The 137,868-nt window shown below is 41.0% G+C and overlaps 1 protein-coding gene across 1 annotated transcript; it reads left to right on the top strand.

Moving 5' to 3' along the window:
• The first annotated feature begins 22,547 nt into the window (after positions 1-22,547).
• SLC7A2 (solute carrier family 7 member 2) lies at positions 22,548-129,856 on the top strand. Its single transcript, XM_074951334.1, has 12 exons — positions 22,548-22,643; positions 101,773-102,161; positions 103,618-103,773; positions 109,273-109,438; positions 110,063-110,199; positions 111,181-111,403; positions 114,269-114,405; positions 119,950-120,052; positions 125,539-125,729; positions 126,103-126,269; positions 127,625-127,733; positions 129,142-129,856. The coding sequence occupies exons 2-12, from the start codon at positions 101,786-101,788 to the stop codon at positions 129,324-129,326; spliced, it is 1,950 nt and encodes a 649-aa protein (XP_074807435.1). The 5' UTR covers positions 22,548-22,643; positions 101,773-101,785; the 3' UTR covers positions 129,327-129,856.
• Positions 129,857-137,868: the final 8,012 nt, after the last annotated feature.

Here is a 137,868-nt window from a genome sequence, read left to right as displayed (position 1 = left end):
CTTGCAAGATATCTGTGTGCCAAATGCGCTAAAGATTCATATGTCCCTTCATGCTTCAGCCACCATTCCAGAGGACATGCTTCCATGCTGATGACTAGTTCTGCTGATAATGATCCAAAGCAGTGCAGACCGATGTATGTTCATTTCATCATCTGAGTCAGATGCCACCAACAGAAGGTTGATTTTCTTCTTTGGTGGTTCAGGTTCTGTAATTTCCACATCAGAGTGTTGCTCTCTTACGACTTCTGAAAGCATGCTCCAGACCTCATCCCTCTCAGATTTTGGAAGGCACTTCGGATTCTTCAACCTTGGGTCGAGTGCTGTAGCTATCTTTAGAAATCTCACATTGGAACCTTCTTTGAATTTTATCAAATCTGCAATGAAAGTGTTCTTAAAATGAACAACGTGTGCTGGGTCATCAGCCAAGACTACTACAACATGAAATATATGGCAGAATGCGGGTAAAACATAGAACAGGAGACATACAATTCTCCCCAAGCAGTTCAGTCACAAATTTAATTTATGTATTTTTTTTTAAAATGAGCATCATCATGGAAGCATGTCCTCCAGAATGGTGGACAAAGCATGAAGGGGCATACGAATGTTTAGCATATCTGGCATGTAAATACCTTGCAACACCAGCTACAAAATTGCCATGCAAACGCCTGTTCTTATTTTCAGGAGACATTGTAAATAAGAAGCAGGCAGCATTATCTCTAATAAATGTAAACAAACCTGTTTGTCTTAACAATTGGCTGAACAAGAAATAGGACTGAGTGGACTTGTAGGCACTAAAGTTTTACATTGTTTTGTTTTTGAGTGCAGTTATGTAACAAAATCTACATTTGTAAGTTGCACTTTCACGATAACAAGATTGCACTTCAGTACTTGTATGAAATTGAAAAATACTATTTTTTATTTTCAGTACAAATATTTGTAATAAAAATATCAAGTGAGCACTGTACACTTTGTATTCTGTGTTGTAATAGAAATCAATATATTTGAAAATGTAGAAAAACATCCAAAAATATTTAATACATTTCAATTGGTATTCTATTGTTTAACAGTGCGATTAAAACTGCAATTGATTAATTGCAGTTAACTCACACAGTTAACTAAAAAAAATTAAGAGCTCCAATAGAGACTATAGCCAGACAACACTTATGATCACAGAGAGCACCTCTTCCTTCCTTCAGTGTGAAGAAACTCCCCTAGCATGGTCCTGATTCAGCAAAAGTACTTAAGGGCACACCTAACTTTAAGCACGTGAGTAGTCAGTGAGACTACTCACATGATTAATTTTAACCATAGTTTTAAGTACTTTGTTAGATTGAAGCCTCAGTAGAGAAAATGTAGAGCTTGTGAGCTGTTCTAGCTGCCAAGAAAAGAGGCTGTACAGCAGTGGTTAATATGTTAACAGTCTGCTGATAATAAACTGTATATTTTCCACACAGATGTGCCAAGAAAATTGTACACGCATATTTGTGCTACTTTTTATAACGTTGACACCACTTCAGTTGCCCAACATCTGAGGCTTGTCATAAGTTGCTCCTGGTATTTGGCACTAACCTCAGTGTTCTGGGGAAGTTTGAAAGCGATTGCAGCTTGCCCTACCACTCCCCCTCGCACACCCCCTTGGTGCCTCTAATCAGAAGCCTGCCATATGTAGCTAAATCACATAGTGTCAGAAGTTTACCCTTGGGGAAAATGTATTAGTGGTTTATACTGTAAATCCATCCCATAACAAAATAACATACTGTCAACCTGAAAAACTCTCCGCAAGATTTCAAATCCTCACAAAAAGCACTTTTCCATTGCCCAAAGATTATGCAGCTCTTAATATGTGGAATTACTGATTTGTGAGGTTAAATGGTCTCCTTTGCTCTGTGTGACCTCAGAGAGCATTCTTTAGACTTAATGCTAATTTGTTAAATTTTTCACTGATTTTGGAACAAATCCCTTACACAAACTCTAAAAGCTCCCTCACCTTTTCTCTAGAAACCTAAAGAGAGTTTAAGGTCAAGTGAATTTATTCAAGAAGCTTTGTCACCTTTCTGTGCAAACCCCAATCTGGAACCAGTTAATTAAAGTCATTTTTTAAAAAAATTACTTAAAGAGTGGCTTTACTAAAAGCTATGGTAATAAACCATGACATCAGAGCAAAGAGTTTAAAAAAAAAAAAATCTAATCCTGGATTTTTCATAAGTATCATTTTACCAAAAAAGAAAAGAAAAGCTAAATGACAAACAATTATTAAAAGTTTCTTAATTTATTTCTAAAGTGATTTTTAATCTGTTTGAAATTATATGGAGATCAAGTTTACTTAAGTCACCACTCACTGGATGTGGTGAATTCCCTTTGATGTGAATGGGAGTTATGTGCAGAAATACTGCAGAATTAGGGCCCAAGTTTGTAAACCCTACAGGTATTTACTTTCTTTTTTATAAATGATGCACAGATCAAGCAAGCAGAAATTACAGAACTATAGAAATAGATATATATGGCTTTGGCTGTTTTTCCTCAAACTAATAAACCATAGACTGAATCCTGCTCTCCCTAACTGAATAGTCCCGTTGATTTCAATAGAACTATCTGTGTATGTGTTTTAGGTTTTTTTTAATTAAAGTTTCCCAGAAAGTGAGTCCTCTTTTTGTTCTACTTAGAAAAGGAGGGGGGAGAAATTAAATGAGATATTGAAGGATGTGCTGCTGCAATCTCATATTCTCATACTTTATGGTTACTACTATGCATAGTCTAATTGAGATAAATGGGACTAATCATATAGGGCTGCCAACTGTCTAATCGCACAAAGCCAAACACCATTGCCCTGCCCCACCCCTCCCTGAGGTCACATCCCTGACCTGCCTCTTCTCAGAGGCCCCATCCCCCACTCACTCCATCACTTGCTCTCCCCCACCCTCACTCACTTTCACTGGGCTGCGGCAGGGGGTTGGGGAGTGGGCTCTGGGCTGGGGCCCAGGGGTTTCTGGAGTGTGGGAGGGGGCTCTGGGCTGAGCCTGGGGCATGGGTGCTGGAGAGGGGTTGGGGTGTGGGCTCTGGGAGGGAGTTTAGATGCTGGAGGGGGCTCAGCGCTGGGGTGCAGGAGGGGGTGCAGGCTCCGGTCAGGCAGTGCTTACCTCAGGTGGCTCCCGGAAGCGGTGGCATATCCCTGTGGCTCCTGGCTCAGGGGTGGTCAGACAGCTCTGCACACCACCCCTGCAGCCCCCACTGGCAGTGGTTCCCGGCCCATGGGGGCTGCAGGGGCAGTGCTCGGGGTGGGGGCAGCATACAGAGACCCCCTGGGCACCCATGCACCTAGGACCTGGACATACTGGCTGCTTCCAGGAGCTGTGCAGAGCCAGGGCACATAGGGAGCCTGCATTAGCCCCACTGTGCTGCGGACCAGACTTTTGGCCTATTAAAATCTCCTGGATTGCTTTCAATACCAACCGGGAGATTAAGGCCTATAACAGGATCCATGACCTGCCCCTCTTCCCTCCCCAATAAGGCTTAGAGAGGCTGCAGGGTTGTGCAACATCCATGCCTTTATTAACTTAACTTCACCCCCCCCCCCAGTATCCATCTATGTACAAGTTTTACAGGATTAATCTCCTCCTTTCCAGGCAGAGCCAACCTTCAGCTAGGAGATCTCCAGTTCCTGACTGACTACTCCCTGGCTACCCCCTCCTTTTTGGCTCACTCCCAGCCTTTATACCCTTGGCTTGTCAGGCCACCAGGTGTTGCCAATCTTCAGGCCAGCATCAGGCCTTTTCCATCAGACTCAATCTGTTTCCCCTGATTGGAGCTGACCAGGCAGGGGCTAATTAGGTGCTTTTGCACCAGCACCCTGCTACAAAGCCAATTCTGGGAGACTCCCGGCCAATCTGGGAGGGCTGGCAACCCTAAAATGAGCATAGATATTGGACTGTTTGCAGGATTGGGTATTCTGTTTGAAACTTAACTACTGCATGTATTCAGTGGTCATGTAATATATTATATGCAAGAGAAGCACATCAAAGTTTGTTGTAGCAAAAAAATGTATAGTTCAATGTGATCCTGCATTTTGCTTAGAAAACGTTCTTACATTCAACATTACTTAAAAGTTTGGAATATTATACAATTCCACTGTAAAGGGTGGAGGAAGAAGGTTCTGGGACTTTTTAACACCTTTGAAAATACATTTTATTAGGTGTCTAAATTTAGATTAAGCAGCTTAACTTCAGGGATCCAGGTTTCAAAAATTTGGCCACAAAATATAAAAATATCTCTGCAGCTTTTTTTCCCCAAGTGTAAAAGGCTCACTTATCACATAAAGCAAGCCTTTAATAACTAAGTGATACTCTACATAGATACAATTTAATAAGCCCATAGAGAATTGTACTGGGATCGTCTCTAAAGGGAAATGGCAGGAGGGAAAAGCAATTCATTAAACTATTGACAGAAAGAAACATATCTTACAAATTGAGAGCCCAGTCCTATGTTCCTCATGCACCATTTCAGTAGGAGTTTTGTGGGTGGGAGGAAAGGGTGAATGGCTATAGATTTCTTTATTTGTGATTAAAAAAAAAATCTTTTACTGGCCCAATAAATGAAGGGGATGGAAAAGGACCTGTGTATTCCCACAATAATAAACATGAAGTTCAACAGTAATGATAATGTTCAGGGAAACTTGCAAAAAGAGTAGAAGTTTGTATTACAGTTGCTGTGATGCCTGTAATTCATCCTGTTGTGCCACAGAGTTACCATCCGCATCTGATATAATATATGTATTGTAATATCTGAGCACAGTGAGATTAGGTAAAGGGTCACTGTCAGATCTGATTGGTATAAAATTACTGCTTCAATAGTACTTCAAAGGGTTTTCCGGTGATGCACACCATTTATTCTGACGGATTATAATACTCAGTTAAAACCCTTATTGTCATTCTGGAGATCGTGTTTTGGCTGGATAGGCTTCCTCATAGTACTGTAATCCCTTCAAATAAGTGATGTGCAATATGGAAAAACTCTTTGATGTACTGTTGAAGTTAACAGTGTAGATCTTTTTTTCCCCTCAGCATGCCCATGACATTCCATGCTGGACCTGAAAAGTCTGAAAAAATCTATTGAGAATAAGAGTAATAGAGGTCAACCCATATGGAGAAAAAAACTTGACAGTCAGTGGCTCTAGGACTTTTGTTCACTCCTTCCAGCCCTGCAGTCACAGATGCAGTGTTGCGTCACTAAACATTTTGCTGCTCCTAGTGTTTTTCTGTCCTACTTGTTTGGTAGAGTTGACTTTGCGTACAATTACATAAATGGCCTGATTGTGCAATGTAAACACTGGCTCACTTGGGGTGGGGGTGGGGGTGTAGAGCTGTACTGCCCTATAGGGAGGTGTGGGAGGGATTGTGTCCCAAAGTTCCCTGGCATGCGGAGGAAGTGTGCATGTTGCAGAATCCCTAGTGATATAGCATACTCCCATCTCTGCGCCCAGCCACTTTTACCAGTGCAGTAGGGAGGAGAGAATCCATTATGCTGCCTCTTTCTTGCCCCCATGGGGTGTCTTGAGCCCCTAGAAACATCAGAAGGGAGCTATCCAATGAGTTCAGAGGCTGTGACAGATTGGGGCCTTGCATGGTATAAAGGAGGGAGGATCCCTCTGCACCCACCCAAGCAAGAGACAGGCACAATCTGGCCCTAAATTCATAATAAGGGCCATCAACTGCTTGCGGTGTATGGACATCTTTGGGTAGGCTGAAGTTTACTTCACTGCCCTTTTCCAGTGCCTTAGAAACCCAGCTCTCATTGAAAAGTACTGGAGACCCAGAATTCAGCCTCTGAGGATTTTCAGCAAGGATTGCACAGGGTCAACCTCCTCACATTCAAGTCCAAATGAACAACAGAAATGAACTTAATTCTTAAGTACCAACTTTATAAAATCTTTTGATAAAGAAACATAAATAATAATTTTTACAACATAACATAGCTACTTACATTATCTACAGTTATGGATAAACATAAAGAAAGAAAAACAAGTTGCATCTAAACAGGTCAGTCCCCACGCCCAACAGAAGCACAGCGAGAAGAAACTCAAGAGTTCCCAAAAGCTTAGGCTGAGTTCACCTGAATCTCAGTTAGTCTTTGATCATCAAATTTATACAGTCTGCTGTGTCAAAAGCAAGGTCTTCCCTCCACTTGCTTGTAGAAATCTCCAGCTGGAATCCATGCAGACTCTTCCTCCTCCTCTGCTGAAATCACTGTTAGCTCGTCAGCTAACCAATTAACCAACCACTCCAGTTAAGTATATAAATAAAAAAAACCAAACAACCTGTGACAAGAAAATACAAATCTGAGTAGCAAAATATAAATAACTCTTTCCCCATTATCACCAACTTTTCTGTTATTTAAATGTGAATCATACTGGTTGAGACAATTTCACTAAAAGAATTTGGCTAAAATCAAACAACATTCAAAGTATAGAATTAAAATAAAAAATTAGTTTTTTCTCCCAATTTCCCCTTTCTATAATTAACACTGCCAGGGCTTCCCTGTTGGAGGGTTAACAACATCACTAACCTGCTGCAAAATGCTTTAGAGTTAGGGACAACAGCCTGCTTTCTGTTCCTTGGGCACAGCTTCTCCCAACCCCCACAGTGCACATGACCTTGTGCAAAGCAGTTGCCCTGACTACTCGTCCTTGTGGAGTCTGAGTCCAGCAACAGGGAACCCGTTGAGCACACCGAAAACCACCACATCCAATTCCAGAAAGTTCTGAGTCTAGAAAACTACTTGTGCATCTGCCTAGCAACAGTGACCCAGACCAACTCATTCCTACCCACCCCTCAATAGATCTCTTAAAGAGATCTCCCTATTAGGCACATGGCTTACACATATACGTCAAAAGAAAAGGAGTACTTGTGGCACCTTAGAGACTAACCAATTTATTTGAGCAAGTACTCCTTTTCTTTTTGCGAATACAGACCAACACGGCTGCTACTCTGAAACATATACGTCAGTCACCTTATTCACAACCAAGACAGTTAATTAAAAAGAAACTCAGTTGGGTCCAGAGGCGGATTAAGGTTTTGTGGAGCCCTGGGCCAGAGCAAGTGGGGGGGCCCCACCCCACATCTTCTGCCCCTTCCATCTGCGGCTAGGGTTACCAACTTTCTACTTGCATAAAACCGAACACCCCCGCCCCACCCCTCCTCTGAGGCTCCGTCCCCCACTCCATCCCCCCTCCCTCTGTTGCTTGCTCTCCCCACCCTCACTCACTCGCTCATTTTCACCAGGCTGGGGCAGGGAGTAGATGTGTGGGAGAGGGTGAGGGCTCTGGCTGGGGGTGTAGGCTCTCAGGTGGGGACAGGGATATAGGAGGGTGCTCTGGGCTGGGACCAAGGGGGTTGGAGGGCAGGAGAGGGCTCAGGGCTGGGGCAGGGGAATGGGGCATGGTAAAGGGTCAGGGGTGCAGGCTCCAGGCAGTACTTACATTAAGCAGCTCCCGAAAGCAGCAGCATGTCCCCCTCCACCTATGCGGAGGTGTGGCCACATGGCTCTGCACGCTGCCCCGTCCGCAGGTGCTACCCCTGCAGCTCCCCCTGGCTGTGGTTCCCGGCCAATGGGAGCTGCAGAGCCGGTGCTTGAGGCAGGGACAGTGTGCGGAGCCCCCTGGCTGCCCCAATGCATAGGAGCCGGACAGGGGACATGCCGCTGCTTCAGGGTGCCGCATGGTGCACAGAGCCATGGCAGGCAGGGAGCCTGCCTTAGCCCTGCTGCACCGCTGACCGGACTTCTAACGGCCCGGTCAGCAGTGCTGACCAGAGCCACCAGGGTCCCTTTTTGACCGGGCGTTCCAGCTGAAAACCAGAGAGCTGGCAACCCTATACCATGGCCCCACCCCATTCTGCCTGCAGCCCTGCCCTTGTTCCACCCATGGTACCACTCATTCTACCCCCCCCCCCACTGCAGCCCTCCCATTTGCTCCTTTCTGCCCTCCCTCACTGTTGCCCCAAGGCCAGAGAAGCTCTCTCCCCCCGTCAGGGCTGCAGCGGGGAGTGAGAGTTCCCCCTGCCCTGAGGCTGCAGTAGGGAGCCAGAGCTCCTCCAGTCCCGGGGCTGCAGCCAGCATCCAGGTGTTGGGGCTTCCCCTGTCGCTTCTGCCACGGAGTGGAGTTGGGGTGCTGGGGCTTCCCTCATCCTGCCCCTCCCACCTGGCACTGATGCCAGGGAGTGGAGTGGGGTCACTGTGCAGGGGCTTGCCCTGCCCGCCCGGCGTTGCTGCTGGGGAGTGGAGCGAAGTCAGGGGGCTTCCCCTGTCCCGCCCAGCACTGCTGCCGGGGATTGGGGTTGAGGCATGGGGGTTTGCCCCACCCAGCCCTTCTGGCGCTGCTGCCGGGGAATGGGGTCAGGATTCAGGGGCTTGCCCTGCCCCACCCACCTAGTGCTTCTCCTGGGGAGCAGGGTTGGGGTGTGGAGACTTCCCCCGCCCCACCCCAGTGCTTGTCTGTTGGGGGTGGGGTGCACATTTTTCCAGGGCCCCACAATAGGCCGGGGCCCCTGGGCATGGGCCCCATGTGCCCATTGGTTTATCCGCCACTGATTGGGTCCTGATCAACAGTTATTTATTCCAAACATTATCTAATTCGATTCTGGAGGGAATTGCTCTTTTTATAGTTAGATCTGGATTTAAATTTAAAACATCTTTCTAGACCAATAGCTTCTGTAGGCTGTGTCTAGAATGTGGCAAAACAAGTTTAAAAAAAATTGAAAACTAATGAGAATTAGTGATAAACTAGAAGAGAAGATCTGAATTGTTAGAGCCTTTATCAACCTTGGTTGCAGTAACTTTTACCTGATGTTTAACTCTCTAATGAAATGTTAGTCTATTTAGCACCTTGTACACGAGTCTAAGGGAAATTTCTATGCCCTGAGTATTGTTTCCAGTAGTTAAAATAAATTGACAAGACAAAGTGGAATTGACTGAAGTCAGTTCCGTAGTATTCTGCACTATACCCGGACAAATCTTATCCTACTGCTAAACTCTCTCCTTTTAAAAGAAAATTTCTCAATTAAGTCATTTGTCCATGTTAGTGATGGATATTTTATAGGAAATGCATTGACCTAACCAACCAGGTAGTTTTTGCTGCTTTAAAGAGGCCATTAGGAAAGGAAATTGTAGTGATGGAAGAGGCTCTAGTCCAATGATTCTTAAACAGGGGTACACATACCTCCAGGGTACATAGAGGTCTTCCAGGGAGTACATCAACTCATCTAGATATTTCCCTAGTTTAACAGGCCACATAAAAAGCATTAATGAAGCCAGTACAAACTAAAATTTCATACAGACAATGACTTGTTTATAGTGCTCTATATATACTATACACTGAAATATAAGTAGAATATTTTTATTCCAATTGATTTATTTTATAATTATATGGTAAAAATGAGAAAGTAAGCAATTTTTTAGTAATAGTGTGCTATGTCACTTTTGTATGTTTGATTTTGTAAGCAAGTAGTTTTTAAGTGAGGTGAAACTTGGGGTACGCAAGACAAAACAGATTCCTGAAAGGGGTACAGTAGTCTGCAAAGGTTGAGAGCTACTGCTCTAGTATCCCCTACAACTTGCCTTTTTTTAATTGGCTTTCTCTCCATTTACTTGTCTAACTCCTTTTAACAACAGTAGCTATAATCTGAGTAAACAAAAATATTCTAGGCACTTCACAAAAGACCAAGACATGACCCCTACCCCAACCAGATTACAACCTAAACTTAGTATGATACAACAAGCAAGAGTCATAAGACAAAAAAGCAGAGAATGAGTTAAGAAGGGCAGAGTGGCACTTATAAGATGAGGTGGGTGCAGTAATATCTTTCATTGGACCAACTTCTGTTGGTGAGAGAGACAAGCTTTTGAACTTACACAGAACTCTAAACCTGAAGAAGATCAAAACGGCTACAACGACATTGCATACTAATAAGATGACAGTTGCTCATATACATCTCAGTGGTTCTGTTAACATAGGGCTTGTCTACACAAACATTTAGTTCATGACAAGCTTTGATATGAATCTCCCCTGCACTAGCCTACCATGCTCTGACTATCCCCATGAACCTGCTGATGGCCATAAACTAATTGTTTGTGCAGACAAGCTGTTAATTTTCTTTCCCTTCCCTTTCCTCTCTCCTCATAGGCAAGATGGCCATTGCTTCTATTGCTCCTTTAACTACTATAGTTTGTAAACTATTCCATGTAAAATGCGACATATACTGCTATGCAACCATTATGACTTCTTTCAACTACTCCGTCTTTAAATTCTGAGGAAATACAAACATAAATTCAGCTACCCTCTTTATGCTGACAACTCACAGGTCTACCTCCCTACTTCAGACCTGTCTCCTTCAATCCAAACTAAAATCTCAAGCCTGTCCCTCTGACATCTTGTTGATGTCTAGTCATCAGCTCAAGTTCAACATGGTTAAAAGAGTGGTAGCCGTGTTAATCTGTATCAGCAAAAAAAAAAAAACGAGGAGTACTTGTGGCACCTTAGGGTATGTCTACACTACCCGCCGGATCAGCAGGTAGTGACTGATCCCCAATTGCTCTGCCGTCAACTCCTGTACTCCACTGCGGTGAGAGGCGGAAGCGGAGTCGACAGGGGAGTGGCGGCAGTCGACCCCGTGCCGTGAGGACGCGAGGTAAGTCGACCTAAGATACATCAACTTCAGCTACACTATTCTTGTAGCTGAAGTTGCGTATCTTAGGTCGATTCCCCCCCCGCCCCTGCCCCACAGTGTAGACCAGGCCTAAGGCTGTAATGAGACCAATCAACTGTAATGAGACCAATCAATTAAGGTGGGGTATTATCAGCAGGAGGGGAAAAAAAAATTTTTGTAGAGATAATAAGGATGGCCCATTTCAAACAGTTGACAAGAAGGTGTGAGTAACAACAGTTGGTATGGCAATACCCATTTTTTCATGTTCTCTGTGTATATATATCTTCCTACTGTATTTTCCACTATATGCATCCGATGAAGTGGGTTTTAGCCCATGAAAGCTTATGCCCAAAAAAATTTGTTAGTCTCTAAGGTGCCACAAGTACTCCTGGTTTTTTATGGTTAAAAGAGAACTCTTAATCTCCCCCCTACCACTACCACAAGCCCACCCTTCTACTTCCTTTCTTGATCACTATGGACAATCCCACCATCCTGCCTTTCACACATACCAATGTCATCTCTGATTTGAATCTCTGTCTAGATCATCACATCCACTCTGTCGAAAACTTGCATATTCTTTCTGCATAACATCTCTAAGATACAGCCTTTCCTATCCATCCATGAAGCTAAAACGTTCATCCAGGGTCTCATAATCTTGCATTTTGATTATTGCAACATCTTTTTCTCTGTTTTGACAAATGTAATCTTGCTCTGCTGATATCCATTCAGAATGCTACTGCAAAGATCATTTCCCTAGTTGGTCACTGTGACCATTTCACCTCTCTTTTTGCATCCCTTCACTGAGCCCTCCTTTATGACATCAAACATAAGTTGCTTGTCTTCGCCTTCAAAGTCCTTTGCAGCCTATCCCTGCACTATCTATCATCTCTTATTCGCTGTTGATCTGTTGACTCCCACCTCCAGTTGGCCCATGATACCAGCCTCAATCACCCTCTTGTTAAATTTTCAAACAAGCAACTTCATGCTTTCTCTTATGCTGCCCTTCACACTTGGGAGGAGTTCCCTGTACACATCTACAAAACGAATACATTATCCTCCTTCAAACTCTTCTTTTCTGTGATGCCTACAAAAACCTCAACAATGCTTAGGTGTACTGAGACCACTGTCTATCATGCTGACCAATACTGTCTCATTGTTTCCTTGTACTCCCCTCCTCTAGCCCACCCGCGCCCATATTAATCTGTTGTCTCTGGTTTTATACTTAGATTGTAAGCTCCTGGAGGGAGGGATTGTCTTTGTGTTCTGTATTTGTATATCACCCAGCTCAATGGGTCCCTGTCCCTCACTAAGGCTCCTCGGTTCTATAGTAATACATATAATAGTAAGTTGTTAAAGAGCTGAACAGGTGGAGAAGCATACACAGTTTAACAGGCAAAACCTATTCATCTACGATGATAAATCTGACAAAATACTACTACATTTCCTAAAGGGCACTAATTTAGCCTTTCAGAGAATTAAAGGTGTCACCATACCTCGTGGGTCACAACTGCGAATACCAAATTCAGGACAAACTGCTGAGAAATAGGACAGACACACCCCAAAACTAGTGGTTATTTTCCCATAAGATATACCAAACCAGCAACGTCTGGTCTCACCACACTGGCTAACAAGAAGTCAGAAAAACAGTCTCCTTAGCCATTCCAGTCCTTGTATCACCACCAAAAACACTAGACTTAATGTTGAGTGGTTATTTAAAACCAATTTCATCAAACAAAAGGGTTCTTCTGATCCCAAAGGACCAGCCACATACCCAGGTCAATATATCTTATCCAATAATCACACCGTTGCCAATCCTTTAGTATCTAAAATCTAAAGGTTTATTTATAAAAAGAAAGAAAAAAAGGTGAGAGTTAAAATTGGCTAAAGGAATCAAATACATATAGTAATTGCAAAGTTCTTGGTTCAGGCTTATAGCAGTGATTGAATAAACTGCTGACTTAAGTCAAGTCTTTGTTTGCTTCCAAATCATTGGCAGTTCCTCAGTCCTTTGGTTAGAATGCTCCCATTAGTATAAGTCCATAGTCCAGAGGTTTGAGCAGGAAAGAAGCAAAATGGAAATGTTTCCAGAGCCTTTTATAGCTTTTGCCAAGTGAAGGGAAACCCATTGTTCTCACTGTGGAAAATTACAAGGAACAAGATGTGTTTGGAGTCACATGGGCAAGTCACATGTCCATGCATAATTTTGCTTAGTCACAGCAGAAGCCATTACCTATACTCCAGATAGAATATTCATAGGAAAGTCCATTAAGTGTAGATAGGCGTCTCCCATGGTCCATTGTGAGTTAAATGTTCCTTGATGAGCCATTTAACTTGAATAGTCCCTTCAAGATGTGCAGGCTAAATATCTTGTGGGTGTTATCACAGGAGCAGACATATTTGAAATAGAGGTATAGTTCCAATACTCATAATTTCAAATACAAAAATGATACATGCATACAAATAGCATAATCATATTCAGCAAATCATACCCTTTCCATAGACACCTTACTTGAAATATTTTGCACAATATTTGTTGCAATTATATAACAGTGGTAGCAATAATGGTCTACATATTTTAATCAGATAACGTCACAAGGGGCCAGAATCTTTTTTCCACAAAGACATATTAGGGCTTGTCTACACTACCAAGTTTTGTTGACAAAACTTATGTCGACACCCAAAAGTCGACAAAATAAAAATCGCAAAAGGGTGTTCACACTTGCTGCCTCCGTCGACAGATCATGTCCATATTGGGGATACCATCGTCGGCAGGGTGAGCAATGCACCGGAGGTATGTATCCCACAGTGCAGTGATGTGGGAAGGAAGAGCTGATCGCTGCGCATCTTGGGATTCTCTCTAAGTTATCCCACAGCCCCCTCAGTTGCCAAGAGCAGCATCATGAGTAGCTCTGGGAGCTCTCCATGTTGAGGAATGGCAAAGCAGCACAGCAGCCTCTGCTCAGAATTAGGAAGAAAAGAAGTGGATGAACTCATTCTTGGTTTTAAAAAAAATGTAAGAGCATACAGGGCAAAAGAGAATTCCTATTCATCACCAGCCCTTAAAACAGTAATGATGAGACAATAGTGTATTGAATAGTAGAACTACTCTTTGAGTAGTTGGAGAACAGGTCAAGACATAGTAGCTTCCTTCCTCTAATACAGAACTTTGTCCATACTAGTGCAGGATCTTTATCAAAGATGGCAAAGAATGTCACATTTAGTCATCCTATTTCCAAGTGCCTAACTCAAGTTACAATACATTCAAACTAATACCACTTTTACACACTGTAGCTCTAATCCTGCAAGCACTTATGCACTTGAGTAATTTACACAGATAAGCTCATGTGTTTGAAAGATCATGGCCTTAACATATACTGAACTGTTGCAATGCAAGTTTGCACTAGGGAGAAGACTACAGGACCTTATATGGTAAAATAAAAATGACATGTCTGAACATTGCCTTGAATGAACTCCCGTCCCTTTTTACTTTTTCAGATCTTAGACCATGTTTATGCTATGGAGACGAGAACGGCATAGCTACAGCACTGTAGCTAGACTGGTGTAACTCTGTAGTGTAGATGCAGCCTATAGCAACAGAAGGGTTTTTTTCCAATCTCTGCAGGAACACCTCTCCCTGAGTGGTGGTAGCTAGGTTGACAGAAGCATTTTTGCATTGACTTACTTGCATCTACCGTGTGGGGTTAGGTTGGCATAGCTATGGCACTCAGAGATGTAGATTTTCACACTAAAGGCTGGTCTACACTACCGCTTACATCAATCTAATTTACATCACTCAGGGGTGTGAAAAAGACACCCTCCTGAGCGAAGTAAGTTATATCAACCTAATCGCTGTCCACATCGGCACTATGTCAGCGGGAGACGTACTCCCACCGACAGCTCCTGCCACTCATGGAGGTGGACTAATTATGCTGGTAGGAGAGTGCTCTCCCATCGGCGTAGCATGTCTTCACCAGATGCGCTACAGCAGCCCAGCTGCATTGGTCCAGCTGCACTGATGTAGCGTTCTAGTGTAGACCTGCCCTGCGTGCTATAGCTATGTCAACATAACTTTTAAGTGTAGAACAGACCTAAATTCCTTTAAACCATTTAACATCCCTCACACTTCTCTTGTTTAAGTAAACCAATAAAAATATTGTTGAATTCACTAATAAATAAAAACTACTTGGAGCTCTGGCTTCTGCTTTCTTTCAACACTGCTGCTTTTAATCTTATCTAACTTACTAAGGTAAATAACAGCACAGTGTGCATAACCTTGATGGATGAATATGTCACTTCTGCCCTCACCATTTGGAATGTCTTAAATTATATTTTACCAACCATACCAAAATAATTAATATTACAATGGCTATAAATTCAAGATTTCAAGTGAGAATATAATTTGATAAATCATTGTTTTGTGTTTTTCTTTGAACATTTAAAAGTTGTGGTTAGTATTTCTGGCACCTAGAAACTGTGGTGATGGGGGCTTTACAAATGGAGTGGAAAGTAGATAGGTAGAAACTTGGAGAACAATTGTTTATGCGATTTTATTAATCATGGGCATATTTTATGTTAGAGTAGTAATGAGGGAAAAGTTATATGGTTGTATGTGATGCGTATGAGAGAAGTTTGTAAGAATTGCCCCTAGCTATTTTTGGTGTTTGTAGTCTACACAAAGATTTTAAACTCATGGATTGGGGGAAAGTGATATGCAGCTCTCAGATATGTTAGCTGAACATTACCATATGCGGGGAAGACACAAGTTCGACAAGCTATGGAGTGACAGAGCTTCAGCATGTCCTGTATCTTATGTGATACTTGTGCATCTGGCAGCCCTGTCATGGATCCTGGATGGAATCTCTTGCATCCCGCAGGCTGGCAGCAGGATTTTGCATGCAATGTCAACTCACAACAAGGTTGTTGTATCAAACAGGCAAGGTACTAACAAGCTTCAACCGGACTTTATTTTCAAAGTGGAAAAAACTCTTTACCAAGCTGCTGCTGCACCCTCTGTAGCTTTCTCCCAGCCTCTCAACTCCTCCCCGCTCCTTCCAGACTCCCAACAGCCAGTGCTCCCAATTCTAATGATTACAAGCAATATCTAAACACCACATTCCCTCCTCTCTTAAGAAACTCTCCCAATTAAAATAAACATTATTGTTCTAACCACAGGAACAAATATGAAACAAGAGACACTATACTGTTGGCAGAAATATTACACTGAAAACACTGTAGATACTACATAACATAGTCTCTAGTCCAGACAGGTTGTCGTCTGGGTCTGACAGTCCGTCTCTCAAGCCCTGGTTCCAGTGCAATTTCGTCTTGTTGTGTTGGTACTATGGTGAAGTCATCCAATGCAGACTGGGTGTTGGCATAATCTCCTCCTGGTGCATAGGCAGGTGCAAGATAAGAAGCATTCCATACCTGCCCATCAGAAAGTCGATAGGTGTAAGGTCCCTTTTTCTCTATGATTTTAAGAGGAGCTGTGAATTTATGATCCCCTTTGCGTAAAATTCCAGGTTTTCATATTCTAACGAAGGAACCACACACAGACTTTGGTTCCTTAGCACACCGCTGCTTGTCTGTGAAAGCCTTAGACTTTGCTTGGTTCTGTTCAACTGTTTTTCTCACATCATCCTCGTTTGGGGCATCAGGTCGTGCCTTTAACAATCCAGCAATGTTCAGTTTAGTATTCATCTGCTTCCCATGCAGTAACTCTGCGGGTGATCTTTGCATTGTGGCATGTCGTGTAGCCCGGTATGCTTGCAAGAAATCAGTAGTGAAGGTTATCCACAATCACCCTTCCAGCTTAGCCATTTGCAAACTCTCTTTCAAACTTCTGTTAAACCATTCGACTTCCCCATTGGCTTGAGGATAATATAGGGATGACCTTCTGTGTAAAATGTTCCTCTGTGCTAGAAAAGTTTCAAACTCCAGGGAAATAAATTGACTACCATTATCTGAAACCAGTTCTTTGGGGTTACCTTCCCTGCTAAAAACTGAAGAGAGGAACTTAATTACTGTAGCAGAAGAGATTTGCGATGTAAACACTACCTCAGGCCATTTACTGAAACAGTCTATTAAAGTGATGGCATAATGGCAGTCAATTGGAGCAGTGCCAAAGGGCCCTACAATGTCAATCGCCACTTTTTCCCATGCAGATCAGGAAGAGGAACAGGCTGTAATGGAGGGGTACATGTCACTGCTGTCTTATCATGCATTTGGCAAGTGACACAGGATTTTATGAGTGCTTCAGTTTGAGAGTCCATCCCTGGCCACCAATACAGATCCCATAGTCGTTGTTTGGTTCGGACAATTCCTTGATGAGTATCGTGTGCCAGGTGTATGAGTTTTGACTGTAATTCTTCTGGCACAAGGAGCTGGTGTGTACCTCGTAGCACATAGCCATCAAACAAAGAAAGTTGATCCCGAACTCTAAAAGAAGGCAGCAAAACTGGGTCATCTCTTTGTCAGAAATTCCTGTAGTTTTTGTTGAATTGGACACGCTGAACAAGCAGCTTGAAATTGTTCTCTTGTAACTGCAGTGAGAGGGCTTGTAATAAGCACAACCACTACATCCTCATCCTCCAGTGGACCATCAGGTGAAGGCAAAGGCAGGCGAGAAAGGCAATCAGCGATCACATTTTGGTTTCTAGGCTTATATTCCAGTTCATAATTGAAAGAGAGTAGTCTTGCAGACCATCGAGCAATACGGCTCTTCCCAGTCCTTTCATGGTGAGCAACGTCGTAAAAGGGCTGCGGTCTGTGCACAACTTGAATGTGCGGCCCCACAGGTAAGTTCTCCATTTTTCAGTAGCCCAGACACAAGCAAGTGCTTCTTTTTCGACTGTAGAATATTTTCTCTCAGCATTACTTAGTGTCCTTGAAGCAAATGCAACAGTCTCTCTGTGTTGTCCTCATGCAGTTGTGTGAGAACAGCCCCAAGTCCATAATCAGAAGCATCAGTAGTTACAATTGTGGGCAATGCAGGACTGAATAGTGCAAGTACTGGACTATGCACAATCAAGTCGTTCACCGTTTCGAAACTAGCTCGTGCATCTGTTGTCCACACTAAGGTTGAACTTCTCCATAGTAATTCCCGTAACGGTTCAATGACAGAAGCATAATTGGGAATGAATTTTGCATACCAGGAGGTAAGACCCAAGAAGGAATGTAAGGTTTGCAAATCTGTTGGAGGAGGAGCATTTGAAATTGCCAGGATATGATCTAGATCAGGTTTTAGTCCAGCCTGTGAAATTGTATGCCCCAGAAAGGAGAGTTCAGTTTGTCTAAATTTGCATTTGGACCTATTGAGCTGGAGGCCTGCTGTGCTGATGCACTTTAGTACAGACTGCAGGTTATTGTCATGCTCCTCAGAAGTATTTCCAAACAAGATAATATCATCCAGATAGCACTGAACTCCATGTTGAGTCTTCAAAATCAATAACATTTTTTGAAAGGCACTGGGGCAGATGCGAGACTGTATGGAACATGTTTAAAACAAAATGTCCCTCATGTGTAATAAATGCTGTGAGGTCTCTGCTATCTTCATGCAACATAACCTGGTGGTATGCGCTCTGCAAATCAAGAGTAGAAAATATCTTTGCTCCATGGAGTTCTGCAAATACTTCTTCTGTGTGAGGAAGAGGATGGCTGTCAATCACAATAGCTTTATTTGGCTGCCTTAAATCCACACAAAGGCGAATGCCTCCACCCTTCTTCTGCATCACTACTATAGGTGAAACCCATTCCGAGGAGTCGATCTCTTCAAAAATGTCCTTTTGAACAAGTTTTATAAGTTTCTTTGAAACAGCTTCCCTGACTGAAAGTGGTAAGCACCGTAACTTCTGTCGTACAGGCACCACATTATTCCGCATTTTAACTTTATGCAGAAACCCATAAGCACAGCCGAGTTTCTCCTCAACCTGGTGTTGGGTCCCAGCTGAAACTGGTGTGTGTACCGCAAGAGTGCTTTGCTGAGGAAGATCAATACGTCCATTAACTACCCCGAGATTTAAAGCAGCCAATAAATCTCTGCCAAGGATAGGAGTGCCTTTGTGGACAATGTAGAACTCTGCAGTTACACAGCAATCACCAAAAGTAACTATTACTGGCAGGCAGCCATGTACTGGAATATGGTTTTTCAAATAGCACACCAAGTGAAGTTTGGGTTCAGTAAGAGGCACATCTTTAAAGTAATGCAGATAGATGGAATCGGGTAGTATAGCTACTGCTGAGCCAGTGTCCAACATTAGCTGAATAGAGTGTGGTTTGCCTGAGGGTATGGCGGAAACTTTTACAGTGCACTTTATCTGTTCTGGAATATGTGAAGTAGTGATTTTGTCCATGCTCAGCACAGTAACATCTGGTATTGTAACTGCATGCACCTGCTGATTGAACTGGCTACTGCGACATACTTTAGCAAAATGTCCAGTCTTTTTGCAACGATTGCACTGAGCTACTTTTGCTGGACATCCTGTGTAGGTTGCAAAGTGTTGTGGGGATCCACAGCGAAAACATGCTTTTACTGTATTTTGAATTTGCTGATTCGGTGGTTTTTCATTAGTTTTCCTCTTGCAATTGTGTGTCTGGACTGTGCCTGTATGGACTGTATCCATGCTCATTATTTTGTCTTCAGCTGTAGCTGACTCAATCTGAGTAGCAATGGTTATTGCTTTTTCTAGTGTAATTTGTGGTTCTAGAAGCGTTCTCTTACATGAAGCATGGTTGTTTTTTCAATGAGCTGGTCTCTAATAATCTCATCTGCCATATTCCCAAAATCACAAATTACAATCAGACTCCTCAGGGAAGCAATATACTGCATTATAGGATCCCCTGGTTTCTGCTCACGCTGGCGAAATCTGTAGCGATTAGCTAGTACATTCACTTCTGGCACAAAAAAAATCTTTAATGCACTGAGTGCAGTCTCATATTTATCATCTGCAAGGGGAAAAGTGTAAAATATACGCTGCCCTTCTGCTCCAAGGCAGTGGATTAGCAGAGCATGCTTTCTTACTTCAGAAATCTCTGTAGCACTGATTGCAAGCAGATAAGTCTCAAACATATGGATCCAGGTAGTAAAAGTAATTGGAGGCTCACCTGGGCTCTGCAGAAAGGGTGCCGGTGGGTTCAGAGGCAGAAGATCCATCCTCGTCGCCAAAATGTTGTATCAACCAGGCAAGGTACTAACAAGCTTCAACTTTATAAATAATTTATTTATAAATTTATATTTATAAATATTTATAAATAAATAAAGCTTCAACTTTATTTTCAAAGTGGAAACCTCTTTACCAAGCTGCTGCTGCACCCTCTGTAACTTTCTCCCAGCCTCTCAACTCGTCCCCCCTCCTTCCTGTTTCCTGTCCTTTCAGACTCCCAACAGCCAGTTCTCCCAATTCTAATAATTAGAAGCAACATCTAAACACCACAAAGGTGCTGATATGTCATCCTAGGCACTCAGCTACCACAGAATTTGCTCTGAAGAGAAAGTCCAGGATATATACCTAACACCCTTAAAACTGCCTGCACTAAACAAGGGCACTCCACCAGTGACATAGATCGCAACATGGAAAGGGCCACCCAGGTACCGGGAAACCTGCTACAATACGGGGAGGCGGGGGGAGGGAGGGGAAGAGGAAAGAATGACCATATCCCCCCAGTTGTTGACACCCCATACAGTGTACATCAAACAATTCAACCCATAGTTGACAGGGACCACATCCTGAAAGAAATCTTTCCCAATCTCCTTCTTCTGGCCTTCTTACAACCCCCCAACCTCACCATGCTCATTACTAGAAAAAAGCTCCTCACAGACCAGGGCACACCAACTCAAAGCAGCCCCAGCCCCTGCAGAACAACAGGTGCAAAACCTGCAGACACATCTCCACTGTTATGATGATCACTACCCCTCCCACAATACACCTTTAGGGGATCCTAAACATGCCTATCACAATATGTGGTGTACCTCATCCAGTGTATCAAATGCCTCAACAATTATGTGTCTGAAACCAGCCAATCACTATGCTCTCAAATGAACTCACACGGAAAAATGATAAAAGACAAAAACACCATATCATCCATGGGTGAATGCCTTTCACAAAACGATCACTCCGTATTTGACCTCTCAGGCCTCACCTTCAAAGGACACCTTCACAACACTTTCAAAAGGCAAGCATGGGAACTTAAGTTCATCACTCTGCTAGATACTAAAAATGATGGACTCCCAGACTTGGGTTTCATGGCTCATTACAACAATTTTCAACACACCCTACTGCCTGTTAACTCTTAATTGGCCACTTCATTTAAGTGGTCTCCTATATTATGTGTAGTGTGAACCCCTTCTGCTTAACATTCTGTCCCAAACTGTATTTAGTTCAGACACTCTGGTTACATTACCCAGCCCTGAAGAAGAGCTCTGTGAAACTCAAAAGCTTGTACCTGCCACCAATAGAAATTGGGCCAATAAAATATATTACCTCACCTGCTTTGTGTTTCTCATATGCAGGGACTAAAATGGCTACAATACTGCAAACAAATCTCATTTTAAGGCAGACTGCTTCTTTTCCTCTAAATCTGGCTGTTACCACCACTTGTGGAAGCCCAACAAAAACATTACAGGTGGAGCTGCATAAACCTTAGTGTCTAAAAAAAAAAGTAATGTAAAATATATTGAGCAAATGATAAAAATATATAAAATAATGAATAGTAGCAAGAAGGTGCTTCTGTTCTTGTCTCTTAACACTAGGACAAGGAGAAATTCCATTAAATCAAAGGGCAGCAAACTCAAAAATGATGAAAGGAAATGCTTTTTCATACACTGCATAATTAGATTGTGGAACTCCTTGCTACAGGATATTGCTAAGGCAAGAATTTAACAAGATTCACAGACAGATGGGACACATATGGCTAATAAAGAATATCCACAGTTACAATGGTTAATGACCACAAAAAGATTGGGGGAAAAACCCCTTATAACAGAGTTTAAACCAATTTCTAACTATTAGAGAGGCCGATGAGACCTTGGGGGCTGGAGGGCGGGCAGCTTAGCCTGTATCTGCCTTTTGTGGGGTTTCTTGAACTTTTCTCTGAAATTCTGCTACAGGTCACTAGCAGAGGCAGGATCTTGGACTAGAAGAAGCAGGGATCCGCTCTCCTAATAGCTATCTTTATGTTCTGCTGATACAAACAGGGAGGCAACTTGGCGGCGGGGCGGGGGGGGGGAGAGTTCCTTGGGGCTGGGGAGCAAGGGGCATTAGTGCCAGCAGGATCCTTTCGCACGGGGGAGGGGGCTTCCCTCAGCCCCGGCCCCAGCATGAAGCAGAGGCAGCGGGAGAAGGACTTGGCCAGCAAGAGCAGTGAAATCGGGCAGCTGTCACCGCGCAGCCGAGGGGCCCCGCTTACTAGAGGGGAGGTCCCCGCGCCTGGGGCTCCCATTGGCCCGTGGGGTGCGGGCCGGGGGCTGGAGGCGGGGCGGGGCTGTGTCTGGGTTGGCGTGTGTGCACGTGTTGGAAGCCTGGGCACCCGGGAATCCTCCTCCTGCTGCTGCTAGGGTCCGAGAGCCACCTCCGCGCAGCCCAGCGCTCGCCCGCGGCAGCCAGGCCCGCCTCCGGCCCCAGTAAGTGGGACTCGGCCCCGCCACGGGGCAGGCGAGGAGCAGTGGCGGGACACCAGGCGTGCGCGCAGCCAGCTCCGCAGCGACCACATGGCTGGGGGCGGGGAGCTTGGTGGGCAGCCCCTGGCCCGTGCCCGGGGGTGGCTGGGTCTGTCTCCCGCGCCGCGGGCCTGGGGTGACGTGCGGGGGAGGGAGAGGCGGGGGGCCGTGCTGCTGCTGCTGGCGCGGGGGAGAGCCAGGACTCGGAGTTATTCTTGGGGCTTGACGCGGTTTGCTTGGGGAGCTGTGCTGAGTGGGAGGCCAAAGGCTCCTCTGTGTCCTTTTTAGTCTGCTCGGTATGAATGGGGTTGGTTGTGCTTCTCTACGTGGGTCGCAGCCTGCTGCTGAGTTTTCAGTTTATGTCGCTGCCAGGGGTGTCTGCTCTGATCTAAGAAGTGACGGTCGGAGCTGAGTCCTGCGCACACCACAGAAGAAATTGCACACCCGGCAGCTTCAGAACACGACCGAACACAAATAATAATGACTGTTTACTGGTTTCCATTGCATTCCTTGAAACTGATGTGTGTGAACAGCTAAGTTGCAGGCGGTATTTATGGGACTGTGGTTCACCTTTGTGCAAGCTGGTAACTTCACATTTAGAGTTAGATTCATGTGCACAGTATGTGCCATTCAAGCAATGTTGGAAACTCGCATTGATTTCCGCACACAATCAAAATAAAATCTTCACACCTTTTTCTTCATGTGCAGCTAACAAGCTGCGAAGCCCCACTCTCAGCAGAGAATGGGGACTGGAGTAAAGGACAAGGTGTCTTCTCTGAATATGTAAAGGAAGTTTAGGGGAGGGTAGGTTTCCTTTCCTTTGCCAGCGCTGCATGTTTAAATATAGAAATGTGTTTGTGACAGGGTGGATTGATTAAGGAGAAGTAGGAAACCTTGATTGAAATAGTTGATTTTAATCTTGTTTTAAGATTTGCATATTTTAATTCCTCTCTAAAGAAAAGTTGATGCCCATTGTGTTGGTAACCATTACAACACGGTGAAAAGAACGAGGATTACTTGTGGTACCTTAGATTTGCAACTAAATCTAGCCTTTACACTAAATTTGGTACTACTTTTTGGTAACCAGGAGGAAACATTATTTATACACATTTATTTAAACAATTACATAGCATAACATACATTTATTTAGAGTCTTAATTTTACACTTTTTTCTTATGTTAGATAATGGAGAATGATTCATTTCTGATTTACTAGATGATTATACTTTACTCAGGATTTATGTCATGCTCAGTGTGGATGGAAACTGGAATTCAATTAAAAATGCACACAATAGTATTTAAAGTGGTTTTTATTAGTTTAAACAATCTTAAATGTATTGGATACATAAGGGGATGAAAAGTAAGTTTATCAAAACATGTTTTGTATTTAAAACTAACTGATTGATTTATTAAACAAAGAAATACTATCTGTAGTTAGTGAATTGGACTGTTTCTAGTGACCATGTCCTTCAGGATTTTAGAACTACAGTAGTAGATCTCCTCGTCTCACACCTCATTTCTATTCATAGATTGGAAGAGAAGAGTAGGCTTTCCTGCTTTTTCAACTTCCAATCCGTGTTTTAACTTTGAATGAATTAGTCATTGAACTGAACTAGTTGGATAAACTGAAAGAATGAATATATTCTCTCTACACCTGCAGAAGAGGCTACTGCAGTCAAAGGCTGGTTTACCACTTCAACAAACTTTAGTTCCAGGTGTTTAACTAGTGACTTCGAATAGTTGAATAGTTTGACTTTCTTTGAAACTTTACAGCAAATATATACTGTTTTTTATTTAATTTTAATTAGTTTTAATAGATTAAAACAAATTTAGGCTATAATATGGTTTATCATAATAACAAATATATTGTAAAAAGAAAAATATATGTAATTTAAATAAAATATCAAATTTATTTTGTTTAAATTACTATTTTTTTTATTCACCTTGACTTGTGAAGAATTTGAGTTTTGTGTCACAATCCAATTTGTATCCCTGTTAGCAGCTGAAAAAAGCTGTTGAGTGAAATATTTTAACATATATATTTGCGTGACATTAAAAATACAAAACTAAATAACAGAAGACGATTAAATCGTCTATTTAAAAAAATACAGTATTCCAAATCTAAAGCTATTATGGTATCTGCTAAGGATCATATGGGTATGACTGATCTTGCTTTTAAATTAGGAGTGACATCTTGAAGTCAGTGGAATTAAACTGGTGTGAGAGGAGAACTTGGCTCTGTCTTTAAGATGTAATGGAGAATGATCATGAGAGTGAGCCCAGGCAGCTTACGTTGATTACCATGAAAACTGCCGGTGTTCGGTATCTTTCAGGATTGGGACTCATGATGCTTGTGTGTGGTGAAATAAACTGAGGACAGTTTTGCTTGCAGTCCTTCTTATCCAGTGTCCCCATACAGGCAAAACAAAATGAAATTTGACATTAAGGCTATGTCTACACTACAGTTTATGCTGCCATAATTTATGTTGCTCAGGGGTGTGAATAAATCACCCCCTTGAACAACATAAGTTATGCCGGTGTAAGTGCTCGTGTACGCAGTGGTATGTCGACAGGAGAGCTTCTCCCACTGACATAGTTTCTGCTGCTCGTGGAGGTCAGGTTTTTTATGGCAACAGGATTGCTCTCTCCCATTGGCATAGAGCGTCTTCACCACACACAATGCAGTGGCATAGCTGTATCAGTAGAGCTGCGCTGCTGTAGCACTGTATGTACAGATATGACCCAAGCTTCAGGAAGACCCTACACAGATCCAGTGCTGTGCTTGGTCCTTGGATTCAACAGTGAGGAAAAGGTCAAAGTGTCTTTGATCTATCACACCGTTCAACAGTAAGCAATGATGTCATAAAAATGTATACACAGAAATGAAATTAGTATTTATTACATGTTTTCATTGACACCCACAGTGCCCCAAGTATTTTCCAAACAAAAAGAGGCATGTCTTTCCCCAAAAAATTTTACAAGCAAAGGCCCAGTGCTGCAACTGGAGCCATCTGAGTGCACTCCTGTACACACCTGTACGCTTATGGCATTCCATTGAAGTCATCCTGGATCTGACACACAGACAAGGGTAATAAAACTTACAAATTGACCATGATATTATAATTTCTGATTCACAATTATTTTTTTGGTAGTGTTATGATATAAATTATCCCAAAATATTACAACCTGTATTTGTTTTGCTCTGAGGTTATGACCAGTATTGTACCAGATACAGCAATAATGTAGCCTAATTTAGGGTGTGTTCGTAATATTGATTTAATATTGAATCAGGCTCCACAGAATTTACAAAGGACCCTCAGGGGTACGACAGGAAGCTCACACTGAGACAGATATAGTTATAAAGACTTTTTATTAAAATCAGTGAAATAGTAAGTAAATGGTAAAATAGAGTTACAAAGTTACAGTTGTATTTCTGTTATTTAATAGATACATATGGTAATACAATATTATGTGCTGCAAAACTTTGGTTAATACTCACACCCTGTCTTGATAACCTGGTGTTGAAAGACGTAGGACCTCGCCTCTGGCGGTTTCGGTTTTTTACCTCTTGCAGAGGAAACTAATGCAAAGAGCTGTTAAAGCTGCCTTAGGGTTTACTTATCTAACTTAACTTAAAAATTAAAACCTAATAAACAGAACTGGGAATAAAAGTTTAGGGAAACCAAGTTTAGCCTAGTCCCCTTGGAACTTAAAGTTTGAAAAGAAAATAAGTACGGCCTATTAATAGGTAAGAGCCATTGGTCACCTCTTCTGCCCAAATTTCATTCCTCCCCCACAGAAATGTTAGGGTACATTACCCCATAGGCTAATACGTATGTGCGTATGGATGACAGGTATGTACGCACATAAGTTTCTTGTGGTGTACTTGTTAAGTCTGTGGGTACAACTTTGAAACCCCCCCTATGTCATTCTTCATTGTCTATTGGTCTAGGTAAAGGACTTAGACATAGGCGTGGGTACTTTTTCTATTTGGGTAACAAGATGTAGGTCAACTTTACTTTCTGGGTAAAAGGTCTTAAGATAGATATACTAACTTTGCCTTAGCTTAACATACAGGTTTTTGGCCTGTAGGTCTTTTGCATTACAGCCAAACTTATTTTTAATATAAATCTATAAACCTATTACAGTACATCAAATACTTTAACTTATAAGAAAAGATATATCTGTGCAAGCAAACAGATTAATCATTAGGGCTACAATAAGGATGGTCCCTGCTTGGAGGTGTCTCTATTAGACTGCAGACAGAGAAAACAGGCCTCACTCATTCTAGTATGGGGGAGGATGATTTCGTGGATTTTTTTAAATGGTTAAGAATGCAATACTCTGTGAAGCTCTATTGGCTTCCAAAACACTGGACAGATCATAGGTAAACTGTGTAATCCAGATTCCTTGCCTCAGCCGAAAAGTGTACCTGACAAGGCCCACTAAAGCCCTAGTCTCAACCCCTCCCTGATTTTCAAATTCTGTTTTAAATTGTAATCAGTTTTAAGGTGCTTCAAGTGCATTTAACTTACCTGTGCTCACATCCCGAGCCACTCTGGGCATAATCCTGGTAATTCTGCTAAATTCTCTGATTCAGCCAGGTATTTAAGGACTCTGATGGATTTGGAGCTGCTCTGTAATAATTTATGACTACTGCATGTTGACCTGTTTATTTGGATATTTACTATATGACTATATTGTGCAAATTTAATAGGGGACTGTTGTGTATGTGGGGGGAATAAGCAGGAAAGGAAAGAAAAGCTTCACTTCTCTGCAAACACTGGAGGGTTGTTAAGAGATAATGCCAGGAAAGGCAAAGAGATCAGAGAGATCAAAAGAACTATTAGGGTTTTCTTTAAACGGACTTTCTCTTAAGCGGGGAGAGTAGTTTGGCTGAGACAGAGGCGTATATTGGGATGTCTGAAGAATTTAGGCCTGCCTAGGTTAACATTAGGTAATAGACTCCAAGTAAAATAGACATGCATATAGACTGTTTTAAAATCCTTTTTTTCTTTAAATTCTTTGTCCTACTGTTAAAATAAACAAGACTGGGTTTTAAGAAGGGTGTTTTGGCGCTGTATGCCACTGGTCAGAGACTCCTGAATGGAAGAACTGCAAGTACTTGAGCTTAGTCAGACCTGTGAGGTAATCACATTTGATACACAGGGTATTCTAGTCCACGGTCTGGTCTAAAAGTGGGAGAATTGCAGAATTCCACCTGGATGTAGGTAAAGGCATGATGCCTGACAGTTGAGGCAATGCACTTATTGGGATTAGGATGGGGACAGAGGTGCAGCTAGTCCTGTAGCTTTGACAACGACACACATAATTGTAAGCATGTGAGTACCCCCATTTAAGTCAATGCAGCTATTCATGTGCTTAAAGTTACACATCTTTAAATATCTTGCTGAATTGGGTCCAAAGTGCATAGGAGGCAATTCCTTTCCCATAGTGTCTAGAGCCTTTTTTTCAGCCCCAACATGCCTTACAAGGTGTGCAGGAGCCCTTGCTTTAACTGTGGGCCTAGGATCATGCAGCATAGCCTTCCTTAGCAAGAAAACTATCTACTGTATGTGCTCAGTAGGCAATCTTCAAATGATCATAACTCCATCAAATCAAAACCAACTTCCCCTGAAACAAAGCTATGTATTGTTCCGCAGTAAAACCTATTCCCAGGCCAAACTATATCTCTAATCTCCATGCTTTTTCAGCTGTAAGACTGCACATGTAAAAAAATAAATAAATGATTTGTATGATGGAATTAAAAAAACCCCAACCTCCTTTTGCACCAAAATGGCTCAATCACTCTCTCCTCTATCCCTGCCCCCTCCTCCCAACTTTCCAAAACCAAGCGAAACCTTTAGGCAAGGATGTTTTAGGCCTAAAAGATGAAAGTTAAAGAAAGCTCTGAGTGACTATAAAGCATGGATTACAGGGCTCAATCCAGTGCCCACTGAAATTGGAGAAAAGGCTTTCACTGTCTTGACTGAAGGTTGGATTAAGCCCCGCATAAAAATAGTTTTATGCAGTCTAAACTATTGCAGGTTGCAGTCAGTTTCATTTGCAACTTGCTATATATAACATTAGTAAGTGGTAGCACAAACCTTGTAAGATCTTGTCTTGGGGGCACTAATATAATGAAACATTCTATACAGATACTTGCGGGGGCTTCTGTATTCATATCTTATTTTGAAAGCAATACACAATTGTAATTTTGAACCTCTTGGGCACACTAGAAATACACAATTCTGAAATAACCAACCTGTCTGCTTTCAATTTTGCACAATTAGGAAACAAAGCTTTGTTTTTCCAAATGAAATGGTAAAACAATAGATGGAATTCTAACTCAGTTCCTGCAATAGCTATGAGGTTAAAAAGCCAAAGGATGAGAGTAATCTTGTAAAATATGGAATAAGAAATGCAGTGTCAAGGCTGAATTATTAATTGCACAAGTCAAGAAGTTATGAGTTAGATATTTTGGGGTAACTTAATTCTCTGCGTATATGCATTGTGTATGGTTTTGGTAGCTAGCTCTCATTCTTTTAAGTCAATACTGAACCAATGACCAATGTCTAACCGTAGTATTGGGGGTCACTGAAAGAGGTGAGAAAATAAGAAACTGAAGAGAGGCAAGATCAGTAGTCTTGGAGGCACAACAGAGGTAGGGCCCTTAGATGGAAAAGCTAAAAACTTACTAAACTCTCTAGTGTGAGGGGAAAATCCTAAGGCTAAAAACGAAACCCCTGGAATTAGCCATTTATTTTGTTTTAGTTTAGAGTTCTTTACCAGATGATGCTTAAATAATGATTAAATGTGCGTGGGTTTGATAGATTGGAAGAGGGGAAGCATTGCTACTGCATAAGTGGTCGTGCAGTGTTCTATTCCTTTCCCACCAATTAAAAAAAAAAGGTCTAGCCTGAAGAGGAAGTGTTTATGTAACGCCGACAGACCCTGATCGGTGGCGGGCAGGATCACATCGGGGACCTCTGGAGCTTAGTGCATGACCCCAAAACCAACTGACTGTTAGCTAAGCCTGTAGAGCAGACTCATTTTATCACTCTCTCTTTAAGTGGTCTTGGTGCCACTAGATGGGACAGAACACCACACCCAGAAGGTGTGTGAGTTACATACTTTTCCTAGCTGAGGAAGTGCATCTCGAGCTTCAGAGTCTTCCCAGTTGAAATCCTGGACGAGCCCCCACTTGTAATGCCGACAGACCCCGGTCATCGGCGGGCCGGATCGAACCGGGGACCTCTGGAGCTTAGTGCATGAGCCTCTACCGCATGAACTAAAAGCCAACTGGCTGTTAGCTAAGGCAGTAGAGCAGACTTATTTTATTTCTCTTTAAGTGGTCTCAGGAGGTGTGCGGGTTACATTTACATTTGCCTTTATCGAAAAAATTCTTGAATGAGGAAGGGAGAAAAGCCTGGGGTCAGTGAGATGATTCCCCTCAACTCCCAGTTGCACACCCCCCTTTTCTGCCAGGGTAGGTAACTTCTCTTTCTGGAAACTGTTGAATGCTATAATATATAGCATTTACCATGTATTGTACTTTGTGCTTTTTAAGCATTGTACAGATTAACTCAGCAAAATATTCCTATAAAGGTAGATAGGTATTTTTCCCATATTACAAATAGGGAAACTCAGACACATACTTAAGTGTCATGCTTCAAGTCATTGGTAGAGCCATGATTAGAAAGAATATAGAAAATCATGTTGCCTGAACAAAGGAGGAAGTTCCTTTGCTCACAGTTCCAAGCCCCTTCCAGCCAGCGCTTGGCGCAAAAGCTCTCTCTAAGCTTTTCTCTGAGCCACATTACCAGTGTGTCTGTGTCTGGTGCTTCCTTGCTGCCTTCTCTCTCAGCTTCTTTGGCTTTTTCTGCCTTTCTTTCCAAGACAAATTTTCACAGTGAAACCTTTGTGCCCACATGTGTCTTGCATGAGCCTTTGTTTTGGGCAGTGTCATATGCCTATTTGAGGTGGAGGCTGCTATTGTTCCGCTATGGGATCAGGCACCATAAAGGAGCTTAAGTGTTTCTTACAACTATCTTAAATGAAAGGTGCTGGTTATGCCCAGCCCGTAACATGACTGAGACCTGTTTTCTCAAAATGTAGCCAGGACAGTAGTATACTCATTTTTACTTTGGGGTGGGATGGAAGTGGAAAGGCAAGAACTGCTCTGCCAATGACTCTCCTCCCAAATGAGCTATCTAGCCTCTAATACTAGTATGCCATTATTTAAAGCTAATATGCACAAAGGCCCAGTACGCAGGACATGAGATCATTATGCAAAATACTTTAAATGTTTTATCTCATTTCTCCAAAACACACGGGCAAGGACAAGTTTCTACTAGATCTTTTATTACCAAGCAGGTGGGCTCTTTCATAAGTGTTCAAAAGGCTGTGTGTGCCCTGTGGCTAACAGCAGCAACAGGCCAAACAGGAAAAATAGAAGGAAAATGCCATGTACATTCATTCCCCCACTACCCTTTGTCACCTTGTCTCCCTTTCTTCCTTGACGTCACTCTTTTTCTAGCCACCTTCTGCCTCCACACCTATTAGCTTGCTGCATTTCTGCTTCTGAAAGGGCCACTGAGCAGAAGCATACTACCTGGCACCTCCAGTCCCTAGGGCAGGGAGTTTGAAGGATTCCATGGTGCATGTTGGTTTGAACACTGGGTGCTTCCAACTGAGCTGCTGTTTCTGAGATTGAACCAGGACAGGTAGGTTAGATTCAGCTTTTAGATCTGATGCTCTAGGTCAGTGTTTCTCAACCGTGGGGGTCAGGTTTATGGGGGTTGCAAGTGCAGGGCCGGTGTTAGGGGGTGGCAACCAGGGCAATTGCCCAGGACCCCATGCCACAGGGGTCCCTGCAAAGCTAAGTTGCATGCTTTAGCCCCACTGCCTGGGGCTGAAGCCCAAGTCCTGCTTCCTGGGGCTGAAGCTGAAGCCTGAGCCTCGCTGCCCAGGGTTGAAGCCCAAGCCCAAGTCCCACTGCCCGGGGCTGAAGCATGTAACTTAGCTTCATGGGGCCCCGGGCAATTGCCCTGCTTGCCACCTCCAAATGCCAGCCCTGAGTATTATTAATAATTTACTTAATGACATTTAAGATCGGGGGGGGGGGAGCACACTTTTTTCAAGTCTTGGTGGGGTGGAAGAGATCACAATTTTTTTTTTTAAGTCCAAAGGCGGTCGCCAGCACAAAAAGGTTGAGAAACACTGCTCTGTTACCAAATCACTTAGTCATAAGGCTCTCCTGCCTCTGTCTTATCTATAGTGCTAAAGTCAATCTCTGTACATTTCTGAATACTTGTCCTTATTCAAATAATGGTCTCCTCTTTGTTCTTAAAAGTTACCTTGTTGGATGCAAAACCAATGACTTGCCCACCCACAGAATTGTCTAGTTTTATTGATTATTGAAATTTGTGAGTATTGCAGCATATGCTATGGATATGTATAGTTGGAGTTCTGTGCTTACTGAACAAAGATAATATAGGGGTTGCATCAGCAAAATCAATGCCAAATGTTCCTCCTAGAATTTCAGCAATTCCCAGTTGGAGGGGGTGATAGCAGACTCTGCCCCAAATACTTTCTCTCATGTTTTATTGTCTTCCCAAAGGTGCAGATCCTTAGAGTTACAGTCCTTTTGCATTTGTGCTATCAGATTTCCTAAAGCGGTGTGATTTAGGTAAAAATGGGGGGATTTTTTAAAACAAAACACAAATTCTTCCTGTACCTCTTCTTGAAAAAGATGGAGTTGACGTGATTTAATGAGCATAAACATACACACCAGTATTTTATTGTGAAAAACCAAGATGTGCACACAATCCTTGCAACATTAGAGGAAATCTTGTTCTACTTCCTCACCACACCATCCATTTTTGCCCTTTGTTTGAGGTTATTGTTTGTTGCTTCATGTCTGCAGCTAGATTACAAACTCTCTGTCACCATGAGAGAGGGACCACTTTTATTTTATTTTTGCGCCGCAGCATGCACACTGTGGTTATGGAATAAAAATAGTTAGAATGGACTTTGGAAGGGATTATTTATTGCACTCTCTTCAGCATCCTCAGACTGAGTAACTAATAAGGCAATGTTTAGCAAGATCTAGGACTTGGACATCATGTGGCTTTCCAATTAATCTCATGAGGATTAAGAATTAATTCCTCTGAATGTAGTATTTATCTGTAATTGATATATGAATTATTTCCCCCACTTTAACACTTTTAGACTACCATACAATTGAGGAGAATGCAGTTGTACAAGAGTTAGTTACTGTGGTTGCAGCATTTCATGGCAAGTCACTGCTGCAAGATGCAAACAAGCCTGTGGAGGCCTAAAAGTGATGGATGTGTGTGTGTGTGTGTGTGTGACATGCATGCCTTTCACATCATGAAATACTAGCAAATGTACCAATGAGGAGCAGCAGAAGGTCCCTAAAAGTAGGGGGGCCAACAGTGCCTGAACCATAGTCCTGCCCTTTCTCCCTGAGACCGTGCCCTCACGCTGCCCCTTTCCCGGGGGCCCCACTCCCATGCCACCTCTTCCCTCCAAGACCCTGCCTCTCGCTTGCTCCTCTCCAGCCTCTCCCCCCGCATCGCTCACCCTTACAGCCAGTAAAAAGTGAAGGGACCATGGCCCCCAGAGACTCCCCTGTTCCGGCACCCCTGGCTCCAATATATTAGGTCAGTATGTCAGTTTGTTAAGTTGTATTTTGATTGTCATAAGTAGGAGGTGAGAAATAATTTAGTTTGTCATGGGACTTGTAGCAGAGCTGCCTACCTGGTCTGAGCCACTTAGTTGACATTATAATCCCTTGGGCCCAGATTCCCAAAGGTATTTAGGTTCCTGACTACCATTGAATTGAATGCAAGTTAGGAGCCTAAATATCTCTGAGGATTTTGGCCCTGCTCCCTTCCCAGTTGGATCTGATCATTGAACAGGGCTGGCTGGCCCTAGCTCTCCCCCCCACCTTCTTACAGGATTGCAGGTATCCTGTATCTTCATGTGCTTCTACAACAGTCTTAGAGTTCCTTTTCTGGAGAACTGTGCCTGTGCTAATCCAGCATGTAACATTTGTACAGGGGCAGTAGCAGGATGTAAGTGCAATCTTTTGCTCCTGGAAGGATTTTGAAATGGGAGATAATTTTTAAAGATATTTAAATGCATATATTGGGACACACGCTTGTTGTGTAGTTGTTTAGGGGGAGGTAGGACAGTAAGGTTGCCAGGTGTCTAGTTTTCAGACCTGCGGTCAATGGTAGCTGCTGCAGCGGCGCCTGCAGGTGCAGGCAGCGCACACCGCTCAGAGTGCCTGGCTGCCCCTGCACCTAGGAGCTGGACATGCCGGCCGCATTCGGGAGCCACAGGAGCCAGGCCAGGCAGGGAGCCTGCCTTAGCCCTGCTGTGCTGCCAACCTGGATCTGCCTGAGGTAAGTGCCGCGCGGCTGGAGCCCGCAATCCCTCCCACACCTCAGGCCCATGCCCCTAACTCCCGCCCTGAGCCCCTTCCTGCACCGAAACTCCCTCCTAGAGCCTGCACCCTCTCCCACAACCCAGCCCCAGCCCTGAGCCCCCTCCTGCACTCAGACTCCCTCCCAGAGCCTTCACCCCCTCCCACAACCCAACCCCAGACCTGAGCCCCCTCCTGCACTCAAACTCCCTCCCAGAGCCTGCACCTGCCCCAGGGTGGATTTGATTTAAATCACTAGTCAGGAAGACTCGATTTAATCATGGATTTCTACATAAAAGTGCATTCTTGTTGGTTGTTATAACCTTAATACATTTTCTTCCCAACTCAGAGACAGATGTAGGTTTCATTTTTAGAAGGTACACCCTATATACTTTTAAAGAGATTTATTTTGAAAACTTTTCAGATTAGTTTTACAGCTATATCAGAAGATGAATGATTGTTTGGTTATTTCATTTACCAAAGGTAATTGAAGCAGATATTTATGAAGTCATTGGGAGGTGAACTATCTCCAATTCAACAGGTTAATCATTAATATTTGGAGGATTTTCTTGCCATGCTGTATTAGGAGGAGAACATCACCAGACAGACATTTAAATTGTTTCATTTAACTAAAACAACAATGTTCTGTATTCTAGATTTTTTTTCTTCAACAGCAAACATATAATATTTTAACAAAACAAGCATATGAATTTTTGAATTTAGTTAAACATTCAAGTTTTTTAAAATCAGGTTTGTTTTTGTTAAAATTGTTTTAAACTAAAATAGTTAAATGAAATATATATATATATATATTTAAAAACAAAAATTTAATTGACCAGGGTAACCAGATAGCAAGTGTAAAAAATCAGGACGGGGGTGTAGGGTAATAGTGCCTATATAAGAAAAAGCCCCCAAAATCGGGAATGTCCCTATAGAATCGGGACATCTGGTCACCCTAATCGACTACGTCAGCCAGGTAAACATGAGAAACTTAAAATATTGGCTTCTGCGGCTAACAGTCGTCTTCACCTTCATTTTCCTGTTTGTTCATAATCTGGAAAAGAAAAACAAGCTTTCCTGCTTTTTCAGGTCCCAACGGATTTCTCAATTTGGAATGAATTAGTCCAAAGGAAGAAAATATTCTTTCTACACCAGCAGAAGAAGCTACTGCTGTTAAAAGTGAGACTATCTCCAACAGTCTCTGAATCCAAGTGCTTAAGTGACTTCCACTAGTTCACTGGTGTGACTTTCTTTAGACCATCATCAGCAAACACATATTTCTTGAATGGTTCTTATTCCCAAACTGGGTCTCTTTTACAAGCTTGCTGGCATTGTAGGTTTTCCCTTCTAGTGAGAGAATGGTATGGTAGATCTCAAATCAATGAAGGCTACACTCAGAAAGACCTCTAGACTTCTGGAATATGCTGCTCAAACAGTTTCACTTTTGTTTCTACTGCCTGTCCCTCCCTTCTCACATTTATCTCCATACTTCCCCTTGTCCCGATCTATTCTGCCCCCAACAATCTTCTATTCATTGAACTTTTTGAAACTTTGCGCTTTTAGAGAGAGATAAGGGATTGACTCTATGTACACAAATTTGCAGAGGGACAATAGGGTTGAGGTCTGTTATTTCTCACTTCTATATATTATTTATTTGTTTAAAAACCTTTTTGCTGTTAACAAGCATGTTATCTCTGGAGACACAAATCCACAGTTTGAGAACTGCAAAACTAAGCATCTCTGATGGTAATTTCTAGACTGAGCACTGAGTCCCATTGGGTAGATAGAAAGATTAACCTAAATAATCTATACAGAAGCCCCTGGAACCCCATAAGATTGGGTCCCTAATCCATGAACTATTGGAATTTATAAAACTTTTCTTAAACGTTACATGAATATATTGTCTCATTCTATAGAATTAGAATTTATAATCCCTATTCCATGGTGAGATATCTTTGACCTTAATGTATCTTAATTCAAACTATCTTTAGATTACTTTTTTCCCCAAAAAGCATTTTATCAAAAAAATCCGATTTAAATAAAAAAAATCCAATTTTTTTGCTTTTTAAAAATCATTGATTTTTATCAACCCTGCCACATCCCCACTTCCGCATCCCAACCTCCTGCCCCAGCCCTGAGCCCCCTCCTGCACCACAAACCCTTCATCCCAGGCCTCACTCAGAGCCCACCCTCCACCTGGAGCCCGCACCCCCTCCTGCACCCCTGCCCAGCCCTGAGCCCTCTCTCGCACTCCGAATCCCTCAACTTCTGCACCCCAAACCCGTCATCCATGGCCCCACCCCACAACCTGCACCCCCAGCTGGAGCCCTCACCCCCTCCTGCAACTCAACTCTCTGCCCCAGCCCAGTGAAAGTGAGTGAGGGTGGGGGAAAGCAAACGACGGAGGGAGGGGGGATGGAGTGAGTGGGGGCAGGGCCTTGGAGAAGGGGCATGGCACGGGTGGAGCATCAGGGCAGGGGCGGGGCAAGGGTGTTCGATTTTGTGCAATTAGAAAGTTGGCAATAAGGACAATAAGAGGAATTTCACCCATATATAGCATTCACAGTTATCCAGCTACATTATGGGATTTTTTTGTTTGTTTGTTTTGTTTTGGTCAGCATTATATTTTCCAGAGACTCACTGGAGGGAGAGGAGATGATGTGTATCATTCTAGTCTGCCCCATTTCTACTCCCTCTCTTTGTGCAGAGTCTAGACCTCATGCAGAGGTCTCTACAGGGTCTGGTCTAAGAAAGAAAAAAAAGAAAAGGAGTACTTGTGGCACCTTAGAGACTAACCAGTTTATTTGAGCATGAGCTTTCGTGAGCTACAGCTCACTTCATCGGATGCATAGTTTCCACGATATGCTATGCATCCGATGAAGTGAGCTGTAGCTCACGAAAGCTCATGCTCAAATAAACTGGTTAGTCTCTAAGGTGCCACAAGTACTCCTTTTCTTTTTTCTTTTTACGAATACAGACTAACACGGCTGTTACTCTGAAACTGGTCTAAGAAAACAATTCTGCAGATGCGACTAAGTGAAAATAGGAGGCCCACACAATATGAGGGTCTCTTTCATGCCTGGATTTATAGGCCACCATGTGGGTCAGTATAAGAGAATTATTAAGCATATAAATGCCTAGCTCACCCCACCTTTTTAGGTTCTGTAACTTTCATCCTTTCTACAAATAACTTGCACTTTCTCAGTGACACCCTAGTTAGTATGCACAAGTAGTTATCTACTGATTAGAACATATGACTATGTTGGGAGCTTGGCTCTGTCTTTATGTCGACCACTGACTTGCTTTATGACCTAGAACAAGTCACTTAAACTCTCCGTTAAATCTAAAATCTGTAAAATTGGGATAATACAATAATACATTTTGTTCTGTGATCTAAGTGCAAAGTATTATTATGCTGCCAACATTACATCATGCGTGGAACCCCACTGAGCAAGTTTATAGAGATCTGTTAATGTCATAACATCCGTCTTTTTTTTTTTTAAAAAAAGCTTTGCAAATGTGTTGTCTTATATTCCATAGATTTAAAAGCTTTACAAAATCATTTAAGCCTCAATTTATGCAAAATGAGATTCTCAGAGAGCTTCTTTTCAATAAGACCTGGATATATTCCAGATAAATTCTGTTGTCATCAGAAACATTTATCATGTACCCACAGTGCCAAGGTAAGAAAAAAGGGCAGCGGTATAAAATTTTCAGTAAAAAAGAGCCACCAGAAGAAATAGCAGTATGAATAATCAATAAAGATAAAGTCTCTGGTTGGTTAGAAACTATAAACATTTGTAGTTATACAAATTAACTGCTGCATAGAAAACCTAGAGAAGTTACTGAGGAGTACAGAGTGTGCAGTATTCCCTAAATGAGACAAAACTCTTCTTGAATGTAAACTTCATGAAAATCAAGTTTTGCTTATCTCAAAACAAAACGTGTGACGAGGAAGAAAGATTTTTCCTAACTTTTTAGGTATAAATTTCTCATACTAGTATGCCTAAAACTGTAGTTTTGGGGTTTGTTTGTTTTTTCTGGGTAACCCTGTACTCAGAGTCCCTTGATATTTAATCTCTCTCATTCTAGCAGCCTGAGTTTAATATCTGATTTTGCTCCCATAGGTGTCTTGACGCAGTACAGTTATTTGGACTAGAGAATGAAGTCTCTCTTCATGAAGTTTGTAGGACTACCCCATATGAGATAAGCAGATGACTAGCTATTCCTCCATAATCTGATAGTCCTCTCTTTTGTAATTCTGTTTTTTCCCCCAACATATAGGGATAAATTCAGCTCATGGTATCACCAGTGTAAGTTTGGAGTTACTCTGTTTCTTGTCCATGGAAATACTCCACATTTATGCTGATGTAGTCAGGCAGAACAGACTATGCGATATATGTCCTGAGCATTTGGTTAGTGAAAACAATGTTGAGAAAGTGGCCTGCAGTAGTGAAGCGCTATTCCTAATATCTATGACCTTCTTTATCAACCACTTGAGCTCTTTCTTCTTCTTGTCAAGAACAAAATGGGTTCTTGCATGCTGTCCATCCTTAGCTGATGGAATTAATATCCTTATTTTTTTCAATACCCAAATGCTTGAAAATAAACTGAGTTGAGATAATGCTTCTGTTTGGTGCCCTAACCCTCTCACAGTACTGAGGGGAGCATAAGTACAATAATTTATGTTTATAGAGACCATTGAGGCTGTAAAGAAGAGAAGGAAGGCTACATGCCATGCTCTCAACAGTTCTGTGCTAACACCATATGATCTGGGAAATATGATCTGAGAAGGGGATACAACATGGAGAGAGGGACTGGGGAGCAGCCACCTTATGTGACATGGTCTCTCCGAAAAGAGGTTTAATGTACACAGTGTTTTTCCATATTAACTAATGGTAAAGCTTTCTGCATTAGTTTGCTCTCTATAATCTAAACATATCAGAGGAGAGGGATCTTGCAAACAGTGGTTAAGGAACTGAGGGTAGCATGGTATATGAGCAATCCAAGCTAGGAATGTTGGTGGGAGTGAGTGTCAGAGCTGTGTGTAGGGACTTCTGAAAGGACCAGATATCCTAAGAGCTGTGGTTTTTAGCCCATATTTTTGCCTGGATTCTTGGGCTGGGTGTGATTAGCAGGGTGTGAGCCCTACCAGTTCCCCAGCTTTACAGATTCCTCCCCCCAGAAATCTGTGCTGGATTTGCACAAAAACTAAACCTGTAGACTAACTAAACCTTTCAAACAAGGCTCATTTATGAGTTTTCAAGACATCAGAAAGGGAAGCATATTTTGTAAGCTTGTGGTTTTATTTTTGACCACTTGTTTATTGAAATTCCTTTAACAATGACTGGTATAGAATAAATAGGAGTAGAGATCTGTCTCTCTCTTCCTCCTCCTCCTCCTCTCCTGCCCCCACAATCCAAGCAGCAGTAAAATGTATCAAATATTTCTGCAAACACAGTGCTCTTTATGAAATGTATGTGTTCGCTTAATGGAAAGTGTTCTCTTCCTAATTTATGTTCTTTGAATTTCATTAACAAGTGGATTCTTTAAAGAACTCTCTGTTTGTATTTGTAATACAGCACCTCATATCACACACAGCAGTGTGTGAACAGAAGGATATGCCATCTAGTACAAAAACAACAATTAAAATACTGGTTTCAGAGTAGCAGCCATGTTAGTCTGTATTCGCAAAAAGAAAAGGAGTACTTGTGGCACCTTAGAGACTAACCAATTTATTTGAGCATAAGCTGTCGTGAGCTACAGCTCACTTTGTCGGATGCAGGTAGTGGAAAATACAGTGGGGAGATTTTATATACACAGAGAACAATTAAAATACTGTCATTTTTAGTTTTTTTAGGCTGTCAGCTAAATGAAGGCATATGTATGTCCACACACTCTAAAACAGGGGTGGGCAAACTACGGGCTGCATCCGGCCTGCCAGCTGTTTCAATCCGGCCCTGGAGCTCCCACTGGGGAGCAGGATCTAGGGCTAGCCCCCGCTCTGGTGCTCCAGCCGGGGAGCAGGGTTGGGGGCTGCTCTGCATGGCTCCCGGCAGCAGCGGCATGTCCCCATTCTGGCCCCTATGCACGCTGCCCCCACCCCAAGTGCTGCCTCCGTAGCTCCCATTGGCTGGGAACTGCGGCTAATAGGAGCTGAGGGGGCGGCGCCAGTGGACAGGGCAGCACACAACAGAGTTGCCTGGCTGCGCCTCCGAGCCACCTGGCCGCACCTCCATGTAGGAGACGGAGGAGGACGTGCCGCTGAACCCTTCGGTCCCAGCCCAGAGCACCTTCCTGTACCACAAACCCCTCATCCCCAGAGCCTGCACCCCCAGCCAGAGCCCTCACCCCCCTATTCCCCAAACCCCTGCCCCAGCCCGATCCCCCTCCCGCTCTCCAAACCCCTGGGTCCCAGCCCAGAGCACCCTCCTACACCCTAAACCCCTCATCTCCAGCCCCACCCCAGAGCCCACACCCCCAGCCAGAGCGCTTACCCCCCCCTGCACCCTACCCTCCCTGCCCCAGTCTGGAGCCCCCTCTCGCAACCTGAACTCCTCATTTCTGGCCCCTCCCTGGAGTCTGCACCTAAACCAGAGCCCTAACCCCCTCCCACATCCCAACCCCAATTTCGTGAGCATTCATGGCCTGCCACACAATTTCCATACCCAGAGGTGGCCCTCGGGCCAAAATGTTTTGCCCACCCTGCTTTAAAGGTTTAATAGCCACTTTCCCCTGAACGCTTCTCCTTTCAGCCAGTGCAGGAATTATACTCTTTAGATGCCGTCTAATCTTGGAGTTGGAGTGAAAGGTCACTTGCATGTCTTGCAGGCTTCAAAAGCATATTACGTTGAAGGATATGGTAATAAAGACAGCACTGGGACTTTCCTGGTCAGTTGCTTTCTGAGTGGGTGAAAAACTGGAAACTTGAACTTGGTATTTTAGAAATTCATGATAAGAATGGGCTTTTCTTATCGGTCTAACATTGTGGGCCTGCTGGACAAATCTGTGATCCTTTCTTTTCTTCTATTTTTCCATGTCTGTTTTGATTTTAGAGATTTGTTTCCTCTATAATTCTGTTTTTACAACATCGCTGTCAGATATGATCTCCCAGCTACCTTTTTGTTTGCTGCTTTTTTCTCCATCCCTCCTTTTCCTCCTCCCCACCTACACTCCCCCCCCGATAAATATGAATTTGCTCCATTTTCATGGTGATCAGTTGGCAGCCCCAAGGGGGTTTCTGTGATCCTGATGTGCCAGGACTGCTTCTGCCCCTGCCTTCCCTGCCAGCTTGGGACTCCAGAATCCTGCCTGGTTGCGCCAGACATGTTTGACGGCTACAAACACAGACCCTGGTCTGAACCACGTCCCACAAACTGCAGGCTTAACTGAAAGCAGCTTAAGAAGTGTTCTTGTCTCTAACACTCAGATGCTCAACTCCCAGTGGGGTCCAAATATCCAAATAAATCCGTTTTACCCTGTATAAAGCTTATGCAGAGTAAACTCATAAACTGTTTGCCCTCTATAGCACTAATAGAGAGATATGCATAGCTGTTTGCCCTCCCAGGTATTAATACATATTCTGGGTTAATTAATAAGTACAAGTGATTATATTAAATACAAAAAGTAGGATTTAAGTCAGGGGTGGAAAAAAATTTGACCCGAGGGTCACATTGGGGTTGCAAAACTCTATGGAGGGCCGGGTAGGGAAAGCTGTGCCTCCCCAAACAACCTGGCTCCTGCCCCCTCCCACTTCCTGCCTTCTGACTGCCCACCTCAGAACATCCACCCATTCAACCCCCCCTGCTCCTTGTCCCCTGACCTCCCCCTCCTGGGACTGCCGCTCCTAACCAAACCCTGGGACTCCACTCCCATCCAACCCCCCCTGCTCCCTGTCCCCTGACTGCCCCATCCCCTATCCAAAGCACTGCCCCCTGACAGGCCCCCTGGGACCCCAACGCCTATCCAACCCCCCCCATCCCCGACTGCCCGACCCCTATCCACTCCACCACCCCCTGACAGGCCCCCGTGGACTCCCACACTTATCCAACCCTCCACCCCATCCAACCACCCCCTGTCCCCTGACTGCCCCCCGGGATCCTCTGCCCCTTATCCAACCCCCCCCTTACCGTGCCGCTCAGAGCAGCATGTCTGGCAGCCGCACTGCTCGGGAGCTCAAGGGCCACGCAGGACAGTCCCATGGGCCAGATGTGGCCCGTGGGGCATAGTTTGCTCACCTCTGATTTAAGTGGTTCTAAGTAATGACAAATGGAACAAAGTAAATTACTAAACAAAATAAAACACACAAGTCTACACCTAATACAGTAAAAAAGTGATTCCAGATGAAACCTCATCCTCAGAGGTTCCAGTAAGCTTCTTTTACAGACTAGTCTCCTTCTAGTCTGGGTCCAGCAATCACTCACACCCCCTTTACTGTCCTTTGTTCCAGTTTCTTTCAGGTATCCTTTGGGGGTGGAGAGGCTATCTCTTGAGCCAGCTGAGGACAAAATGGAGGGGTCTCCCAGGGGTTTAAATAGACTGTCTTGTGGGTGGACACCCCTCCCTCCCCCTGTGTAGAATACTAGCTATAAGATGGAGTTTGAGTCACATGGGCAAATCACATGTCCATGCATGACTCAGAACTTACAGATAGCAGCCATGGTTCACATGCTACCTTGAACATCCTCACGTAGACTTCTTATGTGGATTGGAGCCTTCTAAGATCCATTGTCCATTAAGCGTTTCTTGATTGGGCACTTAACTTGCAAATTCCTTTCTAAAGAAGCTGCCCAAATGCCTTACTAAGACTACTTAAAATGAAACAAGTATACAGCCAATATTCATAACTTTGAATACAAAAATGACATGCATACAAATAGGATGAGTATATTCAGTAGATTTTAACGTTTGCAGAGATATGTTACATGGCATATGTTGCATAAAACATATTCCAGTTTAGTAATATATACATTCATAAGCATATTTCCATAAAGAATTATGGGGTGCAATGTCACAATCACATTAATAGTTGTTGCAGATCATCAAGGATCTTGGGCCATTAATTTGCATTCTCTGGAGATTAAAAAAAAGTGTTTGTGTGCTGTTTGGGAAGCCCTTCCTTTCACTCACGTATCCACTGAAATTACAGCTTTAACATGGCAGTCAAGTTTGAAACTGAGTAATTTGCTGCTTGTTGCAGTTTTCTTGAATATTAGGTGTTTTGACAGGATTGGGTAAGATTTGCTATTATACAGTTGTGCAAATTGAAAGGGTAGCATTTATCTTGTCATGATAAGATCCACTTTCTGATACTGCATAATAGAAAAATAGAGGTACAGATTCTGAGAAAAATAGAGGTGCAGACTGTATTGTGCTTTCCCTAAAGGATGGAATATATGTCAATTGATTTCAACAACTGTACTTTTGTGGGACATGACTCCTGAATATCCATTCAAGAAACTGTTGCAGTGCCGCAAGGCAGTGCTGGTCAATTAGAAATATCTTTGTCAGACCATCTTAACTTAATAAATACGCATATCCCATTAATAAGGCAATTCTTTTAGGGAATTTAGCTTTCAACATAAAAATGAACTTGTTAAATCTCTGTTTCTGTTTAAAGATCTTGGGATTTTTACCTCTAAAAACCGCTGTAAATGTACAGTGTTCTTTAAAGCCCTTTGTGGTGTTTGATTAAATCCGTCAGATTCAATAGTTGTCTAAGCAAGTAATTTCAGCTTTGTTTAAAGTGAGATTTTTATCTGTTTGACTATTTTTCTATCCTGGGCAGTAACAGATGGTTTGCACTTAGTTCAGTGAACCAAGTGAAAGAAGAACAGAACTTTCAGCAAATTACTGTTGATACTGCATTTTTATCCACACTCAGTGGGTTAAATGAACTTTCTGAATATTTAACTGAATGTTTACACTAACCCACTGTTACTGACTAAAATATATACAAGGTCCATTATGTGAAAAAGGTAACATTTTCCCTTGTGTGTGTGTGTATGTATGGTGTATATTGTCTTTTTAAGTGAAGCACATTTGGGGAGCTTTGCAATAAGTTAGCAATTCCTCTTCCATTGGAAAGCTATCACAGACTCAGGGTATTTTCTAGTGTAACTTATTTACAAATTGTGCTCAAATCCCACTTATTTCAAGTTGAGCTGCTCAAAATTACACAGTTCCATCGGCAGGAAATCCAACTATCACAATACCAGCTCCATTTCTCTCTCTGCTTCTTGGTCTCTTTGCTTTTAGCCCATTCTCTGGTTCTCTCTCCTGTCTGTGCATTGCCCTTTTCACCTGAGAAAACCCTTAGCCCCAAGTTACTAACTATTGGCCACATGGAGCACTTTGTTCCCAAAATAGGTGGGTCTGAGCATTTACCCATATTTGTTCCGCTGTTCTGCAACACAAAGGAACGTCAGACAGGTAACCCGACAGGAAATGTCTGTACCTACTGCGGGCAGTTCTGTGGTTCCAGGATTGGACATCTGAGTCATCTCAGGACCGATATGTAAATCTGTGGTAGAGCTCATCCTCTAATCAAGGGTCACCGATGATGATGATGATGACAACTAAATATCCTTTGGAACTGGCTTTTTGCTAGTCCCTATCCAGAGAAAAAGAATGTTTAGTCCACACAATCCCATTTATCAAGTGTGGTTGCTGGAGCCAGCCTTTATGGACTCATTAAGATCCCTCTAAGCATAACCATTTTTTATGGAGAGTTTCATATTGAGTTTTTATATCAATAGTTCATAGCATGCATTTAATTAGCACCTTTGCCATAACTATACCATTGTATTGCCACATGTACTACACACTGAGCCTGTTTGACACCTTTCTACTGGTGTAAATCAGGAATAATTCTGAGATGCCAGCTGAGTTACCAGAGTTCAAAACAAGGTACACAGCAGTTAAGCTTTGTCTACACTACACAGCTGTCTTCTTGGGGTTGGGGGTGGGGTGTTTAAGCACCTGTGAATGACAAAAGTTGTGTCACTCAATTGCCAGTGTAGACAAAGCCTTAGTTTTCACAAGGATTTATCTTATCTTTGCCAATAGTAATATATAATGTTCTGATAGAACAAACATTTCAGTGTAAAATCTTATTTTTAAGTAATTTTGGTTTGCTGTCAAGATATGTACAAACTTTTTTGTTCACTGCATGCTACGTTTAGCCTTTCTTTCCTAACTCTAAAAATAAAGAGTCAGAGAAAAAAGTCAATCAAATGTAAGTGAAGCAAGGAACAGTGGAAACATCCTTACCCTACTTAGGTGTAAATGAAGTTACCAGGCATTCAATACAGTTAAAGTGGAGTGAAACTGTAAGGTAGCAATTGCTGCTAATAAGCTCAAATATTAGTTAAATTATTTTGAAGAGCTAATTTTCCAAATACAATTCAGTTTTCAGACAGCTGGAATAGGCTAAATAGGTTCAAGTTTTCTTTCTAAAGACAACAATGACAAATGTAAATGTCTGGATTCAACAGAGCTAGTCCCTCAATAGTTCATTATAAATACTTTGAGCAAGCAGAATCCAATATAACCTTCTCTACCTGCATAGGTTATTTACCTCTAAAATAACATGTGTTTTCTTTCAAAGAGTTTTGAAAATGCTGGCAGATTAGTTAGTGTTTACTCTAGTAGTTTTGGTGGCTGGCATGTATGCTGGGAAGTTAAATCAGTCACTTTTTATAATTGTTTAATACATTGAAAAAATAAATATTGACAATGTGTTGTGTATGCAAGCCTCTTTAAACTCAGAGCGTATTGCTTGCTTCAGGCATATGTGAAATGTAATGCAATGTATATAGCATTGTTATTTAAAGGCTGAAGTGCAAATTTCCAAATATATAGCCAACACTTTCAGAAATAGGTGCCTAAAGTTAGGTGTCTAAATCAAAGTGGTCCCATGAAATTAAGGGAAACAGAATGCTCATAACCTTTGATAAAGAGGCATTTTAATTTAGATGCCTTTCCTGAAACTAGGTGTGTAGCTTGAGGCATCTATGTTTGAGAATTTTGGAATTTTGCGGCAGTGCTTTAACATTGGTGGTGAAGACATACCCTTATAGTGTGATCCTGAGAAAAAGCCAAGAGAGAACTTGTGTGAAGTGGTGACTGGAAAGAGTCTCGGAACTGTGAGCAAAGAAACTGATTCCTCTTGTGCTCGCATAAGAAATTGAAGATTTAAGAGAATGAAAATTATTCTTCCAAATTGACTGAACATTCAGCTGCTGAATCTGAAAGGTGTTTTGGAGCTTTGACAAACTTGAAAGTATGAAGAAAATTTTTAAAAGATCTGAATTTGCTAGGTATTAAATGTAGGACAGACTTTTTATACAAGTAATGTACAGTCTTTAAGAAGAAGCCTATCTATGCAGGTAGAGAAGGTTATGTAGGATTCTGCTTGCTCAAATTATTTACAATGGACTATTGAAGGACTAGCTCTGTTAAATCTAGACATTAACAGTTATCATTGTCACCTTTTGAAAGGAAATGCGAACCTATTCCAGCGGTCTTAAACTGTATTTGGAAAACTAGCTCTTCAAAATAATTTAACTAATAACTGAGCTTGTTAGCAGCAGTAGCTACCTTACAGTTTCATTCCACGTTAACTGTACTGCATACCTGGCAAGTTCATTTACACTTGAATAGGGTACAGAGGACTATGACTCTTGGAAATGTATATGAAATAGTGGATGGCTTTGAAGCAATGGGATTCTCTAACTGCGGTGGGGTGATAAATGGCACGCGTATCCCAATTTTGGCCCTGGACCGTCTTGCGATGGAGTACATCAATAGAAAGGGGTATTTCTCTATGGTATTGCAGGTGCTTGTAGATCACTGGGGTCATTTCACTGATATCAATGTGGGGTGGTCAGGGAATCCTAGAAGATTAGGGTTGGAAGACACCTCAGGAGGTCATCTAGTCCAACCGCCTGCTCAAAGCAGGACCAACCCCAACTAAATCATTCCAGCCAGGGCTTTGTCAAGCTGGGCCTTAAAAAACCTCTAAGGATGGAGATTCCACCACCTCCGTAGGTAACCCATTCCAGTGCTTCACCACCCTCCTAGTGAAATACTTTTTTCTAATATCCAAACTAAACCTCGCCCACTGGAACTTGAGACCACTGCTCCTTGTTCTGTCATCTGCCACCACTGAGACCAGCCTAGCTCAGTGTTCTTCACTGCAAGGCCTGCGAGCCAGTGGCGGCTCCCATGGACTCTAACCGTGGCTCCCTGTCAATCATGCTCTCCAGTGGCGCAGTGGGGCTGCAGCTAAGGCAGGTTCCCTGCCTACCCTGGCCCCACGCCGTTCCAGGAAGTGGCCAGCACGGCCCTGGGGAGTATGAGGGGGGACAAAGGTCTCCGTGCACTGCTCCTGCCTGCAAGCATTTCCCCTGCCACTTCTGTTGGCCGGGAGCAGTGAATTGTGGCCAATGGGAGTTGTGGGGGCGGTGCCTGCAGGGAGGGGCAGCGCACAGAGCCATGTGCCCCCCCAGGGGCCGCAGTGGTGCATTGGCCCCTTCCAGGACTGGCATGGGGCTGGGGCTGCCTGAAGTAAGTGTTGCCCCCTTCAGTGGGCAGGTTCCTAATATCTCTTATACCACACAACCTGCAGCCTCCCGGAACCAGCCCCCCCATACCCTCTTGTATCCCAAGCTGCTGCCCCAGCCCTGAGCCCCCTCCCAGAGCCTGCACCCTGTATACCTTCCTGGAGCCAGCATCCTATACCCCCTCTTGCACTCGAACACTCTGCCCCAGCCTGGAGTCCCCTCCTACACCCAAACTCCTTCCCAGAGCTTGCACCCCTCACTCCCTCCTGCACCCCAAGCCCCTGCCCCAAGGCCTCTCCCAGAGCCAGCCCCCCATACACCCTCCTGCACTCCAAGTAATATTACCAATAAAGGTAATATTACCATATCAACCAACAAAGAACTCAGTGTTCGGCCATCTGTGTCAGGTTGATGTGGCTCTCACATTGAAGATTTTTTGCCAAAGTGGCCCCCACTTCACAGACTGAAGAGCACTGGCCTAGCGCCATCCTCTTTGGAACCCGCCTGTCAGGTAGTTGAAGGCTGCTATCAAATCCCCCCTCACTCTTCTCTTCTGCAGACTAAATAAGCCCAATTCCCTCAGCCCCTCCTCAAAAGTCATGTGTCCCAGCCCCCTAATCATTTTTGTTGCCCTCTGCTGGACTCTCTCCAATTTGTTCACATCCTTTCTGTAGTGGGGGGGCCCCAAAATTGGACTCAGAACTCCAGATTTGGCCTCACCAGTGCCGAATAGAGGGGAATAATCATTTCCCTCTATCTGCTGGCAATGCTCCTACTAATGTAGCCCAATATGCCGTTAGCCTTCTTGGCCACAGGGGCACACTGTTGACTCATATCCAGATTTTCATCTACTATAATCCCCAGGTTGTTTTCTGCAGACCTCCTGCTTAGCGAGTCGGTCCCCAGCCTTTAGCAGTGCATGGGATTCTTCCGTTCTAAGTGCAAGACTCTGCACTTGTCCTTGTTGAACCTCAGATTTCTTTTGGCCAATCCTCCAATTTGTCTAGGTCACTCTGGGCCCTATCCCTACCCTCCAGCCTATCTACCTCTCCCTCATCTTAGGGTCATCCGCTAACTTGCTGAGGGTGAAATTCATCCCATCATCCAGATCATTGATGAAGATGTTAAACAAAAACAGCCCCAGGATCAACCCCTGGGGCACTCCGCTTGATACCAGATTGCAACTAGACATCGAGCCATTGATCACTTCCCGTTGAGCCTGACGATCTAGCCAGCTTTCTATCCACCTTAAAGTCCATTCATCGAATCCATACTTCTTTAACTTGCTGGCAAGAATACTGTGGGAGACCGTATCAAAAGCTTTGCTAAATTCAAGATATATCACATCCTCCGCTTTCCCATATCTACAGAGCCAATTATTTCATAGAAGGCAATCAGGTTGGTTGGGCATGACTTTCCCTTGGTGAATCCATGTTCACTGTTCCTGATCACCTTCTTCTCCAAGTGCTTCAAAATGGATTCCTTGAAGGCCTGCGCCATGATTTTTCCAGGGACTGAGGTGAGGCTGTAGTTCTCCAGATTCTCCTTCTTCCCTTTTTTAAAGATGGGCACTATATTTTCCAATCGTCCGGGACCTCCCCGATCACCACAAGTTTTCAAAGATGACAATCTGCAGTCACATCAGCCAACTCCCTCAGCACCCTCGGATGCATTGCATCCAGCCCCATGAACTTCTGTATGTCCATCTTTTCTAAATAGTCCTTAATCTGTTCTTTAACCACTGAGGGCTGCTCACCTCCTTCCCATACTGTGCTGCCCAGTGCATGACATGCATCTTCAGGAACATCAGCCTGTATAGAAAGCTCCAAGCAGGGACTTTCCAGACCAAAGGGATTTCAGTGGGGGATGTTGAAATGCCCATAGTGATTCTGAGAGACCCAGTGTATCCCTTACTCCCATGGCTCATGAAGCCTTATACTGGAAACCTGGACAGCAGCAAGGAGTGCTTCAACAGGCTGAGCAGGTGCAGAATGACAGTTGAATGTGCATTTGTCAGATTAAAAGCATGCTGGCACTGTCTTTATGGAAGATTAGACCTAAATCAGGAAAATATTCCCATGGTCATAGCAGCCTGTTGTGCACTGCATAATATTTGTGAGGCTAAGGGTGAAAAGTTAGCCTGGCAGCTAATTTTGAGCAGTCAGATATCAGGGCTACCACAACAGGGGTTATTTGACTCGGGGAGGTATTGAGGCACCATTTTGACAATGAGCACCAGTAATTTGTCTTTTCTATAAAGCTTTCTGCCATGCTTTGTTAACTTGCCACCTTGCATGAAAATTTTGATGATTGCTTCCTGACCATGATTTGGAGTCTGCAAATGTGCCAGATGCCACTGTGTATTAATTCCAGCAGCAACCACTGTCTGTAGGAGACAAATAAAGATTGATTGTGCAGGGACCAAAGCGGCACACAGGCAAGCAGCACAGGAACCAGTCTGAAGCAGCAACAACCATGTCAAGGTTCCTCCCCCACTCTGAACTCTAGGGTACAGATGTGGGGACCTGCATGAAAAACCTCCTAAGCTTATCTTTACCAGCTTAGGTCAAAACTTCCCCAAGGTACAAAATATTCTACCCTTTTGTCCTTGGATTGGCCGCTACCACCAGACAAATACTGGTTACTGGGGAAGAGCTGTTTGGACACGTCTTTCCCCCCAAAATACTTCTCAAAACCTTGCACCCCACTTCCTGGACAAGGTTTGGTAAAAAGCCTCACCAATTTGCCTAGGTAACTACAGACCCAGACCCTTGGATCTTAAGAACGATGAACAATCCTCCCAACACTTGCACCCCCCCTTTCCAGGGAAATGTTGGATAAAAAGCCTCACCAATTTGCATAGGTGACCACAGACCCAAACCCTTGGATCTGAGAACAATGAAAAAGCATTCAGTTTTCTTACAAAAAGACTTTTAATAGAAATAGAAGTAAATAGAAATAAAAAAAATCCCCCCTGTAAAATCAGGATCGTAAATACCTTACAGGGTAATTAGATTCAAAACATAGAGAACCCCTCTAGGCAAAAACCTTAAGTTACAAAAAAGATACAGACAGAAATAGTTATTCTATTCAGCACAATTCTTTTCTCAGCCATTTAAAGAAATCATAATCTAACACGTACCTAGCTAGATTACTTACTAAAAGTTCTAAGGCTTCATTCCTGGTCTATCCCCAGCAAAGACAGAATATAGACAGACACACAGACCCCTTTGTTTCTCTCCCTCCTCCCAGCTTTTGAAAGTATCTTGTCTCCTCATTGGTCATTTTGGTCAGGTGCCAGCGAGGTTACCTTTAGCTTCTTAACCCTTTATAGGTGAGAGGAGATTTCCTCTGGCCAGGAGGGATTTTAAAGGGGTTTACCCTTCCCTTTATATTTATGACAAACCAACACAGAGAAAATGCTTGGTTAAAAGGGAGAAAACACTAAAGGGCACCCTCCTGAGGGAGGTTCTCATGGCTGTGTGTTACTCCAACTATCATTTTGGAAGTTGTTCAAAGGGTGGAGTGAATGGGGTACTGCGACAGGCTGGGAAGTGCAAGGAATGTGTGAGAGGAGTTTGGGGAGGGCATGGCAAGCAGTTCTGTATGGGCTGCAGGGCGGGGTGAGCACACATGTTCTGCCTGCAGCGCGATTAGGGATTTCAGCATCTCCGTTTGCGCCTCCATCACTTTTATCATCTGCTCCTGGCCCACTAAAATTCACTCCTCGCCCTCCTTCTTCTCCTATCTGTTTAAAAGGATTCATTAACTCTCTCTGTCCATGCCCTGTGTTCTTGTTCTGCATTGTCAGAGAATTGGAGCACCTCCTGAAACATGTACTCCTTGCTCCGCCTCAGTTACTTCCTTATTATAATAGTAAAATACACTTCTTTCTCGTTGACCGTTGGCAAGCACACAGCTTGGTGGATGCCTTAAACACGGTGAGTTCAGCCAGAGGGTGGTGTGGGCATTCAAGATGGGGCAAAGGGTCTTGGTGGTTTTTTTAAGGGGGGGGTCACTGCAAGTGACAAGGGACAATATTGTAAACTCTGCCAACATTTTCCACAGGCGGGAGTCTTTGAAGCTGATATCTCACTCCTGAGGGTAAGCCAGGATGCAAGGGTGCATCTCCGTCACACTCCGTCCCTGTGCTGCTTCCCTGTGTGCAGCTTTGGTTGCTACACAAGTGATTGCCAGTTGGCACGAGAAAGTTTCCTACAATGGGGGAAGGAACGAAGCAGTTCTGCCAAGGAACCTTCGGCACAGGATTGGCGAGTACTTTCCGGAAAGTTGCCTAGAGATTTCTCTGGAGGATTCCTCTGAAATCTCAGCGTGTATTAACACACTTCTGCCCTATTGCGTAGCTGCACAAGGGAATGCGAAGCAGACGCAAACACAGCTAGTCTTGTACATTTCTATCCCTTAATTCACTTCTAGCATATAACAAAGCAAAGGACAGCTCTGCCTCATGTAACTGAGCAGCATCAACTCTAAATGATCACTTACCAGAGCTCCCCTTTCCTGTTTCATGCATGCCAGAGAGCTGGGATCGGCTTGAACCAACCAGGGTCAAGAGATCCTGATTCACCATGGTACCACACGACCCTGTAGCCTGTCCCATCTCATCCTCCAACTCCACTTCCTCGTCCACCAGTTTGTCCTTGGAGTTGAGTCCACAGGCTGCTGTCTCCATCCCCCCCCTCACCACCACCCCCGAAGTATCTATGGGGCTCTTGGCCGTGGAGGTGGGGTCGCCACCAAGGATGGCGTCCAGCTCCTTATAGAAGTGACAGGTCTTCAGCGCAGCACCAGAATGATGGTTTGACTCTCTTGCTTTCTGGTATGCCTGCCTCAGCTCCTTTATCTTTGCACAGCACTGATGCGTGCCCCGTTCGTAGCCCTTATCCGACATGCCACAAGAAACCTGACTGTAGGTATCAAAGTTCCTATGGCTGGAGTGGAGCTGGGACTTGTGCAGCCTCCTCTCCTCAGAGACCCAGCAGATCCAAAAACTCAGGTGTGCTCCAAGTAGGAGAGCATTTGCTGCATGGAGTCACCATGGTCAGCTTGGGAGATGCGTTGTGAGCTCTCCATGCCAAGCAAACAGGAAGTGGAATTTCAGAAATTCCCAGCCCTTTAGAGGGGGAGGGGCAGATGCTTGTGTATCTGAGTGCAAGGCAGCAGAGTTTGAACAGCTGACCAGAGCAGTCAGAATGGGCATTGTGGGACACCTGGAGGCAATTTACTAGGACATAATCAAGCACAGTGTTTACACTGACACTTTGTTAATCAAACTTTGCTGAAAAAAGCTCTACGCTGCTCGTCGAGGTAGTTTTATTTTGTCAGCAAAGCAGGTGAGTTTTGTTGGAGGGAGGAGTATTGTAGTGTGTACATGTAGTGGGTTAGTGGTGGCCCCTTCCCCTCTGGGTCAGTGGGAGGCCACTCTGCCTCTCTACATCAGAGAGTGTTGCTCATGGTTGGGGAATTAGCCAGGTCACTCTTGGCATGTAGCTTGGGTCAGCAGTCTGGGTAGAGCATTAGGTAGTTAGGGTCTCTAGCCCACAATCAGGGCAGTGAAGGGTTGGTGGCTCTGACCTGTACTCATGGGCAAGAAGCAAATAAACAGTAAGTCGAGTCCTTAGTCAGGTCAGGGTGATACAGGATCTGGGTCTCAGGCCTGCACTCAGGGCTCAGCAGCAAACAAATAGTTCAGAGCCCAGGCCCTTAGTCAGGGCAGGCAACAGGTCCTCTGGCCTCAGGCAGGGTTAGAGCACCCAAACACAGTCTAGGGCAGGAGTAGACCACCCAACCACAGTCTGGGGGAGCTCAGGCAGGAGTAGAGCCTAGTGTCTTCACTCAGCAGACTGTAGGCAGATGTAGGTGGGGTGGCAGGGGGGACACGGGCCCACCCAACTCCACCACATCACAGCCCAGGGTCCTAACAGTGGCAGAGGGGTCCACCACTGAGTCAGCAGAGATCATCCCGCAACACGCTGACCTGGTCACAGGCCAGCTCTCAACCAGATGATTGTCTAGTTCCCCTGGGCTACTTCCTGTCTCCCCCTCAGGCATACCTGGGTCTGTAAGGGGTCCTCTGCTTCATCTGGGTAGAAGGCCAGCAGCAGTCCCAACAACTCATTCTCTGCTTGGTCACTGTGTGGCTCCGGCAGCATTGGCCGGTCCTCAGTGCTGCAGGGATCTGTGGCAGTCTCCCAGTTTAGGAGCAGGCAGGAGACATCTGGCTCCTTCAGCAGCTGCAGCCCAACTGAGCTCGCAGAGCTGCCTTTTATACTTCCTGTCCCACCCACTGACTTCTGGTTGGAGGGGTGAGCATGGCCTGGCTCTGCCCACCAGTGCTCTGTGAGTGGCCCCTCCCCCTCTGGGTCACTGGGAGGCTACTCCGCCTCACTACAGTATACCTCCACTGTTTTGTGGATGAAAGCTGACGTTTGTCGACAAAACTCTGATATATGGCAAACTGTAATAATTTGCCTATTTTAACTTGAAAAGTCCCTAATTTTGAAATATTTCCGACTATTCAGTTGTTCTTTATTCTTTGAACTGCAAGCATTAAAGATGAATTTTTTTCCTTTCTGAAGAAATAAATGCTGACTTTCCTCCGCCCCTGCAGTTTTGGAGCTCTAGCAGCCTGGGAACAGTGTTTAAACGTGGTTCCAGTTAAACCACTTTTGTAACATAGTTTGGCTGGCCAGAATGGATTGACGCCAAACTATGTTGGAACTATGTTTTTAAACCTAGCTCTAAGCTAGAATCATTGCTAGAGAACTTGTTTGGTCCCCCCTGCACTGGACCAGCCAAGTTGTGTTAGAAACTGGGTTTACCTGGAGCTGTGTTCAGACCCTCTTCACACAGTTCCTTCTGTTTGCGTTTCAGAGTGAATGGAGCATTAGCTGGATTACTATTACTCTGAAAAGTCACTGAAATAATTTACTTTCTAATGCATATTATCTAATAATGGATCATGCTTTCATTTGGTCTAGAAACTGAGCACTTTGGAGCCAAGAACGTTATGAATTCTTTTTTTGCCTTGTTAGTTCTTTCAAAAGCATTTAATTAAAAACTGTCTGTACTGCCCTAGAAACCTTTTGATCCTCTAAAAACACAACATTTTTTATGCTGCATTGGTTTATCTTCCCTTTGCTTTAAAAATAAAACTTGCAGTGTAAAAGAATGACTGCAGGGTATGATGTTTAACAGTTTGTGTCAAAGTGATTTTGGACCCTTTTCCCACAGTGAAAATGTCTAGACTTCTCTGAACCTTTCTAAAGCTGATATCCAGACAAATTAGTTCCATGAATTTGAACCTCCTTACCCTTAAGAATTATCCAAATAAATTGAGTCACCAAGTCACTTTTACTTTTCGCTATAATACAAAGTACTGCTCAGAAGCATCAGCTGTCAGATATGAAAAGAAAATTGCTTGTCAGCAACTGTCCAACTCTTTCTTTAGAAGGAAGGATTTAAGTTATTTATTGGTATGAGTTCTCTAGGGTAGTTCTCAGTGAAGCAGGAATTCTGTTGTGTAATAACGTGGCCTGTATCTTCATGTTTTATAGCTGAAACCAAATTTAAAGTCCTGTATGGGGGTAATTAACTGCTAAAATCTAGACCATTCAGGAATGTAACTGCACTCAGTTACACTTTTAGGGAGGTTTCAGAGTAGCAGCCGTGTTAGTCTGTATTCGCAAAAAGAAAAGGAGTACTTGTGGCACCTTGGAGACTAAACAATTTATTTGAGCATAAGCTTTCGTGAGCTACAGCTCACTTCATCGGATGCATTCAGTGGAAAATACAGTGGGGAGATTTATATACACACAGAACATGAAAAAATGGGTGTTATCATACACACTGTAAGGAGAGCGATCACTTAAGATGAGCTATTACCAGAAGGAGAGCCGGGGGGGCGGGGGGTGGGAAAGAAAACCTTTTGTAGTGATAATCAAGGTTTTCTTCCTCCTCCCCCCTCCCCCCCCAGCTCTCCTGCTGGTAATAGCTCATCTTAAGTGATCACTCTTCTTACAGTGTGTATGATAAACACCCATTTTTTCATGTTGTGTGTGTATATAAATCTCCCCACTGTATTTTCCACTGAATGCATCCGATGAAGTGAGCTGTAGCTCACGAAAGCTTATGCTCAAATAAATTGGTTAGTCTCTAAGGTGCCACTAGAACTGCTTTACTTTTAGGGAGGTATTCCATTTATTTTTATGCAGTCTTTCATGGACAAGTATCCTGATCTTTTATACTATTTACTATGCTAAACTTTCATACTATTTCAGAAAGCATGCTAATAGTAAAAGTTTACTGTTCTTTCATATTGAATGCGTTTCATCTGTTTTTCATTTTACATGTAAATATCCTTTCATTCCACATACTCTTGCTCATTTGTGCCTTCTTAGAATGACACTTACTAATCTCAGTGCATTTTGAATAATGAAATTCACACTAAACCAGAACAGATGGACTTTGTGTTTTGAGATAGTCATGACAATGGACTAGAATGTTCTTCAGTATTTTTCTGAGGAAATATTATTTAAATAATTTATTTGATTTAGGACTAAAGCTTAGGAAGAGTTAGGCAAACTATTTCCAGCAAATTTATTCAGTTAATAAAAAAAATTCTTTATTCCTTTATTCTGTTAACAAGCTATCTTCAAAGAGATTACAACTTTTACTTTTGCTAAACGTTTTATATGAACCTATATTTCAGAACTTTCTGTGAGTACTGCTTTAAGCACTCACTATTCCCACTTCAAGCTCTTTTCATTCTCTTACACATTCTTAGATTTTTGTTGTGAACAAATGCAAAGTGGTGTACATTGTATAAAGGAATGAGACCATCTGGCATATTTCAGTGGAATGTACCTTTTGTAAACCAATGAAGCTTTGCGGCTCTAGCCCTCCCTCCCTTCTCTACTTCTGGTCTCTTATTGGAAGTTATGGACACGATAAAACTGGCCAAAGGCATGCTTCTGGTAGTGACTCCATTCTAATTCAGATAACCAGTTGAATGTGAGGTCTGCCGAGGAAGAGTTTGTACATGTTAATTGTATGAAGTAAGTGCTATGTTGGTTACATTTTGCATGACCTACCCTCCTGCTCCTCCCTACGCAAACACCACAGTCGTGGGTTGAGGAAGGGTAAAGATGAAACAGAAGCCATAGGCTCATGATTTTTAACATATTTAATACTGAAGAGTTGCTTGTAGAAGCATTTACAAAGAACACTTACCTTGTCTGTTCCTTAGCCTAAAAAACATTCCAAGGAGCTTTCCCTGCGGGCAGAGGAGAAGCCAGAGTTTTTCATGTGCACCTTGCTGCAGAAATTAAGAGTAAAATACAAAATTTTAAATTGAGGAAATTGTATAGTTTATCAACAAACTGGGAGATTTTGGGGGGGAAAACTCCTCAGATGGAGAGGATGATAGGTTGTCTTTACCTATTGAACACTAAATGGTATACAGATTCAAAGATAAAAATGTAGCCTGGTCTTTGAAGAAAATCATTAAATCCTTCTTCTACACAGGAGGAATAAGAGGCAAATGAAACCTATGACAATAAGGCACTCTTAGAGTGGCTGGAGAACATAAAGAAATTTTGAATTTCCAGGTCACCAAATTAGTCTTCAGCCTCCTTTTTCATCTAGAATGGGATTTCTTGAAACGGGTGGGAAGCAATGTGGCTATCCATGTTGTGTTGCCGGAATAACTCCTTATTTTTTTAATTTATTTATTCTTAAGGGCTCTGACTCTTTTAGGTTAAGCTCTCAAAGATTTTGCCAAAGGTAATGAGGTTCTTTACTTTTCTCAACAAGCAACCATACTCTGTCCTCTTCACATTCATCAGTCATTCCTTTTATCCTTCCTACAGGGAAGAGAGTGAAGATCACAAGCACAACCTACCTCTAACTGAAAACATTTCTGATTATCCAGGTGGAGCCTATAAGGGTATGTCTACACTGCAAGCCTGGGCCAGCTGACTGGCTTATGGGGCTTGTCCTGCAGGGCTGTTAAATTACAGTGTAGACATTTAGGCTCGGGCTGAAGCCTGGGCTTTACGACCCTGAGAGGTGGGAGGGTCCCAGAGCACATACTGCAGCTTGAACCTGAATGTCTACACTGCAATTAAACAGCCCCTTAGCCTGATCCCTAAGAGCCCTAGTCAGCTGGCACGGGCCAGCCAAGTGTTTCGAATTGCAGTATATACCTTCAAGAGCTCAAATGGAGAGCAGAGTCAGATTATTCAAAACACAATGGGTGGCCATTGCTGTATCACTTCAGTCAACTCACAGAAAGCATTCAAATTTTATTAATAGGGTCTATTCAAATACCTTTTTAGAAATTGCGTGTGGGGATGTGTCAGGAATATGCTGCCCTATGTGAGAGAGGCTCTGCCATCTATGCCAACTCTGTCCTAAGAAAGTGCCCTGCTGGAAATGAAGAGCACTGAGTTTACACCTCAAGGAGTCATCTCAAGAGGCCTCCTATGGTCAGCTGCAGGCAGTACCAACAAGAGTTGGTCCTCCAACCCTTAAAAGGGCCCAGAACACGTGGAGGCCAATCTCAGCCCAGCAGGATAGATAAAAAGGGCTGGCTGTTTCTACCAGGAACCAGTTCTAGGGTGAAGCTAGGACAGGGAAGGAAGGCTCTCTCTGTCCTATCCCAGGGCAATTGACTGACTGAACAGGACATGAAGAGACCACGGAGAGCCTGCTAAGTCAGCGACGTTGCCCAAACTGAGGAGCTCCAGACGGATAGGAAATGACATGGGGCGGGAGGGAAAGGACATATTTTGGGGTAGTTCAGTAACTGGTCGGAATACTTTGATTAACCCCTTGGGACCTGGGTCAGGACCTAGTAGAGTGGGAGGGCCTGGGTCCCCCATACCTTTGCCCCCCCACACCTTTTGTAGTGACTGAGCTCGTGGGAAGCAATCAGAGCATAAGGAGTTGATCAGTGCTGTCGCCGGGGCCCCTCTAGGATGATTAAACCGGCAGAAATTTTAAGGCCATGAGCTGACCACTGGATAGGCTGGTCATCAGACCTTTCCACTTCTGCAGGAGTGCTAGAGAGAAAGAACCTCTGCAGCACCATGTGCTGCCATAAGGGGTGCTCTAGTTGTGAGTGCAGACTATAACACGGGGGAAAAGTGGCCCTTAGGCCCTAACACAACAGATGATTCTTTCAAGTTCCATGTGTATCAGAGAGTGTGTCTCCGTTTCTTTTTTTTTTTTTTTTGCCTAATCCTTCTAATTATAGAGTTCCTGCCATGCTCTTAATCTTAGGACTCTAAAATTTATTTGCCTAAAATCAATGAATCTGTCAAAATCTGAGCATTTTATTTTATAGGAAGGACATAGGGCTGGAATACTTCTAAAACCTCACTAACTGGGTAGCTCAAGGGGTGTACTGATGATTCCAACAAATCCTAAAGAGCCCCATGTCCTTATAAATATGATGCAATTTAACTCATTCTCGGGGACCTCCCTGGGCAAAGAATAGAGATTCTGTTAGAGGAACTTTGCAGGGAAACTGTTTGGTCATCTGTGGATTCTGCTGTCAGTACAAGTAATGCACTTGTGTTTTGAACTCCATGTCTTGGGACAAGTGTCTTCCTAAGCTTTCTCCCTATTTTGCATCTGAGCTTGCTATTCCAGATTGATAAGAGTCTGATGATCCAGGGAAGAGAATCTTTATGTATTCATGATGGTTTTTAATCTCATGTCCATCAAACTGAAATAATCCACCCTGTTGCTTACTGGTATGTAGGGTGGTGGTGGTTGTTGGGGTGGGTTCTCCCTGTGTTGCTTCACCCTCTTATTCAAAGTGTCCTGATATGTTTTTGAGTTGATTCATTACTAATTTTAGAATAGCCTGAGAAAGCCAGAGGAAGGTTGGGAAATTGTAGGGAATTTGCCAAAAAACTTCTATCTCACATTTTTATAGAATTAGAATTTGGGGGAATCTGAAGTACAACAATAACATAAACCAGTAAACTGTAAATAGTGTAGAAAGAGGAATTTTTTTTCTTCCCTGATTTTTTCAGATCGCTCTGAGATTCCAAAATCTGGTGAATTCTGTTTTGTTTTGGTTTTAGAATCTTTTTTGGATTTTTGGTGCTAAAAATGACTTTTCCAATTTCAAAAAGATCCTAATCATCAAACTTAGAAATATAATTTTCTAAGTGGCTCTGTGATGTTTTAATAATGGAAACATTGGTGAATATTAGCGAAGTAGTCAAATTGGGAACATTCAGAAAATGCTCCCTATTTGAATACTTAGCTAACTTTCATTAAATGCAGTACAATGCTACAGATACATAAAAAAACAAAGGCCTTCCTCTTTTTCTTTTCAGTCTGAAGTTTGTATTAAAATTGATATATTTAGCATTCATCTTAAGCGCATTGTTGTGTTCTACTTTTCATATTCTTATTGTTGAAATAGCAGTTTTTTTTTAAAAAAAATCTATTTTTAGAGATTCCAAATGCATAACTTCAAATACTATAGGAATGGCTCCTGGGATCACTCTGTTTACTATAGTACAGAGGAGAGAATATTAAAATGCATGTTACTTTGTCTGATGCAATGAGTGTGTGTCAACCTTTAAACTCTCTAGAACTCACTGCCAAATCGATAACTTCTGATTTGAATTTGAGACAAATAATGTATTTCCTAGCATCTCTTGACACTTGTCCAAAATCACCTCTTGCTGGATTACATCTGTGTTTTTGCCTGGGTCACCTAGTGCTCACAATGCTGACAGCTGCTCTTTTCATGTGACACGATGGACTTTGACACAAGCTGATTATCTACCTAAAACTTACATTTTTAGCGTATGACATTGCTTAGATGTTTCTTTTAAAAACAAGCTAAATATTAAGTGGATATAAATATTGATTCAGTAAAAGAAGGGCCAGATTTTGATGGGCAGGTCATAACAATAGACGTGGGCACAGAAGGAAATTTGGATGCTGTGATGGCTATGTAACGTCATGCATGCAAAAAAAAAACAAAAAAGTTAGGGCGAAACTTCTGATAGCAAAGCAAACTTTTGAAGAGGTGAGAAAGGTAGAATAATACTAGACTGGAGAATTGTCTGAAGGGCATTTTTATTCTAGTCTTCAGATGGTATACAGATGACTTCTTCTGTAGCAAATATATATGTGAAGGATTTTATAGTGAAGCTTTGTTCTTCCACACAGAATAGATGAGAAAAGTCAGCAAAGAACAAAGCTTTAATTTACAAGAACAAAAAAACTATACAAAGCAGTCTAAAATAGAAGTTCAAGGAAGTAACCGAATAAATGAGAGCATGAGAACTATTAGACATAGGGGGGTTCCCCTTTATCCTTTTTACTGTGGAAGTCAGAATTTCTCTGCTTGAGATGTACAGGTGGGGAAGAACAGCCTCTTGACATGGAACTTGCAAAGCTGGTCAGACAGGATGATACAGAAGAAGAGAATACAGAGGCAATCTACAGAATGTTTTTCCTGTATTGGTAGATAACAGCTCAGGCAAAGACACCAGTGCAGAGAAGAAATGTAGTTTCAAAATGAGGTTGTATCCAGTACAATTGTAGCTGTGTTGGTCCCAGGATATTAGAGAGGCAAGATGCAAGCCACTTTACCTTGAATGGTCCCTTAGCTTAGAACATATGATGACTACCAGAGCCATCCCTAGGGTACGGCGAATCGGGGAGACTGCTCCGGGCCCCGCGCATTGACACGTGAACCACTGGCTGGAGGACACTAGCCCCCAGCCCCGCCCCTTCCACCAGAGGGAGAGCATGCTGGGAGGGAGAGCGTATGTTGGTGCTGCAGCCTTCCCAGCCCCGGGAAGGCAGGCGGCGTGGTCCCAGCCTCCTGGAGCCCAGCGGCTCCACCAAAGCGGGGACCTGGGGTGGAGTCTGAGCGGGGTTGCGCCTGGCTGTTTGGGGAGGCACTGCCTCCCCTGCCCGGCATGGTCGGTCCTGGAAGTGACAGGTCCTGGACATGACAGATTTGTCACTTCTGCCCTGGGCCCCACACCCACATAGATTCATTGATTTTAGCTGATGACTAGTTATGATAAACAATCCGTTCCATTTTGCATTTAGCTGTGACACTTGGAATACCTTTCCCACACCTGAAGAAGAGCTCTGTGTGGCTTGAAAGCTTGTCTCTCTCACCAACAGAAGTTGGGCCAATAAAAGTTATCACCTCACTCACCTTGCTTCTCAAAATGAGGTTCTCATTAGACCAGCTAAAAGTGCTCTTCGATTGAGTGTGACATGTTGCTCCCTTCCCCAGTCCCCCATATAACAGCTGTGTAGCAAATATGCATGACAGATCATTATCAAGAAGGGGATATAGATTGGTATCTGGACTTACTACGCCCACAAAAAACTCAGCTGGAATAACACAGAAGGGGGATGATAGAATGTTGTCCAACTAACCTAAATAAGCATAGTGGTTCACAACATCTCTGTGGGGTTTTTTAAGAGGAAATTGAATAAAAGAATATCAGTACATTTTACGTACTATAGCATTCTGTTAAATCTCGCTCTTCATATGTGTGGTAGGAATTTAGAATTCATCCATTTCTGTCTAAATCTTTTGCTGATTTAAAAAAAAATTATTGAACAATGTTAATAAAATAGTGGATGCATCAGACTGAAGAAATAATTCACATATTCCACACAGTACTAATATGGGCAGGAAGTAGCTCCAGATGCTCTTTCAGAATTGGAAGTCTTATTTTATACTTTCTCTCTTTAATGAGCTACCAAATGCTAGTGAAAACCTGGCACACAATTAAGAGATTATCATAGTCACCATATTAACCCAGCAGGTATTGGATTTCAGAGGTTGTTGGGTCCTTGTTCAGGCTTTCAGTAAGATGAAACCTCTTCCATGGCTGAATTTTCCATTGAGGTTACAATAGATCATCCTTTTGCCTTATGGGCCTGAAAAAGCAAATCCAAAGAATACCCTGGTTCAGTGTATACATAGTATTTGAAGCAGTTGGAAATATCTTCCTAGTAATACCTAATCTTTTCCTGGTGGTCTGCACTTGGACACAGAGTCAGTTTTCACTGTTCTGGTGGATTTTAATAACCAGGTCCTGAAAGTGTACTGGAGGCTAATGCTTCTGTAGCTTACCTGGAAGACGGTTCATCTATTTTGGGAAGGATGTCAGTACAGTTTCTTCCTTCCAATACACCTACTCCCCTCGTCTCAAATAGACACCCTTTTCCTGAATGCAATGCGAATCTGGTTCCCAGTGCTTCATGTCTTCCTAAATACTGTTGTTTGGTTTCTATCTCTATTTCCGGACATTAGTCAGTTGCCATAGTAGCCGTGTGTTAGGGCTAACCAGTGACTGAACTGCAGTATAGACAGGGTGATCTCAACCAAATGAGCACCTATAGGCACATTAGTGTTCCGTCACATGCAGAAAGATTGCTAGACTCCTTGCCCAGTATTGCAACTCTTTCCCTGCCCTCCATCATGCCTCTCCTTTGCTGCGCACAGCTGGCATGCAGGTGATGCAGTTCCCCTAGCCAAAGCTAGCACAGCTGCACCTGCTTAATGCATGCCGATCAGTTGGCCATTGATTAGGATCCCGCTGTCCCCCTCACTGACACTATTTCCCCAGCAATACTCTCCTCTTCTATCTTGGCAGTCCCTTTCCCTTCTTTCAGGGCTCCTTGGTGTGACTGCTTAAAACCTATCAGGAAAGAAGTTAATAGTCTCTTTGTTCCCCCTCTGTCTCCCCGAGGGAGATGGAAGAAACAGGCATACCCACCAGTGTTATGCCCTGGGCCTATTATTGGTCTAGTGAACCACTGATACTCCCAAGAATGGGATTTAATCATTGACATAATTATAGGGGGGAAGGTTGGGAAGGACATCTCACCTTCAGCTTTCAGCCAGTTTTTTTTTATTCTTTTTAAAAGCATATTTTCATCCAATCTCTGGACTCTTTGGGGCCTGAGTCAAAGTTTTTGAATACTTGGGTTGGCAATATGGAGATCTTTGTGTGTATGTGTGGTGTTTTTTTTAAAGGGGGTTCACACATTCTCTCTTCTTAGATTGTTATAGGATTTTTCTTCCCTTGTATCCCTCCATCTACAGCAGTGATGCAAACAGAAGTTACTCTAGCTTTTAGATAGAGTAACCCCATCTGGAAAGGATAGTGAGCTAATTTAGTAAGAAAAGAAGAGTGAAATCTCTTTCAGTGATAAAGAGGTGTTTCACTGATATTAATGGGAAGGTAGAGGTCAAGAGAAGACCTGGAAAGATACTGGAGTAGATTATTTAACAATCAGTTTGTAAGCACCTAGAAGATAATTCGATTATGAATAGAAAATTATGGATTTGTCAAAAATGAATCAGGCCAAACTGACCTAATTTACTTCTTTGACAGGTTTTTTGGCCTAGTGGATAGGCGAGAAGCTGTAGAAATGGTGTATCTTAATTTTAGTAAGGCTTCTGATACCGTACCACATGAAATTCTCATGAGCAAACTAGGGAAATGTGGTCTAAATTACTATATAGTGGGTGCACCACTCAAAGCATAATTGGGGGGGACATATCTAGTGGGGTCCCTTTGGGTCTGGTACTAGTCAATATTTTCATTAATGACTTGATAAAGTAATAGAGATTATGCTTATGAAATTTTTAGATGATGCAAAGCTGGGAGAGGTTGCTAACACTTAGGAGGACAGGATTAGAATTCAAAGTGATCTTGAGAAATTGGAGAATTGGTCTGAAATCAATAAAATAAAGTCAGTTAAGACACATGCAAAGTACAACACACAGGAAGGAAAAATAAAATGTACAAGTAAAAAACGGGGAATAAGTGTCTAGGCAGTACTACTGCTGAAAAAGATCTGGGAGTTATAGTGGATCACAAATTGAATGAGAGTCAATAATTGATGCAGTTGCAAAAAATCTTTATATCATTCTGGGGTGTATTAACAGGAGTGTTATGTGTAAGACATGGGAGGGAATTGCTCCTCACTATTCAGCAATAGTGAGGCCTCAGCTGGAGTACTGTGTCCAGTTCTGTGCACCACACTTTAAGAAAGAAGTGAAAAAACTGGAGAGAGTCCAGAGCAAAGCAACAAAAATGATAAAAGGTTAACTAAATCTGACCTATTAGGAAAGGCTGAAAAAACCGGGCATGATTAGTTTTGAGAAAAGAAGACTGAGGGGGGACCTGATAGTAGTCATCAAATATGTTAAAGGTGGTTACAAAGAGGATGGTGATCAATTATTCTCCATGTCTGCTGAAGCTAGGACAAGAAGTAATGGGTTCAGTCTGCAGCAAGGAAAATATTGGTGAAATATTAGGAAAAACTTTCTAACTATAATAATAATAATTAAGCACTAGAATAGGCTTCCAAGAGAAGTTGTGGAATTCTTGTCATTGGAGGTTTTAAAGAGTAGGTTAGAGAAACACCTGTCAGAGATGGTCTAGGTATTCTTGGTCCTATCTCAGCAGAAGGACTGGACTACATGACACCTCAAGATCCCTTCCAGCCCTACATTTCTGTGGTTCTATGAATGGTTCACCCTAGCTGACCTAAAGAACAGACCTGGAATATTTCAATAAAACATTACCTGTGGGTTACATAAAGTTTTCCACGTGGTTGCTAATGATTAATTATGTGGAGGATGATCTTTGAGGGTCTTTCTGATTACCTGATCATTTTTCTCCAGACCAGGATTGCTGTATGTATCAGTCAGCAATATCAAATGCCAGTGTGGAAAAGGGGACAGCAGAAAATGCCTAATGAGATGTTCTGTGGCCACTAAAAACAGGATTAAAAAAAGACTAGATTTTGCTGTTACAGGGCATATGTTGGTATGTTACAGGGGTATGTTGGCCTTCCATAGCCCAACATACATAGAGGCTAACTTTCTGGCTGGACCAAATTATAAAATGGAAAACTGTTAAATATTAAGATAATCAGCAAACTTTTCTTTTTAAAAGAATTGCATAAACTCTTTCCAATTGCTATCTAATCCAAAATTGTCTTAAAAATACAGCTTTAAATAGTTACTCTGTAAAAACTGATAGGCAGTATGCTTCTGATATGCTTCTGATTTATTTCTTTAGATAATACAAATGAAAGAGTGAATCCTCATACCTAATAGTAAATAATACAAAGACTATAACAAAACCTTGGATGCATTTGTTACTGTCTCTGTAAATTGAAGGTGATGGAGTGTCATATTGACTGAGCAGGACAGTGATACATAGACTAATCTCAACTTTTTCTGTGTTTTGGTCCTGTCAGTGTTCCCAGTTTTAGATACCCAGGGAAGGAAATGTAATTTAAATAATTTCCTCTATGGAGATCCAGAACATGTAGATATTTATTAATTGTCTTAATAAGCATAATGATAGTATAGACCCAATTTTGATCTCTCCAACATTGCTTTTGTACTCTGCTGAAGTAATTCCATTGATAATGATAAAATTATTCATGATTTTCACAAATGTGAGATTTGAACTGGCTTCCTTGGCCTGATTCTCCACTCTTTTGCACCTTATGTAGTTACTTAGACCAGTACAAAGTGCTACTCACCACAGTGGTACTTTTCAACCACCATTTGCACAAGTTGTAAGTGATTGAATAAGGTGCAAGAGTAGTGCATCAGGCCTGTAATTTGTAGCTCATTGAAGTGTCTTTAAAGGAACTACTGCAAAGCCTTGTTATAAGCAATGCAGTACTGTGCTTCAAAGCTGAGTGCTCTGTACTCTCTGTAGCATATGCTATGTAAGCGGTGTGGAAAGTTGCAACACGTGGTTTTGGGTTAACAGGGTGTCAACTTGACACTACCCTTGCTCTACCACTTGGAAATTCCTGATCAACTTCCCAATTTATTTCATGAGGTACAACATAAAAAGCATGGCATTGTGTACCTTGTAATGTGCTGCATGCTCTTGACACCAGCATTGCAATATCAGTCCTATGCTTTATTCCCATACTTCCAAATCATTGAGAAGGTTGAAGACTTTTCAAAATATATTTAAGTGGAAAGTGGTAATGAATTTCATACCCTGATACTGATGCAGTAACTGTAGAGCTGCTATTTAAAGCAAAGAATGTATCTTGAAAACATAACTCTCTGGCATTAGTTGCCTCAGTTATAAATAAATGCTAGATGCTAGGATTTATATTATCTTGAAGTAGATATTATATATTCATAATGCCAGAATGGCTTGAATTCCTACATTTTAATGTCAAAGGTTAACATTCTAAAAAAGGGCTATTACTGGGACTTTGCAGATTGATAATTATGGTGACTTCATGTTGAAAGAAGCATGTGGGACCATAAATGAGAATTTGTTTCCCTGCTAATACAGATTTTGATTTTGCAAGGTGTGAGGTACAGAGTGCCTTCACCTTCTGCTAACTTCAGAGGAAATAGTGGGTGCCCAAAACCTTGCAGGATTAAGTGGATTTTACAAAGCCCTCTATGATTTTATATGGGTTAATCCTCCCTCACAAGGTTGTTTTATTGTACTTTTTATTGTGAGGATAACTATTACTGTGGGGATACTTTCCCAATAAAATACTTTTTTTTTTTAAACAAAAAAACATCCAATCTACCAAGGAGGAAAAATTCTATTTTCATATGAAATTCAGAGGAATTCCTCTCCATTTATACTAAATGTAGCCAGAATTTTGCTTATGTTGGTTTCCCATTTAAAACCCTTGTAGTTATTTCAAAGCAGAATTTAAGTATGTCTCTTCCTGATTAATGCTTAGAAAGCAAAATATACATCTGGGAATTTTTGGAGCAGATTAATGGGTTAACATTGTGACAGTGCATAACATTTAATCATTGATACTTTTGCTCAGTTAAATAAACCAGCAGTTATGAGCAAGCTTTATAGTTAAAGGTCTGTCAGCACTTCTGTTATAAACTTCAAATTTTAGGGATTGATATGCAATCCATTTCTTAATTTGAGAGGGTCTTCATTTCCCTGAAACCATGGAAGTCTGGTAACCTGCTGGCCTAAGGTTATTCTCTCTTACTATTTCCATTATTTGGAGGGTTCTTTTATTCCAAATAGACTGTTTCAGTTTCAAGGAGTTCTTTTTATCTGTATGTATCTTCCTCCCACTTTGTTTATTGCTGATTTTATTATTCGCGGATGATCGTGTGGTGGCTTATGCACATGTAGACAATATTATACATAGAAACTCTCAAATGTTAACTGAAAAAATATTTGGAGTAGAAACTAGGCCTATTGTACCTCATATAAAATAAGTTGATGATTTAAGTTCTCGAAAAAAGAATGGAAATCTGTTTGTAGTTTGACTTTTTGTATGTGGTTTTTGGAGAGTGGGAAGAAAGTAAATAGAACTCAAAGCCCAGCTTTAATTGAAACCTAAAATTGTGCTAATAGTTGATACTGGTAAATAACAAGGAGTATGTCATTAGATAACTGTTTCAGTTGCGGGGGAAGGGTTGGAGAGTGAATAGTAAGATGATAGCTTCATGTTTCTGTGACTTACTTTAACTCAATTGCAAAGTAAATTAAATAGAACCTGTAAATCAATAAATATCTAAACTAGAAAAAAAAATGTTCAGTTGTATTTTTAAGTTTCATCTTTACATAAAACATCTTCCAAAATGCACATTTCTGATGAGGTTTGATATTAACTAGGGATTTTTTAAAAATTGCATTTCACATAAGTACAAAAGATAAAAATATCCAGAGATCTGCATTAAAATTCAAAAAGCATAACTGTTGAGGCGTATGTAAATTGTGGTTGTAACATGGCAGCTTTTTTTTCTTTAAACACAGATCATCTAAAACAGGAGATTCTTGAAACCAGCTAAAGACACTTCAAGTTATTAATATAATTGCATTTGTGGAAAATGATGATTATATTGCAGTTTGGGCCATTCTGATGTTTAGCTGATTATGTGCTCATTATAACTTCTCATATGTTCTGAATTTGTATTTATGAATTGTGTGAAGCAATATAGATAGTGTATGCAACTCCATATGATGCAACTGTGCTTTTTGCTTGCAGACAGGTTGTTCCTGCAAATGAGACTTGTTGAAACCTTCCTATAAAAATATTTTAAATAAACTTCACTCTGTTGACTTGAGATAAATGAAATGTAGAATACAAACAATGGGTACATCCAAAAGGTTCTCAGCTTTCTGTTTGTGGGAGCTTATAAAAGCTGGGGGTTTTGTTGTTGGGGTTTTTTTTTGTCATAATACTGTAAGGTCATCTACATATGCATGGTATAAAAAAAAGCAAGGGAATGTTAACAAGTTGCCGTTTTAAAAATTCAGCAAATATAAGATGATTAATTATACATATTTAAATGTAAAATTGTCCAACAGTACACAACTGTTTTATCTCATGAATAGGGCCCTACCAAATTCATGGTCCATTTTGGTCACTTTCACGGTAATACGATTTTAAAAATTGTAAATTTCATGATTTCAGCCTATTCAAATCTGAAATTTCATGGTGTTGTAATTGTAGGGGTCCTGACCCAAAAATGAGTTGTGGAGGGTTGCAAGGTCATTGTATGGGGCGTTGCGGTACTGCTATCCTTACTTCTGCACTGCTGCTGGCGCCAGCGTTGCCTTCAGAGCTGGGCAGCTGGAGAGCAGCAGCTGCTGGCTGGGAGCCCAGCTCTGAAGACAGAGCTGCCGTCTGCAGCAGCGCAGATGGGAGGATGGCCTGGTATGGTATTGCCACCCTTACTTCTCCATTGCTGCCTGCAGAGCTGGGCCCTCAGTCAGCAACCGCTACTCTCCTGCTGCCCAACTCTGAAGGCAGCAGCACAGAAGTGAGGGTGGCCTCTTGTGGCATGGTATGGCATTGCCACCCTTACTTCTGCGCTGCTCCTGGTGGGGCACTGCCTTCAGAGCTGGGCGCCTGGCCAACAGATGCTGCTCTCCAGCTGCCAAACTCTGAAGGCAGCACAGAAGTAAGTCTGGCAATACCACAACCGCCCTAAAATAACCTTGTGACCCCCATGCAACTCCCTTTTGGGTCAGGACCCTCAATTTGAGAAATTCTGGTCTCTCTTGTGAAATGTGTATAATATACGGTAAAACATGCAAAAGACCAGATTTCATGGCGGGGGGAGACCAGATTTCATGGCCTGTGACGCATTTTTCATGGCCATGAATTGGTAGGGCCCTACTCATGAACTACTGGGAGTTGTGGCATCAAGTACACTTTTTTTTTAAGAAGAAGAAGAAGTGGTTTAATGAAAGAATATCATTTGCTGTTTTGATAGTTCCCCTGCCCGCCCCTGGTCTGCATACAACCCTCCCCCTGGAAAAGTAGGGGTGTATGAGACAGAAATAATTTCCATAATCCTTTTTTTCCTTTGAAGATGTGTATACAGTACTAGCTGAAAGAGGTTTAAAATAATATGGCCTAACACTAATGAGGAAGTTAATTCAGGCTGATAACAAGAATAATTTCTGAACAGTGAGGAAAATTACATATTGGAAAAAAACTTTCCAAGCAAGAATAACAGAGCCCACTATTGGACTTCTTGTCCCTTTCAATGGAGGATTAAATTTTACTGGAAATGAAGCATGGAAATATGAAATGATGAAATATGGAAGAGGATCAGATTAAATGGCTATAGTGGTTTACTTTTTGATCCTAAAATCTGATTCTACAGATGCTACAAAACTGTTTGCAGACAACTAAATCAATCCCTGACACTATGTTGCAGTTCTTCTAAAATAAAAGTTTCTCAGTCATCATGTGATGGATTGACATGGCAGTGAGGTAGTATTGTAAGGATCTTTTCCCCCAAAATCATACTTGGTAACATAGCCTCCTTCCTATTTAAAGTACAGTTCTACTCTCGAGTGAATAAGAAGCATCCCTCCCCATCTCCTTGCATGCGGTGTAACTTTCCCCACTTACTTCCTTGAGAAAAGTTAAGTAAAGTAGTCATCCTTAACATTTTTAAAAGGGTCTCTGGAGCGTATTCTCTTAGTGTGTACCACCAGATTGTGCAGTCTTGGACTGTGTGAGATACTGTCTCCATTCGTGTAATTACTTGTATGAGAATGCAAGAAAGGGAAGATGCCATGTGCTCTAGAGCACAATTCCCAAGTACCTTTGAAAGTTTGTAGTAGTAGATCAGTTGGATTCAGGGAGGTTAGTAGTTCCTGGTACATCAAAATGGGAAATGGAGCCAACATTACGGAGAAAAATAAAAATGTATGAAAAGTAAGGTTGTTGAGTCCATTAGATCACAAGGGTTTAAAGGCTGCATTCAAGGGGAAGGAAGTGGCCACCCTGGGATTTTTGAGCAGACCTGCAAAACATTTTCCCTACCATGATCATATCATTATACAAATGGCTGGCTTGAGGATTTGCTTCAGGGTTAGTGAGATATTTTCCTTGTGCTTCTAAGTGACTCATGTTATGTAAAAAATGTTCATATGGGATCTCTGGCTTTCCCCATGTCCTCTTGCTGTAGAAGTAGGAGAAGCTGCATGTGCAGAAGGAATCTGTCTCAGAGCCAGGAGTAGAATGCAGTAGTGCTTAGACCACTAGATCATGCTGCCTTTCATTCTATTTTGCTGCTGCCCCTCCTTGCGGCTAAAGGTTGCCCATGCCACTGGGAAGGGTCTTGTGGTGGCCATTGTGAAGCAGTGCTCCCCACAGCTGCAGGGAGATCTGAAGTCATTCCAGAAATCAAGGGAACAGTGAATACAGTTTCCACAACTTCAAAGGCCTACCCAGGACTAGGGCAGGTGAAGTGGGAGTCATGAGTAGGCTTGCCAACTTTCTACTCGCACAAAACCAAACACGCTTGCCCTGCCCCCTGCCCTGCCCCTCCTATGAGGCCCCACCCATGCCCCACCCCTTCTCCGAATTACCGCCTCCCACTCACTCCATCCCCCCTCCGTCTGTTGCTTGCTCTCCCCACCCTCATTCACTCACTCATTTTCACGAGGCTGGCTCAGGGGGCTGGGGTTTGGGAGGGGCTGAAGGCTCCGGGTTGGGGCCAGAAACGAGGAGTTCAGAGTGCAGGAGGGGGCTCCAGGCTGAGGCAGTGGGTTGGGATGCGAGAGGGGGTGAGGGCTCCAGCTGGGGGTGCAGGCTTTGGGGTGGGGATGAGGATGAGGGGTTTGGGATGCAGGAGAATGCTCTGGGCTGGGATCGAGGGGTTCAGAGAGTGGGAGGGGGATCGGGCTGGGGCAGGGTGTTGAGGTGCGGGTGGGGGAGTGAGGGCTCTGGCTGGGGGTGCGGGCTCTGGGGTGGGGTGAGGGGTTTGGAGTGCAGGAGGGGGCTCTGGGCTGGGGCTGAGGGGTTTGGAGAACGAGAGGGGGCTCTGGGCTGAGGCAGAAGGTTGAGGTGCAGGGGGTGTGACAGCTCTGGCTGGAGGTACAGACTCTGAGGTGGGGCTGGGGATGAGGGGTTTGGGGTGCAGGAGGGTGCTCTGGGCTGGGATTGAATGGTTCGGAGGGTGGGAGGGGGATCAGGGCTGGGGCAGGAGGTTGGGATGTGGGGTGAGGAGGGTGTGCAGGAATGCAGGCTCCGGGTGGTGCTTACCTCAAGTAGTTCCCAGAAGCAGTGGCATGTCCCCCCTCTGGCTCCTACGCGGAGGTGCGGCCAGGCAGCTCTGCAAGCTGCCCCATCCTCAGCGCTGCCCCCGCAGCTCCCATTGGCCGCGGTTTCTGGCCAATGGGAGCTGCGGGGGCAGTGCCTGGGGTGGGGGAAATGTGCGGAGCCCCCTGGCTGCCCCTACGTGTAGGAGACAGAGGGGGACATGCTGGCTGCTTCCCGGGAGCCGCACAGCGCGGAGGCTAGCAGGGAGCCTGCCAGCCCCGCTGCATGGTGCCGCCAACCAGACAGTCAATGACCAGCTGACTGGAGCCGCCAGGATCCCTTTTCAAGTGGGTGTTCCGGTCAAAAACCAGACACCTGGTCACCCTCATGAGTAACCATGATCTTTAGGAAAAATCAGTAATAAGCTTTCAATCCTAGTAATGTGTTTACATTGGTCTGCATTTCAATGTTATTTTCACTAGGAAAAGGGCTAGAGGCTTACCTTTTCTAAATAAAAGGCTTAGCCCTTACATTTCTAGTCCTATCTCCCTTCATTTCATATGGAACCCAAAGGCTGGCAGTGCTCAGAAGTTGACTTATTTGCATGAGTTTACTATTGTGACTGATGGGGATAAAGTATCTATCATGAAATTACTTCCAATGGTGGATATGGAAAAGAGAAAATAGTGGTAGAAAACTACAATAAATTTAGGACCAGAAAACCTCTTTCTTAGAATTCTGTAGGAACTAAAGAATGAAGTAGTTGAGCTACTAATAAAAAAATTAAAAATGGCACTGCAATCAGAGAACTAGAAGGTGGTCAATGTTGTAACTTCCTCTTTACAAAGAGCTAAATGTGAGCCTAGGAATTACACTGGTTAGCTGCCCCTTAGACACATTTGGGAGTAATGTGAAAGATCCAGTTACAGAGTGAGTAGGTGACTGCAATATGGTAAGGGGAAAAATCAGTGTAGCATTTGTAAGGGTAAATCATGCTTTCCTAATTTGTTAGAATTTAACTTTTAAAGAGTTAACAATTTAGTGAAAAAGTAGAAACTAGATTTAATTGAGACTTTCTAAGGTATTTGCTGAAATCTTACACGAGAGGCTGTTATGAAAACCTGGTAACCATGGGGTGAGACGTAAAGCACCCCTGTTATTGGTTAAAAACAACATAAGAAATAACAAATAAGTAGGAATATCAACCTCCAGGTGAGTCTTAAAGCCAGTTCCCAGTGTGGAAAATTGTCTGTTAGTGGAGTACTTCAGGGATAAGATGGGGAGTAGTGCTGGCTGAGAATTTTCCACAGAAATTGGATTTTCAGTGAAACAGGGTTTTTTTTGTTAAGAGTTTCTGCTTTCTACAGAAAATTTTGACTTTGAAGTTGAAATTTTCTATGGGAAATAGTTTCCAACCAGCTCTAGAGAGGATGTTCCAAGCAAGGAAAGATTTTAAAAAGCAAAACAAAACTAACAAAAAGAAAAGGAGTACTAGTGGCACCTTAGAGACTAACCAATTTATTTGAGCATAAGCTTTCGTGAGCTACAGCACTTTCATGCATCCAATGAAGTGAGCTGTAGCTCACGAAAGCTTATGCTCAAATAAACTGGTTAGTCTCTAAGGTGCCACTAGTACTCCTTTTCTTTTTGTGAATACAGACTAACACGGCTTCTACTCTGAAAACTAACAAACAACGCTTACCCCCAAAAACAAACAAACAAGCCAACCAATCCTGAGATGATTTGGCTGGAAAGCAGAAAAGTAAATGGACGGATATATGAGACAAGCATATATAATATGATAAAATAATGTCTGGTTGGATACTTATATTTTGGAAAATGATACATAGAAGAAGACAACACTATGAATAGTAAAGGATACAAATTGAAAACTGATGAAAGAAAATACTTTTTATGCACCATGTAATTAATCTGTCGAATTCACTGCCATATCATAGAATCATAGAATATCAGGGTTGGAAGGGACCTCAGGAGGTCATCTAGTCCAACCCCCTGCTCAAAGCAGGACCAATCCCCAATTAAATCATCCCAGCCAGGGCTTTGTCAAGCCTGACCTTAAAAACTTCTAAGGAAGGAGATTCTACCACCTCCCTAGGTAACGCATTCCAGTGTTTCACCACCCTCCTAGTGAAAAAGTTTTTCCTAATATCCAACCTAAACCTCCCCCACTGCAACTTGAGACCATTACTCCTTGTCCTGTCATCTTCTACCACTGAGAATAGTCTAGAACCATCCTCTTTGGAACCACCTCTCAGGTAGTTGAAAGCAGCTATCAAATCCCCCCTCATTCTTCTCTTCTGCAGACTAAACAATCCCAGTTCCCTCAGCCTCTCCTCATAAGTCATGTGTTCCAGACCCCTAATCATTTTTGTTGCCCTTCGCTGGAGTCTCTCCAATTTATCCACATCCTTCTTGTAGTGCGGGGCCCAAAACTAGACACAGTACTCCAGATGAGGCCTCACCAATGTCGAATAGAGGGGAACGATCACGTTCCTCGATCTGCTCGCTATGCCCCTACTTATACATCCCAAAATGCCATTGGCCTTCTTGGCAACAAGGGCACACTGCTGACTCATATCCAGCTTCTCGTCCACTGTAACCCCTAGGTCCTTTTCCGCAGAACTGCTGCCTAGCCATTCGGTCCCTAGTCTGTAGCTGTGCATTGGGTTCTTCCGTCCTAAGTGCAGGACCCTGCACTTATCCTTATTGAACCTCATCAGGTTTCTTTTGGCCCAATCCTCCAATTTGTCTAGGTCCCTCTGTATCCTATCTCTGCCCTCCAACGTATCTACCACTCCTCCCAGTTTAGTATCATCCGCAAATTTGCTAAGAGTGCAATCCACACCATCCTCAATTTTTAGCTTCACAGCCTGAGCCCTGATAGCTCCAGTCAATTGACCTGGGCTCTGAGACTCAGTTCTGTCATTTGTTTAATGCAGTGTTGATGTACCATAGGTGCCTACAGGGGTTAGGCACTCCCTGAGTGGTGGTTTTGTGAAAGTCAGTGGTGCCTAAATAGTGGACTTATTGTGCCTAAAGTGGCAGTTTAGTGTCTAAGTCACTCTTGTGAATCTAGTCTCCAGTGCCTACCTCTGCTGCTTTTAGCTTTGCCAAGCAGCAGTATGGAATGGACTTGATTCTGGACAGTTTCACTCCTGCAGTGGGATTTTGAATAGGCTTGGTGAAACTGACTAGAGTCTTCTTCATTTCAGTCTCCTGCTGCTTGGCAAAAGAGGCGGTTGTGCTTTATTTTATTTATTTTCTATAGTGGGAGTGTTAGCTTTAATTTTGACTTTCTTGGCTTTCATCCGTTTGTGTCACAATCTTTGCTATTTAAACTTTCTCTTTACATTTATACTTCCAAACTTTACTCTGTTACGGATTTTCGTGCCCCTCTGCCCCCTCCCTAAAAAAGTTTATTTTGAGAGTATAGCTTTAAATAGCTAGTTCCTCCCATGGGCTGATTTATAAATCAGTGCTGTGCAGGGGAGTTAGGGACAGTACTGTGTGGCAATGTTACAAGCAGTTTCTGTAGATCTCTTGGGAATATCTGGGATTCAGATGATGATATATAGTACTGCTGTGTAACAGTTTGGGATACCGTGAAGGTCAGATTAAATGACCAGTACTGGGGGCCAATAGAGCTATTAAGAGTTTGTTCCTAAGGAAATCTGTTAAACCTTCTCTTTGTTACACTTGAAGCTTCACACTATCAAAACTACTCTATGTGCTCGCCTTAGTCAAGTAGTGTCAGTGTTTTATCAACAGATAATTGAGCTGCTGTAAAAATTTTTTGGCAAACTGAGCTGTGACTAGCCATTTTTTGTTTTGTATGATTTTTCTTCTAAAAACAAACTGAAAAGAGAATTAAGGAAAACTTGAAAGAATTGGTAAGTGATAACTCTATTTAATATAGTAGGTACCATAGGTTGAAGTAGAATTTCAACAGTCTGGTTAGATCATAAGACAACAAAACAAACTGAAACAAATATTTTTTTAGTCTTTATACAAAATGTGTAAAAGACATTAAATTTTTTAAAATGATATGAGAATTACATTTATTTTCCTGGAAAATTAGTCTACCTCACTATTTTAGAATTATCCTATTCTTAGTATCTAATTGTAATTATTGAGCTTTTATTTTTTTTTTTTCACTTCAAAATTTGTGTGTGTGTGTGTGCTTTCAGACTTCCACATAAACAGCATTGCTGTATATTCTCAGACTATAAGTGACCCACATGATATTTCTTTGCAGGAACCTGGTATTATTTTCAGAATAATGGTGTGTGTGTCTGTGTGGGTGTGTGAAATTACATTCTAAAGAGTTATTCTTAATTTTATACAACATTTTTCATTGGCGACTTAAACATTATGTGAATCCTTTTTTATGACTCTGAGTATGGGGGAGTTATTGGGAGCTTTAAAGAACTAATTTTTAAAAAGTGCAACCTGCATCTTTAGTCAGCATGTTGAAAGCAAATGCTTGCTGTACACTTCCCGATTAATCCTTGGTATCCAGATAAAGAGAAACAGGTGAGGGTTTGTTTGTTTAAAATGTTTGTGCCTTACTTTTATTTTTGGTGTAGTAAATTGTTAACAAGAGCCTCTTTCACCTTCTATTCACCCTGTATGTGGGCTAGACTTTGTCATTCTTATTCATGTTGAATAGTACTTTATTCCGCACTGGAAGTAGTCCACGGCAACTCATAGACTAAGGTACTGCTCAACACGAGCAAGGAGCGTAAAATCTGGCCCTAAATAAATCATAGTTGTAATTGGTTTTGTCTGTGTGTATTTTGTTGTTTTGTTATTTAAATCAGCTATTTGTTTAGTTTCCTATTTCCGGATCCTACAGTCTTTACTCAGGCAAAACTTCTACTGACGTCTCTGGGAGACTTCAGCCCAGAGATTTCATTGGGAGTTTTGTGTAGGAGCTGCAGGATTGGGCCCACAGTGTATGTGTGAGGCATCACAAGAAACCAGATGTAGTGTCTGAATTAGAACCCTGCATAGGATTAGTGCAGAGCCCTGGAGCAGGACCAGGATCCCCAGGGTCTCACAGGACCTGCTGCCATAATAGCAGGAGTGGGATTAAAAATAGTCACACGCAGGACTCTAGTCTGGATTTCTGATTGTCAGTGTGTGCATTCCATGGTATGAGAGCCCAGACTTGAATTTCTGCTAAAGTCAGTCTTTTGGTTGCTTAGCATCTCATTGGAAGGACTTCTTATTATGCAGAACTGAGCCCGTTCAGTATGTGCCACAAAAGTGAGATAATAATGACATTTAAATAGGATGGTTTATTGGTAACGTTAATTAATGCATTTGAAAATGTGAGGGTTTAGAAAACATTGGCTGGTGCTGCCGTTCTCTTCTCTTTGAGGGATCTCTAATGCAGTAAGATGTTTGTTATTATTTTAGTTTGGAGACTGCCTTTCAGCTTGCACAACTTGAAATTTTACTTAGTGGCTTTGAATCATTGTAGTTAAGAACTGTCCATTATTGCTGTTCAGAATAAAATTTTTAATTTTAAGCCAACATGGATATAAAATCTTGGAAACCAATAGTATTTTAAAAGCTTCCAGGAGGTCTGGCACATTTAAAACTGCAGTGAACTAATGCCCTGGTATTTTAATGACTTTTGAAATAATATGACCTTTTAAAATTTTACTTGGGTTTTCTTTTTTCTATCAAGAGCCTTAAGACTAAAATGTGTATTTAATTATCCTGGTCTGTAGCTCCTAAGCATGGGATCATTTTAGAAGATTATATCAGACCTCTAATGACTTTATTAATCTATAAAAAGAAAAGGAGTACTTGTGGCACCTTAGAGACTAACAAATTTATTAGAGCATAAGCTTTTGTGAGCTACAGCTCACTTCATCGGGTAGCGAGCTGTAGCTCACGAAAGCTTATGCTCTAATAAATTTGTTAGTCTCTAAGGTGCCACAAGTACTCCTGTTCTTTTTACGGATACAGACTAACACGGCTGCTACTCTGAAACCATTTATTAATCTAGATATGAAAAAGGTTCTTGGTGGTAATGCATGAATCTATTCATGCAACACTAGCCAATGATACTTCTTCCATGGTATCAGAATGATCTAAAATTACAAACTGAGTCATAACTTTTCCCTGGGTATGGCAATGGTTGCAGTCATGTTACAGCTGTTAGTATGAGTTTGTCATATAATATAATTCCAAGAAAGACACTGAGGGCAAGATTCTGATCAGAGTTATGCTAGAATAACATGGCATAATTGTGGGTAATTGAGATCAGATTCTGCCCAAGTACATTCCCAATTTTATTTCTTATCTTTTACTGTATTCTGCTTCTATATTTCTTAGTCTTCTGGAAAAATGCTGCCCCTAATGGTAAAAGCATTCAATGTAGTACACATGTATATATAGCATAGTGTATGTACTCCAGCGGTGAGCTGGAGCCGGTTCGCTAGAACCGGTTGTTAAATTTAGAATTTAATTTAATTTAGAATCGTGGAACAACCGGTTCTAAAAGGGCTTCTAAATTTAACCGGCCAAAAGTGGCGCCTTAGGCGCCGCCTCCATGGGTGCTCCAGCCCTGGAGCACCCAAGGGGAAAATTTGGTGGGTGCAGAGCCCCCACCGGCAGCTCCCTGCCCCACCCCTGGCCCCAGCTCACCTCACGTCCACTCCACCTCTGCCTCCTCCCTGAACGCGCTGTCCCACTCTGCTTCTCCGCCCCCCACCCCAGGCTTCCCACGAATCAGCTGTTCATGCGGGAAGCCGGGGCGGGCCGAGAAGCAAGCGGCGGCTTCCCGCTCAGGCCCAGGGAGGCGGAAGTGAGCTGGGGTGGGGGGGTGTGAGGAGGGCCGCTCGCGCTGCAGCAGGTAACCTGAGGGGGGTGCGCAGGGGAACTGCTCCCCACCCCAGCTCACCTCCGCCACCCTCGGCCTGAGTGGGAAGCCGTGGCCTGCTTCTCAGTCCTCCCCAGCTTCCCGCCAAACAGCTGATTCGCTGGACGGGGGGTGCGGAGAAGCAGAGCGGGGTGGTGGGTTCAGGGGCGGAGGCGGAGCGGAGGTGAGCTGGGGATGGGCGCGGGGCGGGGAGCTGCCGGTGGTGCTCTGCACCCACCAAATTTTCCCCTTGGGTGCTCCAGGGCTGGAGCACCCAGGGAGTCGGCACCTAAGGCGCCACTTTTGATGTGATAAGTGGGGGAGCGGCCGCTCCCCCGCCCCTAGGAGCCAGAGGGACCTGCCGGATGTTTCCTGGGAGCTGCCCCAGGTAAGCACCACCGGGACTCCCCACCTCGCCCCCCAGCAGGTGCCTCTGGCTCTTAGGGGTGGGGTGGGCACCCACTACGGTGGCCCACGAGACCCTCCTGCCCGGTTCTGGGGGCAGTCAGGGGACAGGGGAGCGGGTTGGATGGGGCAGGGGTCCTGGGGGGGGGGGCGTCAAGGAACGTGGGGGGGTTGGATGGGGAGGAGTCCCGGGGGGCGGGGGTGGGCAACGACCCCCTCGTGGGGTGAGGAGGGAACCCGTTGTTAAGATTTTGGCAGCTCATCACCGATGTACTCTAATATTTATTTAGTTTTCTAGTCTCTGTAGATGTCAATAATCCCAAACCAAGAAGGTAATAAACTGCAAATCTTGTTAACAAAAGTTGGCTGTACCTTCCTCAAAGGAGCAGAAAAGGTGGTAGAACAGAGTTCCATGACAGTCCAAGAGGGACAGCGCTTAAAGCAGAACAGCAATCCTCTAATTCATATAATCACACTCCTCTCTGGATCATTTCTTAGAAAAGCAAAGTGAACCACATAATCAGTCATATCAAAGGCAGCTGATAAATTTGAAAGAACCAGGGTGAAATCATGACCCCATTGAAATCAATGGGAGTTTTGCCACTGACTTCAGTGGGGCCAGAATTTCACCCTCTTTATGCATTGCTGTAAGGATATTATATAACCCACAAGACCAGCAATAGATTGTGTTGTACCCAATCCTAGAACCAAACGGACAGGGTAAGGGAACTCTGAGGACTCCAGTTAGTACCAAACTAACTAGCCATAATCTCCTTTCTATCAGGGATGCTAGGTCAAAAGCAAATCCTATTTGTCCTAATGAATTCCCCCGGAGATAGCTTGGAAATCTTAGCCAGGCGAGAGAAGCAAGCTCTGAGATGCATCCAAGAAGCATGTGTGTATTCTGGAAGCCATGATCAGTGTTTGCAAGGCAGAGATCTCCCTAATGACTCTGGCCACACTGCTTTCTATTCTTATTCATAAAGGGAAGATTTGGAGACCTCTTGTGTTTAGAAGAGGCAATCCTAGAAGACTAGTGTCTCAGATTTTGTAAGTGGTGCTGAAGATCAAGAAACAGGGGAGCTCCAACTAACTAGGAGGATGAATAACTATACTTCCCTTTTCCTCCTTACAATGACATACACTAAAGTGGTTTTGCAAATTCTGCTCCCCTCACTAGGAACATGAACTGGGTATTTTCCATCGTGGCTTGCACTAATGTAGCATTTTTAAGCATTGGTTTTGAAATGTATTTTGTCCTGCTTGAAAGCAAATACATGATAGAAAAATGTTTCGTTTGGCTAAGTTTCTACATTCCTTGTAGGGTAAATCATCATAATCATGTATAAAGAAATAGTTGCCTTGCCTTGTCAGGATGACAACAATAACAAAGAAAAGAGATTTTTTGATGGTATGGAATTGACAAACCGGCGGGGGCTGCCAGAGACTGTAGTGGAAGAGAGGGTAAGGGTAAGAGTTCTAGAAGGAAAGCATGGTCCCTTCTACAAATTGACCTAAAATACTTGTTACTGCTTTGGAAATGTGTCAACAATCCTAGTAGGAGGAAACACAACATTTTCAAAGTACTTATTTTGTCTAAATCCTGACACCAGTGAAATCCCTGGACGCAATACTCCAGATGTGGCCTCACAAGTGCCAAATAGAGGGGAATAATCACTTCCCTTGATCTGCTGGCAGTGCTCCTGCTAATGCAGCCCAATATGCCGTTAGCCTTCTTGGCAACAAGGGCACACTGCTGATGCATATCCAGCTTCTTGTCCACTGTAATCCCCAGGTCCTTTTCTGCAGAACTGCAGCCTGTAGCAGTGCATGGGATTCTTCCTTCCGAAGTGCAGGACTCTGCACTTGCCCTTGTTGAACCTCATCAGATTTATTTTGGCCCAATCCTCCAATTTGTCTAGGTCACTTTGGACCCTATCCCAACCCTCCATCTTATCTACCTCTCCCCCCAGGTTAGTGTCATCTGTGAATTTGCTGAGGGTGCAATCCATCCCATCATCCAGATTATGAATATGTATATGATACTTATATGGAGACTTGTACACTTCTGTAATTGTGTTTCCATAATAAAATGTAATTATTATACAAGACTATGGTATGTACCAGGACTCAAAGAATGTGAACTGTCTTCCTGTTGTTATTTTTGTAGTTCTGCACCTAAGATGAAAAAAAAGACCGTGCTCTAAAATCATTACAGATATTGTACACAATTACACTCACAATTTATTATGAAAATTAACACAAACAAAACTGTGGGTTGGTTTTTTTTTTTAAATCCTCCTTTCAGTAAAAGGAAGTGCTATTGTATATGTGGACTGAGGAAAAAAGCTTAAATGAATAGTTTGAAAACAATATCTAGTTTACTAGATATGTTTAACAGTTTAATATAAGCAATGTACTGATTTGCTGTATTTTGTCAATTATGTCCTGTACAGTTGTGTGGCTTCCTTTGCCTTAATTCCTAAGTAACCAACCAACCAATTGAGATTTGTTTTTTTTGTGTGGGGGCGCGCGTGTGCGTAAAACATATACACACATTTTACATATACATCTATTACAAAACAAATGATTCAAAAGAAAGCTCCTGGCTATTCTTGCTCTCCCTATTTTAAGATACAAGGTTACACATGGGAATTCAAACTTTGGGTCATACTCCCCCTAGAATGTGTGTGCAGATTTACAGGCAAATGTGCATAGCCTGTACAGAGAGGAGGGCAAACTTTTTGGTCTGAGGGCCACATCGGGTTTCCAGAATTGTATGGAGGGCCAGTTAGAGGAGGCTGTGTCTCCCCAAACAGCCAGGCGTGGCCCGGACCCTACCTCCTATCCGACCCCCCTGCTTCTCGCCCCCTGACGGCTCCCCCAGTACTCCTGCTCCATCCCCGTCCCCTGATGGCCCCCCCGGGACTCCTACCCCATCCACCACCCCCTGCTCCCTGTCCCCTGACCACCCCTGGACCCCCCACCCCCGACTGCCCCCTGCCGCCCCATCCAACCCCCCCCTCCTTCCTGACTGCCCCCGGGACCCCTGCTCCATCCAACCCCCCTGTTCCCTGCCCTCTGACTGCTCCAACCCCTATCCACACCCCCGCCCCCTGACCTCCACTCCCAACTCCCCTGCCCTCTATCAAACCCTCCCTGCCCCCTTACCGCGCTTCCTGGAGCACTGGTGACTGGCGGCGCTATAGCTGCGCTGTCCAGAGCACTGGGTCAGGCCGTGGCTCTGTAACTGCACTGCCTGGCTGCCCTGAGCATTGCGCCAGCGGCATGGTGCACTGAGGCTGCGGGGGAGGGGGACAAACAGGGGAGGGGCTGGGGGTGAGCCTCCCGGGCCAGGAGCTCAGGGGCCTGGCAGGAGGGTCCCGTGGGCCGGATGTGGCCCATGGGCCATAGTTTGCCCACCTCTGCTGTATAGTCTGCAAATCTGCAGCCAATTTGCTGCAGAATTCATCCCTGGGAGCAGAATTTTGCTCCATAATCTAAACTCCATTAAAACAAAAGTTTCTAACCATTGTGGTTATGAAGAATGTGATCAGATGCAGTGGTATCTTCCTGAGTATGCAATCAAGCTGAAACAGTAGCTCTGAGAAGTGGAACTGTGCCATTCGCCTGAGTGAGTTAACTCTTAAAGAGGAAAATGTAAATTTAATTGTTCATTACTTTAGCAGAAACATCCAGCAAATATGCTTTCTTCCATAATACTGTTCTGCTTCACGTGCCTTGTCGATTGCCAGAATTGACACTGTCTGTCTGCCTTCCAGATTCACCCCCTGACCACTTCTGTAGTGCTGTTATGAGCTATCAGTACAAAATCTGTGGCACATTGAAAACTGATGATGTGATGATGGCATAAAGTTGAACTTAATATCAAAATAAATAGCACAGTACTGTACTGCACTTGGTTGTATTGATTTTCATATTCAGTTCAATAAAAGGTTTTAAATGTAGTTGCTGTGGGATTTCCATCCTGCTGCACCAGATGTCTGCAGAAGCCTTGGTGCACAATTTAGGTTGACAGGTTTCAGAGTAGCAGCCATGTTAGTCTGTATTCGCAAAAAGAAAAGGAGGACTTGTGGCACCTTAGTCTCTAAGGTGCCACAAGTCCTCCTTTTCAATTTAGCTTGAGTTTGCCATAAATAGTTGGGGCCATGCACATGTGGCTCTCGCTGAGCTAACTCTAAAATGCAGTAGTTCTATTGAGTGCATTCTGAACACTTAAACAGTTTTTTTTAGTTAGATCACTAATGTCCCAATCTTGTGTTGTGCTCCGTATAGGCCGGCACAGAGCACTGTTGAAGTCACACAGGGCTCTGCACAGGTGCAGGAGTCTGACATCAAAACACAGCACAGGATTGCTACTTAAATCAAATGCATTATATTCACGTCTACCAACAAGGTAGCCATGAACATAGCTATAAAATTCTAAAGGAAATATTCTTTTCTGCAGTAATATCAGGATCTTCAGTAGATTTTTAATGTCAGACAGCTTGTATCTTTCCTGGGTGGTGAATGTTTAAAGTAAAGAATAACCAGTTTACTATTGGTTACAAACAATGGGGCCACTGACCTGGGCAGCCGTTGTTCACACTGACTTCAGAGGGAGTTGATGACACTCAGCACCTTGCAGCTCTGCCACATTTATTTTTAGAGGCTGAGCTTTCAGAAGAAAAATCAAAAGAAGAGGGACCTATAATCTTCAGGGGAATATGAGGCAATTAGCTGTTGTCTTAAAAGCAGGAGTATTTTTAATTTTTAGATCTATTCAATATTTTGAAGAAATACACTTGCTGTTATAGGATTCTAGCTTTGGGGGTATTTTTACCCCAGGCTTTTGATTTCTGGGGGGCAGTATCTCATTTACTTGGTTTAAAAATAATCCATATCGCACCTGGAGGACGCAAGGTAACACCCTAGGGGTATGTCCCCTGAGAACTGGAAAAGTTTCAAGGCTTTTGTGGAATCACAGGAGGGCACTGTACTGGGCAAAGGAAAAGTTTTTAGCTTGCAGCAGGAGTAGGCGTAAGGTTCTTCAAGAGTAATTCCTGCCTCTCTCCTCCCAAGAATTCTTTTCCACTTAACAGTTTGCACTCCTGACATAACTGTATCCCCCTGCTGCTGGCCCCTCTCTCTGGCTGGGTACTAGCAGGGGAGGAGAGATCAGGTGGGGAACATGGAAGAGCTGGGAGCATGGGACAGCTAGTGTTGCCAGTTTTGGGTGGACATACTCCTGGAGTCGAGGTTTCATCACATGACATAATCTTTAATTAAAGATTAATCTTTAGTTCTTGGACACTCCAGGACAATCCTGCAGGATTGGCAACCCTAGGGACAGCTAGGGAAGCAGGAAGGGAGTCCCGTGCACTTCAGGGGAGAGAGAGAATAGTAAATGGGATGAAGGCAGAGCTCAAGTTGGCAAGGATGGAGTAGGAGTGGTAGGGGTGACGTGCAAAGTATTAATATCTACAGAGGTTTAAAGTGGTTCTTGTTTTCTTTTCAGAATAAGAATCCTTTACCCCCTTTTTACTTTTATAAAGGAATATCCTGTGTTGTTATGGGAAATGGTGTCCTGAGCCCCAGTCCTGCAATATTGGTGAATAACGTGTCTGAAGCAGTTGCCTTGGCTCCAGGATTGGGACTTGCTTAGAATGGCTAAGGCCAGGTTGTCTCTGGCCCTTGTGTGTGGGAACAGAAGGTACGGCTTGAGGGGCTTTCCATATCCCCATCTTACATAACTGCAGACCCTGCATATAGGGAGCAGAGGGACTGGTCCCACTTGGGGTTGCAAACTGTCCCCACAAGTGTGGGAAGAGGAGGAGTATGGCCCCCTCTCCTGCACACAGGCCTCAAGAGCAGGCTAGTTGAAGGACTGTGCCTCCCAGAGTACACTCTGAGATGGTGTATCTCCACTTTGGGGTGTACACAATCTAGAGTGCTCTTCATTATGAAAAGTGTAATGACACGATGAACTAAAAAAACCAAACCAGTGTAAACAGTTGAATAAAAATGTTACTGCGTTTGGGGTTTGGTGTGTGGTTGTATTGTTCATAGATTATTTTTTTGTCTGTCATTGGAAGCAATAAAACTACAGCTATACTTTTCGATTTAGTTCATTCTGGAAGATAGTTTTTAACAAACTGAGGCTTGCTTATTGGTTATGTCACAGGAATATTTGGACTGTTATTCCAATTACAGTCCTTAGCACTTTCATATTTCAAACCATATATAGGAGAATGTGCAGTACAGCATGTCTCTATAACAGTTCAGCAGAACTGGGGTATACTCTCTAGCTACACTCCTTATTTTATTACAACATTGTTTTCAAAGGGGTGATTTCAGTTTTTTAAAATAATTACTTCAACGAATGCAGAAATATTTTAAACATTTCAGCATTGGATTGTGTGGGTTTGAAGATTAGGTTTGCGAGTGCTTTATAATAGTACTGTAATGGTGGATTTTCCTTTTATAAGAACGGCAAATATGAAATCTGAAGATATTTCCCTTCCCCAGGAGGCCAGAGAATGTTTAGGTGCTTTTTTTTAAATGCAAACATCTTTAGAGTAATGCAAGTCCCTATCTATGCGTGATGGACAAAGATGCCCATTCAGGCATTAACACCAATTGCGTGCATGTATGTGTGTGTTTAAATATGAAAAAAGAAGCTAAAAAAGAGTTCACTTTGTGGCTATAATGAATCTGATTTAAATTGAACAGCAGTAACACAGGTTTTTTTCCCCCTGGTGGGTAAATAGCCCTGTAAGCTTCCTATCATCCAATCACCTGTGGTTACTGTGCCTCCACCCCCAGGAACCAGCAGCTCCCACCTAACCCACAGTTTTAAAGCAGATAGTGTGGCAAAATCATATAGAACCGTTGCTGCTCACATTTAAGGATACAGAACTGCAGGAGTCATTTATAAGAAAGGCAGAAGCTTGTCCAACAAAAAGTTGCATTGAACCAGAAGGTCAGTAATAAAGTTTCATGCTAAGAAACTCTTTTTTAATAAAACAGTCAGTTTCAGTACACATGAAGATTTTTAATATCCTGAAAAGGTTATGGATTATCACATATATTAAAACAATTTACTAACGTTTTATATGCTTTTGAAATGCAAGACCTGTGTCATGCAAGTATAAATATATCATACCTTAAAGTATTAACCCTATTAATGCTTCTCTAACTAGAAGCCATACTGATCTCCTTTCAAATGTGTTAATCAAATAGAGATGGTTTCCACATTAACCTAAACAAAGACCATTTCTGTTTGAAGGAGGCTAAGTGTTTAGACATTGTTCTGTTGTCTTGCTTTTCTTAGATATCATTACTTTAATCTTTCTTTTTTTAAATATTAACAACTTTTGTGAGGATCTTATTCATATCATCAGCATTTATAATGCACAAAATTAAAAGTACAGTTATTCATATGAAATCATGTATTGATATGTTAGTCCCATGTTTGCACATTTTGCAACTTTCAAATCTTTGTTCTCTTAATTTCATAGAGGATGAAGAAAACCAAAGTTAAACATCCTCATGCCAGGAAAGACAAATCAATGCTAAAATTGAATTAGGCCAAATTAACTTAAGATGGTAGTTATAAGGAGAGCTGGTATTGTTGGAGAGCATATTGGTACAATTTGTTTCAGGTTTTTTGAAGGAAATAGAGGCTGAGGAAGGATTACATTTTTATCTGGAGAAGGTTTCCATATTTCTTTCCATTTTGAATATTCTACGGGAATTGAGGTCTGTAAAACAACATGTCTGATAGATATGAACACTACTTTCTTTTTAAAAAATGGCCTATCAGATGCAGTCCTGTAAATAATATGAAGTCAGCAAAATATGTTTTAACAACAAATAAAGGTACCAAAAAACCTCTTGAAAATTGCTTTCCCCCTGGAATATTTAAGCATATATGTTAACAATAAAATTACATTTTGGACTGCACATAGTGCTTGCTTTGTACAGTACATACATTTGCCATTTATATTATAGTTTAAAAAATGCAAAACTCAGGATGAAGTATTTCAAGAGCCTACCACAGGATAGTAATTAAATTGTAAGGTGTGTCTTCTACCACCCCTAGACAGGGGAATGATTTGTAATTTTTATGTTATGTATTTAAAGCAAAATTTTATTTCTCAGAGTGAAGGCAGAGAGAGAATATAAAATGTAGATTAAATTGTTTTTCTGTAGGCATACAGACTGTCCATATACACCGATTGATTTTTTTTCAGTTATTTATGAAGTTTTGCGACAAAATTAAGACCAATTCCTGAAACACTTTACATGTCTGTGGAAGGGTCAAACCTATTTAAGAGCTGCATGGAGACTTTGTGGAAGAGGACTCTGTATCCCATGAGTACATTGACAGTTTAGGGGTCTGCCTGCGTACAAATTTGAATTTTTTTATATTATGAACTCTTTGTGTACTCTCTCTCTCTCAAATTACAAACTCCAGTTTGTTTTCTCAGCACTATTTTGATTATAAGCCTGTTCTGTAGCCTCCATATTGAGCTGAAACACACTGGAGGTGTCAGGAGAAAATCTGGTACCTAGATGAGGGCTAACAATGTATGGTTGTTAAACCTTAATGATCACCCATTCAGATGGAAGCACCCTTGGACAAAGAGCTGGCTGTCATCCAGGGTAAACCAGTTTTTCAAGTCTGGACTCCCACATGGATGGTGACCAAGCAACAAAGCACCTGATGATCACCTGATGGGGTTTGAGGCTGACCAGAGAAGTCATCTGATGGGGAGGGGAGGGATTGGAATCCTATAAAAGATAGGTTTCAGAGTAGCAGCCATGTTAGTCTGTATTCGCAAAAAGAAAAGGAGTACTTGTGGCACCTTAGAGACTAACAAATTTATTTGAGCATAAGCTTTCGTGAGCTACAGCTCACTTCATCGGATGCATTCATTTATTTGAGGATAAGCTTTTGTGAGCTACACCTCGCTATCCGATGAAGTGAGCTGTAGCTCAAGAAAGCTTATGCTCAAATAAATTTGTTAGTCTCTAAGGTGCCACAAGTACTCCTTTTCTATAAAAGACAGGGTCTTTCAACAGCCATTTTAGAAAAGACCCCAGAAACATGCTCCCTCAGAGCTATCAGCATAGCAACTATGCAGCCACCAACCCCTGCCCCAAGGACCCTAGAAGATAATGCCTGGAAAGAAATGTGTGCGACAGTCAGCAGCAAAGCATTTAAGAGACTGTTGACCTCTTACAGCATATCCTTAGGCATACTTCAGAGCAGTTATCCAAAGGGATAAAGACCATCAGGTTGGAGTGTTTGAGGTTTTTTTCCCTTCGGATTCCTTTCTTTCTGATAGAAATCTATTGGAAAAGGAATCGGTGGGCCTCCTCCTAACCGCTCCTACATGACTAGGAAGAAGTGGGTCCTGGGATAGATTCTGGTCTCATTCTCTCCCCTCCATGGCAGCTCTCCTCCCAGGGCTTCAGTAACCTCCTTAGGTCCCTGCCTGAAGAAAGAGGATAAAGAAAACAGGTTCCCCAGAGGGCTGTTTAAGGGGGCGGGGGTTGCTTTTTTGGGCTTGGAGCTCCCCAGTGTACTCTTCCACATCAAACCACCCATTCTCAAAATGCGTCAACCCAGTGTGGTGCTGGATAGGAGTGAATGATTGACTGATGTGTGTTTTACACCTGCCGGAGGCTTGGGATTTGCCTTTTACAGTGTAACTCAATGGCATTTATATAGTACTTGTGGTAAACATGTTTCTGCTGGAAAAATTCTGAAGTCATCCACAATCAGCTTGTCGAAATACTGCCTCCAATGTGATCTTCTCTACTCTTATATGCTAAGCAGGGGCAGGCTTAAGTAAGAACTTAGATAGGAGATACCCTTCAGCTAGGGTGCTGCAGAAGGTTGTATTAGTGATTCAGTAGGTGACAGTCAGTACTGAACAGGGTGGATTTGATTTAAAACACTAGTCAGGAAGACTTGATTTAATCATTGATTTCTACATAAAAGTGCATTCTTGTTGGTTGTTATAACCTTAATACATATTCTTCCCAACTCAGAGATAGATGTAGGTTTCATTTTTAGAAGGTACACACTATACATTTTTTAAGTGATTTATTTTGAAAACTTTTCAGATTAGTTTTACAGCTGTATCAGAAAATGAATGATTGTTTGGTTATTTCATTTACCACAGGTAATTGAAGCAGATATTTATGAAGTCATTGGGAGGTGAACTATCTCCAATTCAACAGGTTAATCATTAATATTTGGAGGATTTTCTTGCCATGCTGTATTAGGAGGAGAACATCACCAGACAGACATTTAAATTGTTTCATTTAACTAAAACAACAATGTTCTGTATTATAGATTTTTTTCTTCAACAGCAAACATATAATATTTTAACAAAACAAGCGTATGAATTTTTGAATTTAGTTAAACATTCAAGTTTTTTAAAATCAGGCTTGTTTATGTTAAAATTGTTTTTAACTAAAATAGTTAAATGAAATATTTAAAAAACAAACACCCAAAAATTAAATCGACTTTGTCAGCCAGGTCAACATGAGAAACTTAAAATATTGGCTTCTGCAGCTAACTCAGTCGTCTTCACCTTCATTTTCCTGTTTGTTCATCATCTGGAAAAGAAAAACAAGCTTTCCTGCTTTTTTAGGTCCCAACGGATTTCTCAATTTGGAATGAATTAGTCCAAAGGAAGAAAATATTCTTTCTACACTGGCAGAAGAAGCTACTGCTGTTAAAAGTGAGATTATCACTTCAACAGTCTCTGAATCCAAGTGCTTAAGTGACTTCCACCAGTTCACTGGTGTGACTGTCTTTAAAACATCATCAGCAAACATATATTTCTTGAATGGTTCACCCTTAGCTCTGAAGTTTATTATAGTTGGCATTATGGAGGGATGCTTTCTGGATGTCCATGTCATAGCCAGCTCCTTGTCATCAGCAGTTAAGGTTTGACCCGAGTACCGAGTATTGAGAATATTTGCAAGAAAATGAACGGGAGATAGTACTTGTCCCATTTGTTTTTTAATGCTTGTAATTTAACTCTGTCATTGCATATTTCTCTTTTTAAGATCTCACTCATTTCCTTCCACATTTCAACAGAGTCAGCTATTTCCCTGCATTTTGTTCAAGGCTACAGAAATAGGCTTCAGGGTACTCAGCATGTGTTCAACACAGGGATTTGGAGCAATCAAATTTTTGAATTGCTCCACTCCAGCTCCACTTCGGCACCAATAGTGACTGCTCCAGCTCTGCTCCGGCTCTGCTCCGCACTCCGACTCAAATTAATTTTTAACTAAATAAAAAAGAGCATACTGTAATTTTGAAAAACATTATTTTTATTCAGACTTTTAAAACAATTTAAATGTCATCAACAATGATACAAACTAGAATCATTCATAATTCATTCTGTAAAAAAATTATTGCAGCAATCAAGTTGTCTTTCATAGCCTGCCGCAAATCATTTAAAATTAACTTTAAAGCCGAAAACAGTCACTCTACACTGCTTGAGTTGTTGGCATGCTCGAAGCAATTCTACAGGCAGCCTGAATGCGGTGTGGGTAGGTGTGAACGGCCTCAAAAACAGACTTAACTTTTAGCCTACCAATAGACTCCATCGCCTCACAGTCTTCCCAAAAGTTTCTCTCGAATAATGCTTCATTACAATTATGAATCACAGAAACTTGCCAGTGTCTTTCTTGTTTATCCAATTCCTTTTCGAAGGCGTCATCTTCTGAAGAATTGATGCTTGAATTATCTCCATTTCCCTGTGATGGTTGAAGACATTTCAGGGATGGACGCTCGAACAAGTTCAGAGTAGAGACAGAAGTTTGAGAACAGCCTGCTATTTCTGAAGGATGTGAACTTTCTGAAACTGCAGATTCAGTTGTTGATGATTCCTTTTGTTGTGTTTCGTTTTCTTCAACCTCTTTCGTAGAGTTCAAATGTAGCAATAGATTTTGTTTTTCAAGTTGTCGAGCAATATCAAGGAGCCCTTCTTTTGCCTTTGGTATTTCCCTTGAGGTAAGAAGAATCCGATACCGTGGGTCAAAATAAACTCCAGCAAGGAAATGAATATTGTCAAAAAGCTTCTCTTCACATTTCTGCATGGAGGATAGAATTCCTTTTGCAATTTGTCCACCATTTTCTTGCAAGAATTTTGACAGTTTTTGCCATTCCTTCATTAAAACTCCTGGGGTTACATTGACAGCTTGAAGATTCACGGTTGTTTGGTTTGGCTTTGCCAAGAGGTCTCGTAGGTTCTTCACTTCGTCCCATTCAGCTTTTGTTAACTTGAGTTCTCTTGTTCCAGCAGCAGCCACTTGTTCACAGTAAGATTGAAAAACGAGAAGCCGATCAATCATCGCAAATGTTGAATCCTAGCAAGTCACAGTATCCAGTGATTGAGTTACCCCATGTAGATCAAGCAGAACACTTCGAATACTTGGGGTTTGTAGTTTGACAACGACTTGTCGAATTTTTGCCAGAAATTTCTTTTCCTGTTCTTTGTTCAGTCCCTCCCAAATTGCCAACTGAAGAGTGTGAATACCACATGTCATCAGTTGGACTTTTGAGTCATCCTCATGAAGCCATGTTGGAAGTATGAGGCTAGGGTCATTAACCCATTGCGCAGCAGCATCCATGTTGAATTCGATTTCATCCAGTCCTTTAGTTCTTTCATCAGGCAAAATAGCTTCAGTTCTGTCCACATCCCTGTTCTCAGAGGTAGAAATGGTTTCATTGTCCTTGCTGAAATTTTTGACGGTACACATTATGTTTGCTGCATTGTCAATGCAGATGCTCAGCACTTGCATTTCACTGATCCCAAATTTTTCTAAAATAGCTTTTACTTGACTTTTCATGTACGAAGAATTGTGACGCCCTTCAGTGTCAATTATGTCCAAGGTTTTTACCACAGCTTTATCTTTTCCTTCTTCGTAGTACTGAGCATTGATTGCAAGGAAATTTCTTTTTCCACGGGTTGCCGCATCCATTTTCAGGTTGCACAATTTTTGCTCCAAAGCTTTCTTGAGCTCTTCGTGACCAGACTCAGCTGTGCTGATAGCTAAATGATGAACCGCATCATGCCCAGTCGAAACGCCAAGCTGCCAACCCATTTCACCTGCAATTTTTGGAATCCTTTGTTCTTTAGCCTGAAGGTAGTGAGTGGTGTTGAACTCAAGCAAACTATTTCCATCAGACCTTCCCGGAAAGTATTGGCATCCATGGTGACTATAACCTTTGAGGACTTCAAATATGAGTCAAGTTTTGTTTGCTTAATTTTGGGTTTCTTTTCAGATGAAGCTCCACAAACAATCTTTTCTCCAGGAGTTTTCAAAGAGCCAGATGAACGTTGTTTAGCCATGTCAGCTTTCTGTTTTGCCTCATCTTCCTAGTGCTTTCTTGTAACCAGAGCCGCATAGTTTCCAGGAGGTTACGTTTTACATGCTGCCAATGGTTGAAACTTTTCACGGCACTTGCTTCACTTGTCTTGAAGCTACATGGTTTGAGCTCGCCATTCGCTTCCTTTTCCAGCTTGCACGTTGCCGATTTCTTCTTTGCTTTTCCCAAAAGCCCAAATTTGGGCTTTTCAAATTCAAAAGTAAAGACGTCGTTGAGATCCTTTTCCGTAAATCGGCTTTCAATCATGGGGGGTAGATTTGATTTTTTGTTGAAGCCACGGCCAAATCTTCATGTGCTGCTACCGCATCCAAATGTTTCTTGTTATGATCTTCAAAAAGCAATGAACAAAAGCATTACATTTTTTTATGATGTAGCTGCTTGTGATATCTTAACCACTTAAGGTACTTCAAATTTATTTTGGATTTTCTGGACAAAAATGATCGCCTTTTCTTTTTACACAAAATTATTATTAAAGTATATTTTAATTTTTTTAATGTTTCTTGCAGTTTTAATGAAGTAAGAAGTATTTTAATATACATAATTAATATAAATTTTTATTTATAAATTGCAAGTTACTTTTTCTTATGAAATTTTGCAGTAAAAATATTTGAAATATTTCCCAAGTTTTTAATTAATATCTCAAAAACGCTTTAATATAGATATATCAATGAAATTTGGTATGTGCCGTAGTGTTAGTACGTGCTATCGCTGTTCTACAACATTAATTGTTGGGAAGTAACGAGGCTACATGTTACAAGGTTGAAAATAAACTTTAACGGGAAAGCGGATTCAAATTGCAAGCACAGTCCTTTTAGTAAAGAGAGCAAATTTTCAGAAATATGTTTTTGCTTCATCAGCCTGAATAGATAATACAAGGTACAGCAAATAATGGGTTCTATCTTGTATAATGCTTCCAGCCTGATGAAGGAAAAACGTATTTCCGAAAATTTGCTCTCTTTACTAAAAGGACTGTGCTTGCAATTTGAATCCCCTTTCCCATTAAAGTTTATTTCCAATGTTCTATCATACAACATCATTCAAATAAAATGATTTAAACTACAGGCGTCGTGAACTAGGGGGACTGGGCCAATTTTATTTAATATTTTTTAAATCTTTGACTATTTAACAGATACGACCCAGGAATATGATTTAATGCTAAAACATGCATTAAAATGGTACTCTTAATTTATTTTGTATAATTAACCATTTCCGAGAAAACTGTTTAAAAATTTTAATCTGCTTAGATGCTTAGAATGATACAAACAATTTTACTTATTACTTATTTTTCAACTTTGAAACCATAAATTTTAAACGTAATAATAAATAATAACCAAAAATTCTTAACTTATTATGGAACATAATATTACCGCTCGTAGCCAGGGGCAGTCGACGACAAGCCTATCTTGAAATATGAAATAAAAATGACCAACCGCCATTTAGGACGCCTACGTTTTAAATAATTTTGGATGATGTAATATGGTAGCACATACTAATGCTTAGACACAGACATAATTTCATTACTTTATATTAAAGCGTTTTTGAGATATTAATCAGAAATTAACTTTTCATCACCTCTTTGAAGGGACTGTAGCTCCCTTAGGAAGAATTTTAGGACACGTGTTCACAGAAATGTTTTTTTCTTAAAATGACCTAAGGATTCACCCCCAAAGTTGTGTTGGACATTTTCCACTCACTCTGGATATATCACAAAAATCACTCTTAATTTATGCAAAAATGTTTACTGTATATTTATATGCCTGCTGCACGCGACTTTTTCAGTAAATTTAAAATTACAAACAGCGCTACCAAAAGACCGTTTAACAGATGACATATAAAATAAGTCCGCCAGAGTGATACGGGAGCATGTACAAATGAACAAATGTACCAGTAATGGGAGCCCATGTGAGAAATGAGCTTAAGTGGTTAATATCTCTTGTGATATCTTCATATATCAATAAACAAAAACATTATTTTTTTTGCAATATACCTGTTTGTGATATCTTAAATGTTGCGTCTTGCATCACATTTTTCCGTAATCGCAGCACTCAGCACATCTCATTGATCAACCCTTACAAAAGAAGTATCAACACATACTAATCTAACTAATCTACGCGAGTGCATACTCGCCTAACCTTGGCACAAGGGTGGGAGCAGTCTGCAGTGTTGCCGGATGTCTGATAATTATCTGATTCTTTAATAAAACATATCTCCAAAAACTTCGTAATTTTGTATATGTACATTAAATCTTGATTTCGGCCGAAGTGAGGATAACTGTGACATATTACGTAAAGTGGTAAAGTAAATGTTAATATCAATTGTTATATAATCTGAAACTTTTTGGCGCCTTTAGGACTTTCTTGCTAAATATCATTCATTTTGGACTGAAAATGAAAAAACAACAACCCTGGAGCAGTGGAGCAGTCAAGATTTTCTGTGCTTCGGCTCCGCTTCAGCTCCGGGCAAAAACCTGCAGCTCCACTGCTCTGCGCTCCAGCTCTGGGCTCCGCTCCAAAGCCCTGGTTCAACATTTCTCCTAAGCTCAATGTTGAGAACTTTGGCGATGACAGTGCCATCTATTTTTTCACGATTTTGTTCACAAACTGTCATCAGATTAGGCCAGTTCTTGATCTAGTGCTCAAAACAGTCCACTACTGAGTTCCATCGCACGTCTTGTGGGAGAATTAGCTTGGTTCCTCCCACTTTTTTCAGAGCAGCCGCTGCAAAGTGGTTGTTACGGAAGTATTTTGCAATTTCAACAACATTAGCCTTTATTTCTGGAACACTGAAGTCTTTGGCTAGGAAGTGCATCAAATGAGTACTGCAACCATATGTTATTAGCTTGGGACTCTCTTCACTCTCTTCTAAATTTCTTCTCATCTTGGATACATTTGCAGCATTGTCTGTGACGAAGCAACTAGACATTTGAATTTTTTTTCACAGTTTGTTTTAGCTTTTACTGCTACTTCTTGTAAGTATTCTGCTGTGCATGAATTTCCTGATGTATCAATTGTTTCTGTAAGGAAGACATTCTCTTCTTCTTTTGTCACACAAGCTCATACAACAGGATCATTGTGGACATTGCTCCACCTATCAAGATTCAGGTTAACAATTTCATCCTCTAGACCTTTTGCACGCTGCTCAATTTCTCTTTCATACACTTTATCCAGCAATTTGCCTGCGACATCTGCTCTGTTGGGTGGATTGTATCCTGGTCTTAATGACTGAACCATGTTAATGAAGTGTGAGTTCTCAATCATACGGAAAGGAGAGTTTGTTACATAAACAAACCGAACAATTTTTTCATCAATTACCTCTTTTTCTAATCTCCTGGTTCTTATCACAAATTAACTATGGTTGTTTCTGGATGATGGAATTTTTATTTATTTATTTATTTTTGCTACAGGTGATATACAGTGGCTATGTGACATACATGATGTGACTAAAACACTATCATTGGCAGATAACTCTGAAACTGTAGAAAATGATGGTGATCTTGAAAGTGGATAGTCTTCAGAATCCTGTATGTTGAGGATGGATTCTCCTAAACAAAATAAGTCAATGCAGTTATTTAATTATTATTACCATACTGCTCACTTGTATTACTCATTGCGTTCACTGACACTCGGTACTACTTTAAAGGTGAAATTGTAAAAGGAAGATCTGCCTATTTCAGCTATTTATTTTTTATCACAACTGCATCTAAAATGATAGTACCATAGAATAACAACTATATTTTTTGCTCAAACATGAGAATTCAAGAATAGTCCAGAAGGAAGACAGGCAGTCCTTAAGAAAGAAGTATGAAATAAAAAGGTTTACCAACTTGAAGATCCTGCATGTTTAGACGTGTTCCTTTCATCATCTTCAACGCAGCTTCCTCCTGAGAAGGAACACTTTTCATGCTGTTGTTTCTTTCGGGAAACCAGGCCTTGCATTACTTTGTTGCACTGTTTGCAATTTGCACACATGCCTGTCTTACCCACAGGTAGAGGAACTTCATTAAAATATTCCCAAACTGGGTCTCTTTTACTGCCTGCTGGCATTATAGGTTTTCCCTTCTAGTGAGAGAATGGTATGGTAGCTCTCAAATCAATGAAGGCTACACTCAGAAAGACCTCCAGACTTCTGGAATATGCTGCTCAAACAGTTTCACTTTTGTTTCTACTGCCTGTCCCTCCCTTCTCACATTTATCTCCAGACTTCTTCTCCTTGTCCAGATTTATTCCACCTCCAACAATCTTCTATTCACTGAACTTTTTGAAACTTATGCACTTTTAGAGAGAGGTAAGGGATTGACTCTGTGTACACAAATTTGCAGAGGGACAGTAGGGTTGAGGGCCATTATTTCTCACCTCTCTCTCACTATATATATATTTATTTATTTAAAACCTTTTTGCTGTTAACAAGCATGTTATCTCTGGAGACACAAATCCACAGTTCGAGAACTGCAAAACTAAGCATCTCTGACGGTATCTTCTAGACTGAGTCCCACTGGGTAGATAGAAAGATTAACCTAAATAATGTATACAGGAGCCCTGGGAACCCCATAAGATTGGGTCCCTAATCCATACTATTGGAATTCATTTACAAAACTTTTCTTAAACATTACATGAATATATTGTCTCATACTATAGAATTAGAATTTATAATCCCTATTCTATGATATGGTATCTTTGAGCTATAATGTATCTTAATTAAAACTATCTTTAGATAGGTTTTTTCCTCAAAAACATTTTATCAAAAAAATCCGATTTAAATTAAAAAAATCTGATTTTTTTTGAAAAAAAAAAAAAAGATTTTTATCCGCCCTGGTTAATCAATAATCAATGCCTCAGTATGTTTTTTAAGCTGGGCTGGTTAGAGGTGCTATCTTAAGCCATGTCTGTAGGAACAGTTAGTCCATGGCAAACTGTGGTGTAAATCTGTGTTGTGTTAGCCAGCCAGCCAGCCACTAAAAGTGTGGACCTCACTGCTATTCACTAAAAGTCCCATGATGTGCTTTGATCCACCCCACTTTGAAATGAGAGTATATCAAACTAAGTACACTACAGGACTTTTAATGCACAGCAGCAGGATTCCATAGCACTTTAGTCTACTTCCATTTCACAGCAAAGAAGATCAGAGCACACCGTGGAACTTTTAGTGTGCACCAGGCTATGTGTGGTAGATTGACACCCCAGCTTGCTGCTCACAAATGGTTCATATGACAAGCCCTTATGGATAACTGTCATAAATATAAAGGGAAGGGTAAACCCCTTTAAAATCCCTCCTGGCCAGAGGAAAAATCCTCTCACCTGTAAAGGGTTAAGAAGCTAAAGGTAACCTCGCTGGCACCTGACCAAAATGACCAATGAGGAGACAAGATACTTTCAAAAGCTGGGAGGAGGGAGAGAAACAAAGGGTCTGTGTCTGTCTGGATGCTGCTTTTGCCGGGGATAGAACAGGAATGGAGTCTTAGAACTTTTAGTAAGTAATCTAGCTAGGTATGTGTTAGATTATGATTTCCTTAAATGGCTGAGAAAAGAACTGTGCTGAATAGAATGACTATCCCTGTCTGTGTGTCTTTTTTGTAACTTAAGGTTTTGCCTAGAGGGATTCTCTATGTTTTGAATCTAATTACCCTGTAAGGTATCTACCATCCTGATTTTACAGAGGTGATGCCTTTACTTCTATTAAAAGTCTTCTTGTAAGAAAACTGAATGCTTTTTCATTGTTCTCAGATCCAAGGGTTTGGGTCTGTGGTCACCTATGCAAATTGGTGAGGATTTTTACCAAACCTTCCCTAGGAAGTGGGGTGCAAGGGTTGGGAGGATTTTGGGGGGAAAGACGTGTCCAAACTACGTTTCCCAGTAAACCCAGTTAAAGTTTGGTGGTGGCAGTGGAAATTCCAAGAGCAAAGGGTAAAATTAATTTGTACCTTGGGGAAGTTTTAACCTAAGCTGGTAAAAGTAAGCTTACGAGGTTTTCATGCAGGTCCCCACATCTGTACCCTAGAGTTCAGAGTGGGGAAGGAACCTTGACAATAACACTTAAAACCAAGCTTCTGACTACTTGTGGCGAATGGTCACTAGAGCTCCTTTGGCACTTTTCATGTGATTGCGGGTGTTAGCTTCAATGTGAAGGCCAAACTTCAACTGGAGCAAGTGTATTCTCCCTACCATGCTTTGCCTAATGTCTTCACTTCTATCCTATACTTTTGTTGCTATATGCTGTTAAACAGCGTTTGTTTACTGTCCCACATATAACTTCCTTTCAGTGGTGGATGCAATGATGGATGTATATACTGTAATTAGTTTGCAAAACAATTTACGATCAATTGGGTTGCAACGTTTTTTATAAATGTACATTTGTTCATTTGAGTATATGTTAGTGTGGATTCGATCATGGGCTCACATGCATCTCATGTGCACAAGATTGGATTTTTTTGGAATAGCAGTGTCTGGAGATGTCCTGGGTACCAAAGAGGCAGCCGGTACCAGCTCCATACATTCCTCAGCACTGCCCTTCAATGAGGAGATATATTCCTCCTTCTGAATGCTGGTGTATTCCTTCTCAATGGTATTGCACAAAGATCCCTTCACCCAGGAGGGAGAGTGAGCTTTGGAAGTTGGTAGCTGAACCCCCTATATTACATTCCATAGGGACAAGGAAGTGCTGATACCTCACCTGACGTTCATTCCTAAGGGGGTCTCAGAATTTCATCTACATCAGTCGACCAGCCTGCCAGTTTTCTTCCTGAAGCCACATTTGGCACAGGAAGTAAAGAAATTACACACACTACATATGCCCAGGATGCTGCTTTATTACATTGCCAAAAACCGTCACCCCATCTGTTTATAGCCACATCCAGGCATTCTGAAGGTCAAGCCTTCTCCTTGCAGAGGATACCAAAATTGATATCACAGTGTCTCTTGCCAACTTACCAGCTGGTTGCTGAGTCTTGCTGCTTGAACTCTGCTGTACCTTTCCCATGCAACAACATCCTCTGCCTCCTTCAGAAATGTGCCAATTTGTGAGAGCTGCCAGGCAGCAACATGGAGTAATCCACTGACCTTTATCAAGCATTATGCACTGGACTTAGTGGGTAAAGCCAGGGGTGCTGGAACTGGAGAAGCCAGAGGGGCCATGCTCACCCACTTTTAAACATGGGTGTAGTTTCGGGCAGGAGTCTGCATTGCCCCCCAAACTGTAAGCCTTGGGCAGGCGTGGAGTGGTGATAAGGTGATCAGCTCCCACACCGTGAAGCACAGCTCCTGCCATCAATACCAGCCTCTTCCCGGTGGGGTGAGCTAAGGTGGGCGTTAACTCCCCTCGCCACAAGGCCCAGCCCCTCTCTGTGGCCCCACCCCTGTTGTGCCTCTTCCCCAGGAGGCCCCACTCCCTGGTCAGGCTGGAATTTGGAGCTGGGTGTAAGAGCTGCCCAGGAAGCACAGGCCACTGTGGGGAGCCCTGGACCTCCACCTGCCCTGGGGAGGGGACACTGGCTATGGACTGCTCTTGGGCCCCCTGGCCCCCTGCCCACGGCAGGTGGAAGGTCTTAACACGGCCTGACTCTGGCTTCCTGCCTGGCTCGGGGGCAAGGCCTTGCGGGGATGAGAGGAGCAGGGGGCAGGACTTCATGGCACTCCCACTTCTACCAAGGTTCTGACACTCCTGGGTAGAGCAGATGTCAAATTCAGGATACCAAACTACAACCAGTATATTTAACTGATGCACCTCGTTCCCACCATCCTGAGGGGATACAGCCTTCCAGTTACTTGTAGTGAGAGCCACATTGACATGTTCTTGTAGAGAGAACAGCTATATACCCTACGGTAACTGGTGTTTGAGATCCCCACAACCTGCACTTTTCTGTTTTTGGAGTTCTCAGCAACAAGGACTTTGAATTGTGAGGGAATGGAGGGAGGCTTGGAGCTGCTCCATCTTTAATGTCCAGGCACAGGAGCATGAGGAGGACAGGGCATGTGCATGGCATCAACGGACATTGCTATTCAAAACAATCCAATCTCGTGCACGCGAACCTGCAGTGTGATCTGACCACAACATCTTGAAGAACCACAGTTACTATATGGTAAATGAACATTTTTATTGTGTTTTTTAAATCTTCTTTAGATAATTACAAGGTTAAATTCTTTGGTCATATTCCAGAATTAATTACTTTTTGGGATGCTGTTGATAGAAGAAGGGAGAGAAACAAGCCTTCCAAAAATTGACATTAAACCGCTTTCACTAAAGAGAACTCTAAAAGCAAATTCCATGTAGTATGAATCTAATCATGAATTGCTCTGGCTCCATCAAAATAGTTTTTATAAAAGAGTGCTATTTGGAATCTGAAAATACAAAATCCTTAGGTATATTGGTGCTGCTCCTTCTCCTAATTATGTCATTGGTAAAGCAGCTTACAGGTTGTATGATATGGCAGTAGTTGTCCGCTTTGGTTCTGTTGTAGGGAAGGTTGAGGGCAAGCCATCAATAATAAAATTACGTTATTTGTTCTTGTTTTACCATATGTTAAGTTTTAAATATGATGGAAATTTTCTGAAAAGAGTGTGTAAGCTGAAAACAAAAGTGGGGTAAGGTTGGTACCTCTTCTGTTTTATTGAGAAATCACTGTAATTCTGTTTACTTTCATGGAACAGGATACATGCATGAATGTGATCGTGTCTTGTAAGGAGGGTATGTTGAGTCACATTCAGACAATTCATATTTCTTTAACCATCTTTCTCCTTGTCTTTAGATACCCAACCGCCAGTAGTATCTTTTGTGTGTCACCACAGAATCTTTCTAAAGTGTTTTTATTAGCTTGCAGACTCTCATCTTCGAGTTTTTTTTAAACTGTAATCACAATCAGTTGTCATATAGTATATTTTACATTTCCAGTCAGTCAGCTAAGTCAGAAAGTAAACGGAGTCTAACAAAGCAATGAAAAGAGGTGGTAGGGAGACATTTCTGTATAAACTATTTATTGCTAATGACCCACAATTTTGTTTAAATGCAAAATTTATTATCCATCAGTAAAGTGGCTTTTGGAAGGTTAAATTGTGACTGTTTGTTTATATTATACCTTCTATGTTTTTTAATGACCTATTTTATATTTCTAGTTCCTCATCCAAAATGATACCCTGTGGACCAGTTCTGTCATTTGTTCGGTGTCTGTTGCGAAGAAAAATTGTCTCTGTGGACAGTCTTGAAGATTCCAAGTTATGCCGATGTTTATCCACTGTGGACCTTATAGCTCTGGGAGTGGGAAGCACTCTTGGTGCTGGTGTTTACGTACTTGCTGGAGAAGTCGCAAAAGCAGATTCTGGACCTAGTATTGTTATTTCTTTCCTCATTGCTGCCTTGGCATCTGTGATGGCAGGTCTTTGCTATGCTGAGTTTGGTGCTCGTGTTCCCAAGACTGGTTCTGCATATTTGTATACTTACGTAACTGTTGGTGAACTGTGGGCTTTTATCACTGGCTGGAATCTCATTTTATCATATGTTATAGGTAAGTTTGGGAGACCAGTGTAAAACTGACGGGGTGACTGGGAAAACTAAAAATAAAATTTAGGTTTGGGCTCTTTCTTTCTTTTTTCTTAACTGCTACTACTTCAGACACACCCTGGTATCTGATAGTCAAGCTGGGTTATTTCCTTCTCATGCATCATCCCCTGTAATAAAGCTTCTTCAAGCCAAAATAGGTACTTTGTGATGCCTTTGCAAATCCATTCTCTTCAACAGCTTAAGTAAGTGTGCCTAATTGGAAAATAGTGGCAAACAATTCTGTTGATGATGCAAAAGAAGAAATAGAATCTAATTCAGTTTCTCATTGCTGTGTTGGCTCTACAGTGCTAGTTGGAGTAAAAGCAGTAAGTATAAATGTCTCTGGATACAAACAGGAAGTAGATCTAGGGACGGTGCCATCAGCGTAGAACTACACTTGAAAACAAATCATGAAATATAAGTATCAATTGATGTAACTCCATCAATGATGTAGTGTCCTGCAGACATACCAGCTTTGGGCTGATATCCCATTGTATATGAAGCTAGTTGGGACTAGGAAATGTCAGTGTTTAGATGGGAGAGATTCAGAGAGACACCTTGGTAAGTCAGGAAGAAGGGAAGAAGTGATATTTGTGACTCAAGTATCATGCTTCCTTCCAGTACAGTGATCGTGTAACTGCACAGAGTCAATTAAGAGTCAATTAAGTTAATGATGTACTGTGTGGGTGCACATATCCACATGTGCAGGTTCAATTGCAAGACCATGGCTTATGTCACAACTCACCCAGTACATCCAAGTATTGTATTAGGGGACACTCTGCTGATGGGGATGTTGCTTTTTGAGAGTGATAGAAAAATGTGGTCTTGATTGCTTGTGGTTCTGTAGCATTTTTTCAAGGGTTGGGGATTAACCTTTGCATGCTGGGTAAATTCAAACTCCGGCAATTTCATTCTGCCTAATAAAACTTCTGTAATTCCAGCTGGAAAAACTATTCTTCACCTCCTGTCCTAAACTGTTGTGTTGTATTACTGTGCATTGTTAAAGACATACCATGTTTCACCTTATAAGTGGCTGCACTCTAGCAAGGAGGGAAGTTAATTTTATATCAGTTGAAATTTGCAGAATGTTTTGGGATTAAATAAAAATATAATATAATGAAAAGTACTCTAAATGAAAAATTATTATTGATTATTATGCTATCAAAGTTAGCTATTATAGAAGAGTTTACTTGAACTTTTCTAATGCAGTAAATTGGGATATGGTTACTGTAGCTTAATATATTATACTATAATTTTGTAGGTATGAATTGCTATAATAAAATCTATGGAGAAAAAGCCCACTTGTTTAACAATAATTGTATCTTTCTAAATACAAATAGCAACATGTTCTTTCTATAGTACTAACTGTTGTATGATTGTGTTTGTACAAAATCCTATTTTTGGGGGGGTATTTTATGAAGGTACATCCAGTGTTGCAAGAGCGTGGAGTGGCACCTTTGATGAACTTCTTGGAAAACAAATTGGTCAGTTTTTCAGAACCTACTTCAGAATGGATTTTTCTGGTCTAGCAGAGTATCCAGACTTTTTTGCAGTATGTCTGATATTGCTTCTGGCAGGTAAGAAATAGAAATCTCTTTACATTAGGAATGTCATGGTGACTAATAATAGAGAATGTATTGGAGGCAGGGAACAGATTCTGCGACTATCTTTATACAAGCAATAAAAAAGGATGAATTATAGTTCTAATGTTTTCTCTTATCAAGATACTGTTTATATTTTAGAGAAATGCATAGAGAGCATTGATATAGTGGCTCTATAAATCAGAAGCAAATATATACACACATTTTTTTAACTTCATCTAAGTCATGAGGTAATCAGCTATGAGAGCTTTTGTGTAAAATCCATAATGTAGAAAGGACAATAAAAGAATAGTTAGACAGCATTTGTATTTTTTCTTTTTGGTTGTTCTAAAGGCAGTGGGTATTTTCAGCAATATCACAAGCTTAAACTTTGTGATTCAATGTTATAATGTACTGGCCACAAACCAAGTATTGTTTCTTGGTGGATATTGGACTTAACTTTTCATTTAATCCTTTCCTCACAAGCTATTTCCTTAGTACAACTTAACTTTTCCCACTTCCAGTCTACAAAAGAATTATACAGGCTAGAATTTGTGTCAGCTAATAGGCAACTCCAAGACACAAGCACAGTCCATCCATCCATCCAATGTGAACCTTCAGCACTCTGAGCGTGGAGAATGGATAGGTTGTTTCTGCATGCTGTTAGGTTACTACTTTATTTTCCGATACTCCTTGATACCAGTGAGCTTTGGTAAAATTAACTGGATTTTTGCTTTTGACAACAATAAATAATTTTGTTTCGATTACATCTTTACTAATGCATCACTTTACAATAGGAAATCCCAGCCACTGGCACCAGACAACTAAACTATTAACCATAGTTTGTTTCCATGGGGATCTGGTTCCCTCAGAAATGAAAATAAACACGGCTAGTTTTTACATGCAGAGTGGCTGTTCCGCATAAGTAAAAGTCACTCATGTTTTGATGATGCAGAATATGAAACAGTATGCATATTTAGAATGGTAGTATTCGTTATTATTTATTTGCATCAAAAGAATGCTAGATACTTGATAGATAGATGACTCAGCCCATGCCCTGAAGAGTTACCAATCGAAATAGATACCTGACCCAACCAATCAACTAAGAGCTTGTCTCCACAGGAAAGTTAGACTATAAATTGGTTATAAAGTTATAAAATTGCTATAATCCCCAGTCAGGACACTTGTATTCTCAGATTAGAATAAGAGTGTCTGCACAGGGTGGCATGACTGGTGAAACTTTCTCATGTAGACCAGGCCTAAAAAAATAAGAATAATGTAGAGGGAAGAGAGGATAAAGGTTACAGTAATGTCAGGATTTTTCTTATGTGGGTAAACATGCATTTTTGATGCATTAATGCGCTCTGTCTTATTCATTATTTATTTTTAATAAAAGATGGCAGAAGATAACATTTTCAAAAGTGCCTACGTCCTATTTTCAACAGAGACTTAGGCACTTAGAAGCTTAAGTCTCACTGAGCTTTGTCTCCTAAATCAATTAAGTATTTTTGGAAATTTTACCCAGAAGTTTGTGAGGTTGTTGACAAAAGTGAACAGCAGCATATTTGCCTCTGCCATAAACAAGCAGCAGAAAATGAATCAGAGCCCTGAGAAAAGGATAGTTTTACTTTGGAAACTAATTGGACTAATTTTCAAGCAGCAATAATTTTGAGTGCACAATCCTATGAGTCTTGTAAATGTTTTTTCTTTGATTGTGAATTACTGACATTATCAGCGGTTGTTGGAATTGCAGCATTATGGAGTCAGACTGCAATGGAGGTAATAGGATGACAATCATTGTCTGAATATCATTAAGTGTCATTTAGCCATTTATTGGCACATTTACTATTTAGATCACCTGGCCCTAAGAAATTCCCCCTTTTCTTTGTATATACATTTTATAGGAGTAATTTTCTTTGCAAATTTAAAATGAAATTTGGTCATTAGGAGGAAAACAGAGGTTTGGTCTGACAATGAAGCTGAGGAAATAAATAAAGATGAGTTTTTACAGAACACTAAATCATAAGGTTATTTCTTCCCACTCAGCTACCGGTACCTCTTGCTGCCAGTTGTGTACGGTGAATTTCTGTAGATTTAACAAGCTAATAACCTATTTTTAAAATTATATGCATCTCTTTTTGTTTTAAATTAGTTGTTACAATTGCTACAGTCTCATGAAAATTCTTTTCCAGTTGAGTTTCTGTTAGGGAATAGCCAACAACTTCATTTAGACACTGAAGCCCACTTAGCATGCTCAAAATCCCCCTATCAGATTTCATTCTTTTGAGCTATGTTATATTCGGGTGATTGAATTGGTTCAAAAGACATGCATGCTGCTGCTGAGAAGAGAACTGCTAGAGAATGCTTAGGCAGTACTCTGTGGCCACTAGCAAAAGGGCTACTTTTCCCTTCTGAGCAGACACTAGCCATCCTGGCTGCTGCTCTACGGAATGGAAATCAGACAGTTGCATTTACAGTTCAGTTTTTATTCTCTTACTAAGACATTGCCAAAGGAGTATGGCCTGGAGGAAAGATTACAGTTTGGGTCCTGGAAGAGGAAGAAGATGATGAAGAAGAAGGGGCAGGGGAAGAGGGAGGGGGAAAAAAAGACAACCATATTAAAAAAAATCTAGCGAGAAGTCTGGAGTAATAATTCCAGACCTTTAACCCTGGTAGATAAAATATTATCTGCCTTTTTATTTATCCAGAGTAACAGGAAAAAGCAAAATCACATTGTTTGTAACAGCTAAAAATGTCGAGAATACCAATTTTATGTTTACACAGTTTGTGACAGTATTGGATAGCTTCCTCCTTCCTTCCATCTTCTAGGAATTGTTCATCTAGTGAACCTTAGTAGTGAGAATCAGGGTTGTCTTGTGGTCAAAAAGCTCTCAAAAAGACAAGAAATTTGGGCTCCCTTTTAATACATGTACAGTTCCAGCTGCTGTCAGTTGGCTGTCCCAGATTTGATGGCTCTGGTAGGGAGAAATTTCTAGAATCCATTTTTTTTTAATTGGTCATTTTAACATCTTAGGGAGTGCAGTGGAAATCAATCAGTACAACTGATTGAGCCTGAAATGGGGAAGACAAGAGAGTGTGAGAAATGGAAAGAGAAGAAACTTAATTAGTAGCAATAGTAATCCTAACTTGGATGATGGCCATCTGCTGCAGAGAAAGACAAATTCTGGAAAAGTCTTTAATTTGAGAGAGTTTCAAAGATGAAAGGAATGATGCCTGGGTTTTTTGTTTTATTTTTTTAATTTTTCCACTTATCTATATTTTCTTCTGTTTTCTTACCATTCTTTATCTGAAGTGGGCCTCCCCAGTTGTTGTCAATCAATCAGAAAGCATTGCTTCTTAAATTTAGGTAGTAGCTGCCAGACCATTGTTTTTCTTTCTGTCTAGTCCCCTCTTCATTTGTGTTCTCTCTCTGTGTCTTCTGTTCTTCCAAATCCTGTTGTTATTCTCCTTGTCTTAAGACATCACTTCTCTCCTTCCCTTTCCCTCTCCATTCGTTTCCTCTTCTGCCCTCAAGTCACTTTCCCCACTACAGCTGAACCAGCCATAAAATAACTTTGCAGATCTCTGCCACTGAGAGAGGAGGAGGAAGAGTCGAATCTGGGGGTGTCCTGCAGTTCGGGTAGTGCCAGCTCATTGGTTTCAGTGCTAAGCAAAGCTACAGCACTGGGAGTGTCAAAGTGACAGGTGTTTCATGGAGAATATCACACCCTACTTTATAGCACACTAGACAATTGCCCAGGTCTCCTATCGGTGAGAATGGCCTTCAGTGGGAGCAGGAGAAGTTTGTGAAGATCCCCACTCACACATTTTTATTTTTATTGTCCAAACGAATAGTCCATGGAAACCTGTTCATTCATGTTTTCTTTCTACAGATGGAGATTCATTTTTAAGACATTTTGCATGCTGGATTTCATATCATTTTAGGTCCATTGAGAAACTCCTTTCTAGGAGGGTTGGGGTAAGAGGGAGATTTAAAGGTCTACAAAACAATTTACTTCTTCTGCCAATAAAAATACCACCAACAAAGAAAACTTGAGCAGCTCTTATGATAGTTCCATAGTTTCTGAGAATGTGTCTTATGTTGCATTAACAGAATCAGAAATTTCATTTAGACATTATCTTGATAGGCTTAAAATTTTCAGAATTAATCTCTAAATAATGAGGGGAAGCATATAGGTGTGGCATTATTGGAAATACTTTATTTCACAGAGAAATGGTGTGAGATTTTTCTACTGTATTTCATGTTTCCCCATCCCAATTTGTCATCTTGTATTCTGCTAAACTACAGACCAGGCTTCAACTGTCCCCTGTCTAACTTCACAGCAGGGTCTCCCTTGGAAAATGTTCAGATTGTGCAAATAGAGTAGTCTGCTATGTAGAGATACATTTATTTTATATCCTGATTTGCACAACAATACAAAAGATCAAGAAACTCTCTAAATCAAAGTTGTTTAGGAGCTAAATGGATGGTTGTCCTTTAATTATTTTAATAATCTGTATCAGTAGTTTTCAGCCTGTGGTCCATGGATTCCTGGGGGTCTGCAAACTATGTCTAAGATTTCCAAAGGAGTCCGCACCTCCATTCAAAATGTTTGAGGGGTCCACAAATGAAAAAAAGGTTGAAAACCACTCACCTACTGGATGGCCCCATTATTCTAGGAATTAGGGACAGCTCTGGGATGTGCATTGATAACATTAGATTAGAACTGGTCAAAACATGGAAGAAAAAACATGCATTTAAAACGTTTGACTTTTTTAAATCAAAAATTCTAAATTTAATTTTTTTTTACTATTCTACATGAGAATCTAAAAGTCAGCGTGGTGCCAGTTCCTGAACCATGTGTACTGTAGACAGAGAATTCAAATAATTATGGACAGAGAGAATGCCTCTCTTTTTTGCTAACTCACACACGTGCTAGCAAGACTATATCCTACACTTGCATGGAAGAAGAATTAAATCTGATAAGTGTTTTTCATTTGTTGTGTGTGTGTGTGTGTATAAAATCAAATGTAATTTTTAATAGACTGTCTAATCATTTCAAGAGTTTAATCATGAATGTGCATTTTTGAATTCAGTGGATTCCTAATGTTTATGTTAGTTTTATTAAGCCTAGAAGTTCCTTTATCCCAAATAGAAGTATGGACTGGGGGCACAGGAACGAAGTAAGCTACACTTCCCATATATATTTTTTGCCTGCTGGATTAGAAATGGAATTAATGTCAGTCAAGAAGACAGTCATCAGCCTTTGGAGAGAGAGAGGATTAAAAATAGTCTCCATTTTACAGTTTTTATACAGTGTCTATCATAGTATTGAAGTGCTCATTAACCTAGTACCAACACCTAAAAGCTATAGATCTAGTATCATTAACTAAATACTAAAATTAGTCACGTTAGCATGTATGCATTATTAAAGATGCTATTTTACTTCCTAAAGGAGATGTTAATTCTTTAAAATCCCCTCTTGTATTTCATAGGTCTTCTGTCTTTTGGAGTAAAAGAATCTGCATGGGTGAATAAGATCTTCACTGCTGTTAACATCTTGGTTCTCCTCTTTGTTATGATTTCTGGTTTTGTGAAAGGAGAAGCTGACAACTGGAAAATAAGTGAAGAATCTCTCATAAACCTCACAGCACAGACAGGGTAATTGTTTTTTTTTCCTTTTCATCTGTCAATTTTCTTCCATTTTTCTTGTTCCTACTTTAAGCAGCTTCTGATGACAGCTCCTGGTGTACATGCATCTCTGGTAGCCTATGCATTGTAGCAACAGGTTTAGATTTACTGTTTTGTTGGGAAATGTAGACTTGTGTCCTGAAACAGAATTAAATTTTATACTAATTACTTTTTTGCCTTTTACTAATCTCAGCCTTAGCCACCTGGGAAGCTATCGGTGTATATTTCTAAAGATAGCTATTTAACTGCAGTACAGGATGTGATTAACAACAAGATATTGGACCGGATCCTGTGCCATTAAAGTCAGTGGGTGTTTTGCCATTAGTTCCAATGGGAGCAGGACCAGGATTTGTAATGTTTATTTGATAATCCAGTTTTTTCTGTTGTTAATGAATTTTTGGTGATGGAAGATCTTTATCTCAAACATCATACAAAGGTATTTTGTACTGAGAGCTTTGTAAAAAGATCCTTATCTTGAGACTACTCCGCATTTTAAAAGTGTTCATGTAGAGTTACTGGTGATAAAAAACTATTAGATTTCTTCTATCGCAAATTAAAAATGCCTTTTTTCTGTTGTATTTCAATTTTCTATAGAAATTATTCTTCCTATAAGAACGTGACAAGCATGTTTGGGGCCGGTGGTTTTATGCCATATGGTTTTACAGGAACATTGGCTGGTGCTGCAACATGTTTTTATGCCTTTGTGGGATTTGATTGCATTGCAACAACTGGTAAGATGAGATTTCTCTCTCTCTCTCTCTCTCTCTATTTGAAGTAGAAAGTTAGTGGTCAAACTGTGTAATTATATATATCCTAGTCTTCTTCCCTGTCTGCCTCTGTATTGGTCTGTCTATCTCTGCTCTTAAACTCTATCACCATGTCTAGAAAGAGACTGAGATCACTCCTGAATGTGGCTTTCTCATTCCACAGAAAAACAAAATTACAGTGTGAATGAATTTCTCTTTGCCTGCAGTTAGCTACAATGGCAATGGCAGAATGTGGGGACTGATCAGCACAAGCTCTTTCTGCTAAGCCCATATGGCAGGCATCTTGCCTTTTTTTTTTAAACATTCTTCATTGTAGCTTTAGAAAAAACAAACTCAGAGGCTCCATATTCCTTAGAGCTTCTTTTAGACTAATGTGCAATTAATACTTATGAAGCTCAACACAGTAAAAGATCAACAACTTACTTATCCTCGGGGAAGGTATGGTGCAGGCAGTTCGCAGAGAACATAAGAACAGCCATACTGTGTCAGACCAATGGTCCATCTCGCCATGAACAGAACAGGTAATCATCAAGTGATCCATCTCCTGTTGCCCATTCCCAGCTTCTAGCAAACAGAGGCTAGGGACATTTCAGAGCAACTTTCCAAAGACTAATTGTATTGATAGGTGGAAAATTATAGATTTTGGCCTCTCTAAAGCAAAATATAAATTTTATTTATATATATGACATAGATGCAATTATAGATAGATAGATACAATTCTGTATATAATTTCATTTTGCTTAACTTAATTTTTTGTGCTATGTCTGGCCACAAAGTCCTGGGTTACATACTGTATCATTGATTTTACTCTATATGGAATATTAAAGCTATTATTCTTAATATTTAGACTGCAAAACTTACCTTTTTCTGTGTGTTAATGCACATTAAAGTAGAAGATGAAAAAATTTTCCTAGATGAGTAAGAATGTTTGTTTTTCCTCCTTAGGGGAAGAAGTCAGGAATCCTCAGAAAGCTATACCTATTGGAATTGTGACTTCCCTGCTTGTCTGTTTTATGGCCTATTTTGGTGTTTCGGCAGCTTTGACTCTTATGATGCCATACTATCTTCTAGATGAGAAAAGTCCTCTTCCTGTAGCCTTTGAATATGTTGGATGGGGTCCTGCAAAGTATGTTGTAGCAGTGGGATCACTCTGTGCTTTGTCTACAAGGTAAAGAAGAAAAAACTACTAATTTTATTGGGAAATAAGATAATTTAAAAATACAATATATTTCAATGTATGGTCACACTTTTTATATTGAGGGTACATTTTCTTAAGGTTTAACATTTAATAAATATTATAAGCACGTTACTACATGAGTAGTAAGTGATTGTAAGTCATAATTGTAAACAACCTGTTGGACTCTGTAACAGTAGATGAAAACATCTATCAATAATTAAGCATTGGCAAACTTTAAATGTAATCTTAATATAAAGTGTGACCAAATATATTATTTTAGTTGGAAGAGTTGACTAGATTGTGAGATGTATTAATATGTACAGTACATGCATCTTCCTATATATTATAGCCCACATGTAACGTGGTATAAGAACCTATTAGAATAGAATAGTCTTCATACTTATATTTAGGAACAGCCTTAATAGTCTCCTTTTCTGCTAACTGAGCTCATGTATGTTACTAAAGTGGTTTAAATGGCCTCAAGAAGTGGGAGATGTATGGGTTCAACAGCTGGCCTAAAAAAGAAGCAGGCTTGCCTATTTAAGGAGTACTGTTGATGTCACTGAGATAGTCCATGAGTAGTCATGTACAGAAGATAAGCATAATGATTGTGGAAAATAATCAAGTGAAAGACTCTGGGGTGGGAGATTATAAAAAAGGAAAGAGCTCTAAATGACAAGCTAAAAGAATCTTAGGCCTGTGTATGTAAACTAAGTTGTGTTTGTACAGTTAGTTTTGGGATTATAATTTTCTATAGTAATGCCTGAAGTGGACTCTAGCAGTTTTATGATTTTTATAATATTTGTCTTCCATAAAATATAAAAGCAAATGTTTAAATAGAAACTAGAGCAAAGAAAAAAGCAACGGAGAAGAAAACTTTACATAGAAAGTAAAACCATTGGTTACCAAATTATAACTATTGATCTCCTAATTTTTCTTCCAAAGTATTTTAAAGTTTTTAACACCCGAGTTTATTCTGAGAGAGGTAATATCTGACTTTAATGAAATATTAAATTATTTTTTAAATTAATTTAAATTAATTTAATTTTAAAAAAACCTTTTACTTTTAATTCCTTTACTTGGCAGTGTTGTAGGCTGATATGTTGGGAGTATTGCTTTGATCCGAACGCTTACCTACTCCTGGGCCATGTCATTTGAGATTAAAATTTTTACAGTTTTATATATTTCCATTATTTACCAGAATGCAGTCTGAAGATGACAAGAAGCATAATTAACTTCTACACAGACACAACAATAAAAATATGTAGAGGTTTTGGTGATACCAGTATGGAAATATTACTGATTTTTCAAGTTCAGATTTCTTGGCCCTGATTCATGAAAGCATTTTTAATGGGCAAGGGCACTTAAGCACATGCTAACTTTAAGTAGGTACGTAAGTGGTTTCCTGAATCAGCACCAAAACCAGTTAAAGTGTGAATGATTGGTAGTGCTGCACATTAATTTAATTTTAATGCTACTTTTCACAAGCAGTGCTAAAGTGGCTTAGCTTCTGTGGAACATAAAAGCTGCACACCCACTAAATATATGTAGGTGATGTATTCAGTTCTCTGTAGCAAGAAAGGCAACCTCGCTGTATAGTAAAACCTCAGTTTCAGCTTGCTAAGAAGTTATATGGCTGTTACAGAGGCTATACTGTGTGGGGTTTTGTTTGTTTGTTTGGGCGGGGGGTTGTTAGTATGGTTATTTTGATGTGAAAGGAAGAAACCTGACAAATTTTAAATATTTTAAATACAGAAGGAGCTTTGAGTCATCTGTAGTTCAAAATGCTTTTCAAATTCTGCAAATATCAACAGTTTAAAATAGTTTACCTTCAGTTCCTAAATAAAACCAGGAATAATAAATTAGCTTGGCTATGGGTGCTTTAACTGAAAGAAATAATAGGGTTAAGTGTAAACTGTGTGGCGCTTACTTTGAGTTACTGTTGATTAACATTGTCATAAGGAGCTGCAGAATGTGTGAGGTGTTACTGCTTGTGTGATTCACTGTTGCTGACTGACAGAATCTTTCAAGGAACAATAATGCTTAATTGCATAGCTAGTGTTAACCAGGGCCATGCTCCTGGTTCACTAGTATCCCAAGATCTACAGTGATGGCAAAAGTTATTTAGCTATTTTACTACTGTTTCCAATGGAGCAATTGCATTACCACAGAATTGTGAACTAAACTTCTAGTGGTTTTCAGAAACAAAGTAAATTTATTTGTGTCCAAACTGTAGTATCTTTGGTCTATAAATATTTTTACCATCATAAATTTTGTTTTCAGTGAAACATGCCATTAATTAGCATTGTTTCTCTTTTCTATGATATAACCTTGCATGAATTGTGTTTTGCCATGTTGCATGTGTTTGCTTTTTACTCAGTCTTCTTGGATCCATTTTCCCAATGCCACGTGTAATCTATGCTATGGCGGAAGATGGGTTGCTTTTCAAATGTCTAGCTCAAATCAATTCCAAAACGAAGACTCCAGTTATTGCTACTTTGTCATCGGGTGCAGTAGCAGGTGAGACTGAGAGTTGATTATTGTAGGGAAAGGTGCACTGCTTCACGCATTGCGTGTGTGGAAATCCAATACTGTCAGGCAAGTTTTGGTTTGCTTTTGACTGAAAGCATAAAATATGATTGTCTCAAGGTAAAATAACCTTTTTCCTACCACAGACTTTTATTTATTTATTTATTTATTTATTTATGTAATCTCAAGTGCTTTGGAAGCACAGGTTCAAAAGAACAAAACAACATGAAAATAAGCTTTTCCTAGCTTCCCGTTTTAGTTGACTTTACCAGTAGACTACAATGCTTTTAATAATGTGTATTTGAACTTTAAATTTTTCTGTTCTAGTCTTCTCGGCTCTATGTTCCCTCTGCCCCGAATTCTGTTTGCCATGGCACGAGATGGTTTACTGTTTAGGTTTCTTGCCAAAGTGAGTAAGAGGCAGACACCAGTTGCTGCCACATTGACAGCAGGGGTCATCTCTGGTAAGCTCTGAAAACATAGGTTTCTTCAAACTGGGATTTGAACCTTGTATGCACGTGCATGGATTATAAGAAGGGCCTGCTTGTTAACTTCTCATGCATGTAAGTTGGGAATAAAATTGCTGACTAATTGAAGGGCATAAGAATTCCAAATCATGGCAATCGTGGTGGCGGTGGTGTCCTTGATGTCAATGAACTCGCAACTTTTTGTGCTTTCTAAGTTTGGCTTCTTTTGCATTACAGACAAAAAGTTATTTACTTTGGGGCATCTGGAATAAAACTGTCTTTATAACTCAGCCATTGGACTATGCTCTGTTGTGAGGTTTGGGTATAGGAAATTTTAGTTCGAGAATAATGTATTTAATTGTTTAGAAATACTAGGGGGGAATGTGTTTTTGTTATGGGGACAAAAAAAGAAATAAAATTATGAACGATCTTCAGTATGGCAACTACAAAATGGTTTTAAAAAAGAGGAAATTTTACACATTCTTTGCACATAAAGGGCACTAATCCATTTTTAGTACAGATATTTTGCTAGGATCATTACGTATGTGTGTATGTACACAAATACAGAATGCATCAAAGCAACATTTCCAGGAGCTGTTACCATTGAGTGTGCAAATTCCTACACTTCGAAGTGGAGATTTATTTATTTCTTTTTTAAACTCTTTCATTGTTGTCAAAATGCATATCTCTTGTATTGCTTAATGTACCTGGAACACAAATTATACCCTACTGATTTCAGTGTAATGTCAGCTTTGCATGGAAAAATGAGGGTAGGCTGGCTCCAGATGATAAAGACCAAGAGATTCAGATAAGACTAAAACATGTATTTATTATTTATCATACTGTCGCATCTACAAGCCATAGTCAGGACCCTTTTGTTTGAAGAGCTTTACAAACATAAAGGAAGCCCTGGTCATGCCCCAAATAGTTCATAATCTAAAAAATGGCCTTAATTCGTCTTTTTTTTTTTATGTCACAGTACAAATCTATAATGCAGAATTACTCTTTATAAAGAGACACTTAATCTGACTTTCCAGATTGCTTTCATGTTGCACCAGCTCCTTTTTCTGCTATATTTTGGAAAAATGTGGAAATCTGGTATCAAAAGTGATTTTTCATTTTGGTGGAATTATGAACCGACGCAGAAGAAGAGAAGGAAAAATGTTTTTCCCAGTTGGGTAAACTGATGAGTGGAAATATGCAGTCTTGGTTGCAGCAGCACAAGAGCAGGTTTCAGAGGAGCAGCCGTGTTAGTCCGCAAAAAGAACAGGAGGACTTGTGGCACCTTAGAGACTAACACATTTATTTGAGCATAAGCTTTCGTGAGCTACAGCTCACTTCAAATTCAAAGCCAGTTTGGGGGGTGTAATTGTGTGGGCGGGTGGTTTATCCCAACAGAACAAAGTTTTTTGATACAGCAGGTAACTTTTTTTCTTTTTTCTTTAAGAAAATGTGTATCTAGTAACTTGTAGGCTTACATTTACTAGATCTGTTAAAAATGATGAATGCAGCATGAAAGTAATCTGGCATTCCTACTAAATCTGAGCATGGATAGTCTCACAGTTTTAAACAGTGTTAAGAAGGTTGGATTTTGACCTTTTACTATGTTATCAAGTCAAAACTACAGGTGAGGTCAAACATAATTATATGTATTTGTCCTTTTTCTTATATAATAATTCTGATAATGAAATTCTGTGGACAGCAAAATGGTTGGCTCACAGTCCAATCATATTTTACCAAAGGCAGCAGGCTAATGAGAGAGGTATTACCTGGATCTGTAGTGCTGCATATCTCCCTGAATTGTATTTGCACTTTAGTGCAACAACGTGGGATGTGCACCTAAAATGAATTAACAAAGTTTAGGTTCTGGTTTCCAACTATTTTGTGATAGGTTTGACTTCTCTTCTGATAAGTAATAATTAGAAGTTGAGTAAGCATCGATTATATAAAGGATTTATAGTTGTTTGCAATTTTTATATCTACTAAGGGAAAAAATTCATCTGATGGAACTATATATATATAAATTTTGAAATACAATAATTATAAGCTTGTGTCCATTTTGATAGTATTTTTCTCCAAGCATATATTTGGTAGTTTTAACACTGTTTAAAGTGAAATTGTCTTTTTCTGGATGCTTTGTGTGCTTCAAAGCTCAACATCCTTTAAACTCTGCATAAGGTTCTCATATATAAGGGAAAGGGAAATATGGAGATTGCATTGGATAATATAAATATATTTCAGAGTAACAGCCGTGTTAGTCTGTATTCCCAAAAAGAAAAGGAGTACTTGTGGCACCTTAGAGACTAACCAATTTATTTGAGCATAAGCCTTCGTGAGCTACAGCTCACTTCATCCGATGAAGTGAGCTGTAGCTCACGAAAGCTTATGCTCACATAAATATATTTACTTATCTTGCCAAAATGAATATATGTCCTACATTCATGGTGCTAACAATATTAAAGATGTACTATTTTCTGTCTTGCCACTAGTAGTGTATTCAGAAATTTGAGATGTACTGTATAAATACTAATGTGGCTAACCTTCAAAAGCAGATTATTTTTGAAAAGTTTCTTGGCCATAAAGTCACGCATCTTGTTGATCACAAATAATGCTATAATTAAAAAAAATACGAAGTAAAAAGCTGTGATATTTTAAATATAATAATCATATGCTATAATTAGCTAGAGTATGATAAAATTGACTTGTAATGTACAGGAACACTTTAAGACTGGAAGGATGAAAATTAAATCGAATTCCTTTATTTTGGTTTATGAACATATGCACATTCTGCTGTCCCTCTGCTTTGCCTGTCAGTGCTGTCTCTGAGCACCCTAGGCAGTGAAATATATGAGAAATCTTCTCACAGAATGCTTCATAGTTTTTGTACAAACCTCCCTGTTCAAAAGACTAGTGAATGTAGGGTGCTTCCACGATCATTAAAGAAATTGTATTCCTGGGTTAGTTATTAGCCCAGCAGATTTTGGTAATATTGCAGTCTTATTTTGGGGAATTAATCTTTTCTGTTTTTCTTCATGATCAAAAAGACGTGTGTGTGTGTGTGTGTGTGTGATATATATAAAATCAAGACGGTGGGAGGGTGTATGCTTTTTATATATATACACGCACATACATATATGTAATATAAAAATAATGCATGCATTATCATATACACACACAATTTATTTATTGTGAATGTGACGAGAAGTAAAGATCAGTGACAGTCACTTTGGATTCATGCCAGGCAAGTCAATAAAACAGTGAATGCTATCTTTGCTGGTGTAAAAATATAGAGAAAAGAGGAAAACCCTGCACATAGTATTCATCAGTCTTGAGAAGGCTTATGACCACATTCCGAGAGAAGGCATCTGGTGTATGGGAATGAAACCGATATCTGAAGACTATATCAGACTCCTCCAGGACATGCACAAGGGTGCTTTTATCGCAGTCAGAAGGCCACTTGGAGAAACTGAACAGTTTCTAGTAAGAGTTGGAGTACATCAAGACTTGGACTAAGCCCCTTTTGTGTTCATGTTGGTGCTCAATGCACTTACAGAGAACATCCAGAGTGGCACCCTGGTGCATGCTTTTTGCAGATGATGAAGTTCCTGTGGAGGGAGCAAAGAGGAAGCGGAAGAAGATTTAGAGAGATAGAGGTGAAAGAAATGGCATGAAAATCAGCAGAAATAGAATATATGGTCTGTTCATTCAATGATAACTTGCAGGAAGACAACGGATCTATAAAGTCTGGAGGGCCAGCCACTACCAAAAGTACAGAAGTTCAAGTACCTAGGTTTGGTAGTACAGGATAATGGTGAACTCAGTGATGAACTTATAAGCAGAACAGGAAAGGCCTGGAGAGAACTGAGCAGAATGATCTGCAATAGGAGGAAGCCTATCAAATTGAAAAGTAAGATATTTAAGATGGTAATTAGGCTGTATTTTTGTAGGGCTCTGAATGTTGGACACTGGAAGAGACGTTGAAGGAAGGATTTTTAGTACAAGGGAAATGAAAATGTTAAGAGGGATGCTTGGAGTTATTAAGATGGACCATATTTGGAACAAATGAATTAGGAGAGGTTTGAAGGTGATATCAATTATAGAACAGCTGACAGCATCCAGGTGTAGATGGTTTGGGCATGTAAAAAGATAATAGGAAGAATATATTGACAACAGGGTGTTAAACTTAGAAGTGGAGGGTAAGAGGAGAATTAGAAGACCCAAAACTAGATGGATGAATGTCATACAAAAGGATCTGGTTAGCTCTGATGTTTCTGAGGATCTGCTTCAAGCAAACTGGAAAGGAGAAGGAGGACTCAAACAGTCAATGCCATCTAGATGGGGCAAGGCTAGAAGAAGAAACACATTGGAAGTCACAGTGAAGTTGCCTTGCCAGAGAAGGCGTAAAATAAGCCACTTTTAAAATAATGCTGTTTATTAAAAAATCATGCAGTCACCTGAAAAATACTAAGATTTTATTCAACCTGAATTTACATTTAAATTGACTTACTTTTGTCTATAGGCACCAATTCAGCAAAGCATTTAAGGATGTGCTTAATGGGATTTAAGCAGGTTCCCAAGTGGTTTGCTGAATTAGGGCCTAGTACACACACATTACATGTACCGGTTATAGATTAAGGTCCTGATCCAGTCTGTCTTGGATCCACATGCATGTCAGTAGATTGGATCCCACTGTAAGCTTGTGGTTTCAGGCTCTGACCGTGCAAGCCCTCAGCCTGTGGAATTTGAGTAGGAGTTCTATGTACAGCACGCTTGCAGGATCTGGCTCTTTGATAATTAATATTCTCCAAAATTTTCTACAATACCTTAATAAAAATAAAGTGTTATATTTTTAAGTGAGAAATGTTTTCACATAGGGTTATGTTACATATCAGTTTTCATAGCTGAAAATGACATTTTTACATGACAGCAGTGAGGGGCCTCCTAAAATGTATTTTTCATTATGTTCCTTCCTAATTGTATTGTGTTTACCCCTCTGTCTTTAACTTAAGAACCATTCCTACTATACAACTAAATAAATGTCCAGAATAACTATATTAAAAATCACACAGCAGGTATATAGAGAATTTTGGCTGCAAGGTTTTCATTAGTGTTTCCTAGATGTTCTCCGGGTGTCTTATATTTGAAAACAAAAAAGTAGACAAAAAAAAATTTGTGAACTTGGTTGCCTAAAGTTAGTAGGTACCTAAATCCCTGTTTAGGTACACAAATAAATGTGACTCTCAGGAAGTGCTGAGCAACCACAGTGAGAGCTGTGGGTGCTCAGGGTTTCTGCAAAGAGACCAATTTTATTTCAATGCCCTCATACAGAGTTAGGTGTCTAACTCCAGGCAACCGAGTTTAAAAATGTGGGTCTTTACTTTGAAAATTCATTTTTATGCATTACCATGGTTTCACTTGTATTACTGTTTGTAAGTCAACTACATAAAAACTCCATACATAGCCTCTTGAGCTGCCTTAAAAATCTTAACTCTCAATATGTAACTTTCATACATATTCTGTATTTCTTTCTTCTTTTTTTAGCTATAATGGCATTTCTTTTTGACCTAAAGGCTCTGGTGGATATGATGTCTATTGGTACACTTCTTGCTTACTCACTTGTAGCAGCCTGTGTTCTCATCCTCAGGTGAGCTCCACCCTCACCCCCCTGTTTGTTCTGCTGTATTTTATTTTGTCCTATGCAGAATACATTTAAAATACCATTTTTGTTTGTATAACTTTTATTCTAGGTACATACATATTGTAAAATTAGGTTCACTCTTGTAAAATGTTAATCCATGTGTGGTTTCTTAATTTAATGATTACCAGAAGTGGTGTCCCTTCAGAGTTGGATATACACTAAGAATAGACACAGTGTAATGCCAGTGTGGGCATAGGTCAAATCCAAAACCTTATTTGAAATCTAAGAGGGTTTTACTTTCTGAAAGATAAATTACACGGTCTTCAGCTCCAAATAGTATAGAAGGACCTCATGTCAAAACATTGAAACATTCAAAGCTAGAAACATATTTCTAATTTTACAATATAATTTATAGTTTATCTCCTACTGTATACAGCAAGCACAGTAAATTGTGGGAGCTATATATGAATAGTATAAATACTCTAATAAATTTGCTTCGTGGGCCAAATCCTGACCTTCTAGTATGTTTCCATCTGGTGAATCAATAAATAAGGAGACTGAAAACAGATGCTTGGGATTTGCCCAATCCAGAATCAGTAAATTCTGGACAGATCTGAGGTGTCATTAGAGGAGGTTTTGGAACCAATTGATAAATTAAAGAGTAACAAGTCACCAGGACCAGATCGTATTCACCCAAGAGTTCTGATGGAACTCAAATATGAAATTGCAGAACTACTAACTGTAGTTTGTAATCTAGCATTTAAATCAGCTTCTGTACCAAATGACTGGAGGATAGCTAATATGACACCAATTTTTAAAAAGGGCTCCAGAGATGATCCAAGCAATTACAGGTTAGTAAGCCTGACTTCAATACTGGGCAAACCAGTTGAAACTATAGTAGAGAATAGAATTATCAGACACATAGATGAACATAATTTGTTGGGGAAGAGTCAGCATGGTTTTTGTAAAAGGAAACCATGCCTCACCAATCTTTGAGGGGGTCAACAAGCATGTGGACCAGGGGGATCCAGTGGATTTAGTGTACTTAGATTTTCAGAAAGTTTTTGACAAGGTCCCTCACCAAAGGTTCTTAAGCAAAGTAAGCTGTCATGGGATAAGAGGGAAGATCCTCTCATGGATTGGTAACAGGTTAAAAGATAGGAAACAAAGGGTAGGAACAAATTTACCAGTTTTCAGAATGGAGAGAGGTAAATAGTGATGTCCCCCAGGGGTCTGTACTGGGACCAGTACTAGTCAACATATTCATGAATGATCTGGAAAACGAGGTAAACAGTGAAGTGGCAAAATTTGCAGATGATCACTATCTTGAGAAGTTTTGTAAGTCCAAAGCAGAATGTGAAGAACTACAAGGAATCGCACAAAACTGGGTGACTGGGCAACAAAATGGCAGATGAAATTCAGTGTTGATTAATGCAAAGTCATGCACATTGGGAAACATAATCCCAACTATACATATAAAATAATGGGGTCTAAATTAGTTACCAAGAGAGAGATCTTGGAGTCATTGTGGATAGCTCTCTGAAAACATCCACTCAATGTGCAGCGGCAGTCAAAAAACCGAACAGAATATTGGGCATGATTAAGAAAGGGATAGATAATAAGATAGAAAATATCATATTGCTTCTATATAAATCCATGGTATGCCCACATCTTGAATACTGCGTGTGATTGCCCCATCTCAAAAAAGATATATTGGAATTGGAAAAGGTTCAGAAAAGGGCAACAAAAATTATTAGGGGTATGGAATAGCTTCCATAGGAGGAGAGATTAAAAAGACTGAGACTTTTCAGCTTGGAAAAGAGATGTTGAAGGGGGGATATGAGAGAGGTCTATAAAATCATGATTGTTGTGTAGAAAGTAAATAAGGAAGTGTTGTTTACTCCTTCTCATAACACAAGAACTAGGGGCCACCAAATGAAATTAATTGGCAGCAGGTTTAAAACAAACAAAAGGAAGTATTTCTTCACACAGTGCACAGTCAGTCTGTGGAACTCTTGCCAGAGGATGTTGTGAAGGCCAATACTATAACAGGGTTAAAAAAAGAACTAGATAAATACATGGAGGATAGGTCCATCAATGGCTATTAGCCAGCATGGACAGGGATGGTCTCCATAGCCTCTTTTTGCCGGAAGCTGAGAATGGGTGACGGGGGATGGATTACTTAATGATTACCTCTTCTGTTCATTCCCTCTGGGGCACCTGGCATTGGCCACTGTTGGAAGACAGGATACTGGGCTAGATATTGGTCTGACCCAGTATGGCCCCTCTTATGTTCTAAGTACACAGAGGATACAGTGTACTTAGACTTTCAGAAAGCCTTTGACAAGGTCAGAGAAATATCTCAAGGCAAGGCATCCTTATAAGCTATAGAATGGTGCTCCTTTTGTGATCTAATACAGTGGTTCTCAATCAAGGGTGTACGCATCTAGATATTTGCCTAGTTTTACAACAGGCTACATAAAAAGCACTAGTGATGTTAGTACAAATTAAAATTTCATGCGGACAATGACTTGTTTATACTGCTCTATATACTATACACTGAAATGCTAGTACAATATTTATATTCCAACTGATTTATTTCATAATTATGTGGTAAAAATGAGAAAGGAAGCAATTTTTCAGTAATAATGTGACTGTGACACTTTTTTGTATATTTTCTGATTTTGTAAGCAAGTAGTTCTTAGGTGAGGTGAAACTTGAGGGTACTCAAGGCAAATCAGATTCCTGAAAGGGGTACAGTAGTCTGGAAAGGTTGAGAGTCACTGATCTAATAGGTGACACTTGTCTATAATTACAGCTAATCTAAAGGTATTTTTAATGTAAGGTAACTGAATAACAATGATACATTGGTACTGCAATGCATAAGACAGGTTTTGTTAATTGTGTGTATTGCTGGTAGTTGGGGCAATAAATGAAGGTTAAAACTAATTAAGTAGTCACAGGAACTCAGACTGATAATTTTGAAAAATGTAACAGTAGTTCTGACGATAGTACAGTAACTCCTCGCTTAACGTTGTAGTTATGTTCCTGAAAAATGCGACTTTAAGCGAAACGATGTTAAGCGCATCCAATTTCCCCATAAGAATTAATGTAAATGCGGGGGATTAGGTTCCAGGGAAATTTTTGTCACCAAGCAAAAAACTATATTATATATATATATGCACACACAGTATAAGTTGTAAACAAACAATTTAATACTATACACAGCAATGATGATTATGAAGCTTGGTTGAGGTGGTGAAGTTAGAGGGTGGAAGAGGGTGGGATATTGCCCAGGGAATGCCTTACTACTAAATGATGACTAGCATTCAGCTGAGCCCTCAAGGGTTTACTCGTTCTTAATGTAGCCTCACACTCTACAAGGCAGCACGAATGGAGGGAGAGGAGACAGCATGGCGGACAGAGACACACACCCTGTGTGTGGAGGAGAGAGAGAGAGATGCGCATTGCCCCTTTAAGTATGCTGACCTGACTCTAAGTACATTGCCTTTAAAAAGATCAGGAAGTTGAGACAGCAGCTGCTGTCTCTCCATCCTGAGCCCTGTCCTGTCCCCACCCTGCTCTGTATGGAGAAGGGATAAGTGGGGAACGGGGGAGGGGACACACTGACATTAGCTCCCCTCTTTCCCCCTCCCCTGCACAGCAAGTAGGAGGCTCCCAGGAGCAGCTCAAAGGCAGAGGGCAGGAGCAGCACATGGCAGTGGGGGGAGGGACAGCTGAACTGCTGGCAATTGGTAGCCTGCTGGGTGGCTGCTGCACAGGGAACTTAGGGGAGCAGGGAGCTGATAGGGGGGCTGCTGGTCCACCCTGGTTCCAAGCGCCCACCAGCAAGCTGCAACGGGCTGCTCTTTCTGCAAGCAGTGGACAAAGCAGGCAGCTGCCAAACGATGTTATAAGGGAGCATTGCACAACAGTGGACAAAGCAGGCAGCTGCCAGAAGATATTATAAGGGAGCATTGCACAACAGTGGACAAAGCAGGTGGCTGCCAAACGATGTTATAAGGGAGCATTGCACAACTTTAAACGAGCATGTTCCCTAATTGATCAGCAAAACAACGAAACAATGTTAACCAGGATGACTTTAAGTGAGGATTTACTGTAACTTAAATTCATTGAGTTTATCATTCACAGGAGAATATGCTCTCTTTCATAGTAAGGTTGCATGTATTTAAAAACATTACATTCCTTCCAAAGTTGGTGTTAAATCTCAGCCTTATTCAATCAGTATGTTTCTTAGTGTTTTTCCTGTAGACTGCCTCATGCTCATGTCAGGGAAAGTTTATTGAAAAGACCTACTGTATTTCAAGAAATCCTCTTCCATCTCCTTCCTTTATCTCATGAAGGGTTTTTGTATTGTGTTGTGTTTTCTATTTAGATTATAAATATTTTGCTGAAAAACAGCTGCCTCCCACAGTATAATTAAAAAACCAGCAAAAAGCCTCTTCTAGCTTATTACTTTCTCAGAAAATCTTAGGAGACATGGTGTTAGCTTTGTAAAAGTGGTGATCTGTAATTGTTAACTTTTTAAGAGAGTATATTACCTTCAGCAGTATCCTCTATACCTGTGGTTCTCAATCTTTTTCCATTCCACAACTCCTTCAGGATTACCCCTCCCATTTAGCAAAATGGAAAGGAAAGGGTGATTATGACCCCACTCCCCCACAACACCTGCCTGCAATCCCCAGTTTGAGAGCTCCTACTGCATACAGTTCTTATGTGTTTCTCTTGTTCCATTCTAAACTGTGAAAGTCCAGGCTATGGGAAACCAGCTTATCAGGGTGTAATCTTCCTTTATTATTTTATATATGATAGTGCCCAGTATGGCAGGCAGTGTTGGACAATAGGCCCCTTTGCAGAGAATTTAGAGATTAAATTGACTACCTAGAACAGGGGTGGCCAACCTGCACCAGAGAAGGAGCCAGAATTTACCAATGTATGCTCCCAGCACCTCCCACCCACCGGCAGCGCCACTGATCAGCGCCTCTCCCTCCCTCCCCGCACCTCCCGATCAGCTGTTTCATGGTGTACAGGAGGCTCTGGGGGAGAGGGGGAGGAGCGAGGGCATGGCAGGCTCGGGGAGGGGGCGGGAAGGGGTGGAGAGGGGGCAGGGCCTGTTGCAGAGCCAGGGGTTGAGCAGTGAGCACCCCCTGGCACATTGGAAAGTTGGCGCCTGTAGCTCCAGCCCTGGAGTCGGTGCCTGTACAAGGAGCCGCGTATTGACTTCTGAAGAGCCGCATGTGGCTCCGGAGCCACAGGTTGGCCACCCCAACCTAGAAATAAAAGAAGATAGAAGGGATGCCACATGAATTTTGCAAGAGCAGACTTTATTTTTTATTGTAGCTATTAGTGTAGAGTGGAATCATTGGAGACTGCTGCGGCATTTATAACCATCCTCCTTTAACCCCCACCACAAGCTTAACTTCTTTACTTGTTACAGTCTTGTATATAAATATCTATTTATTTGTGGATAGGTACCAACCCAGTTTAACCTATGACGAACCAAAATATTCTCCAGAGAAAGAGGCTCTGACAGGATCAGAAAGGGAATCTGAAATTAGTATGCTTCAAGGGCACCGCTTCAGTCTTCGGACATTGATGAATCCATCCAGTTTGCCAACAGAGCAGTCTGCTACTACTGTTAGCTTTTTGGTGGGTCTATTAGGTAAGTCTACAGATACCCAAATAAGTACAATACATTCAAATCAAGTTCCATAAATAGTGGAATTTAATTAAGCAGAACAAAAGTTCAAATCCAGTGGTAACATCCTAGAGTACCTTCTCATGAATGTCAAAAATGAAGTATTCTGGTAGGAAAACAGATTTTTATAGTTTGTTCCATAATCTTATTTATTTTCCTTCAGTCAAAAATAAGGCAGAATAAAGTGTTTTCTTGTCAAAACAGACTTTTCTCATTTTAACATCTGATAATGTCTCTACTGATAAAGATCTGCTTTATCATATTAAGTTGCATGGAATATTTAAAAAGTTTTGAGAGGTTTGACTTTCTTCCAATTCTTATTTTCTTTTTCACACAGCTTTTCTTGTGTGTGGGTTGAGTGTTCTGACCACATATGGGATTCATTTGATTGCTAATATGGAGCCTTGGAGCATTGGTCTTCTTGCTGTGTTGGTAGTACTCTTCATAGTCATAGTTCTCACCATTTGGAGGCAGCCTCAGAGCCAGCAGAAAGTGGCCTTTATGGTGAGTAAGTTAACATAAATAATACAGAGTTTAAATTTGTTTTAATAAAACTATGTGTGTGTGTGTGGCTGTGTCTATGCTTGTGTTTTTCAGACAATGTGTCTCACCATTGCACTATTGTACCTCCATTGGTGATAGTGACAGTGCTAGTGTAGACAGGTCTTAGGCATTTTTACCACCCCATTGTCTAGACGGTCTCAGATCAATTCTAGTATGATTTCATTGCAGACTGGATGAGGAGGCCTTGCATAGGGTGCACCATACCCCTTTCACACCGCAGTGCTGCACACCACTGATTGGTGGCATTAGCTGGTAAATTGCCTAGTACAGAGATCCACCAGCTATTCCCTACCACTTGCGGGTGCTGAGGCAAGCAGCACAGAGGCCATTTCAGCCCTAAGGTTGGGTTAGCAGTTGAAGAGTGGCTTCACTACTATAGAGCCTGTAACTTAGAGGGAAGAGTTCCTCCCTCCCAGCCCTGGAGGAGCAGTTTAGCACAAAAACCCAGTTGCTTAGTCCCGGTCTACACTGGGCCGGGGGGGGGGGGGGGGTCGACCTAAGATACGCAACTTCAGCGACGCAAATAGCTTAGCTGAAGTTGGCGTATCTTAGGTCGACTTACCTGGCTGTGAGGACGGCAGCGAGTCAACTGCTGCCGCTCCCCCGTCGACTCCGCTTCCGCCTCTTGTGAGCTGGAGTTCCGGAGTCGACGGGGAGCGTATTCAGGGATCGATTGTATCTCTCCGGTGGGTAGTGAAGACCTGCCCTTAGACTGTGTGCCATGATTCCTTGGAGTATGAATAAGTCTTTCACATACACTACAAGGATTTTTTTTTTTTTAATGGGCAGTTAGGAAAGTGGAGATGAACTGAGTGATGGGATGAGGTATGGGAGGCTATTTGGTATGGTGATTGGGAAGGACAGGGATATAAATGGAGTGTGCTTTTTTATTGAGGCATGTTATCCTTTTTAATTATTTATAAAGTGTGCTGAGAGCTGTGGGTAAAGGCTGTTGAATATAAATTTAAATCAGTAAAATAAGTATTGTTTCAGGCTGCCCACCTAGATTAATTCAGGAATTCAGCACTGCATTGCTGTATGTTCAGTGCAAATTGACAAGGTTTTCTTTGCAGCTGTGGGGACCAAACCTTTTTTTAAAAATGAAAGCGTAACTAGTGATTAACAGTTTTGCAGAAACTAGTGATTAACCCTCACACTAAACAGGAAAAGAGTCTTACTCTCACTGGTGAGTGGGTCTGCCAGTCCCTTTATTTGTATTACAAAACTGAAATGTGCCATTTATTGTGTGGAAAGGTTTGAAAAACATTACTATCTTATAAACTATTTCCCCTTAGGTTCCATTCTTGCCATTTTTGCCATCCTTCAGTATCTTGGTGAATATTTACTTGATGGTACAGTTAAGTGGAGAGACTTGGATCAGATTTAGCTTCTGGATGGCTTTTGGTAGGTACTTTACAACAACTGTTTACATTAGGATTGATGGGTCCTCTCTTGTGGTTCTTTCTAGGAATGATTTAATCATCTTCTTTTAACTATTCAAATAAAAAGCTTTCTTTCAATAAATGTCAAATGATATCAATAGTCAAAACAAAAACATACCTCAGAAGATGTATGCACCTGCTGCCAAAACTGCACATGCGGTTGTGAGGTAGCAGGAATCATAAAAGCTACAGGACTAATTCCAGTTAGCTTACTGCTATCTTCCAAATATAGGCGATGTGTTTATGTAGGCCTGGAAAGCATTAACATTGAGTTTGGTAAATCTTTTCTGCCTGCCTACTCTATTTCAGAGGCAGCACTTTCAACTCACTTTGTGATACAAAATCAAAACAGGGAATATTTAACATATTCTCAGGATTTGTTTTGATAAATTAGGGTGACCCGATGCCCTGATTTTATAGGAACAGTCCCAATATTCAGGGCTTTGTCTTATAGAGGTGCCTATTACTCCCCACCCTTCCCAATTTTTCACACTTGCTATCTGGTCACCCTATGGTAAATACAAAATCAGAGCTGAAAGTGGTTGTTGTGTCAAAATGCTCCTGAAAGGTTAGCTGGGATTCAATGAGTGTAGTGGCAGAGAAAGAGAAATCTGTGTAGGCTTTGTTCACACACACATACCAGTAGCACTGATTTTAACCAAATTGGTTTAGAAACTGAGTTAGTTAAATCATTGCAAATAATTTATATGGACAGTTTTTTAAATTGGTTTAAGAAAGTGCTTTTTATTGATGTAGCTTAAGTTGGTTAAACCAATTTAAGAGTATTCACATGAAGAGGTTGCACTGATTTAACTAGCTCAGTTTCTAAATCAATTTACTTAAATTGGTAGAGACTGTGCCTGTAAGCCAGGCCAGAAAACATGGGGAGAAAAAGATGTAAAATCAAGATCAGTATTTTTCTAATAATTATAGTCAAAACTGTAGAGAGAGGAGTATTTGCAACTACTGTTTCTGTTTCCTACTACTCTGTGTATCATTCTCCTCTGAACTGCCGTACTTTTGAATTGTAGAAAAATACACTGACTGCAAAGTCAGTTTTGGTGCTCCAAACTTGTATTGCAGTCATGAATTACAGGCAGCGGTCACCATTAGCAGTGCGGATAAGAGCATACACAAATGACTGGGAAATAGACAGAAATGTTGCATTGGGGTCCAGCACTGTCAGTTGTCTTTAATGTAGGGAAGAGCTACATTACCAGGCACAAAGTCCTGAAGTACTAGTAGTAATTTGCATACCATAGGCAGGGAACTGTTCAGGTAAAAGGTGTCAGTTATCCAGGGGGTTGGGAATCACTCTTAATGCAGTGTTTGCCTGAAAAAAACTATTAAGTATTTTTTTTGTTTGGAAGGCTTCTTTATTTACTTTGCGTATGGCATCAGACACAGTCTTGAAGGTCATCCTAGAGATGAGGAAGATGAAGATACTTGCTCCGAAAATAGTGGAATACAGGAAAAGAACCCCGTGGAAGAAGCAGATGAACATGTTGATGAAAATGCTCGGTTTATTACACATGAAAGGACAAGTGAATGTTAATGTTTGCAAACAACCTTAATGTGCATGTCTCTTAAGTAATAGTAAACTGTGACCGAATGTAGTTGCTGAACGAAATTTTCAAAAGGTAGCTGCCAGCAGATTAACAATAATTTATATTTGTGCATCTTGAAAGTGCCTACCACAAAGCATGACTGACATGTTGGACTAGCTGCTAATTCCTCTTGGATACTTCAGATCCAGTATCATGAAGACTTTCTTCAGTGATAAATTGATGTCCCAGATGAAAACATCAAGGAAGATGAGGGGAAGGACAGACTTCCAAGGGGATAACTGTACCTTTGCTATGCTAAAATTTTGGTTGCACAATTATATACAATTAATTGGTGATCATAAAGTATAAAGAATTTTAGGATTGCTTACAAAAGAGGGCCCTGAACATTTTATGAGGAAAGCAACTGCTTTTCATATGTTCTTCTTATCCCTGTTCATTAAAATACTTTGTCACAGTCTGATAGGGTATCATGAATAACAAATTTCAAAGTAGCAGCCGTGTTAGTCTGTATTCGCAAAAAGAAAAGGAGTACTTGTGGCACCTTAGAGACTAACAAATTTATTTGAGCATAAGCTTTTGTGAGCTCACGAAAGCTTATGCTCAAATAAATTTGTTAGTCTCTGAGGTACCACAAGTACTCCTTTTCTTTTTATGAATAACAAAGTGACCGTACTCTTTGATCATTAAAATATTGAATTCCTTCTTATTGCTTTACAGGGAACTAGTGCGAGATTAATTGGGAGTTGGTCTAGAGCAGTGGTCTTCAACTTCTGGGGGTTCACAGACTATGTCTAAGTGATCCGTGAAAGGTGACTATGAAAATAAAGTATCAGGAGGTAGCCGTGTTAGTCTGTATCCACAAAAACAACAAGGAGTCCGGTGGCACTTTAAAGACTAACAGATTTATTACACACCACACCACAGAAACACTAACCAAGGAACCAATCCCTGTAGCAAACCTCGTTGCCTACTCTGTCCCCATATCTATTCTAGTGACACCATCAGAGGACGCAGCCACATCAGGCACACCATCAGAGGCTTATTCACCTGTACGTCTACTAATGTTATATATGCCATCATGTGCCAGCAATGCCCCTCTGCCATGTACATTGGCCAAACCGGACAGTCCCTACGTAAAAGAATAAATGGACACAAATTGGATACGAGGAATGGTAACATACAAAAGCCAGTAGGAGAACACTTCAATCTTCCTGGACATTCTATAACAGATTTGAAAGAAGCTATACTTGAACAAAAAAACTTCAGAAACAGACTTCAAAGAGAAACAGGAGAACTAAAATTCATTTGCAAATTTAACAGCATTAATTTGGGCCTGAATAGGGACTGGGAGTGGCTGGCTCATTACAAAAGCAGCTTTGCCTCTCCTGGAGTTGACACCTCCTCATCTATTATTGGAAGTGGACTTCATCCACCCTGATCGAATTGGCCCTGTCAACACTGGTTCTCCACTTGTGAGGTAACTCCCTTCTCTTCATGAGTCAGTTATAACGCCTGCATCTGTAATTTTCACTCCATGCATCTGAAGAAGTGGGTTTTTTAACCCACGAAAGTTTATGCCCAAATAAATGTTAGTCTTTAAGGTGCCACTGGACTCCTTATGAAAATAAAGTTTCAGATCCCAGAAAAGGCATTCCGTTTTTCTGATCAATCAAAAGTATGCGAATACCCCCATCTACAGGTCAAAGCCTGGAAGTGTTACCATAACCATAGAAGCCCAGAGTTTATACTGTGCCGAGCACATGCAGCATTTTTTGTTGAATTCTTTTCAGTCAGTTTTCAGTGTAAAACTTCTAGGGTAGGGGTCTGCAGACCACAGGTTGAATTTCCAAAGGGGTCCACACCTCCATTCAAAATTTTTAGGGGTCTTCAAATGAAAAAAGATTGAAAACCACTGGTCTAGAGAATATTCTGCAAAGCTTGTTTACAAATGGTAACAGCACAAATCAGACACTTTTAACAAAGTAGAGTACAATATATTTATATCAAAGTAGTAAGGAAATGTTCAATTATCCTTACCAGTAAGTAAATATGCATCATTCAGACTATGAAGATGCTTATGAGCAATGATACACTGTAGGAAAAGTATTCAAGAATATTATTTTGTTTCATATGAAGTCACATCTGAATTTTTTTCCTTCCAAAGTTACTCCAGGTGCTAAAGGAAAAATTCAGAAGCAGAGTGAAATCACAGAGTGAAATCCTGGCTCTATTGAACTCAGTGGGAATGTCTGTAATTAGTACTTATGTATAGCATTACTAAAAGCTTTCTTCTTCACAGCTAAATTCCCTCTTCCTCCTCATCCATCATATGCTTATTGGGGGAGAGGGGTCTGATTGCATACATTGGGGGAGAGGGGTCTGATTGCATACATTGCTTCTTGACGAGAAAACAAGTGCCTGTGGTACTAGAGTTCCTTGCACAGAGAGGAGGAGGAGGGTGGACAAACATGGAGGCAAAGCTTTTATTTAAATATATTTATTTTCAATCCTGACAGGGTATCTTCAGAGATGGTAGGATTTAAATTTGAAATATATCTATTTGCAAAGTCTGAGGCTCCCCCCCGAACAAATGTTTCCGTTCGTTATTACCCTTTAAATAAATATCAGTGATAGTAGAGCAAGCAACCATACATAATCAGCACAGTGCACATGGGTCTGATGTCCAAAAGCCAGGAAGCAAGTTGTGATCACAATATTGAATAAATAATTAATTTGAACATAATGAATGATATCTTGATGGTGTTCTCTTCAGTGTAAAAGCAAAGATTTGTGTTACCTATCAAAGGTACATAATCATTTAAATATTTTTAGTGTATATAGGCTTAAATAGTTGGGAAGTGTCACTGTTAGTTATGGAGGATTTCAAAATGTGGAGTTACTTTGCCAAAATGTGTGTTATTAATTAAAAATAAGTTCCCAATAGTAAGCAAAGAGCATCCAGAATGCTGCCATTGACTAATGGAAATAGATAGTCCTACAATCTAAAGGACAATATTGCTGAAGTACATTATGCTGTTAGTTTTCTCCTTTACTCACTGTAAGGCAAGACCCAGTGAAAACAGTTTTGACAGGTGTCTTCAAACACTTATGTTGTCTGATATTAAAAATCATCTTTACACTTCTACAACATCTAGAATTTCATAGAGAAGGTGGAAAGCCATTGTGTGTGTGTGTGTGTGTGTGTTAGCGGCATTGGATTCTTGCTACTTTTTAGGTATAGAAGTAAATTCCAGTGTTAGCAGCAGCTCATGTGCACAAACCCTGGTGAACACAAAAATATAAAAGCTTCTTGGCACAGAACCAGAAATGTGTTGATACCGTATAGGGGAATTGGTTTTTAATGTTGAGCTTGTTCCTTTACCCCTCAGTTTGGATTGGATAGTGGATATCTTGCAGTACCTGGAATGGAGGGAGAGGTGGATTTGTGCTGTTGCACCAGCGGCCCCTACTGACCATTAACAACAAGAGGGTGCATGCTGAAAAGAACTCCACTAAACTAAGGGAAGCTGATTAGCAACGTAGTTTGGGTGAGGAGGAAGGAAAGGTGCTAGGAAAGTGGATGGAAAGCAAACAACCCAACAAAAGTTCATGTGGGTAGGTGGGTGCAACTCTATTATCTTCAAAGGAATGAATGTGACCCTATGTTAGATAACAGCTTTTACTATTACTATTCAGCAAAATAGAAATCAAAGTTCAGATGTTGGTTTCCTTTTTTTTGGAAGCATTTTTTAACTTACATGATGGGATGTCTTCTGAGTTAGAAGCATTTTTATTTGGAAATAGAGAAAGACGCTATTATTGGAATGGAAATTCCTTTGTCTCAGTTTTGAGGATGTTACTACTAAGTGGATTAAAAATACTATCTGTGTAGAGGAAAACTGACATTAGTCTCTGCTCATATTTCAGAGTAACAGCCGTGTTAGTCTGTATTCGCAAAAAGAAAAGGAATAAAAAGAAAAATAAGAAAAGCTTATGCTCAAATAAACTGGTTAGTCTCTAAGGTGCCACAAGTACTCCTGCTCATATTTGTTTCTACATAATGTGTGTGTGTAACTAATATATTTTAGAAAATGTAATAGTATTTACAGTTTATTAATCATCGATACTTCAAGAGATTTTATCTTTTTTTTAAAACATCCATTGATTTAATGGGACCTTTGTGGGGAGAGAAACTTGCAGACTTGGGCTCCCTATATTTATAAAATTTCTAATATGAAATTATAAAATATGAATACCTGTTTAGAAATCTTATTAGAGGTGAATGAAGATCCATTATTCTAGTGTGTATTATAATGTTTGCCTTAATCCCTGAAATGCTAGGAATTATGTTTAACTGTGTGTCATGGGACAACCAGTGACCACCAGGATGGGTTTAATGTTTTTTTTGTTTTTTAATGTAACCGCTTTCTTCAGACTTTTAAAATCATATACCGTAGAGAACAGATTTTAGATGTAGTTGGATGGGCCTGTCACTCATCATTCAGAATGATGCAGCTAAAGGAAAACCCAGTGACTTATTACACTAATATAGATAGATAAATGTTTACTAAATAAGAATATTAACATAGGAATTTTCTCAGCTTTTTAGAAATACTGATCAGTTTCAATATCTTGTCAAATGAATGAAAAAAAGATGTCTGTCTCAGTTAGGTCTAACATTTCACTTATACTTTCCATCAGGGGCCCATTTTGATTCAGAGTAGGACAGAAACATCATATTCACCATTTGAAATTATTAGAAATACAAGACTCTCAAAGCTTTTGGGAGGAAGCTAGAAATAACTATTTTTAAAAAGAATGTATTCAGCTATTTGTTAAATCATCTTTTTAGGTATAGAACTTTTTTTTACAACAAATCTCTGATTTCATTATTTGAAACAGAGAAGCTGATACTTGCTGTCCTACTCAGCATCACTAAACTGTCAAGACAGCAGCTTCCTGTTAAAATACAATTTTAAAAGCATAGTCAAACAGCATTTTTTGGAGGAAATCCTACCTCTTTCAGTGCAGCTTTTTAGGGGCTGCTGATGCAGTGCAATCAGGCCGGTCCTGTTGGGGTAGAGAGGAAATGTATGAAGAGTCCATGTCTGAGTCTGCACCCTATGCACAGTAAAGCATAGCTCTCTGGTGGCTCCTTGCGTGTCCCTGTGCAACCAAATTTGTTTGTGGAACATGGGCTGGTTACTTCATTGCTTTACAATGAGCAGCAGAGCAGGAGAGTTAAGTGTTATCACAGCCTTAAGTGCTATTGCAGTTCTGTGACCTAGAGGGAGGAGTCATTTACTTCATTGCACTAAACTTGGTTGCTTGAAGGGGAAGAGGGGAATATCTGTGTCTGTGTGGCTGTCTTTAGGCCTTGGTAATTTACTCTTTGTAATTCAGTGTAGCGATTAAAATAACTTCTGTGTTGCACTGCAATTTTCCTTAGAAGGGACACTGTTAATAACACTTCTGACTGAAAAGTGTTACCTATTATTGCTACCTAAGATTTTGACAAATCTTGAAAGACTAAAGAAATTTTGTTTTCAGTTTGTTTAGTTTGTGTGTATTTGACAGCACTTTGTGTATAAACAGTTTCCCCTTTTGTTTGCATAGATATTTCCCACAACAACAGGGGAGAAATAAAGACATTTAAAAAACAGTAAAATGTGATTGTACAGATATCCCAGGGGGCTCAGGAGCAGGCATAGTACTGGAAATCACTTTTAACTTATTTTTTTAGTTGACTTAATTTCAACTTAAAGAAACATCATCAGAGCGTCTCAGCTCCCTTCTCTAATGTACAAAGATAATTTCTCTGTTTAGTTAATGATCGTGCCTTTACTAGTAGGTAGCAAAGTAATATCACTGTAAGAATAGAGTAAAATATGTGCATTAGGTTTGGTATACAGTATAGGCCCAACACTGCAAGGTTCTAGCTGCCCTCAACTTACTTTTGCCTTGCAGGACATATGAAGGACAAAAACTATACAAATTTTTACACGTGAGAGGTGTTTAGATAGAAATATGTAAGAAACGGTATGTAGGAAACAAATACTGAATGTGTGTGTGTGCATGTGTGTCTTTATATTTACCTAGAGATGAACTGAAAACACTAATCCTATGGAATGAAAGCTTAGTCTACACATTGCTTTTTTAAAAACATGATTAATCGTTATTGTAACTTGTTCAGTATCTATGCAAATGGTGTAGTATTGTCAAAAATCTGTTGTCACAGGAAGCTTTTTTTTTTAATGGAGAAACCTATTGCTGTATCTGCATTAGTGGGTTCCCTTAGTGCAAAACAGACTTATTCTATGTAACTGTTATCATGCCTATGTCACTGTAAGTTGCAGTTTATTTTAACTGCCAATAAAGTGTTAGTGGCAATACATCGAGGGATTGCTTTGGTAATATGGTTAGGTATTTAGGCAATTATCCTTTACATTTAACTAAGCGATTGTACAGCTGTGCTGTGCAGTAACTGCAAATGACTCTGTCACGAATAAGTCTGACACAACACACACAGTAGTTGTTACAGATATTTAATAAAGTCTTAGATTGTGAATGAATATGTTGTCACCCCTCACCTCCAAGCTATCCCTGCAAATGCAGCAGTATGCCTTTATAAAGGCAGAATTATTTTTAAAGTAATAGTGCTCTACCAAGTACCTATACTGGGTGTACACCATGCATCCTGGAATACTCAAAGATTTAAGCAAAAGGGGTGAAATCTATCTGCCACAGTGCATTAAGCAATCACAAGGCTCTGCACACCACTTCAGTAGTACATGATGCCTTCAACACTGGGATGCCTTTCATACTAAATGAATTTAATTCACATATGTATTTACAGATCCTTTTTTGGTTACAAACGCTTTAATGCTTTTAGGCCCTGGTCCTGCAAAGGGTACAAATTACAATGTGCAATGTACACATTGAAGTCAATGGGACTACTTGCAGAGTGTAAAGTTATTTGCAGGGTCACAGCCGTACTCCTCAACAGGTTATTCACATAACATAGGATACTTATTTCTGTTTTAGTCTCCTGTAGCTTTAATATTTTATTTCCTGATATGTGCTTTTTGAGGGCCTCTTCATTTTCACAGTTGGCTTTTCCAAAACTAATTGCAATCATGTCTCTACTCCCCCCCCCGAACACAGTTTATGATTTGATTCTAGGAATTATTCAGACACTAACCAAGTTAAAGGACATTTGTACAGGCATGCATAAGACTGAATTGTATGCATAAATGCTGCTTTTTATTGTCTGCTGGGCACATTCTGATGTCTTTAGAACATTTTCATTCAGCCCATCTCAGGCAAACTCCCACTGAAATCAGTATAAGTTGGGCAGAGTCTGGGTTAAGGTTAACAGGATTTGGCCCTGTATTGCTTAGGAGAATTGTTTTCCTTTAGTGTTCGCAGATTGGAAAGCATTTAATATATTTGTTTAATACATTTTAAAATACTTTTGTGTTTTATCATTTTTAAAAATGCTAGTATTTCTGTCTTTTGGAACTTTGCTCTATCACTGTTTATATGTACATTGCAGTAATTATTTCAAGTGTATTTTATTGGCTGCTCTGCATTTAAATGTAGATAAAATGATGAGCTTCATATATAAATTTATATTTGTGTAATGCTTTAGTCTAAAAAAACTAATTTTTATTAATGTAAAAATGTGTTTAGAATGTATGTAAGAATTAAAATACTTTATGGTGCCTGGGTTTTTCACTTTTGCAGTAGAATATTATCAGTATTCTTAGTTGCTATAGAATTGTGATGGAAATTATACTGCTGCTGTTTTATTCACTGTAATATATGCTTCGTAGGACAATCATCATGCATTTGTTCTATATTTTTTAAAATAAAGTTAGAAATCACTTGCATGTACTGGATATAAGTTTCAGCTTTATCCTGTGTTCTAAAATGATTGCTGAGGTCTTTGTACAAAAAATACACCACAGATTTTACTAAGTAAGGCAGAATGATCTACAGTGACTGAAAGCCATTTAGTGTGCATTATGTGACTCTTGTTATCAAATGTTACGACTTTATAAATTGCCTCCAGTGTGGAATAAACTCATCTATGATTTTAACATGTATTGCATAATAATACATATGAGCATTCTGTTGGACAATAAGCAGCTGTGTTTTCTTGCTAAAAGCTTTTATTTTTCAAGAAGGTAAATTGGAATCAAAACAGATACAACATGAGATAGTCACGAGACCAGGGTACCATTCTGCCTCTATCACAGACTTAAACTTACAAACATAGCCTCTGATTTTTGATGTTTCCGTTGTGGGGTGCCCATCCTAAGACACTGTGGGACTGATTTTCAGAGGTGCTGATCACCCACAGTCCCCATTAAACTTCAGCTGGTAGCCAGTGTGCAACACTTCTGAAGATGTCTCAGTTTGGGCACCCAAGCTTAGAGACTGTTTTTGAAAATTTTGGCCTTAAACTTTTGTGTCTCCATTTCCCTTTCTTACAAATGGAGACAGCATTTATTCAGCATAGTTAAG

The sequence above is a fragment of the Natator depressus genome, chromosome 4 (assembly GCF_965152275.1).
Source record: "Natator depressus isolate rNatDep1 chromosome 4, rNatDep2.hap1, whole genome shotgun sequence".
NCBI classification, from domain to species: Eukaryota; Metazoa; Chordata; order Testudines; family Cheloniidae; genus Natator; species Natator depressus.
This window is presented reverse-complemented; position numbering and strand designations above follow the sequence as displayed.

Bases quoted from the DNA above. Each gene is read 5' to 3' on its own strand.
- SLC7A2 (XM_074951334.1), top strand. From the start codon at position 101,786: ATGATACCCTGTGGACCAGTTCTGTCATTTGTTCGGTGTCTGTTGCGA. The intron at 103,774-109,272 runs GTAAGAAATAGA...TGTATTTCATAG, and splicing joins TCTGATATTGCTTCTGGCAG to GTCTTCTGTCTTTTGGAGTA. The intron at 110,200-111,180 runs GTAAGATGAGAT...TTTCCTCCTTAG, and splicing joins TGATTGCATTGCAACAACTG to GGGAAGAAGTCAGGAATCCT.